Here is a 143651-nt window from a genome sequence, read left to right as displayed (position 1 = left end):
GCTCCAGCTCCTCCCTGTCTCCTCCATGGGTACTTCTTCCCCAGTCCTTGACTATGGACAAGGGTCTTTCTGCCGCCCTCTCTTCTTCTCCCTCACTCTCCTACTTTCTACTGCCACCTCCAAGGGCAGACAACTCTCAGATCTCTATTTAAGCACTGACTTCCCATTGGTGTACAAAAACTGGATATCTAACTTTTTTCAGGACTTCTGCACCTGTGCATCTTACCCTTACTTAGGACACATACAAACCAGGTACGTTAACGTCCTCAGTCCACCAGCATTCCATCCCAACTTCCCCGTCTCAACAATAATAGTCCTTAATCCTTCTAGTACCAGAAGAAACTATTCCTTGCTTAGAATTGTGCTGAGACGCTAATTATCAAGAAAACCAGCCAGCTCCTGGAGTAAAGGAAAATTTAGTCAAATCAGTTCATTAAGTTTAGGGGATAATTGCAACCTTGGGTAAAGAAGGCTGGAGAGCAGCCTTTGGCTTCAAAGGAAGACTTACCATTGCTAGGTTGAATTCTGCTCAGCACTAGAGTGAACTAGGGGAACAGAAGGGTGCCCGGAGCCTCAGAGAAAGGGGATTGGAGGCAGGAGGGAGAGAGGGGGTAAGGGGCTAGAGCCAGCTATTTGCCTATTCTGTATCATGGGCATGGCTACCTCAACAGAATTTTGCTCCCATTAGTCAGTGGATTGATGTGGGATGACAATGATAAAAAGCGGGAGACTCATATTACTAATACATATTCAATGGTATCCTGGATGGGATCCTAGAATAGAAAAAGGATATGAGACTAAAAACTAAGGAAATCCGAATAATGTATGAACTTTAGTTTGTATTAATGTATCAATATTGGCTCATTAATTGTGATAAATGTAGCAATCTAAAGTAAGATGTTAATAACAGGGAAAACTGGGTGTAGGGTACATGAGAGAACCCTCTGTAGTTCCTATCTTTGCAATTTTTCTGTAAATATGAAACTATTCCTACATCATTCATTAAAAAAATAAAAGGAGTAAATCCTAATGAATCCTTGATTTTGAAACTTTGGCTCCCTAAGCTCAAGGGGAAGGACCTATCACTGGGAGAAGCCCTGCTGAAGGGGCCTGGCAAGGACACTATTGTTATTCCCCATACCTAGAAACACTGGCGTTAGCTTCGATGTCATCCTCTCCTGAGCCCTCTACATCTAAACTGTCATCAAGTGCTGTTGATTGAAAAGTAAAATACTGTATCTCTCATCTGTCAGTTTCAGTGTATCACATTAAAAGCTTTGTTTCTGTATAGGAAAAAAAAATGCTGCAAATAAAATCAAAAGACTCATGAGTCAGGAATAATATTTATAATTCAAAGAATAAGCAAAGGGCTAATTAATTTATATGAAGAAATACTAAAGACAAACAGCCAAACAGACAACTACTAAAGGGAAAACACAAAATGGGTGGCAACAGGCAATGCACAAAAAGAGAAAAAGAAAAACGACTAATAAACACAAAGAAAAAATGTTCAACTTTACACAGGATCAAATAAATGAAAATTAAAACAACTACATGGGGGGACCCAAGAAAACCCAGAATTTATTTATAGAAAATTGTGTATTCTCACATGTTTAAACTTAGTCACCTTCAAAGTACTCTCCATTTGATGCAATACACCTACCGAGACATTTTTTCCACTGCTCAAAACAGTTTTTGAATTTGTTGATGTTGATGCTTTTTAGTGCTTCTGCCATTTTTTTGTTTCACCTCTTCCATGTCAGCAAAAGATTGCCCTCTGAGAACTTTTTTCATCTGGGGAAACAAATTTAAAAAGTCACTCAGGGGGTGAGTTTGGGTGAATAGGAAGAGTGGAGCATGGGGGTCTTGCCACTTTTTGGTCAAAGCCTGCTGAACACTCAGTGCAGTATGGGTCAGTGCACTCATAAGTCACCCATCATGAAATGGGCAAAAGAGTTGAGAGTCTTCAAAAAAATTCACTGAAGCCAAATGCAGCCTCTCACAACGCCAGCTGGTGCACTGATATGGATGGGTTCCTAGAACACTCACCTAGAGGAGGAGGCCTGTACTACAAGGGGCCCACCCTCCAGAAGTTAATTCCGGGTGCTTTTTTGGTAACCCCTCATACAAGATGCCATTTTTTGGCCAATCAGATTGGCTAAATTTTTAATGTTTGGAAATTTAGGGAGTTGGCAAGCTGTGAAAAAAAAAATAGGCTTTCTCAAATGTTCATGGTAAAAGTGAAAATCAATATAAACTTTTTGGAGAGCAATGGGCAATAATGATCATTACTTGAAATACAAATATCCTTTGACTTAGCAGCAACTCTGCTAGTGCAGTGTATGAATATAATTTCAAGATATGCAGAAGTGTGTGTGTGTATCTGTATCTACATTACAATGATGGTCTTTTCAGCATAATTTCTAGAAGTAAAAATCCAAAGTAATATCCATAAAAAGAACACTCAAAAAATAAATTATAGAGGAAACCAAGATGGAGGTAGACACACTGCGCCTCTTCGCACAGCCAAAAGAAGGACAACAACAATTTAAAAACAAGAAACAACCAGAACTGACAGAATATCGAACCACACGGAAGTCCAACAACCAAGGAGATAAAGAAGAAACATTCTCCCAGACCGTAGGAGGGGCGGAGACAGGCAGCCAGGACAGACGGGACTCGTGGCCACAGCTAGCAGACTCCGCGGCCCCACATTCACACATAGATAACCGGGAGGAACGGCAGGGAGTGAAGTGGACTGCGCAACCCAGGGCTCCAGCTCGGGGAAATAAAGCCTCAAACCTCTGATTGAAAACACCCATGGGGGTTGAGGCAGCAGCGGGAGAAACTCCCAGCCTCACAGGAGAGTTCCTTGGAGAGATCCACAGGGACCTAGAGGATGCACAAGCCCACCCACTCGGGAATCAGCACCAGAGGGGCCCAATTTGATTGTGGGTAGCGGGGGGAGTGACTGAAATCCAGCAGAGAGTGGAGCAAGCACCATAATTCCCTCTTGGACCCTCCCCCACATACAGCATCACAGCGCAGCAACATGGGTTGCCCCACCCTGGTGAACACCTAGGGCTCCACCCCTTTACGTCTTAACAGGCGCACCAAGACAAAAAAAAAAAAAAAAAAGGCCCAAATGAAAGAACAGATCAAAGATCCAGAAAAAATACAACTAAGCGATAAAGAGATAGCCAACCTATCAGATGCACAGTTCAAAACACTGGTAATCAGGAAGCTCACAGAATTGGTTGAATTTGGTCGCAAATTAGATGAAAAAATGAAGGCTATGCTAAGAGAAACAAAAGAAAATGTACAGGGAACCAATAGGAATGGGAAGGAAACTGGGACTCAAATCAACTATGGACCAGAAGGAAGAAAGAAACATCCAACCAGAAAAGAATGAAGAAACAAGAATTCAAAAAAATGAGGAGAGGCTTAGGAACCTCCAGGACATCTTGAAACATTCCAACTTTCAAGTTATAGGGGTACCAGAAGGAGAAGAGGAAGAGCAAAAAATTGAAAACTTATTTGAACAAAAAATGGAGAACTTCTCTAATCTGGCAAAAGAAATAGACTTTCAGGAAGTCCAGGAAGCTCAGAGAGTCCCAAAGAAGTTGGACCTAAGGAGGAACACACCAAGGCACATCATAATTACATTAACCAAGATTAAAAATAAGAAGAGTATCTTAGAAGCAGCAAGAGAAAAGGAGACAGTTACCTACAAAGGAGATCCCACAAGACTGTCAGCTGATTTCTCAAAAGAGACCTTACAGGCAAGAAGGGGCTGGAAAGAAGTATTCCAAGTCATGAAAGGCAAGGACCTATATCCAAGATTGCTCTTCCAGCAAAGCTTTCTTTTAGAATAGAAGGGCAGAAAAAGTGCTTCCCAGATAAGGTCAAGTTAAAGGAGTTCATCATCACCAAGCTCTTATTATATGAAATGTTAAGGGGATTTATCTAAGAAAAAGAAGATAAAAAATAGGAACAGTAAAATGACAGCAAACTCACAGTTATTAACAACCACACCTAAAACAAACACACAAGCAAACTAAGCAAACAACTAGAACAGGAACAGAACCACAGAAATGGAGATCACATGGAGAGTTATCAACAGGGGAGTGGGAGGGGGAGACAGGGGGGAAAGGTACGGAGAATAAGTAGCATAAATGGTAGGTAGAAAATAGACAGGGGGAGGGTAAGAATAGTATAGGAAATGTAGAAGCCAAACAACTTATATGTATGACCCATGGACATGAACTATAGGGGGCAAATGTGGGAGGGAGGGGGTGTGCAGGATGGAGTGGAGTGAAGGGGGGGGAATAGGACAACTGTAATAGTATAATCAATAAAGTATATTTTAAAAAGAAAAAAAATGTTAGGATCAGAGGCTTATAAGAACCTAACCCTCTATTTCCCCCAGGAGCAATGGTTGAGTATTTGCTAATTCAGTGTTCTAGGCCAGCTTATAGAACAGAACTGTCAAGAAAAACAGTCAAAAAACTGAAGCACAGACAAAATTAGTAAGTTTCCCAAGGTCCGCGGCAGAGCTGGAACGCACACCCAGACAGTCTGACGCTAGAGTCAGGCTCTTAACTACATAAATTCTGCCAGCTGATTGTTCAAATGAATGAATTATATGACAAGTTTCTTGAGAGAGGGGACTATATCTCCCATTTCTTGTCTTGAGAGCCCCATATCATGCTTAAGAAAGTCTTATCACCTGCTTTCCTGGGCCTCATTTTTATGGGAGACTGACACTCCTAGCCCTGGGAATGAACTTGAGACTGGGAAAGTAGGCATTAACCTAAATATGTTTCTCTTGAACTTGTGAGCTGCCTCCCACCTCCTTGAATACCCCATCTTTCTCCCACAGATGGGCCAGCCAAGCCCTTTGCTTACTTATTCCCGCCTTGTGCTTCCTTCTCCTCCCCACCAAGAGCTCAGTGAGTCCTGTGGCCACAAGGGGGCCAGCCAGGTGGTATGATTGTCTGACCACTATTCTGTACCTCCAAAACTAATACAAAATAGTATTGAATATAAACTGTAATTGAAAAAATAAAAATTTTAAAAAAGAGGGTGAGATGGATGTCAACCTCAGTGGGAAGACTCACTGAGTCACTGGAGAGCTAAGGACGTGATTTTCCTCCTCCAGCCAGCTCTGGCCTTTCTACCCTGCAGTCTATCCATCCACATTGGGTCCTTCCAGGGTGCAGAGGGGAAAGTCACTGTTTTAGGATTCACGTGAGGCCGGGTCTGAGTCTTGGCTCTATCACTTACTGTTCACCTGCTTTCTGAGCTACAGTCAGGCCTCTGAATTTAATTATGCTGTTGTTAGCACAGTAATGGCTGACAGTGAGCACTTGCTAAATGCCAAGCACAGTCCTAAGTACTTCACAGATATGAACTTGTCCAAACATTAAACTCTGTGAGGATGTGCTATTATTGTCCTCATTTTATTTTTAAAATATTTATTTATTTATTTATTTATTTATTTATTTATTTATTTATTAGCGAGAGGGAGAGGGAGGGAGAAACAGAGGGGGAGGAAAACATCAGTGTGAGAGAGAAACATCAACTGGCTGCCTCTTGTACATACGGGGACTGAACCCTTAACCCAGGCACGTGCCCCGACCGGGAATCAAACCCAGTACCATTTGGTTTCTGGGACGATGCCCAACCAACTGAGCCACCCTGGCCAAGGCTATTGTCTTCATTTTACAGAGGAGGGAACTCAGGCACACAGAGGTGAAGTTACTTTCCCAGTGACACATAGCTAGCAAGGAGCAATCTGGCAACCTTTAGAGCATCGTCATGAAGATTTTTTTTAAAAAAGGTAATATGTATAAAATAGCTGACGTATGAAGGCTACATAAAACAGAAAATCTACATAAGAGTGACTTAAAGAAATTAAGATTTACTTCTCTCTTATATGGAAGAAGTTCAAAATAGGCAAAACAGGACTCGTAGGGCAGCTCCATCCCATGAGGGACTCGGGCTCCTTCCAGATCTCTTCTTTGCTATCCTTAGCTCAGGTTTCCATCCGCAATCTTGCCTCCTGGTAACATGATTGTAGCTGCAAATACCACGCCCATATTCTAGGCAGCAGGAAGAGAATGAGGCAAAGGTAAAAGGTGACACTCCCGGTTAAGCCAGATCCTTTTAAGGAGCTTTCCAAGAAGCCCTATCTGAATGTTCCCACCTAGCTCACTGCTTCTCCTATCAATGAGGGAGCACATCACTACTATCAGAAACATAAGGGCTCTGCTAGTAAGGAAGCACAAAGTATTGGATATTGAATAGGCAACTGGAAGTCTCCCTCCCTAGGCCTGGAGACGGCACGTCCAATCCTAGGTGCCTACATTTCAGTGTCTTCTCATTTGACAGTCTTTCTGAAGTCTAACTTTAGTTTCCTCTTTTGTTGCCTCAGCTTCTTGCCCTGTTTTTGCTCAAACCCTTTATTATTATTTTTTATTTTTTTAAGGTTTTATTTATTTTTAGAGAGAGGGGAAGGGAGGGAGAAAGAGAGGGAGAGAAACATCAATGTGTGGTTGCCTCTCACGTGGCCCCCACCGGGGACCTGGCCCACAACCCAGGCATATGCACTGACTGGGAATCAAATTGGTGACCCTTGGGTTCACAGCTCACACTCAATTCACTGAGCTACACCAGCCAGGCTCAAACCCTTTATGCTTATACAGGGGACAGACAAGAAGCAGAATCTTCATCCTCTGGATGGTTCAAACATTGAAAACCATTCACTCATTCACTTGACAGATATTCACTAAATACCAATTATTAGCCAGAAATCACACAGGGCTCCTCTTCAGAGGCCTCATTTAGCTTATAGTCAAAGGGGGAAAATATGTTTTTTTTAGAGAGATAACTGTTCTTTAACAAACAGTTATGATTCGCACGGAGGAAGGGTGCTTCACCAAGCTAAAGAGATGCGGGAGTAGGCCCAGTGAGGACACACAAGTCCAAGGCAAGGCAGCAGGATAGCGCGTGCCATGCCCCAGGGACGGCAAGGAGGTTTGTAAGACTGGGGCACAGAGTGCCCAGTGCTTAGGCCCAGGGGATGGGGCTGAAGAGGTAGGAAGGGACGGAAGGTAAGACCTTGTAGAATGTTTATGACAAATGTTTAACTGAAGCCTGTAAGTGATGGGGAACTACTGAAGAGTTACATGGTGAGATTCACATGTGAGGTGGGGGTGGAGGCGTATGAGGCTAGAAGTAGGGACCTCTTGTAGGCGGCTATTTTGATAGTTTAAGGAATGATAAATTAGGGCATGGCAGGCAGAATGGAAAGAAAAGTTAGAGAGTGAGAGAAATGAGCCCGGTAAATAAAGACATTTCTCCTTCTCACCTGAGCAGCCAAAACCTTCTGGTTGTAACTAATGCCAGTGGCTGGCAATGGTCTCCAGAATGGATGAGGGTAGGAAGGATATACCGCCCATAGCTCAACCTCACCCTGGGGACTTAGTTCTTTCTCTTCCATTTTAAACTTTTGGCTGTGTTTCTGGGTATGTGAGCTAAGGGTGCCAGAGGCTTCTAGTGCTCACCAATATCCACATTCTCTCCACTTTCCCTTTGCATACAGCTAGACCACACCTCCAGCCTCCACTATGGTTAGACTTGACCATGAGACAAAGTTCTAGCTGAAGGAATATGAAGGGAAGTAATGTACACCAGTGCTTCTCAAACGATATATGGCAAAAAGACAAGTTTTTTTTCCTTTCTAATCCATTGTAGATCAAAACTTTTGTAAAATACAGTACAAATTAGTTACTAGAAAGTTAAATTTAAAAAGACATAAGTCCCAATTTTTTATTAAATTCAGCAGGCAGGTAAAATTACTCTATCAAAATTGCTATAAGACTGCCCTGGCTGATATGGCTCAGTGGATTAAGTGCCATCCTGCAAACCCAAATATCACTGGTTCGATTCCCAGTCAGGCACATGGCTGGGTTGTGGGCCCGGTTCCCATTTGGGGGTGTGCAAGAGAAACTGATGTTTCTCTCTCACATCTATGTTTTTCTCCCTCTCTATCTCCCTCCCTTCCCCTCTCTCTAAAGATAAATAAATAAAACCTTTTTTAAAAATTGCTATAAGACTTTCTAAAGTCTTACTCTCCATTTCTGTACTTATCATGTCATGCACCATTAATAAATTGTTTGCAAACTGACAACAGCCTGTGCAGCCCATCTGGGGGGAGGTACCTACTCCTAGGCCCATGAACCCCTCCATGTGTGCTCCTCCATGCTTTTTGCAGGCAGGCCTTCATTAACCTGGTTCCTGATGGCTGCATGGAAGAGGGCTGCCCTGCCATCCAAGAAACAAGAAACAAGCTTCCATTGTAGTGGAGCCATTTTCCTTATTTATTCTAGCCATTAGTCTGTCCTAACTAATACAACATGCTTCTACTATTTCTTTCACAAGAGTCATTCTGTTCAGAAAGAATGCTCAGTAGATGCTGGTAGTGAGACTTTAAGAACAAGTGTTAGGATGCAATGTGGTCCACACTCTCGGATGTTCGTGGAGCAATGGTCAACGGTAGGGAAAGTGTTTCAGGTTGTGGAGGGGCCTTAAAGTATTTCTGTAGTTGGTCTCACTCTGCAGGATCACATTTCAGGATAAAATTCTACTTGGGAAAAAGTCAAAGTTTTTTCTTAGGCTTAAATCTTAAAATGGTTTAGTAGAAAGATGTCCATAAAGCTGCCTTGGATGTATTATCTACTGCCAGTTTTTAATTTCAATGCCCAAGCCTTTCTACAGAAAAACAATTTTTCTAGGATGAGACTCTCCCTCACCTGTTTTGTGTTGGTGTCTACTCTGCCTTGACAGCGGAATTATCCTTCTTGAATTATAACTTCCTTTCTTCCTTCTGTAGTTTCAGGGTCTCTCCTTACTCACAGGGGAGGGAGAAAGAGTGTTGTCTAGACAGAGAGATTAGTACAGTACACAGATCTATACTCCATTTTCTCAGAAGTAAAAGGGAACAGCCCATATGCCTAGGTTGGCTGTTTCTGCAAGCAAGAAAACGGATCCCCCAAAGAAAGTGTGCAAAGTTAAAGAGACTGCTCTCAGCACCCCGAAGGTTTATTTCATTAGGAATTTCATTCACTTACTGAACTGCACAGACACTTAATCATTAATTTGCTTCACTTCCCTACTACCAGCAGGCAGTAGCGTTCTACCCAAGAGACAGGTTGTGGGCAGGCACCTGGGTTCTTCCAACTTGTTTCAAATCACTAGATAATCCTGAGTAAGTAACTGCACCATTTTCTCCTGTTCAAAATGTGGAAGAGGATTATTTGCCTCCCAGAAGGAGAAGATAGCGTATAATTTTCCTATAGAAGCTCTCTAACTACAAGAAAAGTTAACCAAAGACCATTCTGAAACAAAAAGCATCTTAATTTAATCCTGATACAAGGTCAAGTTCTTCCAAGTTTTAAATGAAGAACTTGAACCACCGAAGTAAATAACTATAGCACAAATATTTACACCTATTTAAACTCTCTCTCTATTATAATAAATTAGAGCAGGAAGGAGAGAAAGTAAAGAAAGAAGAAAACAAAATGGAAAGAAAGTGGAAGTCGTAAGAAGAAATTCAGATGATAAGAGACTGACAGATAAGAGGAAGGAGAGGGTGAGAGGCACAGAGGCAGAAACAAGAGAGTGAAAGAGAAAAATGGGAAGAATTAAACTCAGTGAGAAGAGCTCCGTGCCAGGTGCTTTACGTCCATCACTGCACATTTGTTCAATGCGTATCCATCATATAAAGTTTCAAGCAGGGGAGTGACATGATTGATGTGCACATTCAAAAGATCACTCTAGCCCCGGCTGGTGTGGCTCTGTGGATTGAGTGTCAGCCTGCAAACCGAAAGGTCGCTGGTTTGACTCCCGGGAGGGGCACAGGCCTGGGTTGTGGCCAGGTCCCCAGTTAGAAGACCTGCAAGGGGCAACTGGTCGATGTCTCTTTTACACATCAATGCTTCTCTTCTTCTCTTTCTCCCTCCCTTCCTTCTCGCTAAAAATAAATAAAATGTACAAAAATAAAATAAAACATCACTCTAAATGTGGGTAGACAATTTCAGAGGCTGTTGTGGAAATCTGGGAAAATGATGCTGGCTTGGATTAGAATGGTGGCAGGTATGCAGGGAAGAAAAACAGTTACAGGATTTTTTTTTTAGGAGGAAGAACTGTAGGAACTAAGCCCTTTTAATATGTTTGCATTGTACCTTATATTTCTGTCATCATAAGTTTATTACATTTTATTGAAATTGCCTGTTTACTTACTCATCTGCATTTTCTTCTAGACCTGGGCTGCCCAGTACGGTAACCACCAGCCACATGTGGCTTTGAGTTCCCGAAACGTGGCTAGGGCATTGTGAGATATTCTCTAAGTGTAAAATGCACACCACATTAGAAAAACTGAACTCAAAACAAAGAACGTAAAGTATTTTATTAATAATTTATATTGTTACATATTAAACGATAATACTTTAGATATATTTGGTGAAAAAAATATTAAAATTAATGTTCTGTTTCTTTTAAATGTCTTAAAGTATCTACTAGAAAATTTAAAGTTACACGTGACTCAAATTATATTCCTATTGAACAGCACTATGACAGACTATGAGAACTGAGATATCTCCAAGGCCTGGCACTTAATAAATATACATTGAATGAATAACTCGATTATATTCATCTGGGCACGTTCAATTTCTAACTACAGGTCTGTATTAACAATGATAGCTTTTAGCTTTAACATTGGCTGACAGTGTTGACAATGCTGACATCACCATTGGCTAAAAAAAGTCGTACTTTCTAAGCCAGCTAGGCCCAAACATTGCCCAGAATTTGGCCAAAAATGTTAGAATACTTCTGCAATTCATTACTTGTCTCAAAAATCCCAGGGATATGTAATAGGGACACGTGTTATGTTATGGACACAGCTCAATTTCAGCTCAGTCAGTTGCTCCAGAAGCTGAGTGGCACAGATACGGCTGTGTAATGGAAAACCATCTGAAGGTGTGAGCTCTTAGCAACAACTAAAACATGAACCATAACACCTACACATCAAAATTTGTGAAGCTCTTCTAAAGATGTGACTTCGTTTTAACCAAACCGTTCAGCATCTTGCCAAAGTGTGTGCTTCTACTGAGCTCAGGTGCTTGAGGAAAAGGAAGTTTGACTCTTGTCACAGGCAGTTCCAGTGGAGCACGTGCATGTCTCTGAACACATCAGCATCGCTCTTGTTCTATTCCCCTGCAGCCTTACGTGCACTGTGCTCAGCTGTCACATCACATCAACCAGAAAGAACAATTTCATGAGCCAGTAGGGATCTGGCATGTTGTATCTAAGAACCCTTTTAATTAATTCACTTCAGTCTTTAATCTAAGGAAACAGCTCAGTAAAGCCTTTCAACAAGTTTCCACCATTCCGCAGACTGACGGTATTAAAATAAACTAGGTCTTCATATTCTGCTTTAGTCTTTTCCAAACATACTAAAAAGCAAATATGGCTAAGGGCAGAAACACAAAGAAAATTCAGTCTTAATTCCTCCATCAAATCACATGACTTGGAGCGCCCTGCCCACACTCTGTCCTAACAAGTGATGTAATGGGAGCTGGGGCCCACGAATCGCTTTGGACACGAATAACTTGAATAATGTGTAGAAACATTTTTTCCTGTGATCAATGTCAAGAGAGATTAGGTTTTCCATATTTAAACAAACTTCTCAAGTTCCATATGGACAAGAGGTTAGGCCCTACCAGTTAAATTAAGCACAGTTCTTTTTCCCCTGAAAATTTAAGTGTCCACATTCCAAGGTCAAGAGAGCCTGTCTCTGGTAAAAGGGCTGTGGGACAGACACCTCCACACTAAGCTTTATTGATGAAATGAAGTCATTGTGCCATAGGGTCCCCATCCTGGTATTTTCCCTGTGTGTAATATGAGATGTGGCATGTTCATTCATTCAACCAGTATTTTTTGAGTGTTTGCCATGTGGAAAGCACTTCGGAGGATATCAAGATAAATAATACTAATAGCGATCATTTAATGAGTCCCTGTTATATTCTAGAGCCTTTAAAATGCCCAACACTTCAAGGAGATTAACTCTGTTTCACTGAAGAGTAAAACAGGCCCCTATAGGAGTTTACATTTCACAGATTTCTGGTATAGAGCATGGTATAGAATGCATGTATATGAAATCCTAAATGCTATTTCCTTTAAAAATTTTTTTTATTGATTTAGAGAGAGAGAGAGATGGAGAGAAGCATCTATTTGTGGTTCCACTTATTTATGCATTCATTGGTTGGTTCTTGTATGTGCCCTGACCAGGGCTCAAACATGCAACTTTGGCCTATCAGGACGACAGTCTAACCAGCTGAACTAACAGGCCAAGGCCTAAATGCTATTTCTAATGAAATCAACAGGTATGTCAGCTTGTTTACTGTGTAGTACCCAATGGTATCCTGAACTAAGCTTCCCAAATGTTTGTTGGCAGTGCCAACCAGGAGAGAGAGAAATAGGCTGCTTTCTCTCTACACTAAGAACAACTTGGCAAAAGACACTCACCATGCATGTAGCAATAAAGCAAAAATCCTTAAATTCAATAGGGATAAACTAGGTAAATTACTTACTATTGAGATTTTAAAAAATAATCTGAATTAAACCTGGACTGAGTTTGGTATATAGAGTCTTACCCACTCTAAGTAGAAACATGTATCCCTGGCTAGTGTGGCTCAGTGGGTTGAGGGCTGGCTTGCAAACCAGGGAGTCACCGGTTCGATTCCAGGATCAGGGGGTATGCCTGGGTTGCTGGCCAGGTCAACCCAGAAGGCTGCGCCTGAAGGAGCAACAACACCTTGATGTTCCTCTTTTTCTCTCTCCCTTCCCCTCTAAAATAATGAATAAAATCTTAAAAAAGAAAACTGGAAACACGTATTAGAATGAAGTGACACAATAACTGAAAGACATCACCGTGGAAATGTCTTACATTACTTACCAGGGTGATGTTTTGGGGAGTCGACCTCCACTTGGCCAAATTACCATCACACCAAAATCTTATTCTAAGTGCCAGGTGAGTGCAGAAGACAGAGCCTTGGAGCTTGCTCTTCGGGCCTCTCAAGACGTAATTTACATCTAAATTAATTTCAGAGAGGAAAAAGTAGGTAAGATTGTATTTTTTAAAATCGCATTTTAAATTTTTTTCTCCAGGCCACCTCGTTTTCTGCACTCTTAATATGGCTCCCATAGCGGTCTGAGCCCAGGAGCTAGCTCACCATGACAAAAAGAAGTTATCAATGAGAAAAGACCACCCAAGCCCACTCCAGGGTTCACGAGACCTCAGCCCCATCCTACACTGCCCGGCCGCCAGCGCCCCCTCCCGGGTGGCGGGCGCATCACAGAGGAGCTCGGGCCGACACTGCCTTCCCTGGACTTCGGGGCTTTCTCCAGTCCCCTCCCGCCTGCATTCCCGGCCGCCCCGTCCCGCCCCCTCGCCCCGCGCCTCTGCGGCCACGCGCTGTCCTGCCTAGGGCTACCGTGGGTACCACAGTCCCGGCTAGGACTGCCCACCCAGCCGTACGTCAAACGCTCTCTTTTTCCCTGAAAAGTTTCTAGACGGTAGGGACTATTTTCTTCTAATGTAACCTTCCACCAAACTGGAGGGAAAAGTTACCCGAGGCCGGAGGAGGGCCGGGCTCTGGAGGAACCCGGGGGAGCCTGGCTTTTTAAAAGATGTCTTTCTTCCGTGAAAATGAGTAATTGGGCTCTCCCCACCCCCAGACAAGAGTTTTTGTTGTTGAGGTAATTGTGAAAGGTTCATGGTGATGCTAAATATTTAAGATGGGGATTAAAAAATTAATACAGAAGAGATTCCACTGGACAAATGGTCCTTGTGTTCAGAAATGATCCGTTCCATTGATTCTCGCGTTATCTGACCCTTCCTCCTCGAGCTCCCCAATCCTGTCTCTGCTATCGGAGAACAAGGCCCCCTGGGAATGACTTCTTAAATCCTGGAGACACAAGTCAGAGAAACCACCTTTTTGGGCAGAATAGGTAAACTCGCCTGCAGAAATATTTAATAAAAGGAAAACCCACTAGACCTGTATTTCTCAATTTGTAACTGGAAAAAATCAGTTTGACAAGGCATACTAGGGAGGGAAGGAGGAAGGAACGAAGGAAAGAGAGTCGGAAGAAAAGGCTAGAAAAATATTACATAGTAAAACATATTCTTTCATGAATATTCCATGTCACGGGAGAATAACGTGTGTCTTTGCAAATACTGAGTTGAGATGTGTATTTCTTACTGTAGGTTGCTATAAAAAATGTTTAAAAACCACTGCACTAGACAGTGGACTTATTTTAGGATGCTTGATTGGAAAGGTTTGAAAGTCTTCTAATTTATTCCTCCATACTTAGTATTTCATTTAAAGAATAGTGTAGACTTTAATTATCTTTCTTGCTTATCATCTTCCCATCTCAACATCAGCAAATAATGATTTATGAATGATTTATCTCTTTAAAGATGTTATTTCCATAAAGAAAGCTATAACAAAGTATGAAGGCAAATCTGCCCAACTCCCCTTTTTTCATCACTGGTTCCTCTTTTACCGTCTGTCCCTAGAGCTATGGACATATTCCAAATGTGTCCAAAAGAGCTGTCTCCAGTGCATTTGCAGGAAGCCTAGGTTGCTGAAATATGTAATCAAGTATTCCTGTGGATCTATTTTATTTATTATGGTTGACCCTCAGTGCCAACCATAGGTGAGGAGCACCGACCCCGTGCAGTGGAAACGTCGTGCATATCTTTTGACTTTCCGGTTGCCCTTCAGTATCCTGAAGGATTGGTTCCAGGACCCCTCTGGATACCCAAATCTGCAGATGCCCAAGTCCCTTTTAGAAAATGGCATAGACAAATGCACACAGTCAGATTCCCAACTACAAAAATACTGTTTTACATCCACAGTCAGTTGAATCCACGGATGAGAAACCCTCAAATACTGAGGACCAACTGTACATTTTCTGAAAAAAATCTACTTATAAGTAGACCTGCATGATTCTAACTCATGGTGTTCAAGAGTCAACTATAGCCCTGGCTGGTGTGGCTCAGTGGGTTGAGTGCTGACCTGCAAACCAAGGGGTTACTGGTTTGATTCCCAGTCAGGGCACATGCCTGGGTTGTGTGCTGGGTCCCCAGTTGGGGGCCTACCAGTGGCAACCACACATTGATGTTTTTCTCCTTCTCTTTTTCCCTCCCTTCTCCTTTCTCTAAAAATAAATAAATAAAATATATTTTAAAAAAGAGTCAACCGTAAAATTTTCTCTCTTTCCTTATTGCTTATTTAAAAATTTTTACCTTTCTGTATGGGTAATATGAAAGCCTGAAATGCTTGAATTTGACTTCATCGCTTCTCAGCCAGGGAAGCTCTCTTTCATGCTAACCAGGGCTGCAGTCTGTGACTGAATTTTCTATCTTTATTCCTCCCATGTCCCCACTGCCTACACTCACTTCATTCTTGTGATGTCCATTAGTTCAACTCCCACATCGGAAGGCCCAAGTGTATGTGTCGGTGAGGGTGCTGATAGTGGAGGAAATATTCTTCATTGTCAGTAGTGGGCCATAGGCCCAACAGCAGTAATATAATTATTATTATTCACAGGTATATTAGTAGATAACATGTACTCAACACTTTTTTGTGCTAGGCATCAGGTCAGTGAAATCTAATAACTCCTTCTCATAATTGAAGAAACTGCAATTGAAGAAATTGCATGACAAGGTTCAATAGTGTGCCAGTGAATGCTTGGCGGGACTCCATCAGCTGCCAGGCTCTCCTTCACTTGTTTTCACTCACTTCCTGAATATTGGGCCTGAGCATTTCCCTCCAAAGACCTCCTGCCTAAATGGCAGTTGTGATATCAATGAGATGTTTTATGTTGCTTGAAGTCATGCTTTATTAACTGGCAACTGCGGTGCACCAGGCACACTCTACAGATCTCCCTACCGGGCAGGAGGGGATCATTGCAAACGTGGACTGAGGAAGGTAAAATGTTTGCAAAAGCTGTGCGCACACCTACCCTGGGAGAGACCAAAAGCAAACACTGAGAACTTACTTAACTGGTTTTATTTCTTTGGCGTATTCAACATGGGTCAGGGCTGCTATTCAGCTAGTTGTTTCGCGTATTGAGTACCAACCTGGCAATTAATCTTGGAGTTTGACCTATGGGGGTCATGGGCAGTTGTTGGAGATCTATGGAGAGGAACAGGGGATGGGGAGAATTTTAGTGCAATTAGAAAGGTAATATTTTTTGCCCTGGCTGGTGTGGCTCAGTGTACTGAGTGCCGGCCTGCAAACCAGAAAAGTAATATTTTGAAAAATGGCATGCTTTCCTTTTTTCCTTTCTGAATAAGTGACTTTAACCTTAGTTGGCCTTTGGCTCCCACCTGCCTGAGGGAGATAAGGATTTGTTACAGAAGGAATGGCAGTGGTGTTGGGGGATGTGAATACCGAGATTTTTAGCTTCTGCCATTCAAAATAGGATTTTACAGCAAGACAAGAGCTTTCTAAGCCAGGTTAGTGGCTTGAAAGAAGATTTCTTAAATTCCTTCTCAGATTAAAAAAAATTTCTGTAACTCCCTCAAGAGTCCAGCTTGGAGGACTTAACTCAGGGAGTTCTTATTTGATAAGACTGCTAAGCCTCAATGCCTGCTGCCACATGGGAGAAGGACATGGACTGGAGGAAGGTGGAGAAACCTGAGTTTTCCGGTCCTGGAGGTAATGGGAAGAAGAATGGGGAGAAAAAAAGAGGGAAAGGGAGAATAGTTAGATGTGTGTCCTCATTTCTCCTCTCCAGGCTTCTGTCTGGAGATGACAAGGGGCACCAGATAAATGGAGGGAATATCAGGACCTACTCCTGTTAGGGCCCCTGTGAGGAGGCACAGGATGCTCTGTATCTATCTCTGGAGTAGCACATCAGGTAAAAACACGAGCAAACTGAAGCCAGGCAGGAGGCCCCGACGTCTGACTTTCTTGGGGTGCTGTCAGAGAGGGCCACAGTGCCTGAATGTCTGGCTGAGGAGATTGCTGGAGGGGTGACCTTAGTGGGGCAAGGTGTCACAGTAGTGGGGACTGCAGAGGGAACCATGCCCACTACCTTCACAGGGTCAAGGTCAAATAGGTCTCATAGACAAACCATAATGGGACCTGTAGAGCCAGAGAGCTGAGGGGAGTTTGAAGGAGAGCTATGAGGGCTGAGCAACCTAAGGGAGGCAGCTCATAAGTTATACCTACATGTTCTTGAACCACAAACGTCAGCTGCAAATACCAGCAGGGTAAGTTATGGCCAGGTAGGTGGAGAAGTACATTGCCCCAAAGGCTAGATAGAAGAATCAAAGAACCCTGCACTTGGAGGGCTCTGGACTCTCTTTTATCATATGGTTGCATAAGCCGTGCTTGTCTCCTCATACACTTGGAGAAAAGCTGGGGGGAAAGGGTGAAATTCTAAGAATGCTGAGAAAACCAAGCATTACTTTCCTTAAAAGAATCAGTATTACTTGAAGGGATTGTTGTTGTTTTTTTTAAGATTTTAAAATTTATTTTTAGAGAGAGGGGAGGGGAGGGAGAAAGAGAGGAAGAGAAACATAGATGTGAAAGAGAAACATCAGTTTGTTGCCTCTCACACACCCATAACCGGGGACCTGGCCCACAACCCAGGCATGTGCCCTGACTGGGTATCGAACTGGCGACCTTTCAGTTCACAGGCCGGCACTCAATGCACTGAGCCACACCAGCCAGGGCATGGATCTGGGAAAGAATCAGAATAGGGAGCCTGTCATCCATGCATATAGTCAAATATTATCATGTCCCATAAAATACTTACATTATCGTATAGGATGTGTTAAGAACTAACAATATAAACTACCATTTATGGAGTAATTAACTTAAGCCAAGAACCATCCTAGGCACTTGATGTATTTCATCTCTGGTACGATAACCCTGCAATGGAGGCACTGTCGAGCTGTATCCAGTTAACCATACTGACTCCCATTCTTAGCCATAAAAGTGGTCTGTGGTAATTTCTTTTTTTAATCCAATTAATTAGCATAGTTAAGCTGTGCTAAATTAACAAATTAATCCTGGAATTTCAGTGGTTTAGCATAATAAAGTTTGCTGTTGTTATTCTGGTAAAGTCCATTGTATATCGGGCAACTCACTAGCTAGTTCAGCTCTCCTCCCTGGGGTGACTCAGCCATCTCTGCGGTTCCCATCTTGTGGTTCTACCATCTCCCTAAATGGGAAGTGTGGATGGGAAGTAACCCACTATTGCTACTTGTGTTCCCGTTTTCTAGGACTCAGTCTTGAGGCCCTACCTAACACAGCTGCAGGGAAGGCTGAGAAGTGTAGAGCCATAAATATTCAGCGAGCCACAGCCAATGAATCGGGTGAAGTAGGACCAGGAATCCCAGGAGGGTCTATATTTTCAGGACTTGAATCAGAGATAATGTCAATTCCAATGCTATCAATTCAACTAGCTGAGGTAGCCAGGCCATCTGATTGTCTTTCCGGTCTTAGAGGTTCCTGGGCTTTCCTAGATATTGAAGAATGTCCTGGGCAAAGATAAAGACATAAAATAATAATAGTAGCCCTAGCTGGTGTGGCTCAGTGGATTGAGCACTGGCCTGCAGACGTGAGAGCCACTGGTTTGATTCCCGGTCAGGACACATGCCGGGGTTGTGGGCCAGGTCCCCCGTTGGGGGTGCATGAGAGGCAAGCATGCATTGATGTTTCTCTCCCTCACTCTCTCCCTCCCTTCCACCTTCTCTAAAAATAAATTTTTAAAAATGTTTTAAAAACCTTAAAATAATAATAAATAATAATAGTAATAACAATTGGTACTTTAGCAATAATAATGATAATAAGAATAAATAATAGTAATAACAATTACTACTTTAGTAATAATGATGATGATGAAAATAATAAGTAACTTGTTAAATTGAGAGGAATCTCTAGGGGTTTTTTTAGTATACATGTTTATATGATTACTGTGAGATGTATCATTTCCCTGGGAAGACAGGGAATACAGCATCTTGTTCAAAGAGCCCGGGGTCCTGAGACTCCTTCTTTCAGGTTCATGCACAGGCCTCGAATGGGCTTCAAGCCTGAATGTGCTGGCAAAATTTAGTATATGTGTACAAATATTCATTTTTCTAGGGGAGATAATCCATGGCTTTCATAGAGATTTTCAAGGGGTTCACAATGCAGAAAAGTTTTACATTCACTTTTCTAGGATATGACGAAGATCCATGAATAGGAGAAGCAGAGCTCAGAGGCCGCCAGGAAGCAGGGAACTCAGGAAGGGGAAACCCAGTCTCACCTGACTCACTGTGCTCATACACCAATGCATTTGCAGGCAAACCCAGAAGTGCGGATTATTTCCTGGATGAAGGAAGGCTACATCATTTTCCTTGGTGAACCTTGGGACCTTTCAAATTTTTGGATTTTATTACCTTTATGTTTCAGGCAACAGTAAAGGCATTAAAAATGAATCTGATTGTTGTCATAGGAGATGGCCTCCTTGCTACTTCTCACTCCTGCTGTAACAATGAGAAGAGACCCAAAGGGATCTTACCACTTACCTACATCAGAAAACTTTAAACGTTAATTCTGGAGAATACTTCAGTCTCCTCATTGTCAAATAATGATATTAATCCTCATGTCCTCCAAAAGAATGAATCAGTAACTTAATGTCCACAGTTGTGTTCTGGAGATTATCCACAACTATATTAAAATGCAAATACTGCTAAATTAGAAAAGAATGTATCCTAGAAAGAGAAAAAAAAGGAAGTTTTAATCAAATTTTACTTTGTGATCTATTATAATGAACAAGTCACATAACAAGTGTGTCTATAAAGTAATCCAATTCATTTTTCCATGAAGATTTATGGAATCAATTCAATTACTTTATAATTACACTGCTCAACTCTGTAGCAACAACGTAGATGAGACAAGTATAGCTTTGCTAATGGTGCTTCTTAAATAACATTAATTTAATTCAAAGTTTAACTAAATTATTATCTTCCATGAAATCACACAGCAACTCACAGAGAAGTCTTGATGATTGATGAAGTTGTTGCTCTTACATTTCTTGCAAAATATATTTGAAAGACAGAGACTTTCAATTGCTTCCTACTAAAAGCTAATGAAAAACCCTTTTAGATACCAGTCTGAAACTTCCTGTAGATATCTCTTACCTCTTGAGAATTTTCTGAGCCCCTAGAAAAGACCTCAGCTCCTCTAAACATAAGGCGGAAACAAATAATATTCTTAAATAAAATCTGGCAGCAGCTCTCAAAGTTCCCCATTTTTTTAAATTGAAGATATTGGGGTGTCATTGGGTCACAAAACCATACAGGTCTCAAGTGTACAACTCAACAAAACATCATCTGCACACTGCATCATGCACCCATCACCCAAAACAAAGTCTTTTTCTGTCCCTATCCATCCCCCCTTTGCCCACCTCCACCTATCCCCACCTCTCTTCCCCACTATCATCACACTGTTTGTTTTTTATATATATGTGTATATGATTGTGTTTTATATATACACACACAAAAATATGTTTCTGTGTTATGAATGTTATAATATTTCTGTTATGTTTTATATATAATGTTTCTGTGTTTTATACGTATACGTGTGTGTATATATATATATATATATATATATAAATTTTTTGCTTAATCCCCGCACCTTCTTTCATCCAGCCCCCAGTCCCCCTCTCCTCTGACAGCCATGAGTCAGTCCCATGCCTGTTTCTATTTTGTTCGTTAGATTCCACACACAAGTGAGATCATATGGCATTTATCTTTCTCTGACTGGCTTATTTCACTTAGCATAATAATCTCCAGATCTGTCCATGCTGTCACAAAAGGTAAAATTGCCTCTTTTTTTACAGCCAAGTAGTATTCCATTGTGTAAAAGTACCACAGCTTTTAATCCACTCATCTACTCATGGGCACTTGGGCTGCTTCCAGATTTTGGCTACTGTAAATAAACCTGCAGTGAACACAGGGGTACAAATGTTCTTTTGAACCAAGTTCCTCATATTTTATTTGACGTTGGTCAAACAGAGATGTCCCCTTGCCCTTTATTTCACGATGATTTCCCGCCAAGGGAGGCATTTCAGTGTCCTCCTTTCCACTCATACATGTTGACTGCTATTGACTTCCAGGCTCAGGGCAATCTGCTTTTAATCCTTAGCTGGGAGGTGCTCAGATGGTGAAGATTTCTCCACTGCTTTTCTAGCTCTTAAATTTTCCCAAATGAGTAGCTCCCTTTGAGCTCCGGATTTTGACCACCCTGAGTGTGCGTTGTAGGGAGCAAGATGCTGCTTTTAAGGAAACCTGGTATTGTCTCTCATGAAGCTGCTTTCTGCCTGGTCTGACCTCACAATCCTCCTGGCTCTCCACCCCAACACCTACCTGTCAGCCTCACACTGAACCTGAGTCATCAGTGACTGACTGGGTTTGTATATTAGCTAAAGGACAGCAGGGGGCCCTGATGGCTCACTGCCTTTGAAGACATGTTGAAATCATTTGTCTTTCTGCCTTGACACTCTCCAAGCTACAGGTGGTTCCAATTTTCAACTCATGGCAGAAACCATAAGCCAAGGAAGCAAATAAGTGATTCCATGAAATGTAGAAAAGAAACACTCTCTTGCTATCTAACTGTGAAATGCCCAACTTGGTACTTCCATTAACTTTTGACCTTCTTTCTAAGAAACCCATAAGGAAAGGATTCAATTTTTCTAAGTTAGTGGCTGAAGATGCGTAGATTTTAAACAACAGTATGGGATCCAATTTCTTCAATATATCAGACAGGATTGGCTTTTAGACCCCTCCAATATGTTATAAGGGCACATGTGAATTGATTTCTGAGGATTCCATCCAGGTTATTTATTCTGCTGCTTTGGTTCCCCATCATTATCAAGATGGCTCAGGTAGAAGAGAGATCACAGCTATTCTATAACTTCACTCTAGAAACTTGTGTTAGCAGAAGACAGCAAAATGTTCCAACGTTATGTCCAAATTTGTATGGACATTTGTATGCCTATTTGTCTGTGGCATGGGGAATACATTTCTGGAAATGGGCACCTTAACTGTATTGCCCGTTATGAGGTGCTATTCTAGTTTCGCAAGGTAGTAGAGTTTCCTTCAAATCTTCTGAGTTATAGAATCTCTCTACTCCTAATTTCTTCCAGCTACCAGTCACTCAGCTGTTGATCTATGTTCCCATACTGTGGCATAGTTAGGACACCTTTCATAATGTTGAAGAGCTTACTCCATTCTGATTGTTTGTCAAATCCCTACACTTGTTTCCTGAGCTTTCTCCTAAGTGCCTCCAGTCCCCGCAAAATTCCCATTTTAACATTCAGCCCGATATTCTTCCTTTATTTCTTTGGAGGTAAGCATAACACCATTACTCACACACATTTTGCTAGCCGTTATGGGTGAAAACTGTCCCTCAGGGCACAAACTAAATTACAGGAAAATAAGTCACAGCAAAGTAAACAACACATGGCAGAAAGAACTCATTTAACTGAAGTAGCAGCTTCCCAGCTCCCGCCCTGGTCCAGGCCACCGTCATCTCTCACCTGGATTATTGCACTAGACTCCCAACTCCTCTTCCTGCATCTATCCTTTCCCCTACCAGTTATTCTCTTCAGGCAGCCAGGGTGACCCTTCAAAAAGGTCAGCCAGGTCATGTCACTCCTCTGCTCAAAATCCTCCAATGACTTCCTTTTCACTAAGAGCAAAACCTGAATTTGGCTTCACTTTCTTCAGATCTGTGCTCATATGTCACCTTAATGATGAAGCCTCCTCCAACCACCCCACATAAAATAACTTCCTCACCGCCACCTCTGCACCAAACTCCCAATTCTCCTGTCCTGCTCTGTTCCCCATCCATAGCACCAAACACCAAAACACACATATTTATTTATTTGAGGTGCAGCAGTTCCTATTTTCCAAGATGGCCATAATAAGATTTCCCATTCCACGTACTTTTCTTACAAAGTGATGTTTCTAGTACTCCCTTTGAGAGATGTTCTTCTACTCCCTGAACTGAGGTGGGTCTGTGATTGTGGTGGAAGTGATGCTATGTGAAACTAGGTCACAAAGAGCCATTCAATCTTTACCTGGCCCTCTTGGAGCAGGCAGTCTTGGAACTTGGCCACTATGATATGAGGAAGCCCAGGCCACAATGATAGGTCAACAGCCAGCTGTTCTGGTCAACAGCCCCAGCTGCTGTCCAAGCCAACAGTCATCATCAACTTTTAGACTTTTAAGGAAGCTTTTGAGATGACTTCAGCCTCTGCCAACACGTGAGATTTGAAGTGAGAATGGTTTAACCTAGCCTGCCCAATCACCTCCCAGAACCATGAGATATAATAAAGTTGTTGTTGCTCTAAGCCACTAAGTTTTGGAGCCATTTGTTACTTAAAAATAGATATTAGAGCCCTGGCTGGTGTGGCTCAGTGGTTGAGTGCCAGCCTGCGAATCAAAGGGTCGCCTGTTCAATTCCCAGTCTAGGGCACATGTCTGGATTGTGGGCCAGGTCCCCTGGAGGGGGCGCATGAGAGGCAACCACACTTTGATATTTCTCTCCCTCTCTTTCTCTCACCCTTCTCCTCTCTAAAAAATAAAATAAATAACATCTTTTAAAAAATAGATATTAGGAAAATGTATGTGTATATTGTATGTTTCTCCCCACTAGCGTATGTTACGTGATTTTAGGGATTGTTTTCTTCGTTGTTGTATTCCCAGCATCTAGAACAGTGTTTGACCTATAGCAAATACTCAATAGATATTTTTTGAATGAAAGGATGCAGGATGCATTTTCAGTATGGTACGCTAATCGTTATTGGCCAACAGTATGTGGTACAGTCTGTTGGTTCAGACCTCATTGGCAGAGAGCATAAGTTGTCACTTCATCATGGCAAAATATATGTTCAACAAGAATATTTCAGAAGCAAATAACATTATAAAAATTACAATAATTATTGCAGGAAAGCATACTATAGGATTAGAGCTTCATGTAGAATTTGTCTTTTGCTGATTGATTCCATTATCCCACCACAGGCTTTTCCAGATCAGATCTGGAAAGACTTCAGAAGCATTTTCGAAAGGATTAGTGATTTTTCTCAATTCAAATAATGAAGTTCTTCTAAGAACGAGTGTTTGAAATCACTCACATTTGGGGGATAAAATGGGATAAAGTGGAATGAACATGGGTGGCCTTGTGGGCACCCACGTATAAGAGTACACGATTTGCATTGCACACTTCCACTGCCTATTTTCATAGTCTGGTGCTTTGAAGGGAATGTGTATATAAAGAGAAGAAATAAATATGATTCTGGATCTCACCATTCTTACACCGAGTACGTTGATTTAGCATTTGGAATGGAGCAAATATATTTTTTAAAGAAAATAACTTTGTTTATTAATGTCATGTGTAAAACTTAAACTGTTGTTGTTTTTAAAGAAACACCACCCAAAGGGGATTGGCTCAGGTCATTCCTTCCTCAGTCATCTGCTGGCCGCCACCCACCAAATACAACCTCCAAACATTTTGGAGTCAGGACTGGTGGGGAGGCAATTGAAGTCAGAGAGCACGATGATCTCCTCTGCGTTGCATTGTGTGGCCACACTCATTTTGTAAGTACCAGGCTGGGAGGGTTGTAACTGGGGAGTTAGGGCTTGAGATGGGTTACAGAGGGAGCTGGTCACCAGCCTATCGCCGAGAGTCCACCCTTGTTGAGGAATCAGCAACTAGCGCCTTGGAAGCCAAGGAAGAAGGTGGGTTGGGCAGGGTAAATAATATTTTTTTCACAGTCTTCCCATATGCTGTCCTTTGCCCCTTACACGTAGCTCAGAAACAGCCTCTTGAGACGACTCTCACCCTGGGTATCAGAAACTCGCTTGGTTCCAGAGCAAATATTATTTGTGTATTGCTTAAAAAGCAACAACATCATTAAATATCTAAGGAAAATATTAACATTTTATCATCTTGAGAGGTAATAAATGACAAAATTTCGTAGCTTCCTGGAAAAGAGGTTGTTAGTTTTGGGGGAAAATAACGTGGATGGTCTTGAGTGGACTAATCAATATTTTTGAGCAATCCATCTCAGCCATGATTGAAGCAAAAAGCACAGATGTGGAGCCTACCTTTCTTAGAATTGAGTATTTTTACTGAGTCTACTCACAATGATTTCAAAACAGTTTTCATACACTAACCACGCTGATAAGCAATTACATGTGATTCTTGAATCCAGAAAGGTTTCAGGGTAAAGTGGCTTTTAAAAGTTCTTCACTACCATGTTCATGGATTGGAAGAATTAACATCATCAAAATGGCCATACTACCCAAAGCGATTTATAGATTCAATGCAATCCCTATTAGAGTACCCATGACATATTTCACAGATATAGAACAAACATTGCAGAAATTCATATGGAACCATAAACGACCTCGAATAGCAGCAGCAATTTTGAGAAAGAAGAACAAAGCAGGAGGGATCACAATACCTGATATCAAACTGTATTACAAGGCCACTGTAATCAAAACAGCCTGGTACTAGCATAAAAACAGGCACATAGACCAATGGAACAGAATAGAGAGCCCAGAAATAAACTCAAACCTATACGATCAATTAATATTTGACAAAGGAGGCAGGAGCATAAAATGGAGCAAAAACAGTCTCTTCAACAGATGGTGTTGGGAGATCTGGACAGCTACGTGCAAAAAAATGAAACTCGATCACCAACTTATGCCATACACGAAAATAAACTCAAGATGGATAAAAGACTTAAATATAAGTCGTAACACCATATAAGTCCTTGAGGAAAACATTGGCAGCAAAATCTCAGACATTCCACGCAGCAACATCCTCACAGACACATCCCCTAAAGCAAGGGACATAAAGGAAAGAATAAACAAATGGGACCTCGTCAAAATAAAAAGCTTCTGCAGGGCTAAAGAAAATAGCACCAAATTACAAAGAGAACCAACAGTATGGGAAAACATATTTGCCAATGATACCTCAGACAAGGGCCTGATCTCCAAAATATATAAAGAACTCACACGACTCCACTCCAGGAAGACAAACAACCCAATTAAAAAATGGGCAAAGGACTTGAACAGACACTTCTCCAAGGAAGACATACAGAGGGCCCAGAGACATATGAAAAGATGCTCAGCATCACTAGCCATCAGAGAGATGCAAATTAAAACCACAATGAGGTATCATCTCACACCAGTCAGAATGGCCAACATAAACAAATCCACAAACAAATGTTGGAGAGGATGTGGAGAAAAGGGAACCCTCGTGCACTGTTGGTGGGAATGCAGACTGGTGAGGCCACTGTGGAAAACAGTATGGAATTTCCTCAGAAAACTAAAAATGGAACTGCCCTTTGACCCAGTAATTCCGCTGCTGGGATTATACCCTAAGAACACTGAAACACCCATCCAAAAGAACCTATGCACCCCAATGTTCATAGCAGCACAATTTACAATAGCCAAGTACTGGAAGCAACCGAAGTGCCCATCAGCAAACGAGTGGATCCAAAAACTATGGTATATTTACACAATGGAATTCTACGCAGCAGAGAGAAAGAAGGAGCTTATACCCTTTGCAACAGCATGGATGAAACTGGAGAGCATTATGCTAAGTGAAATAAGCCAGGAAGTGAGGGACAAATACCATATGATCTCACCTTTAACTGGAACATAAGCAATAGAAGGAAAAAGCAAACAAAATATAACCAGAGTCATTGGAGTTAAGAACAATCTAACAATAGCCAGGGCGGGGGTGGGGGCGGGGACAGTGGGTAGAGGGGATTACAGGAACTACTATAAAGGACACATGGACAAAACCAAGGGGGAGGGTGGAGAGGGGGGAGGGAGGTGGGTTCAGCTGGGGTGGGGTGGAGGGATGGGGAGAAAAGGCATACAACTGTAATTGAATAACAATAAAAAAATAAAATAAAATAAAATAAAAAAATAAAAAGTTCTTCACTTAAAGCTGCCATAAAGCTACTTGGCTGAATGTCTCTTGAGAAAGAGTGTCATTTTGCTGCCTTTGTTCCAATGACAGTTGTTGGTGCCATTGGGCCTCACCATCTGGCCTGTGGCATGATGATCCCCTCTTGATGAGGTACTAGCTTTGAGTGGAAAGTGGGGAAGAGTCCCAAAATCTCCCTCAAAAGTCCAGGCAAGTGAACTGGGGAATATTTCCTTTGGAAATCCCATTTTTCTCACCCACCAAAATTTAGGTATTGTTTCTGAATCTAATTATTCTTTTATTTTTTTTTAAATGTTTTTATTTATTTATTTATTTGCAGGCCCAGACAAACTTGACTAGAAAAGCAGCCCGGGCAAGTGTTAGGCTGAGCCTATGACGTGTCACACACCCCAACCAATTGAAAGGCCAAGAAAAGGGGAGGGCGGAAGTGACGAGCTGTATCCCTCCGCGGGGCGAGAGGGTCGGTGGGGGGAGTCGGTGTCTCTCTCCCCCGCGCCAGCTCCCGTACACGGAGCCGCATTCCTCGGCCCTCCCACCCCCCCCCCTCCCTCGGGGCCCCCCCGCCCCCCTCGGGAAAAAAAATCCATCCCAAATCACTCGAACCCGAGGGAGGTTTTCTTGCACCCTCAGGGAGACGAGCTTTCAACAGTTCCCTTTTCTCCGTCTCCCCCCAAGCCCCCGTCCCCTCCCCTGCTCCCACCCCCTACTCTCAGCGCCGAGTGCAGGTCCCTTTAAGGCGACGGCGCCTTCCTCGGGTCAGACTAACGGCGGCGACGACCACGGGAGGTGAGTGAGCGAGCGAACCTTCTCTCTCCCCACCCCTTTCTCCCGGGGGTTCCGTTATCTTTTCGTTCGGCGAGGCGTTCGGAGGCTAGACAATGAGAGGGGGATGGGGCGGGTACCCGAGGGGTGGGGGCGGGGGCCCGGTGGTAGCGCGCGCCCCCGCCCCCCGCGAGTGGCGGCGCGGCCCGCGGTGGCGGCTGGCGTGGGGTGCGGTGCGCGAGCGCGTATGTGAGTGCGTGCGAGCCGCGGGAGTCGCGCGGCGGGCCGGGCCGGGTGGCCCCTGCCTACCCGCCTGCCGGCGCCCCCGCCCCCCGGCGGCAGCCGCGGCGCGCGCGCGCACTCGCGCCCCACGGTCCCGCACACACCCGACGGCCACACGCACGCCCGGCGCCAGGCGTCTCGGAGGAGTGGGCGGGTGTGGGCGCGGGCGGCGGCCCACTGGGGAAGGGGCGGGGGCGCGGGCGGCGGCGAGACGGCGGGGCGCGGCGGGAGGGGCGGGCGAGGGGGCCAGGCTGGCCTGGGAGGTGGACGGGAGGAGCGGCGGGGTGACGTCCCACTGGGTGGGGGGAGTCCTCGGCCCTCCGGTCTCCCCTTACCCCGTGGAAAGAGTGGGGCACTCTTATTTGAGCGCAAGGAGGAAAATGAGTGATAGCCTAATCTGTCCCCTGTGTTATGTAATTCCCACTTGGTGCAATAGTACGTCTCAAGGCTTAGTGCTCTGCCCTTAGTTTATCAAGTCTCCTCCCTTGGCCCTAAATTTTCTTTGGGGTGGCGCCGTGATTTATGAAATGGGATGAAGTAAAAAAGCTTTATTTTCTGGTGTTATATCCTGCCGCGGTGGGTGCCATGTTTATCCCAGGAACTATTTTTTTCTGTCTTTTTACTACTTACTCTGAAAAGGAGTGATGTCGTTGATCCACCTGCTTTTCCTCCTTTCTGAGAGTTGTCCTGATTTCCTACCCCCTTTAGATATAGGATTCCTTCATACTGTTAATAATGTTGAACGTTTCTCTGCTCACTAGTTCTGGACATTTTTGGCTCAAAAAATAGAGTTGAGCCCTGGCTGGGTAGCTCAGATGATTAGAGCATCATCCCAACAGCTCCCTGGTCAGGGCACATTTAAGAAATAACCAATGGCCCTGGCTGATATGGCTCAGTGGATTGAGTGCGGACCTGGGAACCCAAGGGTCACCAGTTTGATTCCCAGTGAGGGCACATGCCTGGGTTGTAGGCCAGGTCCCCAGTAGAGGCTGTGCAAGAGGCAACCACACATTGCTGTTTTTCTCCTTCCCTTCCCATCTCTTAAAAATCAGTAAATAGAATCTTTAAAAAAATAATCAACCAACAGATGCATAAATAAGTTGAATAACAAATTGATATATATCTCAAAAGTAAAATTCTTCAACACTTTAAAAATGGTAGAGTTGGAAAAAACCTTGTAAATCATTGAGCTCAGCCTCATTTTTGAGTTGGAAATTGAGGTACAGTTGTACTGTCTCAGAACAGCCCTCTGCACTCTTATTTAGACACTTCCCACCGCGGCTCAAGCCCCACATATGGCTATTTTGGAGATATATCTCAAACTAACTGAATGAGAAAGGAAGGGCTGCTTCTTGTTAAAGAACATTGAATTTTGAGACCCCCATTGTTCTTGGGACTTCGGGTTGGACTCAATTCAATCCACTTAGCACAATCGTGTTTAACTTTGGAGTGCATAAAAAGTACCTTGGAGGTTGCTAAAAGTGCACTTTGAGGGGGCGGGGGGGGGGGGCTCATCCCTAAGTCTGTTGGGTGGAATAGCAAGGGAGGTGACATTTTTAACCCGTTGTCCTTTACTTGAGACTGATTGAGGTAACTACCACATTGACAATTATTAATTGTAGCATGAAGGTGCTCAATATAGAATTTTAAAACACATTAAAATTGCAACCTAATGTCCTTGGTTACCTGCTCCTTTCCTATATAGGTGGTATATTCCAAACTAAGTGAACTAATAAATGAAGACTTTTGGGAAGAACAGGGTTTTGTTAGTGTTTCCACCCCCACCTTGAACCAGTGGCATAATCTAGGGAAGTAGATCTCAAAGAGTGATCCACTGACACCTGGAGATCTCAGACCATTGAGGAGAGCCAGGAAGTTATAATTGTTTCCAGAATAACACTAAGATGCTATTTGTCGTCTTCACTGACGTTTGCACTCATGCTCCAAAAGCAAGGATGGGTAAAATTACTGGTAGTGTCTTAGCACAAAGCAAAGATATCCTGTGAAACTCTACTTACTTGAGAATGTCCTTGATGAAGCAGAAAATGATAACTTTTATTAAATCTCAGATCTTGAGTACATGTCTTTTTAATTTTTAAGTATCTATGACCAAATGGGAGGTATGCATAAAATACCCTTATGATTGCTGTCATAAGGAAAAGTACTTGTGAAATTGAGTTGTGGAATGGCATTGTTTGTTTCATAGAACAGCATTTTTACTTGAAAGAATGGTGGACAGACTACAGTTTTTTACACTTAAGTGTTTGGTGGGTGTTTTCCTGAATGAAGCGAGCTTGTCACTTCCAGGAAAACATGACAGTATCTATTACCAATGATAAAAAACTGAAAGTGAAATTAGAATTGTTAAAAAGTTGACATCTTAGGTTTGACAGTTTCCTAGTATTTAAAAGACTTTTCTTATAATATCAGTTTTAATGACTAACTTTTTTATATTGTATAAAGAACTGTGTCAGTGTTTGGAAGGTGGGCATAAGTTAGTAAGTACTTGCATATTTTCCAAATGACCAATGCATGGTGTTTCAAAATCACCATGGGTAAAAATTGTCTCAAAATGCAAGATACACCAGTGGATTTTAATATAGCCAAATACAGTAAGCTCACTAATTGGGTTTCAGATTCCATGATACAATTATCCTTTAAGAAACTACCATTTTTGAGTTTTAGTATTGTAACAGTATACACAACTATCCGTAAAGGTTTTTGGAATATTTCTTTTTCCTACCAACTTTGTGAGGCCAGATCTTCATTATATATTTAACCAAAACAACACATAGCAACAGACTGAATGGAGAAGCAGGTATGAGAATCAATCTGCTTTCTATTAAGCTAGACATAAAAGGTTTGCAAAAATGCTAAACAGTGTTACTCTCCTCACCATTTTGAGGAAAAATAGTAATTTTAATAGAAAACGTTATCTATGTTAACATATAATGGCTTAAAAATGCATTGATAAGTTTTTTAAAATTTTTGTTTAATTTCTGGTACGGTAAATATCAAAAGATACAATCCACATCTATAAGAGCTCTTTAGGGTCCTCAATAATTTGAAGAGTGTGAAGGGGTCCTGAGACCAAAAACATGAGAATCACTGTGTCTGTCCTGTGCTTCTGCTCCTAAGATCATCCAAATCTGCCTCTATCTAGGAATATCTGGAGACATTACAAATGTTGGTTGCAGTTAATAATAGAAAAGGCAGTGACTTGGGGAAAGAGTTCTAGAGCCAACCTTGGTTTGAATCCCGGCTGAGATATTTACTAACTGCAACTTTGGGCAAGTTACTTAATTTCTCTGAACCTTGGTTTTGACCTCATCTGTAAAATGTAGTACTTAGGACAAAAAATTAGGAAAATTCATTGCAATGATGAATGTAAAGTGCATAATAATGCCTGGCGATATCACGATAAAGTAAAATGTATTTCCAGATAATGTTTGAGTCTTTTTTCTCCATGTATGTTGTTTTGTTGAAGGTGGAGATCTCTGATTTAAATTACAAGCCCTAGAACTGGTTGGTGCCTTTGTGATATTAATATGGTAAAACTTTGATAAATTCTTTAGCATTCTGGTTTGTGATATTATGCCATAGCCACAAAAACATTTTCACGTGTAACTGTGGGGAGGCGAGGAGGAGGAAAATACAGACTAATATGTTGCTAGTATTTAGCAGAGTTAAATGTAGCCGAGGGAGTAGAAATGGAATTTAGACCACATACAACTGTCAATGAAGAATAGCTTTTCTTGGGACAGGGATTTCTGAATATTAAGCCCTTTATTTATTTTTTGTTTTTTTTAAGCCCCTTAAAAATAGGGAACTTACTTACTTTAGTTGTTTTAGTAAATAGCACATAACTAATACATGGGTGCTTCTTCATAGGAAATTTGGTGCCACAAAACTGGAAAGCATTTTGTGTTTGGGAATATTAGACAGATTATTAAGACTATTTAAGAACTCATTGTGGATACTATATGTAACATCCTGTGAAGGACAATATGGGATAGGCAACAGATTGGATAAATAAAGCTTATTACAGGTTTAATAATAATTTGCTTTATAGCCATGTTAAGGATTTAGCCCTATAGGTTTTCTAGAATTAATTATTTTTGAAGCGAAAAATTGAGGTGACGTGAAAACAAATGTTGTTTTGAGCATTATTGTTTATTTCTCACTGCAAGAGAGGAATTTTTTTTAAGATTTTTATTTATTTATTTTTAGACAGAGGGGAAGTGAGGGAGAAAGAGAAGGAGAGAAACATCAATGTGTGGTTGCTTCTCACACACCCCCAACTGGGGACCTGGCCTGCAACCCAGGCATGTGCCCTGACCAGGAATCAAACTAACTACCTTTTTGTTTGCGGGATGTTGCCCAATCCACTGAGCTACAGTAATCGGCAAAGTTTTTGTTTTTAAGACATTTTTCTGGTCTTCCAGAAAAGATGGCAACATAAGTAAATACAGCTCACCTCCTCACACAACCATATCAAAATTACAACTATATTATAGAACAACCGTCACTCAAAACTGTTAGAAATCAAGTTGAATGGAAGTCTGACAACTACAGAATTAAAGAAACCACATCCATTCAAACTGATAGGAGGGGCAGAGACTCGGAAAGGGCTGGTACCACATCCACGTGTGGTGGATAAAAACTTGGGAGGGATTTCTTGGGAGTGAGGAGCCTCAGCCCCAGATCAGGCCCCTCAACCCAGGGTTCCAGTGCTAGGAAGATATGTCCCTGTAACTTCTGGCTGTAAAAACCAGCGGGGACTGAGTTGGTGGAAGAAACTGTTGGAGTCCCAAGCAGTTCTGCTTAAAGAACTCACACACATAGTTACTCAGACTTACTCCCTCTGAGCTCCAGCACCAGGGTAGCAGCTTGAAATGCAACAGTGCCATACAGGGAGGGACTGAAGTGTCTGGCATCAAGGTAAGAACTGGGGGACAACTTTCTTCTAGACAGAAGGGTGGGCAGAGGCCATCGTCTCTTTTCTGAGCCCTCCCTCCACAAGCCACAGAGCTGGCAGGCTGGTTCCATATCTGAGACTTCATCAACCTGGTTAACACTGTTCGCCCCAACCTGGCGATACCCTGAGACACTGCCCCACCCAATTTATGGGTCCACCCAAGGTGTTAACATGAATGATTGGTCTTGGTGCATGCTTCACAACTTCCTAAATCCTCTCAAACAAGCAGTAGCCAGCATCAGTGAGACCGCAGTCCTGTACCTCTAGCCAGGTGGCCCCAGTCTGGCACTAGCAGCAGCCAGCCTAGATTCACAGCATGGCTTTGCCTGGGAATCTCCAAGCCCAGCACAAGTAACAGCCATCTTAGATTGCTTTATAGCCCAGGCAGGGTGGCCCTGGGCAAAACATAGTTGGGGGCTGACCTTGGCCTGTACCACCTGGGGGACCCAAGGGCTTGCACACCCAGTGCACAGCTCTGGCCACGTCAGTGCACCACCACCCAGTCCCTGTACAGCTGATCCTCCATGGAGGGTGGAGGTTGGTGGTCAGCAATCACTGCGAGTCCTTTCTGCTTGGGTAAATCCCTCCCATTGATATGTCATCAGTAATGAAGTCTCAACTACAAAAGGAGGGTGTACTCAGCCCACACAAAGGGCACACCTTGAGTACCCGGCTTGGGTGATAGGGGAGGCTGTGCCACTGGATCCTACAGCACACCTACTATATTAGGCCATGTTACCCTAACAGGGAGTCATAGCAGTTCTACCTAATGCATAGAAACAAACACAGGGAGGCTGCCAAAATGAGGAGGCAAAGAAACATGGCCCAAATGAAAGAACATAATAAAAACCAGAAAAAGAAAAAGGGAGATAAACAATTTGTCAGATGCAGGGTTCAAAACACTGGTTATAAGGATGCTCAAGGAGTTTAGTGAGGACATCAACAGCATAAAAAATATACAGTCAGAAGCGAAGGTCACTAATTGACATAAAGAACACCTTACAGGGAAACAACAATAGAGTGGATGAAGCCAAGAATCAAATCAATGATGAAGAACATTAGGAAGAAGAAAACAACCAATCAGAACAACAAAAAGAAAAAGAAATCCAAAAAAAAATGAGGATAGTATAAACAGCCTCTGGGACAACTTCAGGCATTCCAACATACACATCACAGGGGTGCCAGAAGGAGGAGAGATAGAGCAAGAAATTGGAAATCTATTTGAAAAAATACTTTCCTAATTTGGAGAAGGAAATAGACATGCAAGTCCAGGAAACACAGAGAGTCCCAAACAAGTGGATGCAAAGAAGCCCACTCCAAGACGCATCATAATTAAAATGCTAAAGGCTAAAGATAGAATCTTAAAAGCAGCAAGAGAAAAAAAAAAACAGGTACCTACAGGGAGTTCCTATAAGACCGTCAGCTGATTTCTCAAACTTTTCAGGCTAGAAGGGATTGGCAAGAAATACTCAGTCATGAAAAGCAAGGACCTACAGCCAAGATTGTTCTACCCAGCAAAGCTATCATTTAGAATGGAAGGGCAGATAAAGAGCTTCCCAGACAAGAAAATACTGAAGAAGTTAATCATCACCAAACCATTACCATCTGAAATATTACATGGACCTAGTTAAGAAAAAGATTAAAACTATAAACAGTAAAATGCCAATAAATACATGTCTATCAACAGTTGAATCTAAAAACAAACTAAGTAAACAAGAAGAACAGAGATATCCCTGGCTGGTGTAGCTCAGTGGATTGAGCACTGGCCTGTGAAACAAAGGGTTGTGGGTTGGCTTTCTAGTCAGGGCACATGCCTGGGTTGCAGAACAGGTCACTAGTAGGGGGCACTCGAGAGGCAACCACACATTGATGTTCCTTTCCCACCCTTTCTCCCTCCCTGCCCCTCTTAAAAAAAATAGAATATATGTATATTTCTTTATATTTATATTTCTTTTTTTTTTAAAGAGGAAGAACAGAGACAGAATCATGATATGGAGAGAGTTTTGATGGGTGCCAAATGGGAAGGGCATGTGGGGGAATGGGTGAAGAGGTGAGGGGATTAAGAAATACAAATAGATAGTTACAGAATAGCCATGGGCATGTAAAGTACAGTATAGGGAATGGAGTAGCCAAAGAACTTGTAGGCATGACCTATGAACAATGGTGTATGGATTACCTCAGGGAGCGGGGGGTGCTGGGTGGAGGTGGGCTAAGAGGGAAAAATTGGGACAACTGTAAAGCATAATCAATAAAATATTTTTTAAAATTCTGTTTCAAATGTCCTTTTTTTATTGATTTATGAGCTGGTATATACTAGCAATAAATTGAAAGTGTTAAATTCTGAATTTTTTATTCCTAGAATTGACTTTATAATTATGAAAGAACCGGGCATTTAAAGGAATTCAAAGCTTCAAGAGCTAAGTCTGTCTGGGGAGCTTTGGTAGAAAACAGATGTTTTCCTAATACTATTTGAGATGAAGATAGGTAAATATTTGCTGCCCATCAATGCCTCAAAAGTAGACTGCCTAGTGTATCTTCAGGGTTCACTTTGCCACTTTTAAGTAACAGATCATTTATAAAGAGGCTCTTTGTATCTTGCCTTTTCAAAAATAGACTTTTACTGGTTAGCTGATTATATAGGACTTGAGTATAAAATAGACTATCATATTTGCCAGCCTTTAAGATATAATCCACTCCTACCTAGAAAGGTACATACCGGGTATACCCATATTATGGATGGAAAGGTTAATGATAAATACTTAAAAGGCTGTGGGAATTGCTAATAGTTCTCTGTGAGGTGCAGTGTTGAGTAAAGCCTACTGAGTGCACAAAAATCGTGTTCCTAGTACAATTACTGCTATAAAGTACAAAAACCATATAGGTTACTGGTTACCAAGATGTTGAATAATGGATTAGATTAATGGAAGAAGGCAATATTCATCTCATCTTACAGCACCTCTAACCCCCACTTAGATTAATTTCTTTTTTCTAATTATTGTGCTACATCTTAAGAAATATATGTTTACAAGCAATATGAAAATTGTTCCTAGAACTAAGAAGAAGTTAACAGAAAATTCAACCAACGCTGCCAGTTTGATTTAATAAGTAGCAAAAAAGATAATGATAGAATATTATAGTATTAAATAACAACCAAAATATGGGTAAGTAATCTTTTCCCAAGCTTCCCCCCCTCAATTTCAGAGGTACAGTTAACATATAAAATATTAAGATCTTTGAAGTGTACATCATGGTGATTTTGTATATCTATACATTGTGAAAGGGTTCCCCTCATCTAGTTAATTAACATATCCACCACCTTCCATATTTATCTTTGTGTGTATGCGAACATTTAAGTTCTCCCTTAGCAAATTTCGGTTATATAATACAGTGTTATCAACTATAGCCACCTTGTTACACCTGAGATTCATACAGCTTTTTCATCTGATCCCTCAGCTTTTTATTAATACAATTTCATGCATGTAAAAAAGGTGAAAGGACACTACAAGGAGTACGTACACTACCTAGACATAACAGTTTTTAATGTGTTGGCATATTTGATGTCTGTAAGAAAATACCACATCCTGGCTGCTGTAGCTCAGTGGATTGAGCACCAGACTGTGAAGCAAAGGTTTGCCAGTTCAATTCCCAGTCAGGGCATGTTCCTGGGTTGCCAGCCAGGTCCCAAGTAGGGGGCATGCGAGAGCCAACCACACATTGATGTTTCTCTCCCTCTCTTTCTCCCTCTTCCTCTCTCTAAAAATAAATGATAAAATCTTTAAAAAAAAAAGAAAATGCCAAAATATCTGTGTATTTGCTGAACCAGTTGAAAGTCACAGTCATAACACTTCCACTAAATATTTCATGCATTTGCTAAGAAACACATTCTGCTACATAATTCTAATACCATTACTTTTCTAAGAAAATTAAAAATAATTCCCACATGTCATCTAGTACCTACAGCATACCTTGGAGATACTGCATGCGGGTTTGGTTCCAACCTATCGTAATAAAGCGAGTTTTTGGTTTTCCAGTGGATATAAAAGTTAATGTTTATGCTATACTGCAGTCTGTTATAAAGTGTACAATAGCGTTAAGTCTAAAAATATGTGTACCTTAATTAAAAAATACTTTATTGCCCTTCTGGTCAAGATGGAGGTGTAGGTAGACACACTGTGCCTTTTTGCACAACCAAAAGAAGGACAACAAAAAATATAAAGACAAAAAACAACCAGAAGTGTGGGAAAATTGAACTGTATGGAAGTTTGACAACCAAGGAGTTAAAGAAGAAACATCCAGATTGGTAGGAGGGGTGGAGATGGGCAGCTGGGTGGAGAGGACTTGTGGCAGGAGAGCGGCTGGAGGACCAGAGGAGGAGGTGGTTTGCAGGCTGGGCAATCCCACATTTACATGCAGATAAACCTGGAGGAACAACTGGGGAGCAAGATAGAATGCACAACCCAGGGTTCCAGTGTGGGGAAATGAAGTCTCAAGGTCTCTGACTGAAAAAACCTGTGGGGGTTGGGGCAGCGGGAGAAACTCCCAGCATCACAGGAGAGTTCATTGGGGAGACCCACATGGTCCTAGAGCGTACACAGGCCCACCCACCCAGGAATCAGCACCAGAAGGGCCCAATTTGATGGTGGGTGATGGGGGACATGACTGGGAACTGGTGGAGTGCAGAGCAAGCAGCATCGTTCCCTCTCGGACCCCTCCCCCACATACAGCATCACAAGGCGGCAACAGGGGTTGCCCCGCCCTGGTGAACACCTAAGGCTCCACCCCTTACTACATGACAAGCGCATGGAGACAAAAAAAAAAAAAAAAGGCCCAGGTGAAAGAACAGATCAAAGCTCCAGAAAAAAATACAACTAAGCGACAAAGAGATAGCCAACCTATCAGATGCACAGTTCAAAACACTGGTTATCAGGATGCTCCAGGAACTCACTGAGTAGTACTTCAGTAGCATAAAAAAGACCAAGGCAGCAATGAAGGTTGCATTATGTGAAATAAAGAAAAATCTACAGGGAACCGAGACAGGAAGGAAACCAGGACTCAAATCAACGGTTTGGAGCAGAAGGAAGAAAGGAACATTCAACCAGAAAAGAATGAAAAAACAAGAATTCAGAAAAATGAGGAGAGGCTTAGGAACCTCCAGAACATCTTTAAATGTTCCAACATCCGAATCATAGGGGTGCCAGAAGGAGAAGAGGAAGACCAAGAAATTGAAAACTTATTGGAACAAATAATGAAGGAGAACTACCCTAATCTGGCAAAGGAAATAGACTTGCAGGAAGTCCAGGAAACTCAGAGAATCCCAAAGAAGTTTGACCCAAGGAGGAACACACCAAGGCACATAATTACATTACTCAAGATTAAAGATCAAGAGAGAATCTTAAAAGCAGCGAGAAAAGGAGAGCGTTACCTACTAAGGAGTTCCCATAAGAATGTCAGCTGATTTCTCAAAAGAAACCTGCAGGCAAGACAGGGCTGGAAAGAAGTACTCAAAGTCATGAAAGGCAAGGGCCTACATCCCAGATTACTCTATCCAGAAAAGCTATCATTTAGAATGGAAGGGCAGATAAAGTGCTTCTCAGATGAGGTCAAGTTAAAGGAGTTCATCATCACCAAGCCCTTACTATATTCGATCTTAAAGGGACTTATCTAAGAAAAACAAGATCAAAAGTATGAACAGTAAAAGACAACAAGCTCACAGCTATTAACAAGTGAACCTAAAAAAAAAAAAAAAAAAAAAAAAAAAAAAAAACTAAGCCAACAACTAGAACAGATCTCCATTTACAGAAATGGAGATCACATAGGGTGCGGGGGTTATCAGTGAGGGAGTGGGAGGGGAAGAGAGGGGAAAAAGGTACAGAGAACAAGTAGCCTAACTGGTAAGTAGAAAATAGACGGGGAGCTTAGGAATAGTATAGGAAATGTAGAAGCCAAAGAACTTAATGTATGACCCATGGACATGAACTAAAAGGGGGGAATGTGGGTGGAGGATGTGTGTGTGGGGGGAATAAGTTTTCCCCCCAAAAGGGGGGAAATTGGACAACTGTAATAGCATAATCAATAAAATATAGTAAAAAATACTTTATTGCTGAAAAATGCAAACCATCACCTCAGACTGTTGGAAAAATGGCACCAATAGACTTGCTTAACACAGGATTCTGCAACCCTTCTTTTTGTAGAAAATGCAGTATCTGTGAAGCACAATAAAATGAGGCACGCTTGTACTCTGTATTAAGATCTTCCAGGTGTCCCAAAATGGTATTTATTGCTTTTTTATGAACCAGAATCCAATAAAGTTTCACATATTACATTTTGTTATGTCTCTTTAGGTTTTTTCAATCTATTTTGGTCTTGCAACTCTGTGTGACATAGGCATTTTTAAGAAGACCATGTTTTATATATAATATTTCATATTCTTCATTTGATTATTTCCTTATAGAAGGTCTCACCTTTTGGATTTATCTCTTTATTTCCTTGTGGTGCTAGTTATTCCTCTATTACTGTATTTCCTATATACTGGAAGTTAAATTTAAATGCTTGCTTTGATTTGGGGTAAACATTATTGTCAGTGACTTTTTATTTTTAAACAAAAGAGCAGGTCACAGACCAAACAGCTAACGAAAGGTAGAGTTTGGATTGTTGGCTAACATTTTTCTATTTAAATTTATTACTGAAATACCTGTTGGCTTTTGAGATACAGAGCTACTTCTGTAACTTTAAGTATAACAATAAAAGACTTTGAGAAAGAACACAGAAACAGGATTGCTGCACGATTTTGGTTCACTGCCCTCTGAGAAAATGATTCAGAAGTTGAAGAGACAAGAAGAGTTGATATATTTAACAAAGGCAACCAGTAATTTTGGAAATGGTGGTTAGACTAGAGGTCTTTGGGAAATTATTTTCATGAAAATTTTTCACTAGTCAATACTGATAATAACAAGCAGATAGCAAAAAACTGATAGTAACCATGATTTTGGAGGGTTAACATCATAATTGCTTGAGGTTTTTGAGCAGAAATTAAGTACTTGGGCCACAAGTGTGAAGATAAAATCAAGTTTTATAGGTAGATGATTAAAGGATGAAATAAGCTAAGTATGTATAAGTTTTATAAGTGTTCATACTATATAAGATGTAACCATTTGAATAACTTACAGGAACTTGTTACAATTATCTTTTCTGTTGCAGAGAAGATAAATGTGGGATAGTTTTTTTAAAATAATTTCCCCTTTTTCAGAACATGGATTCAGTTTCATTAGGGTTTCTCAATCTTGGCACTGTTGACATTTGGGGCCACATGAGTCCTCAGCTGGCCTTTGCTTTGTAGGTGTTGAATAGTGCCCTGGCCACATAAATGCCACTAGCACCCCTCCCCACCTCCATCCCTAGTTATGATTACCAAAAGTGTCTCAGACATTGCCGAATGTCTCCTGGGGACGAATTATCTGTTTCAGTATCACTGAGTTGGATAAAATCCACTGGCGTGCATGAAGGCTCCTTCATGACGTCCTTTTATGTACTTGGTTTCCTGTTACATAACCTGTGTACAGCTGTTAAACCCAGTCCCTTCAGCAGATGTGCAGCACAGCTTGGGCTGTGACTGGTGGAGGACACAGGGAATCTGGTGAAAGTATTTAGCTCCACTGGAAATTTTATTAAGGATAGAAATGAGCTTTTCATTTGTAAGTCAAGGTCTAGGCCTTCTGTTTTTTATATTTTCCAGCCCCCAGTTTGCTTGGAAAAGAACTCCATTAGCTATGTGCTATGTACAGAGTTTTTATTAGGAGTAGTTGAGAAATTTATTTGGTATTTTTGAGGTCATCTGCCTATTGATGAGTCTTTTGGCTTTCAGGAAAAAATAATTACTTGCTAAAGGACTTGATTAAACTAATTGAGTCCTCTTTGCTAACCTTTGATTGTCCTTCAAAATTTTTAACTATATGTAAATTCTGCCAATGATGAAAATGATCACATTATCTTGTTACAGGAAGGAAAAGAGAATACAAACAATTGGGATAAGGTAAAAGCAGAAGTAATGAGAATTTTTAAATATAAGTTACAAGACTGAAATATCTCAAGAATTTCAGGAGAAAATATAATTTTGTTTAAAGTTTCTAAGACAAATATTACTTGTGGACATGGAATTTTTTCCCCCAAATGATAGGAATGAAGTTGAAGATAGCTAATAGTTGGGGGTTGATAGGGACATAATTTTATATTTAAAATGAACAGAAAGGCCCCTAGAATCTAGATTGTGGCTTTGGAATATCATTCCTCACCAAAAGGAATTAGGGTTCCCTGGAAAAGTGGCTGATTCTAGGCCTGGGAAATGTATGAGGTGAGCCTGGAGCATGTTTCCTGTCAGCAAGGATTTTATGGAACACTGCAAAGGGTTGTGTCAGGACTTGGGAGCCAACTGATGAAGCTCTCACAGGCCAAAATAGGACACTTTGGGTTGTCAATAAAGATAACTGTGTAAACCTGTGATATCATAGCAGTAGTTTAAGAACAAGTTTATTGGTCACTTTGGGGAAATGCTAGTGCATTTTGAAAACTGGTAAATAAAGGGAAAGAATCAAGAAAGATTGAAGAATTAAGACTTACTATATGAACTATATCACAGGGTGACCAAATAGTAGATATACATATATTTTTAATAGAAGTATTCCAGTTAAGAAATGAAGAAGGAATGATAGATTTAGAATGACTGCATCCAGACATCGAACGTAGCTCCCGATGTAAGAAAACACCACCCTTCAGAGTAGACTTGGTCAGGGCTTTGGGGTGTAGTTCAACCTGTATCTATTCATACCATGTGTATATAATCAGCAATATCTAGACTGTCGCCCAGGCTGGTGTGACTCGGTGGATTGGGGGCCGGCCTGCTAGCAGGGGAGAAGGGGGAGTCAGGAGGGCCAATTTCCTGTTGGGCCACATACCTGGGTTGTGGGTGATCCTGGTGGGGATGGGGAGGGGGCGGCCACACACTGATGTTTTTCTCCCCCCCTTCCCCTCTCTGAAAGTGAATAAAGTCTTAAAAAAGAAACAACACACAACATCCAGACTGTAGAAATTACAGGAGGTGACCTGGTTCTTCAAGAAACAAATTGCAGGGGCGGGGGGGGTAATGACGGAATGTCTATCAATTAATAGACTTAAGAAACTTATCAAATAAAAATAATATATGGACCTTATTTGGTTCCTAATTCAAGTAAACTTTAAAAGTTGGTATTTGAGAGAATTTGAAATTTGAATGCTGGCTAGATATTTGATATTAAGACCATATCAATTTTTTTTCTTTCTTTTTTTAAAATATATTTATTGATTATGCTATTACAGTTGTCCCATTTCCCGCCCCCCTCACTCCACTCCATCCTGCCCACACTCTCCCTCCCACATTCCCCCCCTATAGTTCATGTCCATGGGTCATATCCACAAGTTCTTTGGCTTCTACATTTCCTACACTATTCTTACCCTCCCCCTGTCTATTTTCCACCTATCATCTATGCTACTTATTCTCTGTACCTTTCCCCCCCTCTCCCCCCCCCCTCCCCTATTGACAACCTTCCATGTGATCTCCATCTCTATGGTTCTGTTCCTGTTCTAGTTGTTTGCCTAGTTTGCTCTTGTTTTTGTTTTAGGTGTGGTCATTAATAACTGTGAGTTTGCTGTCATTTTTACTGTTCATATTTTTAATCTTTTTCTTAGGTAAGTCCCTTTAACATTTCATATAATAAGGGCTTGGTGATGATGAACTTCTTGAACTTGACCTTATCTGAGAAGCACTTTATCTTCCCTTCCATTCTAAATGATAGCTTTGCTGGATACAGTAATCTTGGATGTAGGTCCTTGCTTCTTTCATGGCTTGGAATACTTCTTGCCAGCCCCTTCTTGCCTGTAAGGTCTCTTTGGAGAAATCAGCTGACAGTCTTATGGGAACTCCTTTGTAGGTAACTGTGTCCTTTTCTCTTGCTGCTTCTAAGATTCTCTCCTGTTTCATCTTGGGTAATGTAATTATGATGTGCCTTGTGTTCCTCCTTGAGTCCAGCTTCTTTGGGACTCTCTGAGCTTCCTGGACTTCCTGGAAGTCTATTTCCTTTGCCAGACTAGGGAAGTTCTCCTTCATTATTTGTTCAAATAACTTTTCAATTTGTTCTTCCTCTTCTCCTTCTGGCACCCCTATAATTCGGATGTTGGAACGTTTCAAGATGTCCTGGAGGTTCCTAAGCCTCTCCTCCTTTTTCCGAAATCTTGTTTCTTCATTCTTTTCTGGTTGGATGTTTGTTTCTTCCTTCTGGTCCACACTGTTGATTTGAGTCCCAGTTTCCTTCGCCTCACTATTGGTTCCCTGTACATTTTCCTTTGTTTCTCTTAGCATAGGCTTCATTTTTTCATCTGGTTTTCGAACAAATTCAACCAATTCTGTGAGCGTCTTGATAACCAGTGTTTTGAACTGTGCATCCGATAGGTTGGCTATCTCTTCCTCGCTTAGTTGTATTTTTTCTGGAGCTTTGAAGTGTTCTGTCATTTGGGCCTTTTCTTTTTTTTTTTTTTTTTTTTTTTTGGTCTTGGCGTGTCTGTTACTTAAAGGGGTGGAGCCTTAGGTGTTCCCCAGGGTGGGGTAATGCTGGTCGCTGCTCTGTGACGCTGTACGTGGGGGAGGGGCCGAGAGGGAGCAATGGCGCCGGCTCCACTCCACCGGATTTCAATCTTTCACTCCACTACCCACAATCAAACTGGGCCCCTCTGGTGCTGGTTCCCGAGTGGGTGGGCTTGTGCACACTCTAGGCCCCTGTGGGTCTCTCCAACGACCTCTCCTGTGAGGCTGGGAGTCTCTCCTGCTGCTGCCCCAACCCCCACGGGCGTTTTCAATCAGAGGTTTGAGGCTTTATTTCCCGGCGCCGGAGCCCTGGATTGCACAGTCTGCTTCGCTCCCCGCCATTTGTCCAGTTTATCTGTGCGCCAGTGTGGGGCCGCAGGGTCTGCCAGTGGTCAGACTGCCTGCCCCGTTCATCCCACACTCCGCCAGTCTCGGTCCCACCACAGCCACGTGAGTCCTCTCCGCCCCGGCTGCCAGTCTCCGCCCCTCCTACCAGTCTGGATGAATGTTTATTTTTTATTTCCTTGGTGTCGGACTTCCTTGCCGTTCGATTTTCTGTCAGTTCTGGTTGTGCGAGGAGGCGCAGTGTGTCCACCTACGCCGCCATCTTGGTTCTCCAACAATATCAGTTTTTTAGGCATGTAATTGTCCTGTGATTTTTTTTTTGGTGTATGATCTGTTCAAATCCTTATTTTTCAGAGCTACATACCAAAATATTTATGAATATGATATTAGGGATTAGCTTCAAAATAATATGAAGGAGAGGTAGTATAGATGAAACAAGATCAGTGTTGAGTTGATAATATTTTTAAAGATTTTAAAAATTTTATTTAATCTTTATTGTGTTTTTTTTTTACATTACCTTTTAGTCCCCTTATACTCCCTCCCCTCAGCAATCACCACACTGTTGTCCATGTCTGAGTTGATAATTTTTGAAGTTGGATGATGGATTCATGTCTATTTTTGTATTTAATTAAAATTTATATTTCATTTTAAAAATAGAAAAAAGGAATCATTACCATCTTGATTTAGAGACTCATAGTTGTAATGTGATGAAGTTTTCCATTGGTTAAATTGTGACTCTTAAATCTACTGCTCATCCAAATTTTCCTCTTGGTGCAGCATTGTATTCCCCATGTGCTGGCCTTTACATTCTGAAATTCACATTTTTACCTAGCAATTTCTCAGAAGAAATGAAAATATCCCTAAATTGAGTAACAATTGAATTTCAATGTAATGTTGTTTTTCAGTATGTGAAGTATTCAAGTTATGAGTACATTTATTATCCTTTATAGGAAAATAATAAGAAAAAAATGCCAGGTGTGTGTGTGTGAGACAGAGAGAGAGTGAGAGAGAGAGAAGGAGGGAGGGAGAGAGAGAAATTAAGTTACAGGTTTGGTGTGGAAAGAGATTAAACATGAGTAGAATGGTAGTTTGGGAAGATGTGTACATTGTAGTGCTGCATATACGTATAGTAATTCCTGTCTTTGGTCAAAAATAGTTGAAGGTGACTACATGCCATGAATCACTTGAAAGACCACAGAGAATGATGGTGTTCCTTGAGCATGTTGGTAGCGATATTAAATACAGCATCTTAATCACATTAATGAGGATGTTTTTGATAATGAAAACTACAAGAAGGATCCTAAATTTGCATTTTTGATTTTTAAAGTTTGCTATGTATTTAGGTTATTTATTGTGGCATGGCCCATCTTTTCAATCGAGTTAAGTTTTTGGTCTCTGAGATAGAGATGCTGAAATGAAAGGAATGATCACATTCTGAGGTAAGCATCTAGGTCAGATTTGAGGACCAACTGAGAAACTTGGTTTCTGTGTCTTTCAGAGATGTTTTGGACGTAAGTCTATAAAATATGCTCAGTCAGCAGAGATACTAGATTTATTGGTTAATTCCCTCTTGTTTGCTATAAAAAAACTTGAAAAATATTGTCTTAGTTGAGGTTTTTTTTCCATTTTGAACCTTTTAATTTACATTGGTTGTCCTTTCAAAATCTACCTTCCCACTCTGTTATGGGAGGAATAACATAATTTGACTTTGGCCAGATGGAAGAAACTTTCAATATTTTTATTAAAAATCATTGTTTCGTGTAATTAAACATGGAACTCAGTCCCTTAAGATATTATAAATACTTGACAGGAAAGACTAGCCTTTGGATATGCTAATTTTTTTAATGTCCACAGACAGGATGTTGGAAACCACAACTTGTATTTAGATAGCTCTGTTTAATTTTGAAGGAACATTTCCTACAGATTGCTGAACATATACATGAAGTCTTTGCTTGCAGCTGGTCAGAGCTGTAAGAAGATCCTTGAAAACTATCTCTAGAGGTTATCCATAATCTATTCTGCCAGGTGGTTGATATTTATGCTTTAATCCTCTGTTGGCTCTCAGAAAGTTACACAGCAAAGAACAATGCCTAAAATTAAGTAGGTAAGGGAAAAAGTTTAAAGTGTTATCTTTCTCACTGGACTTAGACTGGAAAATACAAGAGGTCTGTGTTGTGTAGTCCTGGCTCAAAGAATGACTGTGTTATGGATTTGGTTTCTTTTTAACTCAATTTATGGTTAGCATTGTCTTTAACGTATGTAAATTAAATAGGAAACTAAGAAAATTTAAGTTTCTCCCTTAGATCTTTTTCTTTTTTTGTGATTCCTTCTCCCCTTTGTGGTTTTGGGAAGACAGAAATAATTAAAAAACAATATTAGAGACCACTTAAAATCAAGTTAAGCACTTTTCTCATTAAAACTAGTTAACTCACTGGGGCATTGTCTGGATTTTTTAAGTTTTCAAGGGAACAATGCCACTTCTTAGGCGTCTCGCAAACTAATGCTATTAAATTGTATGGACCTAATTACTTTGGTTGTTTTGCTTTGTTTTCCTTTTGGCTTGGGAGTGTGGTGAAAATTTTACTGATCTACTAAAGGGACCAAGAACCTTTGCACTAAAGGCTTTGAACATTGAGCAGTAATGCTATTCCCGCTCCAAGACAAAGAAATTGACCTTTAGTCAACTAATATTGGAGGGCAGCGTAGCAGTAGCTCTTTGTTTACCTTGTAAAGATGTAGACTTTGTTTTTAAAAGAAGCATATAGCTGACTCCAAAACCATGGTGGAATATAAGACGGTAGGGCTAGGACTAGGGTGTGACAAGTGAGATTCTTATCTTGGGTGCAAAATGGCTCAGTAATAAAGAAGATAATATTTTAATGTATCGTAATTTTGGACCCTTGGAAATAAGGGGAGAAGAGGTTAAGGGAAATGGTAGAGGGTAGCACAAGTGGGTAGGTTACCAATGGATTCAAGAATCAGATCTGTGTTTTGTGTAAAACATTTTTTTCCATTCTCAGGTCAATATCTTACTTAATTTTTTTTTTCTTGTAGCATGGCGGACACCGACCTATTTATGGAATGTGAGGAGGAGGAGCTGGAGCCATGGCAGAAAATCAGTGATGTCATTGAGGATTCTGTAGTTGAAGATTATAATTCAGTGGATAAAACTACTCCAGGTAACAAAACCTTTTGATCTTACATTGTTTAAGTTGACTCAATTGAAGGACATTTCTGTTAAGAAAGTGTGAGGTGAAGAAGGACTTTAAGAATCCAGGCATGCCTCATTGTGGCACTGGTACTACCTTGATTTTCGAGTGTCTTAATTTGTAAGTGCCTCTGTTTCCTCATACATAAAGCTAGATACGTTATATTTAACTCATTAAAAACATTGAAAGCAGTAATAACCATACATCTAGCAATCCTCCTACCAAATGATTTATGAATGGGAATGCAAAGTGGTGTTGTACATCAGTGCCCATTTATTCACCCAGCAAAAAACAGGATCCCACAGTTTTGGGTTTTGTTTTATTTATTTTTTTTGTTTGTTTATTTTACTTGAACTTGGTTTCATTTGTAAGCTTAGTAGAATTTGCTTTGTGTCTGCCTTCAAGGACAGTTTACAAACTTAAGAGTTGTTAGCTTCTCTTTCAAAAAGGTAATATTGTAGGGTCAGGTTTTAGCCCTGAATTCAGAAAGTGAGTGGTAGTTCTGCCCTTCCAAATTGTACCTGTTGCTTTCTTATTTTTATCTTCCTTGCCTTGGGACCTGAAGACAGCATTGATTTGGGCTGAAACAGGACATAGCGTAGAGTCTTGTGGACAGCTTACTCTGCGTGGTTCTGAATACCAGTCGTGGTGATAATAAACCTTTGAGTCCTAGAGGTTTGCTTGAGCTGTATAAGCAATACAATAAAATCTTGATTCAGTGAGCTTCTGATTTAACTTCATTAATGAGGAAATGTGAGGCAGAGAAGGCGGCATTGCGTCTAATTGGTGGAGTGACGGACAAGTAGGAGGAGAAATTGATCAGCATTTGGATTTACAAATAAAGCAGGAAACTTTCTGGCTATAGAGACTGACAGTAAGATGAAAAGGGAAGATTAGAACACTATCCTTTTAGTGTCATCTGTCCCTGCCTCCAAGTGACTGTGCCTCCCCTTCCCCACAGTTTCTGTGAGCCAGCAGCCAGTCTCGGCTCCAGTGCCCATCGCTGCCCATGCTTCTGTTGCTGGGCACCTCTCTACATCCACCACCGTTAGTAGCAGCGGGGTACAGAACAGCGACAGTACAAAGAAGACTCTTGTCACACTAATTGCCAACAACAATGGTAAGTGGGATTATTGGGAAATTCTTCCTGGGCTAGAGGGGTGAGAGAGTAAAAAAGGCCTTAGGAACAGCTGTACCTGTTTAGCTTTTAGGTATTGATGTGGTTCTAATAGTTGGAGAGTGAATTTAGTAATCCTTTTCCGATAGGGAAGTGATTCACTAGGTGGTGCTGTTCCCTCCTAGTTAGTGCTGAATTGATGATGGTGTTTCAAGTCAGACTGTAGCCAGCCCATTCTTGCAGCTGATATTTCTAGGAGGGAGAACGTAAACCCCAAATTCGTAACTATTAAAGAGAACTGGGTTGAGATTTTTGGTTTTTGATTGTTTTTGTTTTGTTTGTTTTGTTGTTTTAATTAGAAGAGCTCCATTAGTTAAGAATCTTCCCAGGGCAGATTTATTTTGTATTTTCTCTGGCAGATTCATTTGGTCGTTGGTTCTTGGGTATGGGAAATGGGATAGGGTTGTTGTCTACCTGAAGAATGGTGAAAGAGTAGTGTTCTTAGTGTATGTATGGACTAGAGACACTGTTTAGTATTGGTTTTTATTTAATTTCTGATACATGGTAAAGATGAGTTATTGGCAAGTTATGGTTCAAGATTCAAATTAGCACCTTCATAGAGTTCTTGCTGCAGAGGACTTTATTTTTAATCATTTTATTTTCTTTAAAAATAAAGTAGCTTTGTTAATGTAAGAATAATATATGTATTGTAAGAAAAGTAGGCAGAAAATAAAAACTTTTAAACTATAATCCTATTTTCTGGATATAACAATTTGTAACTATTCTGTATATATATGTACTTTTATATACTTCTATATGTTATATGTAGTGATTTACTTTTTACAAAAATGGACCATACAGACTCTGTATTACTCTTTGCCTGCTTTTTTTCCTTCAAAATATAGTGAATATCTTCTCATTTTACTAAATATCTGTAACATTTTTTTATGACTATTTTCCCTTTGCTCAGTTAACTAACAATAGATTGTAAGAGGGTAATATCGCTCTTTTAAAGAGCTATTGTGTACATCTCTATATTTTCTAATATCCTTAGTTACTTCTGAGAAAACAAACTAAATATCAAATTGTTGGATCAAAAGGCATCACAGTTTTAAGGATTTTGATCAATATTTTTTCTTGGATTGGCCATCTGGAATTGTTGTGTCAGTTTCTATTTCCATTAGAAGTGTATGTGATGTTCTTATTTTTGGATATAGGAATTGATAGGAGCACATTGATAGTATTTGTAGTGGTCTAGACCTAAATGGGTGGTGTTTGTTTTATCACTATGCTTTGTAACTTAATTCCCTATTACTGAATGTTTATTACAGTCCCAATTTTTTGTGATTGCAGACTACTGTAGTGAACATTCTTAGGCATTATTGCTCACTGTATAAGCATACCTGCAGTATAAAACGAGATTGCTGGGTCAAGAATTTAAAATTTTGATAGTGTCAAATTGCCCTAATTGGTTGCTCTAGATAAGTGCCCACCAGTAGCTCTTTCCCCATATTGTTGCCAACTTTAAGTGTTATCAAACTGAAATCTTTGTAATTTCCATAGGTAGTTTTTCAGTCTTTGGGTACTGAAAATATGATTCTATAAAAAATATTTTATTTATTTGTTTTTAGAGAGATTGGAAGGGAGGGAGGGAGAAAGAGAGGGAGAGAAACATCAATGTGTGGTTGCCTCTTGGTGCCCCCACCAGGGACCTGGCCCGCAACCCAGCCATGTCCCCTGAATGGAAATGAAACCAGAGACCCTTTGGTTCGCAGGCTGGCGCTCAATCCATTGAGCCACCAGCCAGGGCAAAAATACGACTTTTTCTATCATGTGGAAAATCCTTAGAATTTTTTTCATTGGGAACCCTCGTATATATATATAGATGAGAACTGCTATCCTGAGAATTCTCTAATTTTTACGGATGTGGAAACTGAAGCCTAGAGAGTCTTAAATTATTTGCTTAAGGTCAAATAGTTTGTAAGTGACTAAACTAGATTTGAATTATCTAGACTTCAAAGTTTGTGGCCTTTCCACTGTATTTACTGCTTTCCTTGGTTTCTCTTAACATAATCTGTCCAAGCTCTGTTAGCAGTCAGTTTAGCTAAACTTTTCTTTTATCTGAGGGTTCCAAGCCTCATGATAAGCATCACATGACCTAGTCTCCTTGACTCCTCCAGTGGACGCTATTCCTGAGCCCACCTAGGGCCTGTGTGCAAAATTTTCAATGTACAGTGTATGTAAGTTTATTTTATTTATTTCAGAAACCTCTAGTATTCAAAATAAAATGTTAATCTAGGTTCATGGTTAAAAGAAAGTGGGTATCAACTAGTAACCACAGTTACATATATCTGTGTATTCTTCCAAAAACTGTTCATATGTAGATAAGCACACATTGATAGGTCCAGTTTGTCTAGCCTTTTCTCTCTTTTTTTGGTATGTACGTAAAATTCTGTAACTTTTTTAAAAATGAGATACTCTTGATATGGTAGCGTAAGTGTAGGGATAGACATCACAATAGAGTGGATAAAAAATGTTCTCTCTTAATGACCCAGTTCCCCTGTGAGCCTTAAGTTTAATTGTACTGGTATGTTGTCTACTCGTTAACATTAATAATGTAGCAAAAGAGAATAACTTTTAAGCAATTTAATATTGTTTCACTTAGTGTACCAGGTTCTTTAGAAAGCTAAAAAGTTGTTAGTTTGTTTTCCTGCTCCCCACCCTCCTTTTAAACCAGTTCTAAAATCATTCTGGCTCCTGGTTACCAACAGCCACCTTCTTCAGTAATTATATTTTAATATTTTGGGCTTCGATTGACTTTTTATAATTTACCTGTTCCTCTTTTTTATTTATAAATCCTCACCTGAGGTTGTGTTTTTTTAGAGAGAGAAACTTGGATCGGTTGCCTCCAGTATGCACCTCAACTGGGAATTGAACCAGCAACCTTTTGGTGCATAGATCACTGCTCCAAACAATTGAGCCACCTGGCCAGGGCTGTTTTTCTTATTTTTCTTGCCCTCTCAAAAAGCATTTACTTGACTCTTGATTTTAAGAAACATTTATGTGTATGTGAGAGGGAAGCCAGAGGTTGGGGGAGAGTAGGAGCACACTGATAGTGTTTATAGTGGTCTAGTCCTAAATTGGGTGGTGTTTATCATTATACTTTATAACTTAAATTTATGTAACATTTTATATGGATTAAATGTTAAAATATAATTAAGATAAAGATTATTTTAAAAGAATGAATGGGACAGGGCAGGAGCAATGGGGCACAATTTTGTCCTATACTCCAAAATACCCGTTATTCCATGGAGTATGTAGTTGGTTTTAAAAAAAAAAATTGAATTCTTTTTTTATACAATAGGGAAAGAATAGGGTTTTTTTCCTTTTAAATAAATGATACTGGGACAACTAACTGCATAATTTTCCATACTGAAGAAATGAAGTGCCACTCCTACCTTATATCATACAAATATTAACTGTAAATGGTAAAAGATCTAAATGTAAGAGCTAAAACTGTAAAACTCTTAGAAGCAAACATAGGGATATATCGTTATAACCTTGAGTTAGGCATTGGTTTCTTAGATGGTGCACCAAAAGCAAAAGTACAGAAAAATTAGGTAAATTGGACTTTATAAAAATTAAACCCTTTTATTCTTCAAAGAGCACAATCAAGAAAGTGAAAACACAATCCATAGAATGGGAGAAAAATTTAGCAAATAATGTATCTGATAAGGGACTTGTATCTAGAACATTTAAAGAACTAGTAATAAAAAGACAGATAATCCAATTTTTTAAATGGGCAAAGTATCTGAATAGACATTTCTCCAAAGAAGACATGTAAATGGAAAATAAGCACCTGAAAAGATGCTCAACATCATTAGTCATTAAGGGAAGTGCACATCAAAACCACAATGGGATACCACTTTACACCCACTAGGACGCCTGTAATCAAAAAGATGGACAATAACAAGTGTTCATGAGAGTATGGAGAAATTGGAACTTTCATATGTAATATATTGCTGATAAGAATGTAAAGTGATACGGCCTTTTTGGAAAATAGTTTTGCAGTTTCTCAAAAAGTTAAACATAGAGTTATAATGTGACCCAGCAGTTATATTCCAAGCTACGTACCCAGGAGAATTGACAACATGTTCAACACAAATACTTGTGCACAAATGTTCATAGCAGTATTACATTTTTATAGCCAAAAAATGGAAATAGTCTAAGCTGTTGAGTGGATAAACAGAAGGTGGTATATCCATAAAATGGAATATTATTAGTCCATAAAAAGAAATGAAGTTGTGATATATGCTACAACATGAATGAAACTTGAAAAACACAATGCTAAGTGAAAGAAATTAGACTCAAAGGCTCCATATTGTATGAGTTTTTTAAATGGAATGTTCAGATTAGGCAAACCCATGGAGACTGAAAGTAGATTAGTGCTTGCCAGGGCTGGGGGAGAGGAGAATGAGTAACAACTACCAGTGGGTGGAGTTTCTTTTTGGGGTGATGAACTGTTCTGGAATTAAATAGTGAGTGATAATAATTGTACAAACTTTGTGAATATACTAAAGATCTCTAAATTTTATGTATGGTATGTCAGTTATATTTCAATAAAGCTTCTCTGTTTTTCAAAGAAAGTCTTGGGAATAGAATTTCGGGACATTTTTACTATTCTTTTCTCTGTTCTTCAGAATCTACCACTGAGCATTTGGAAATTATTCCTATAGCTCTGACTGATCATATGTTTGCATTGGAAGTGAAATAAACCACTGCTTAATTTTGACCTGTGAAAGATGTAAATTTAATGTTATACATTTCTTTCTGCATAACTCATTATGATTTTTAATTCCTCTTTAGCTTATTTCAAGTCCACTTTAGCCCTTATTTATTTATTTATTTAAGGAGGGAAATGGAGGGAGAAAGAGAGAGTGGTTGCCTCTTGTGCGCCCCCTACTGGGGATCTGGCCCACAACCCAGGCATGTGCCCTAGACTGGAAATCGAACCGGTGACCTTTTGATTCGCAGGCCAGCACTCAACCACTGAGCTGCACCAGCCAGGGCTAGCCCTCTTATCTCTGGGTTTTAAGGCTGTGTAAGTAAACTTCACAAGAATGAAGGAGAAAAATTAAGACCTTCACATTTGTAAAACAAACAGAACATATTTTGAGAAAAGTTGCTGTGAATCTCCTTCCCTTATTTAATCAGTTTATGGCTGTGATACCTAGTTAATATATTGAGAGCAAACTTAGAGGCAGGAGATTGGTCGAATAAGGCTTTTTTTTAAGCCTTAGTATTCTGATTGCCTCTTTCATCCTCTAGAAATTGAACTTTGTATGACCTTTGAATTGTCAGAATTTGAAAAAAGAACTAATACAAATGCAGAACTCATTTAAAAATTCATTAGTTAGAATTTATTAGAATTCGTTGGAATTATTAAAATCTATTCAAATAATTCATGAAAAGTTATTAAAAATAATAAGTATACTTTGTGACTTGCCATATACTGACTTTTGCTTTCAGTTGAATTGTCAATTTAATCTGGGCCTAGAAATCCACTTTTAAAATTTTATTTTTAGAGATAGGGGTGGCAGGGAGAAGGAAAGGGAGAGAAACATTCATGTGTGAAAGGAACATCCATCACTTGCCTCTTGTACACCCCGAAGCTGGGGACCTGGCCAGCAACCCAGGCATGTGCCCTGACTGGGAATTAAACTGGCAACCTTTTGGTTTGCAGGACAAGGCCTTATCCTCTGAGCCACCAGTCAGGGCGAAATCTACCTTTTTGTCTGCACTATATTTTTGGAAAAGTCCTGACAGTCTACCAAAGTCAAACATGACCCTAAAATCCTTGTGCTGACATTCTTTATAGTAGTAGAGTTTGTGCAGATTTTATGGGAACCCTGCCTGTCTTTTGAAACTTGCAAATGCTGGTTAATTTCACATAAATGCAAAACATTCCCTTCCTGTATTTAGTTGGAATGTAGAGTTCAGTGATTATCTTAAGAAGTTTTAGACTTAGATAAATAACAGATAACTTATTTTCTTTTACCCTAGCATTGAAGTTAATAAATAGAAAATACATGTTTTTGTTTAGTCACTGTTTTTCAACCATAAATTGTAAAGGGGTAAAAGAGATAGATGAGGAACCTATAGATTAAAAGAGGTAAGGCTTATTATATATTTAACTTTATTGAGTATAATTGACAAATATAATTGCAACATATAAAATGTGTATCGTGGTGCTTTGATATACACTGTGAAAGGATTCACACTATCTAGTTAATACATCTGTCACCTCATATATTTATCTTTTGGTGGAGGGGAGTGAAAACATTTAAGTTTTCTCTTAGCAAATTTCAATTATATGAGACAGTGTTATCAACTATAGTCAGAATTATTATTTTTTAGAGTGATAATGGTGTTGATATTTGCTCTTCTTAAGTTATCTTTTACAGATATATACTGAAATATTTATAGGTGAAATTATATGATTTAGAACTTGTATGGGCACTGGTAAGTGGGTAGTAGGTATTACATGAAACAAGATTGGCTGATGGTTGAAACTTGGTATGGTACATAGGATTCATTATAGCATTTTATATATGTATATATGTGTATGTATTATTTATTTGTTTAAGGAGGGAAATGGAGGGAGAGGTGTATATATGTGTATACATGTGTATATATATATATATGTATACATATATATTAACTTCTTAATCAAACATTTAAATTTAAAATACACAGTCAATAACTTATCAGTATACTTAGCAGAGACAGAACTTGTTGGAATGATTTGTTTATCTGTCACCCTCCATAATCACTAGTCTGCTGGCCTACTAACTGTCAGGGTCTAGTCCACTGATAGGCTCTCAATTTCTGGGAGAGTATGGGACAAGCCGATATTGGCCCATTAATAGCCACCTATATACCCAGTCTGCTGGTCTTGCTTTGTAACTGCAGTGCCTCCATTTGTCTAGTAGAACATAGAATTCAGAGAAGTCCAACTCATTCTGGGGATTTGAGGTAAAATGTTGAGGCAGGATTTTGCTTTAACCTTTGATTTAGGTGTATTGGCTCCCTGAAATTTTCTGTCTGGTTTTGGAATATTTATAAATTAGGAAATGTAGTATTGAGGATTTTTTAGCCAAACAGTACATAGAGGAAAAACATTTTTTTCTCATAAATGAAAAAGAATTAAAAATATTTCAACAACAGCCTACTTTATTGGTATTTATTAGTATTTATTCACAAATGAACAATTATCTTCTCAAGTCATATCATTTTTACTTTATGTTGTTTAGTTTTTGACCAAGTCTTTTCTTTATCAGTCTTGATGACATGGAGAGAAGAGAGCCTATCCAGCTCTGTGTCCCCATACCTAAAAGACTGTAGTTGTTGAGAGTGTTTTGCATTTCTGAGATTTGACTTCAGTTCTTATTTATTTATTTATGGAGAGGGGAAGGGAAGGAGATAGGGAGAGAAACATCACTGTGTGGTTGCCTCTCACAAACCCCCTACTGGGGACCTGGCCCAGGCATGTGCCCTGACTGGGAATCGAACCGGGAACCCTTAGATTTGCAGACCAGCACTCAATCCACTGAGCCACACCAGCCAGGGCTAAGATTTGACTTACTAAGAAGAGATGCCATTCTTTAAATGCTGCGTACTTGCTGAATTAATGTTTGTTCATGAATATTCCTCATGTAAAAAGATTAAGGGGGGTTAGCAGCAAATTACATTCTGACAAAATAGATTTTACCTAGTAAAAATATGTTCTTGTTTGTTTGTTTGTTTGTTTGTTTTAGAAAAACATGTTACTTTGTAAGAAAAAGAAACTTAATGTTACTTTGTTTTGCTGATTTGGTATGGGGAGATAATGTGTGGTCACTTAAATAATGAGTCAAAGTGATAGATGTGTAGAAGTCTTAATATGTTAAGACATCCCTAGTAAAGATATGTAGGGGAGATGTTAGTGGACCTTCCCTACCTACCTGTTTTTCTGTTAGTTGTAGATTTGGGTGAAGCTTAAATTTTTGGTGAGTTTGGTGACATTAAACCTGAGGTGAGTGACAGTCTTGGATATTTTCATATCTGGGACACCATTTCTTATCTAAGATCATGTTTCTTATAAAATGTGTGTTTGTTTTCTATTGCATTCACTTTTTCCCCTCCCTTTTACTCTTTAGCTGGCAATTCTTTGGTTCAACAAGGTGGACAGCCGCTCATCCTGACCCAGAATCCAGCCCCAGGTCTGGGCACAATGGTTAGTCAACCAGTTTTGAGGCCTGTCCAGGTCATGCAGAATGCCAATCATGTGACTAGTTCCCCTGTGGCCTCACAACCAATATTCATCACTACACAGGTGAGTAGGACTCTGAATGCTGGGACTAGTAAAGAGGAGAGAAAAACTGAACCTTTGGGGGCTCTAACTTAGTCTTCAGTATCACTAGAGATGATTCTAAGTCCAGTCTTTTGACCTGGCTTTCTCATTTGCTGTTTTGTAATTTGATGCTGACTTTTGTAGAAAGCCTAACATAGTTTACAGCTGGGTAGTTTCCTCTTCATACCCCTTAGAGGGCTGTTAAGTGATATGAGGTCTGGGCAGAAATTAGTGGGAAAGTTTGGATTCAGAAGCCTTAACACTTGGCCCTGAAGGCTTCTTGGTCTTTGCTGTTTTTCTTAAAACTGGGTATGTTGACTTTTGGACATCTGTGTGTGAAATTGGTGAAATACAGGCACATATTTGGAAGGGAAGAAAAGATGACTTACTTGATCTATAATGTGAATTGGAGTTGAAAGCCTAATGCTGAATGTGGGATGTAAAGGCAAATGCTTCTCTTTGCCTGTGACTTCAGAGTGACAAACTCTTCTCTCAGAAATGTGCCAGAGATGTATGGCCTTTGAAGTGGACTTCGGGAATAATATCTTACAATTGTCTGTATGTTGAATCACTCTAGTGAATACTGTTGATGTCATTTTTCCCCCTTGTATGCCTTCAGCAGTTTAGGGGCCAGTCTTTGCTTGAGTTTTTTTAAGCTGAGATTTTTCTTAAGACAGGAAGTAGGTTTAATTTTTGCTTATATGTACCAAAGCTTATTTTTGAATTTTGATATTTTGTCACTCAAAAGTTAGCCAAAATTCCTAAATTTCTCCATGTCAGTCATTTAAAACTCTTAACTGTAGAGAGAGGAACCATTAGGTAGGAGTGTGGGAATTTTTTGGATGTAGGCCTTACTGCAGTCTCTACTAGTGTTAGCTGATCTCCATGTTAAAGATCATTTTGCTTTTTAATGCAGGGATTTCCTGTAAGAAATGTCCGGCCTGTACAAAATGCAATGAATCAGGTTGGGATTGTGCTGAACGTACAGCAAGGCCAAACGGTTAGACCAATTACACTAGTCCCAGGTAAGGAAAAATGTCTCTCCATGTGGAATAAACTCGCATCCTGAATATTTGTTTTTACTGTCTCAATAGGTCATTTAAAAAGTGTATTTAAGGAAAATCTAAAATATAAAAATCATATTGATTTAAGCCCTTTTTTTTGAAAACTCTTTCTAACCTTTGGCCGGGTTGGTGGTTTTATTTTTCTTTTTACTTTTTACCACCCTTCATGAAGCAGTAAAACAGGATTTAAATAGTCAATTTTGTGTTTCTCATGTTTTAGTCAGTTAGGAAGTTTGTTCTCCCGAAGGATTATTATTAACACAAACTCCCACATTTTATATTGCTTATAATTCTACTCATATACATGGTGAGATTATAAACTTTATTTTGATTTAATTTTATAGTATAGATTTTTGGATATTAATTAAACAAATGGCATGCCCTTTGAGGATAAATATTGCTGATGACTAGTTAGTTTTTGTTTTTTTTTTTTCAAGAAACTGAAGTGCAGGATAATTTTTAAAATCTTGTAGTCTACCCCCCCACCCAGTTCTTTATTTAGTGGCTAACTTAACTATAATTCAGGCCAAAAAGGAATATCTTAGTTGAGTTGTTGTTAAGGGTATCTCTGCAGCCTGTTTAAGTTTTTGTTGTTGTTCTTGGAGCCCACGGGATGTTTTTGGCCTTTGGTCTGTTGAACTTATCCTATCTAGTTCTAATATTTCTTAAATATATGTCAGTGGCATTGTCTATAGCTGAGCCAGGAAACTCATCTTTGGGACACCCTGGTGGAGTGGCACAGTCAGTCTTCTGTTTGAGTTTATTTGCAAGAATGGAAGACTCTTTTAGTATTCTGAGAAAGATTACTTTTTTTCAGGACCACGTCTGCCCTCTGGGCCTATATTTACCCATACTGCCTCCTACTTTATACCCATTCTTTCTCTGCCAAGTTTGACCTTTCTCTTTCAAGGTCAAACACCTCATCATATTTTTAGAATGGAAAAGCCATGTGGTAAGGTGTTTGGGGAGGAATTGATGGGAATCTTCTTTCTTCAGTTTAATGTTTTATGGGCTAATTATTTAGGTTGATTTCTTTGATCAGCTTGCATGCCTATTACTTTCTTAGATATTAGAATCTATGCTATTCTTGGTAACCTATGATGGTCACCAATCAGTTTGGGGAAATAATCTCTTCCTATTTCAGTATTTTCAGTAAAGATAGGGGCAGTGTATTTATTATAGGTGAGCTTATTGACTGAGATTTGGTACTTTTCTTTGTCTTTCTTCTGAAGCCCCAGGTACTCAGTTTGTTAAGCCAACAGTTGGAGTCCCACAGGTGTTCTCTCAGATGACCCCAGTGAGGCCAGGCTCCACAATGCCTGTGCGGCCCACCACCAACACCTTCACCACCGTCATCCCAGCCACTCTCACCATCCGAAGCACTGTCCCACAATCCCAGTCCCAGCAGACCAAGTCCACCCCCAGCACTTCCACTACTCCCACCACCACACAGCCGACCTCCTTGGGACAACTAGCTGTTCAGCCTCCGGGCCAAGCCAACCAGACCTCAAATCCCAAGCTAGGTGAGACTTGGGAAGAGGAGCTGGCAGAGCGGGACGGGGTGGTGGGTGGAGAACAGATGATTATCACTTGGCCAACATAGCTCCCTCCTTCCCCTCTCCACCTGCAGTGAGCATTACCAGCTTTGTCACTGTGAAGCGACCTGGGGTTACAGGTGAAAATAGCAATGAAGTGGCCAAACTGGTGAATACCCTTAACACCATCCCTTCCCTGGGCCAGAGTCCCGGGCCAGTGGTGGTATCCAACAACAGCTCTTCCCATGGCTCTCAGAGAACCAGCGGACCTGAGTCTTCAATGAAAGGTACAATAACCTGAAGGACTCTGAGCAGCCAATCATTCAAAAACATTAATATATGTTGTATCAGAATTCTATACTATGAAGTAGAGAAATAAAATAGAATATAGTTGCTACAGTCTGTTCTCGCAGAAGCCTCAGTATAGTAAAGGGGATAGCCACTTGTCAAAAGTATAACTGAATCATCGACAAAGAATTTTGTGATGATACTTTACAGACTAGTGAGACGGATTGATCATGTATAGGTGGTACAATCAAAAGATGGCTTCATGGAGGAGATGGATTTCTGAACAAGGTTTTAAAGTGAGGACTTGGTACAGAGGTTTTCACGTACAGAAGGATATGATCATGAGGGTTTTCAAGGGTCTAGATCAGAGGTCAGCAGTCCTTTTTTACAAGAGACCAGATAGTAAATATACTAGGCCTTATGCACAATATGGTCTATATTACAACTACTGAACTCTCCCATGGTGGTGCAAAAGCAGCCACAGACAGTATGTAAATGAATGAGCGTGACTGTGCTCCACCAGAACTATTTATGGACTCTCATTTTTGAATTTCATATAATTTTCATGTACCCAAAGATCTTATTCATCTTTTGCTTTTATTTCAACCATGTAAAAATGTAAAAACCTGCAACAAATGGTGTTGGGAAAAACGAATGTCTACGAGCAAAAAAAAAAGAAGTTGGACCCTTACCATATATAAAAATTAACTCAGTAAATAAAAGACCTAAACATAGAGCTAAAACTATAAAACTTTTAGAAGAAAACACAGGGGGAAATCTTCAAGATGTTGGATTTGGCAATGATTTCTTGCATATGACACCAAAAACACAAGCAACAAAAGAAAAAGTAGATAAGTAAGACTCCATCAAAACTAAAGTGCTTAGGGCAACAAAGGATGCCATCAACACCAAAAAGGCAAGCTACTGAATAGGAGAAAATATTTGCAAATCAAGTATCTGATAAGGGGTTAATATTCAGAATATATAAAGAACTTCTACAACTCAACAACAAAGGAACAAACAACCCAATTTAAAAATGGACAAAGGTGTTGATTAGACCTTTCTTCAAAGAAGATATACCACGCAGATGGCCATTGAACCCTGAAGCAACACTAAACATCACTAATAATTAGAGAAATATAAATGAAAACCACAATGAGATACCACTTCACACCCATTAGGATGACTGTTACCCAAAAAACAAAATTAACAAGTGTTGGTGAAGATGTGGAAAAATTGGAAACCATTGTGCATTGCTGGTGGGAATGTAAAATAGCATGATATTTTTACTACAAAAAAATAAAACCTAAAATTACCATATGATCTAGCAGTTCCACTTCTGGGTATACACCTAAAAGAATTGAAAGCATGGATGGACCCAACATTTGTACCCCCATCTTATTATTCATAATAGCCAAGAAGTGGAAGCATCTCAAATGTCCATCAACCTATGAATGAATACACAAAATGTGTGGTATATACATGTAATGGTATATTGTTCAGCTTTTCAAAGGAAGGAAGTTCTGACACATACTACAATATTCATGAACCGTGAGGACATGATGTTAAGTGAGCCAATAACGAAAGGACAAATACTGTATTATTCTACTTACGCTAGGTACCTAGAGCAGTCAGATTCACAGAGACAAAGTAGAGAATGATGTTTGCTAGGGACTAGGACGAATGGGAAATGGAGAGTTGTTTAATGGGTATAGAGTTTCATTATTCCAAGATGAAAAGACTTCTGGAGATTGCTTGCACAACATTATGAATGTACTTGTACACTTAAAATTGGTTAAGAAATAGTGTGTTATATGTATTTTACCATAATCGAAGACGAAAAGTAAAAGCCATTCTTAGCTCATGGACCAAACAGAAACTGGCAGCTGGCTGGATTTGGTCTACGAGTCATAATTTGCTAACCCTTGGCCTAGAGTAAGAAGAAGAATGGTAAAAGGAATGTCCTTCATAATGATCTCTCGTGCTTGCCTACCAGCCTTGATATATCCCTCAGAGTGTGTAACCTTCTTCCATAAGGCCAATAATAATATCCAGTATCATCTTATTAATCTTACCAATGCTTCTCACTTCTTCCAGTGACCTCTTCCATTCCTGTGTTTGATCTCCAAGATGGTGGCCGGAAAATATGTCCACGGTGTAACGCTCAATTCCGTGTAACTGAAGCTTTGAGAGGTCATATGTGTGTAAGTGATATCATGTATGATGGGGATCCAGTTTAAATAACTACCACTGTATAATTCCTGTTATATTGGAAGCTTGTGAAGCAGGGATTCTGAAATGACTTGGAAGCTTTTTAAAGTGTTGCTTTGTCATTTGGACTGTTTTAGACTAGTTACATCCTGAGGAAGGTCATAGGATATATTTAAAGATTCTCAAATAGATCAGAACCTGTGCAACTTTAACTCCTTTGTTGTGGTAGATTTTGAAACAGCACAGGACAGTTTAGACAACCTGAACTCAAACCAAGTTGGCTTCAGTTCATATTCTGCTTATGTGTCATTAATGAATCAGAGGAGTTATTAACCAGTTCCCACTTCTAACCCTGGTGTTTTTTTGGTATTTGTCCAGATGCAAAGATTGGAACTTTTTGCTGCTGGGGGGCTCAGAACCAAGTTATGCTAGTGAGTGGTTAAAGTAGCTATAAAGCAGGAAGGAGAAGTACAAGGTAATGGTGTTTGGAGTGACATGTGGCTGTAAATACATATACACTAGAAAAAGAGAGACACTTGGAAATGCTATAGAAAACTGGAGGGTGAAAGCTGGATGAAACCACCTAGAACCAAAGAAATTGAGGGGTTAGCATACCCGAGCCCCTAGGATAACCAGAATGACCAGATGTTTTCTTTCTTTATAGTACTGTTGTCCAGAAATGGTTGAATACCAGAAGAAAGGAAAGTCTCTGGATTCAGAACCCAGTGTCCCATCAGCAGCAAAGCCCTCATCGCCTGAGAAAACAGTTCCTGTTGCTTCCACACCCTCTTCAACACCAATTCCTGCTTTATCACCACCTACCAAAGTAACAGAGCCAAATGAAAATGTGGGTGATGCTGTCCAGACCAAGCTCATTATGCTAGTAGATGACTTTTACTATGGACGGGATGGTGGCAAAGTAGCCCAACTCACAAACTTTCCTAAGGTTGCCACATCTTTCCGATGCCCACATTGTACAAAAAGGCTAAAAAACAACATTCGGTGAGTGTTTTTGGTTTTTTTTTAAAGATTTTATTTATTTTTAGAGAGGGAAAGGGAAGGAGAAAGGGAGAGAAACTTCGGGGTGTGGTTGCCTCTCACGTGACCCCTACTGGGGACCTGACCCACAACCCAGGCATGTGCCCTAGACTGAGAATCAAACCTGCGACCATTCGGTTCGCAGGCCAGCACTCAATCCACTGAGCCACAGCAGCCAGTGCATTTGGTAAGTGTTAAAGACCCTTGAAGGTTACCTTAGACAAGACAAGACTGAAATTTTCTTATGTTTAAGATTTTTTCTTTGGAGAAATGGTCCTATTATCCAGTCTTGCTAAAGATTACCATTAAATCAATAGATAGTACTACAGAAGGTGAAATTGTGGTAATAAATAAAATATAACTAGATAGAGTAAGGGAAACCAGTGTATCTCCTTGCATAGAAGTCTTAGTTTGAAGAACCTTTTTCTACGCCAAGAGAAAGTGGAGGGAGGGGAGCAGTTAATGTCTGCTCTGTGATTCTGCTGCTACATGTCTCCAAGGCTACTGATTTTTCTGTATGTTGTCTCTACTTTCCCTTTGTGCTATACTACAGATTCATGAACCATATGAAACACCACGTAGAACTTGATCAGCAGAACGGTGAAGTGGATGGTCATACTATCTGCCAACACTGTTATCGCCAGTTTTCCACTCCCTTCCAGCTCCAGTGCCACTTGGAAAATGTTCATAGTCCCTATGAATCAACTAGTAAGTTTGGAAACTCTTCAACTCGAAGGATGTACTTAGCTCTTTATCATTGAATGGCACTAGGGGGTGCTGGTTGTATTTATATGTGGGTAACAGTGTAGAGGAAGTTGTTTGTGTATTCATAAGTCAGTTCCTTACTTCACTTGCCCTATTTTCTTTTAAGCCTGACTTATGTTCTGTTCAGCATGAATTGAGTTCAGTGCTAGATCCTGAATTTGGTTCAGGAGATACATACAGTGGATTTATCACCTAGATCCTTTTATAGAAGGAGCATCTATATTTGAACTATCATTTTAATTAGCCCCCTGATAGGTTTTATGTTGGATAGAAGACAATATTTATTATAAAGTACCTTACAATTGAGACAGTGCTTTTAAAAAATTAAGTCATTTACTTAAGACCATACACCTCAGTAAGGTGACATTGTGAGACTTTGAGCCCAGTCTTCTAGAATATATCCTGTGTCCTTCAAGAGATTTCTAGTTTTGCTGAAGACACAAAAGTTACGTAAATATAGGAAAATGTGAGAACAACCCAGCACATTTATTATAAACATAAGTGTTGTATGTTTCACCAAGAGCAGGTGAAATAGTTCAGAGAAGGAGTAAGGTTTTTGCGAGATTTCACAGAAAGTCATGTTTAAGTTTTTAGGGTCTTTAAATACAAGAAGGATTTAGATTGATGGTAAAGTACTAAGAAAAGTTTTTAGGTGACGGAAAAAAATATGACCAGAGGCGTAAAGACCAGAAATCTGCATATGATTTTGATGCTTTTGCTGCAAATTAAAAACCTCAACTAAAGTAATTAAATAATAATGGCATCTATTCTGTCATTTAATTGAGAGGGCTTCAAGCCCAGAACTTGAGCGTATTGCTTCTCAACATTTCTCTGGTCTCTGGCTGTGTTAGTCTCAGGCGTTACGTTCAGACACAAAGTCATGCAGATGAAGAAGAGGCCGTACTTTCCTGTGTCTTTTCTGAATTTGTTTCTTACAAGGCAGAATTGCTTTCCCTTTATACCTCCTTGGCCTTGGTCATATTTGCATGGGGAATGGGATTGCATGAGTGGCTTAGACTAGTACTGTTCAAAGAAGAAAATGAGCTAGAAAGTGAGCTAAACATGTAATTTAAATTTTTTAGTAGTTATTTAAAATGAAGTTTTAGAAAGCTGAAATTAATTTTAATAGTATATTTAACTCCTATGCAAAATGTAGTTACTGGAGCACGTATTCACAATTTTTAAATTAATGAGATATTTAACTTTTTTCCCATAAAAAAGATTTTTAATATTGTGATAACTGCATGGTGACAGAAGATTGCTAGACTTAGTGTGGTGATGACATTGTAAGATACATAACTGTTGAATCACTATATTGTACACCTGAAACTAATATTGTATACCAAATCTATTTAAATTTTTTAAAGTGAAAAACAGATTTTAAAAAATTCTGGTATATATATTACACTCACAGCAAATCTCAGTTTGGGCTTACCACATTTCAGATGTCCACAAGCCACATGTCACTGGTGGTTACCATATTGGACAATGAAACTTTAATCATTTGCGAGTAGAGTGGATATTGAAATCAACCATCATATCACTATGCTGTAGTGGCAGAGTAGCCATTTTGGTCTAGATTAGGACCCCAAATTCCTCACTGTCAGTGATAGGAAGCTTGGAAAACTCATTTGCACCTCCAGTGAAAATATCTCACTCATTTTTATACAGAATCTGGTCAGTGGGTTTTTGTTAGTCCATTTGTGTATGTATGGACTGTGCATAGGAAAGATAAGCAGAAGTTTTTCCTTTATGGAAAGAGGAAACAATACAGAAACTCATTGGTCTTTTTCTGTTGGATTACTACTCTGTTACCCCTGACTTAGGAAAAAAATATTTCACTTTTACTTTCTGGTGTTTTTTAATTAAATTATAGATATAATTATATTTTGTTCCTACATACTTCAGTATATGTCTCTAAAAGTGACATTTTTCTCTAAATAACCAGAGTTCCTTTGTCAAGACCTGACAAATTTAATCATAAATTAATCTCTAATATCTAGTCCTTTTTCAGATTTCCTGAATTGTCCCCAAAACATCAATGGATGAAATATATTTAATTAGAGTGACAATGTAATCTTAATAGCATTGTGCTTTTCTTCATAATGTTCAAGGGCAGTAAACTGAGGAAGAAGAGGTAGGGTTGAGGAGGGAATGCTTCAGGGGTCTTAATAACCAAGTTCAGGTGTTGGGAGGATGCTGTATGGAAAAAAAGACTTAATTACTTGATGAAATCTTGCAATACATGGAATGATGAGGTTGGATGAGCCTTAGAAAGGCATAAGGAGATCTATCCTTCCATAATTTGGAAAATAGGAGGCAGACGCAGTTAGTAATTAATACTTATTCTCTCGAGGTAAGAGACTGGTTAGGTGTTAAGATGGTAAGGTTAATGCTGCTGGGGAGGTACAGTGTTAGGATAGTCACTTTGGAAAATCAGTTCTCCCTCTTGAATATTTTCCATACCAGCTTCTTCCCGTCGAACAGATGTGAAAGGTTACTAGAGATCTCTTAAATCCACTGATGTCTTAGGTTCCTACCTCACTGATTTTCTTGATATAAGATAATACATATAAATCTTAGCTTGGTATTTATGATTAAAAATTGCTTGATATTATTATTTTGCATGTTGTGTGACAGCCGTAACAATAGAGCTGATATGTAGGTTGTAGGAAAAACCTTCAAGGTTGAATGAGATTGCTCTGGGAAAGCATAAAGAGTAAGAAAGGGTTGGACAAAAGGTTGCAAAACACCAATGCTTCAAGTTTTTCTAGAAAAGAAAAAACTAACGAAGTTGAACGAATGGAATTAAGAGGTAAGGCGGACAAAACGAGAAAATATTGTCATGCCCCTAGTAAATTTTTCCCAGACGTGTCATGCACTTCTCTACCTCCATGTCTTTGCTCCTGTTCTTCTCTTGGCTCTTCTGCCTGCGAACTCCCATTCTTCTTTCAAGATTCAGCTTATATAGCTTACAGCTTTTCCTCCTTCCTCTAAGTGCAGAGTATTTTATTTTTGTATGTATGTGTCCCTATAGCACCTAATGTACCTTCAGGCAGTGGTTCTATATGGGTTGCAGACCCGTTTGAGAATAAACACAAAACTTGCGAATCCTCTTTCTAGAAAAATAGACAGTTTTCTTCTTTTGCAAATAATTTCAGAGGATACTTGGATTTCCTGAGACCTCTTTCCTGGATCTCAGAGGAAAAAACCCTGGGCTTTTCTGCATGTTTGTTTTACTTTAAAGAATTAACCTCACTCATCTTTTTGGGGGGTATGGGTGGGGGCCAGGGTTGGACATTGTCCAGTAAATGCTTCAATCTTCAAATTTATAGTTTCTATACTTGCAAAAACGTGAAAATAATTTCAGTGGCAATAAGAAAAATATAAATAACCACCAATGTTTTGCTTCTATAATTCAAAATATGGAGCAATTAAAATTTTTACCAAAAATTCAGAATTATAACCTTACAGGCTGCAATCGACAAAACGGGCAGTTTTAAAATTGCTATCTCAAGTTTGTTAGTACTGTCATAACAGTACTGTAACGAGGCAAGAACTTCTGTTCATGATTCTCAGTTTTTTGAGGACAAATTCATTTTTTTTTAATTTAATTTAAATTAATTTATTTTTAAAAATTTATTGTTGTTCAAATACAGTTTTCTGCCTTTTCCCCCCACCCAAGCCCAATCCCCAGCCTTCCCTACCTCCCTCCCGTTTCCATCCTCCCCCCAGCCCCAACAATATTGTCCATGTGTTGAGGACAAATTCTTATTGGAATTCATTTAAGATGTTCAATGCGTTTAAGAACGCTTATTAAATTACTCATGTGAGATAATCATTGTCTATCCTTGAACAAAAGAATGAAGTAATGCAGTATTTTGAAAGAATCGATTTGGTAATGACATGGAAAAAATAGATATTGTATGTGTTGGCAAAATAGAAGGAGTTCGAATTCACCTGATTAGCAGAAGGAAATTGTGTGGGCTTCTGTCAAGATTTTGCCTGTGAGATTGGAGAAGTGACACTTCCTAGATGCATTTTGAAATAATGGTGACAGAACACAGGGCTATGGATTCAGAGATAGTGCCCAAGTTTTGAGTTTAGGAAGAGGTGGGGGAGTGAGAATGAAAACAGTGGGAAGCAGGATGCTGCTGCTTTAAGTTATAATTGATGGTAGACTGTCCAATTAAAATGGCCTTGTGGATAATTCAAAATCTAGAATGGAGCTTTGGTAAGAAGTCTGAGCTAGAGACAAGGTTAGTTCTTATCAGCAACAGAGATAAAAAGGCAGAACCATTTTAAAGAAAGGGACTAAATGATTTTCTAACTATGGAAAATGAAGATATGGAACTCAGAAAACACAACGAGTCAGCGGGACCTGTCTTATTTTCTGGTGGATTTACTGATTACTTTTCTTCTTACAGCCAAGTGCAAGATCTGTGAGTGGGCATTTGAGAGTGAGCCACTGTTTCTCCAGCACATGAAGGATACTCATAAGCCTGGAGAGATGCCTTATGTTTGCCAGGTATTACCTTTTTCTCTAGAGAGCTTTAGCCGTTTTGCTCTCAGGCTGAACACAAAGAATCCACTCGTGACCATTGCTGAGAACCTACTGCACGCATGCAGTTGTAGGAGCACTGAGGAGATACAGAAGAAATAGTAAACACAGGTCCTGTTTTTAGGATTCTCCATGTAGGAGAAAAACATGAAGTTACAGACACATGTACTGAGTGAGTGTCTGTGTCTTGAACTTGCCCTTTGGAGATGGACAGAGAAAACTTTGTTCCTCTCATCCTCTTATCCAAAAAACATGAATTGTTCTCAGACTGTCCTTTCCCACTTTTATCTTAATTCACAGCGGAATTTATCACAAACGTAGCCCTGTATTACAAGGTCAGAAGAATGATTTGATATATATATTTAAGAAATTTTGTTTTCATATTTTAATATTTTTGTTGCTATCTCCTTTTTGAGACCTCAGCTGTTTGCTCACTCTGAGCAACTTTCCCTCTTATGTGACTCAGGTGTGTCAGTATCGCTCCTCGCTCTACTCTGAGGTAGATGTCCATTTTCGGATGATCCACGAGGATACTCGGCATCTGCTGTGCCCATACTGCCTAAAGGTCTTCAAAAATGGCAACGCATTCCAACAGCATTACATGAGGCACCAGGTACCAGGCGCTAAGCAGTCACCTTTTCTTATTTTGAAATTTATGAATGCTGGGGCCAGGGCTGAGCTAGGGAAGTAATTTTGATAGAGAAGAATTTACAGGGTCTGGCACAAATAATGCCCCTTTTATATTACAAAACCTTACAAAGTCATGAGCATGTGATTCTGTAACTTGACACTCACACTAACACACCATATGACATTTTAGGTGAAACATTCAAATTAAAACTATAAATTATTACACCCATAGCATTACCCTACCAACCACACTCAAGCAGGCATTACTTCTGCTGGACCTTGTACATGTGTTTGCCAAAGTTTACTGCATTTTGATTATATACATTACACTAGGCTTAGGTGCTAAGAGATTTACTGGCAGACAAGACAACTACACAGTACGATAAAGCATGAAGAGTGTCGTGTTGGGGGAATACAGAACATAGAAAAAGCACATACCTATTCAGAGAACCTCCTAAGGCTTCCAAGAAGAGAAGTGTTCAAGACCTTAAGGGATGAGTAAGGATGAGCCAAGCAAAGTGGAGTAAAACAGTGTGCTTGAAGGCACCGAGCGAGAGTGTGGAGGTTCAGGGAACTGAAAGAAGCTCACTGTAAAGTGTAAGTCCAGGGGGAGGTTAGCAGATAGAGAACAGATCATGGCGAGTCTTGGAAGCCATGAAAAGGCAATTCAACATTATAATAAGTCACTGGGAAGCCATTAAAGGGGTTTTTAAGTCCTGGAGTGATGTGTTCAAATTTGTTTTTAGTTATGATTACACTGGCAGCATGAAAGAGAGTAGATTGAAAAAGATGAAGACTAGATGTAGGGAGACTAGCCAAAGGCTTTTTCAGTTTAGGTGAGAGACGATAGTGGCTATTGGCTTTTGAAATGAAGAAAAAGAAGATAGAATTGAAAAATATTGACAAGGTAAGTGATGTTTATGATTTTAGAGATTTATGATTTAGGGATGGTAGTAAGGGAGTAGCAAGTTGAGACTAGTGCCTAAGAATCTGTCTTAGGCAATTGAACGAATGGTGGAACTATTTACTGGTGAAAGTAAAATTGGGGAAAGGATATAAATTTGAGTATTCTGAGTTAGCAGTATCTGTGACATCATGTAGTCATCTGTTAAACTGGTAGTTGGATGTGCAGACCTGGGAGAAAAGCCTGGGTTGTGGAAAAGGTACCTAATAGTCATCATTCTGTAAATGCGGTGGATTTTAGACCTTTGTCATCCCAACCACCACCCCCATCTGAGAATAAGATGAAGGTTTAGGGCCCTCAAAGTCCTGATCCCCAAGCCTGGACCATTGTCCTAGTAGGAAACCCAGAAGATTCTTGGTGTCAAGGAACCTGGGAGAAGGAGAAAGTATATTTCGAGAAAAAGGGTGTGATCAAATGTTGCAGGAAGCTATCAAGCAAAAGAGAAACTTAGAGGCTGACCTTTAACTGAAGCCATTTGGTTGGTTAGTAAGGTGGAAGTCAAATTTCAGCAGGACAAATGAATGAGAGCTAAGGAAATGGAGACAACTTCTTTAAAGAAGTTTGCTTAGGAAGGAAGGCAAGGACTGAGGGTGGTGGATCCAGGGGAAGACGTAGCAAGGGAGAATTTGTTACTGTGTGTGTTTTTAAGATGGAATACATGTGACTTTGTTGAAAAATGCTACAAGAAAGGAGATAGTAGAGGAGAGTGAAGATACATAGAGGCCACAAAATGGAGAACAAGATAGGTGCACCTATGCTTAATGTTCACATGTGTGCAGAATGCCCACACTCTCACTTGTAAACACCTCTCGGACTCACACACTCATTGCACAGTAGTGACTGCTGAAAATCCACCACAGATTTGTTTTCAAATAGCAGCATGGAGATTGGTCACTTGCAACTCAGCCGAGACTATACAGCCTTCTATCCTAGGGGAGAATATCATAGGCATGCTTCCTTTTTGTTGAAGGACTTTAATACACAGTAGTCTGACCCCTCAAAATGGTCTGACTCACAGGGAAGCATATCTGTATAGATGGATGTTTTAAGAGGAAAAAGCGCAAGGTGTGGAAAAGTACTGTCATTTCTGTTGTCAGAGAAAGGAGAAGCAGGCAGGTGACAGTGGAGAGGTATCCGCTCATGACATGGTTATGTGCACAGACTGTCCCTGAGAGAAACCCGAGAAACTGGTAACAAGTTGTTTTTATGGAAAGGTACTGGAGATCAGAGTTGAAGACAAACTTAAAATATGACGGTGTACAGAATAAAAAGTATAATTTATTTTTACCATGTACATTTTATTGCATTTAAAAAATACAGAAGAACAATTTCCAGAAGTAGATAGCACTGACTGCCTTGTAAAGATAAAGTACGAGCAAGTAAAGCTTGAGTCTCTCAATCCAGATTACTAAAGCAAGTCAGGAAGAGATGATTTGAAGACCTAGTCATCCTGGCTTAGTGTCCACCTTTCTTTGGAGACTGGGAGGTGATGAATCTCAGTGGGAGATTTTTGCTGTTGTGTTGTGTATTTTCTTACTCTGAAATTATCAACAGAAAGATGGGAAGAATGGTATGATTGGCACTGATCTGCCTTCTCCTCAGGGAGGAAAAAGATTCTCTTTTTTTCCCCCCCTTCAGAAAAGGAACGTTTATCATTGCAACAAATGTCGGCTGCAGTTTCTCTTTGCCAAGGACAAAATTGAACACAAGCTTCAGCACCATAAAACCTTTCGTAAGCCCAAGCAGCTGGAAGGTTTGAAACCAGGCACCAAGGTAAAGGGTTTGTCAGCATTTCCTTTACAGATCCAGGAGAGGACTAGAGGTTTTCAGTGTCTGATGTCTAATTGATTCTTCCCTCGATCCACAGGTGACAATCCGGGCTTCCCGAGGGCAGCCACGAACTGTTCCAATCGCCTCCGGTGAAGCACCTCCCAGTACCTTGCAGGAGGCAGGACCACTGACCTCATCAACCGACCCTCTGCCAGTCTTCCTTTATCCCCCTGTTCAGCGTAACATCCAGAAGAGAGCTGTTAGGAAAATGTCAGTGCCTTCTTCTAGAGGCCAGGGGCTTGGTGGGCATGACCATTCCTCCTACCAGTGTAATCTGGTTGCTCCCTTCTTTTTGGTCATCACTCGAGGACATGCTTTTAGAGAGAATGAAAGGGAGGGAGGCTGAGAGGGAAGAAACACTGATGTGAGAGGGAAACATCAATCAGATGCTTCTTGTTTGTGTCCCAACTGGGGACTGAACGTGCAATCTAGGCATGTGCCCTGATTAGGAATTGAACCCATGACCTTTTGGTTTACGGGACAATGCTCCAACCAGATGAAAGACACCAACCATTGCTAATCTGGTAGCCTTTTAGCAGGATCTGTTGTCTAAGCTCCCTATAGTTTGGGGAGCCCAGGGGCAGTTAAGTAAATCTTTCTTGTTTCTTGACAGGAGTGTCATGGGCCGGCAGACATGCCTGGAGTGCAGCTTTGAGATCCCAGATTTCCCCAATCATTTTCCTACTTACGTTCACTGCTCTCTGTGTCGCTACAGCACCTGCTGTTCTCGAGCCTACGCCAACCACATGATCAAGTAAGTCATGCTAGAACCACTGTTTCTCTCTGGGAGTTGAGATTCTCCAGAACTCTTTTTATTCTCTCCCCTGTTTATAGTATGTTTTCTCTTTCAACTCTTAGAGCTGTTTGGTTCATCTCTCTGAGCAGAGTAAGAGGCCAACGTATGTTCATTTGGCTTTGATGGGCTGTGTTCTGATTTTGTGGAATCTTCTACTCGAAGTGTGGTTCAAGGATGAGCAGCACTACATGGAAGCTTCTTAGAACTTCAGCCTCTGCCCCTGCCCCCCCAGGCCTTCTCAATTGCAGTGTGCATTTTCATAGATCCCTCTCCCTCACTGTGATTCATATGCATATTAATAAAAATACTTATATGATAGGAAAACTGGCATGGGTTGAGGTTTGGATGGATCGACTAGGGGTCTTTTTTTTTGGGGTCGTAGTCCGTGACTGGTGATCTCTGGTTTAGCCAACAGAACCCTGTAACTCATACCACTTATTCTTTGTCTTTTCAGCAATCATGTTCCACGGAAGAGCCCCAAGTATTTGGCTTTGTTTAAAAATTCTGTGAGGTAAGGAAAAACTTACTGGTGGTCTCTGAATTTTTCAGTTTTACATTAGATCCTTTTAACTGTTTTGGGGTGGGTATGTGAATTAATTTGGGAGAGATAAGAAAGTACGCTCCTTTATTAAGGCCTCAAAGCTTAATTCTCTGTAGTTCACTGCTATATCTGACTTCTGTGTTCTTGGCTCTTTCTTAGTGGAATCAAGCTGGCCTGCACTTCTTGTACCTTTATTACCTCTGTGGGAGATGCCATGGCCAAGCATTTGGTATTCAACCCCTCTCACAGATCCAGCAGCATTCTGCCACGAGGTAAGTAGGAAATATCGGAAATATCAGGGTTAGCAGGACTAGAAGAAGAAACGTAAGGATACAGGTGATGTTACCTGAGTCATAAGCATCCATCCCAGGAGTTAACTCCTCACTGTTGTGATGTGCTCCACAGAATTGGAAGCATTTTAACCTGAAATTACATAAGACTTTAGTTGGTAGTAGGTTTCCTTTTTTGGTTAAAATCTCAAGACAGTCTTTAGAAGCTTGTTCCTTCACTGAGTTAACTTTTTTTTGTCTCATTTTCCATAGCACTCACTTGGACATCTCACTCAAGGTAACAGAAACTCACTTTATGGTTTAATTTCTTATTTTGCAGTGTGTTTGGTCATTGTTATTATTATTATTACTGTTACTTTGTTTTTCTGGTTTAACTGAGGTTTTTCTTCTTCTCTGCTAACCCTTTAGGCATAGCCAGCCTCGTGACAGAGTGCATGACCGGAACTTGAAGAATATGTACCCTCCTCCATCCTTACCCTCTAATAAAGCTGCCACTGTGAAATCTGGGGGGGCCACCCCAACTGAGCCTGAAGAGCTACCAACGCCCACGGCCCAGGCACTCCCATCACCAGCTTCAACTGCAACCCCACCACCAACCCCCACTCACCCTGAGCCATTAGCCCTCCCACCCTTGGCTACAGAGGGGGCTGAATGTCTGAATGTTGACGAGCAGGATGAAGGGAGCCCAGTCACCCAGGAACCTGAGCCAGCCTCAGGGGGTGGGAGTAGCAGTGCAATTGGCAAGAAGGAGCAGCTGTCTGTGAAGAAGCTTCGAGTGGTACTGTTTGCCCTCTGCTGTAATACAGAACAGGCAGCTGAACACTTCCGAAACCCCCAGCGACGCATTCGCCGTTGGCTTCGTCGCTTCCAGGCCTCCCAGGGGGAGAATCTGGAGGGCAAATACCTGAGCTTCGAGGCAGAAGAGAAACTGGCTGAGTGGGTGCTTACCCAACGAGAGCAACAGCTACCTGTAAATGAGGAGACCTTGTTCCAGAAGGCCACCAAAATAGGACGTTCTTTGGAGGGGGGGTTTAAGATCTCTTATGAGTGGGCTGTGCGTTTCATGCTGCGGCACCACCTGACTCCCCATGCCCGGCGTGCCGTGGCCCACACCCTACCTAAGGACGTGGCAGAGAATGCAGGACTCTTCATTGAATTTGTACAACGGCAGATTCACAACCAGGACTTACCGTTGTCTATGATTGTGGCCATTGATGAGGTCTCCTTGTTTCTGGACACAGAGGTTTTAAGCAGTGATGACCGAAAGGAGAATGCCCTGCAGACAGTGGGCACAGGGGAACCTTGGTGTGATGTGGTGCTGGCCATTCTGGCAGATGGCACTGTCCTTCCCACCCTGGTTTTCTACCGAGGACAAATGGATCAGCCTGCTAATATGCCAGACTCTATATTGCTAGAGGCAAAGGAAAGTGGCTACAGTGATGATGAGATCATGGAACTGTGGTCAACTCGAGTGTGGCAGAAGCACACCGCTTGCCAGCGCAGCAAAGGCATGCTTGTGATGGACTGTCATCGCACCCACTTGTCAGAAGAGGTGCTGGCTATGCTTAGTGCCTCTAGCACTTTGCCTGCAGTGGTTCCAGCAGGCTGTAGCTCCAAAATTCAGCCGTTAGACGTATGCATCAAACGAACGGTCAAGAACTTCCTGCACAAAAAGTGGAAGGAGCAGGCTCGGGAAATGGCAGATAGTGCATGTGATTCTGATGTCTTGCTGCAACTGGTGGTGGTCTGGCTGGCTGAGGTGTTGGCTGTGATTGGGGACAGTCCAGAGCTGGTTCAGCGGTCCTTCCTTGTGGCTAGTGTTCTGCCTGGTCCTGATGGCAACATAAACTCACCTACAAGAAATGCTGACATGCAGGAGGAGCTAATTGCCTCCCTGGAGGAGCAACTGAAGCTGAGTGGGGAACAGTCTGAGGAGCACTCGGCTTCTACTCCACGACCCAGGTCATCTCCTGAAGAGACAACTGAGCCTGAAAGCCTTCACCAGCTCTTTGAGGGTGAAAGCGAGACCGAGTCCTTCTATGGCTTTGAGGAAGCTGACCTAGATCTGATGGAGATTTGAGTGTGGGGCTCCTGAGGGGCGGGGTGGGGAGTGTGAGGGAGGGTAGAGGGGTTAGGGAAAAGGGGGTATACCAGGTGGAGTATTTGGTTTATATTTTTTAATTTTATGCCACCACTGGCCCCGATGTTGACTTTTAACTTCCCTGTGGATTTGTGGATTATTAGGAAAACCAATAGTGATCACGTCTGAGCCGAGGAGCTGTCATTCACTTATGCTAAAAACAGGTTTTTGTGACTTTTTTTTAAAATTTAAATCACTGTGTTTGGTATTTTTCTGACAAAATCAAGAAAAGAAAAAAAATCTTTCGTGGACAGATGTTAACTATTTTTGTTTCCCCTTTACCTCAATTGTGTCATAGTGCATCTGGGTTTGTTTGTTTCACTGTGTGGCCAATGTCTTTGGGCATGATGCTATCCGACCATTGTCAATGTGAGAACATTTCTGAAGATGGGAGAGAAAAATATGTAGCTCACAAACTGGTTTATTATATATATGGATAAAAAACTTTTTTCATTGTGGTCTTAACACTTTTATATAAAAATGAAAATGGAAAAAACAACCCACTGAACTCTCTCTTCCTTCTCCTTTCTTACCTTCCCTCTCCAGAGAAGTTGGTTTCTACAGCAACCCGATATAAAATTGTGGCTTTAAAAATGCATGAAACCACCTTTCATCATCCAGAATGATGAATAGATTTCTTTCCTCACCACCCTCCCTTCAACAAAAATACGAGAAAATATTCTTTGCACTTGTGATCCTTGGCCCTTTTCCCTTTCTCACACCATCACCCTGGACAAAGGATCACACATGTCATTAACAAGCAAAGAGGTATTGAGGTGATCACAGTCTCAGGGTGGAAGCCATTCCCAGTGTGGGGGTCTTAATCCTGCAGAGCCCCAGGGCCTGTCCCTGCTTTGTTGAACTTCATTTTGTTAAGTGGACAGCCTGCCTGTTCAAGAGACCACACGTTCTACAGCCAGGAGCTAATTGTGCAAGAAGTTAAATATTGAACTTTAAGAAGAAAATAACCACTTGTTGAAATCCTGCTTACCCTGTGGCTTTCTCCTATTTCTCTTAATGCGTAGAGAAGAATCTGATTTGAAGAAGGAATACATGGGGGTGTGCACAAAGGAAAAGACACGAATCTTTATTTTTCACTGCCAGTCTCAAGGAAAGAAAATTTTTTTCTACAATTTGCATGAGGGGTTTTTTAAAAATTGTATGTACTCATGGTTATAAACTGAATTGTACTGTAACAGAAAAGGAGCAAAAATCTTAAGTCCATCTTTCCCACGGTGACACCATTCTCTCCATCCTGAGTCTTTGAGCAACATTTCCTTCCTATGAGCCAAGGAGGCAACCTGCACAGGCTTGTAAATCGTTCGTCTTTAAAATGTACATAAGTGGAACATTTAATAAAGTGAAGGGAAATCAGTTTATAAACAATGTTTCCCCTTCCCCTAGGTGACCCTATTTTAATAGGCTTTCACGGACTGGCATATGCTTAAGATGTGATGGGCCTTGTGGTACAAGTGTGATGTTTGTTACCACCTGTTTCTCCTCACCCCAGTTTTTTCTGGTGTTTTTTTTTGTTTTTTTGTTTTTTTTTTTTAAAACCCCAGAACACTATAACATAGTGAACTGGAGGGTCCCTCCCATAAACAGCTTGGCCATCTTTGGAACCTGTGGCATCTGAAAAAAAAAAAACTGAGGATCCTTTTGGGCTTCTCTTCCCCAAGCTTTTTGCCTGATGCCATTTTTGATAGAATATGGACTTTCAAGTCAATCCTTTGCCTTTCAGAAAGATCAAGAACTGGTCAACTCTATCTACAACAACTTAATTCTTCCCTTGGGTAGTCTCCACAGCAGCCCAGCCTTAGCAGAGCAGGGTTCCTGGCCTCTGCACACTGTGTGACTTTCATGATGGGTAATTTTTGTGAGACCATAATACCAACTGTGGGTCAGCTGGGTTTTGGCCAGGAAGTTATCTTTGTGGATTCCAACCGCATGGCTTAGTAGTAGAAGGACTTTTTTTAAAAAACAATTCAGTTTAATCAATAAAGTATTTATTGACTACTTTCTGTGTTGAGACTGAATGTGTGGAGTACTCAAATTGAAAGCTCATGGTTTTCTCTAATGTATTAGTTTGTTGCAATCATGATATAAACAAAGGCATGTTTTGATTTCTCCCTCCCCTCTCATCTCATGAATTTCTACATGTTTTGGGGTTTGCTATCCATATTACTTTTTCAAAAAGATATGCATCAGACTTACCTAGAGTGTTCATTTTTAAATTTGGGTTTAACACTGTTCTGGAGATGGAATTTGGCTAATCCCCCAACCGACTGGACTCCCAAGTTATGTGTAAGGACATTTTAATGAACACACAAAACTTGTAGGAAGTTTTCTGACAGTACTAGAAATTAGTAATAGGTCTGAACAATAAGCATTTAGGATACAGGTTGAAATTACTTAGGATTTCCCATACGGAGGCTGAATAGGGAGGACTGAGGCTGTCAGTTCCAGGTTGAGGGTAGCCTTATACAGAATAGCTCTACTAGGTGCTACATTTTATTTTTGAAATGGTGTTTTAACTAAAACTAATTTGCAGCTAACATGAACCAGGAACTATATTTTAGAATCTAATGCATGGGTGGAAGTGTTGAAAAATATTTAAACACAAAAACCAGTTAGATTAAGCCTGGCTTCCACACAAAGCTGCCTTCACAAACGAAGACAGCAGTGGGCCTTCAGTAGTACTATCATGCAGAGAACTCCCTGTGCTATAAAACCAAGAGCCAAAGGTTCTCTGATCAGGGAAGGAGATGGCACATGGCAGTACTTAGTGGTTTTACTCTTGGTGTAACCTAATCAGACAGAATACAATACTCAGCAAGTGTTTCAAAAGATTTATTTTACAAAAGAAAAGTCTACCTTTGAACAAGGCAAGTTCAAAGTTGGAAGAAGGGTACAACTTCAGTTCTGGATAATGCGTCTGCATTTCATTCAAAGCCACTAAAAAGGAAGATAGCATTAAAATTGTGAACCACAGGGAGAGGAATCTCCTAAAAGCAATTCTATCCAACCAAAACGCATTACACCCAGAGAATTTGGGGGCTGAGATTTCAAAGCAGGAAAAAAAAAATCTAGCTCTGTGTAAGCCAAAGGGCTGCCCAACTCTTCTACCACCTATTTTTCTACTGTAATTTTCATTTCAATCACCTGATCATGTGGGCAATATCCCAGTTGGTCTCTGCAGACAGTGGTCCCTCTATTTCAACACCTTTTTCGGTCACAGTGGCGATTTGAAACTGAAAGAAAGAGCTCTCAATGAAAATATCCACCCCCACATGAAAGAAGTCTCTGGAGCCTGTCAAAGGTCAAGTAGAAGGTCTTTTCCTAACATGAAAATACAGAAATGGGCAGGCTGTTCTTCAAAGCACAGAGACCCCAGGCATGAGCAAGTATTCAAAACCTGCCAATTAGATCCCCATCACCTTTATCACTCACTCCCCTCCTCACCCGGTTATACGAACGGGCATCTCGATAGTACAGGACTCGCATGCAACGTTCCACTAGCTCTCGGGCCTCGATTTGGCTCAGCACTGGCTGCTTCTCCAGAACTTCTCGAAGCAGAGGCTAGGGAGATTAGGGAAAAAACATGGGAGATATCAGGGGCTGAATACCAGGGTATTTGTCTCAGATCCATGGTGTAATATACACAAATGAATGAAAAGGAAACATTTCACCTACTACCTCACTAGAATTCACTCTGCTTACTTGTGCGAAGACCCACCTGAAGGGGAAGTTCTAGGGTGTCCTCTCTCTGCACGAGTCTACTGACCCCTGGGCATGCCTTATCATTGGAATCTAAGTGCCCCACTCATAGCCTCTGGACTACAAAAAGAATCATCTGCCCAGCAATAGGGATCCTAGTCTGTCTGTTCCTCATGTCGGAATTATAAAGGAAAAACAAGCACACAACCACTAACTCCTATTGCCTTCTGTCTTCCCCTTCCCCTGACCTTTTAATTCACTACTTACCTGAGCCAAGTATGCACCATAACCAGTGGCCAGCGAAGGGGCTTCATAGGCTACACCAAGCATGTCCACGTAACCGAGGAAGCTAACAAGACACAATAGGTCAAAGAACTCATTTCATCTTAGGTTTCTGTATCTTAGCTGAAGGATGGGACCATGGGGTCTAAGAACTGGGATTTACTCAGAGGGAAAGACAGACCCACTACACAGGCACTACAGGTTAGGTTGTCAAGGAAATGTTACTTGTATTCAAATCAACCTCTCTCCATCAGAGTAGCCTCCAATGACCACGGTGTTCCACAGGGGGTTCATCTTGGAGCGGCGGCTGTACATGGCCCTGGTCAGCCATGAATGAATAGCTCTAGGACTATAGCTGTGTCCATCTCCCAACAACTCCTCATCAATCCTTAAAAAGAAATTCTGATAATATTAAAGTCATTATCTACATTCACCCCATCCCCAAGGGCGTTACCACAATCCTCCCCATTTTACACCCCCTAATGCCAAAAACTTTATTGCAAACACTCCCATGTGTTCCACCCCCAACAATTCTCCCTGTCCTCCTCTGCGGCCTCAAGTGTCTCCATGTTACAACTTCTTGACGAGCTAAAAACCAGCGAATTCCCTTCCCTACTTGGGAACTACACCCTGTTCTCTAGATGACTTACACCATCTGGCTGAGTACTTGCTTCAAGTATTGGAAATCAGCGTAGTCTCCGGAAGCACCCAGCATGGTGCTGTCGTTGACTCGCATAATGCGAGAGATGTTGCGGAAACGGGCCAAGGAACCGTAGGAACCCAGCATGTCTGCCGCAATCACCACTCCGCCTTCAAATTTCACGCCCAGGACCGAGGTCCCGGTCACCATGGGGTTCCTGGAGAGAGGGGGAGGGAGGTCTGCAGAGGCGGCGCGGGGAAGAGCCTGGGTCTTCCTGAGCGGTGAGTTCCGCTTCGGATTTTCCACGGCTCCTTTCATTCCCTGGGGCTCTGAGCCCTCACTGCCCCTCGCCTTCCCCAGCTTTCTCGGAAACTGCCTGGCTAAGCGGGCCCCACAGGCCCTCCCCCTCCGCAGGCCGAGGCGCCCAGAGCTTACTGGGTGCGCGTAATCGGACCCCCGTGGAGCGCCGACGCCGGGTCCAGGAAGGAACCGGGAGTGGGCGGAATTCGATAAAACTGCCCCGGGGCCGGACCCCCGGCCCAGAGTGCCGACCGAGACTCCCAAAGAGGTTCCATCTTAGTCACGGTAGCAGAAGAACTGAAAGTGCTTGCGCCAGCGGAAGCGGAAGTGATCCTTCAGTGCCACACTTTGCCTCTTCCTGAAGCCACTTTCCGCGTCCATGCTGAGGAGGTCCTTCCGGATCCGACCGGTGTTCTGGGCGGCGACCCCAGCGACACCGCCTCGCGTCGCCGTAGGGTTGGGTTAGACGAGCGTGCCCTGACGCACGAATTTAAGGAAGAAGAGGGGGTGTGGAAGGTAGGTGCAGGTGGGGGCGCGGGGGCACTTCCAGATAATTCTGCTTCAGCGAGGAGGCAGGATTTCTCCTGTCCATTTTGGGTCCTTATCAAAATCCCCACATGAAACTAACAGTGAATCTTACACTGTATGTCTTACAGCAGCACCACATGGAAGGCATTATTGACCGATATGATAGGTAAGAAAGCGAGGCTTGGGTTGTAGTGATTTACCCGATCCCACAGCTGGTAATGGCAGATCTGAGTCTTCAAACCCAGAACTTAAAAAGGAATCATACAGTTGCGTGTATGGTATCTCCGGTGGATTTCTCACTCCATAGGACCCTGGACAAATCTCTGAAAGTTTTGTTAACAAATAGTCTTGCCCACTGTGTAAGCGGCAGAAAAATTCCACTGACAGTGGGACTGAAACTAGATTCCAGGGGCTGGCTTTTCAGCAGGATTGTGTTAGAGGCTGAAAGCAGTGTGTGCAATCAAACTGGTTACTCTAAAACCCCCGTTTTGGCAGTCCTTCCTACACAACTTGAATTTCAGTTTTTTACTCAGCAGGAAACTAAATCGATTTTGTTTTTAAATCCCCTGAGTTGGTTTGAATCAAAGCAATGCATGAAATTTTCACCTTATTGAAAAAACAAAATATTAGATCATGACACCCTGGAAAGGGAAGGATCAAGAATTTAGTATGTTAGAGGCACCCAGCTCTTTTTTTCTTTTTTCTTTTTTCGATTTTATTTATTTATTCTTAGAGAGGGAAGGAGAATAAGAGGGAGAGAAACATCAATGAGTTGCTTCTCACAAGCCCCCAACCAGGGACCTGGCTGGTAGTTGGCATGTGCCCTGATCAAGAATCGAACCCATGACCTTTTGGTTTACAGGGTGACACTCAACTGCCTGAGCCACACCAGTCTGGGCAGCACCCAGCTCTTTATATCAACTTTTGGTCTTGAAAAACAGGTATTCATTTTTGTTTCTCTAATTAGTAGCCACCCACGCCCCAAGCCCTTATTCCAGGTGACTTTTGGGCCATTTAGCAGCTTACTTGGACAAAAAATAGGTTATCAGTTGTGATGACAGCAGGCTTACTGGAGTCCTCCCAAACCCGTAGAATACCTCGCTCAAGGCCACCAAAACCCCCGTTGTATATGAACTGGCTATATTCTTGTTTGGAAGTGTGGCATGAGGTGGCTTGCTGGTTTCTGGTCTCATTCCTTTTTAAGTCTTTGGATTAAGGCTCTGGTAGGGCCAGTTTTGGTTCCAGAAATCTGGTAGGTAGTCTAATTCCATGGGCTCTTAAAGCAGAAAAGTGAAAGGATCTGGAATCATCCAGCCTGACAGGATGACAGAGAAAGCAAACCACTAACATTTGATGATGCCATACGCAAAGGGTGACCAGCCTGAGTTCTGTTCTAAGGTGAACACAAAAAGATGTAAGTTAAACTGAAGAGAAATTTAGGAATTTTCTTTCTTTTCTTTTTAAAGCAGGTCTGTTTTGTTTTGTCTTTTTTTTTTAAGATTTTATTCATTTTTGGAGAGAGGGGAAGGGAGGGAGAAAGACAGGGAGAGAAACATGGATCGATTGCCTCTCCTACACACCTTGACAAGGGATTGAAGCTGCAACCCAGGCAGGCATGTGCCCGGACTGGGGGACAAACCAGCAACCCTTTGGTTTGTGGGATGATGACCAACCAAATGAACCACACTGGTCAGAGCTAAAGCAGGTCTGGTATTATCTAGAAAATTTTTATGTGTACCCAGTTTTCTATGGTTGTCTATTACTTTGATTTTAATTACTATCTACCTCCCACCAAAGTTCAAACTTTTAAGTCAGTGACCCTTGGACTGGTTTTATAAGGTACCGAATATCCGTGGTTATAGGGATGTCCTGAAATTCTCAGAAAGGAAATAAAACTAGACTAAACCACTATTACCACCAGCTCACAAACATTTTCATGACTCCATTTTTCTTAAGGAGAGACGGAATTTGAAACTTCAACTGCAAAAGGGTTAGGTAAGAATCATTTCCGTAACTGCTCAAGCATGGCCCCAGGGACTATAGCAAAAAGAGAGAACACATGTCCCGCTTGTCTATGGCTGCACTACTTTGTGGGTTTCCCTGAGGACCCTGGCAGTTTTACATCCTCTGTAATTCAGTTCTACAATGTCCCTCTCAAAGTGTGCATCACATTTGTCTGAAGACTATCTATCCGCCTTGCTGAACTGAAAGTCCCACTAAGGCAAGCACTGAGATTGTCTTTCAACAGTGTCCTTTTATACACAGAAGATTCGAATTTTGATTTGGCCTATTTATGTATTTTTTCTTTTGTTCCCATATTTTTGATATCATAGTCTAGAAATCATTGCCAAATATAAGGCATGAAGTGTCTCTGACGTGTTTTTTCAAAAGTTTTATAGTTTTAGGTCTTATGTTTAGATCTCATCCATTTTGAGTTAACTTTTATATGTTGTATAAAAAAAGAATTCAACTTCTTGGGCAGGTGGATATCCAGTTTTTCCAGCACGAGTTGTTGAAAAGACTGTCTTTTCCTCATTGAATAGTCTTGACACCCGTGTCAAAATCATTGATCGTATATGTGAACATTTACTTCTGTGTTCTCTTTTATTCCCTTAGTCTAAATGTCTGTCTTTATTATGGTCCCATAGTATTTTGATTACTGTAGATATGTAGTAGTTTTGGAAATCAGGGAGCATAAGACCTCCAAATTTATTGTTTTTCAAGATTGTTTTGGTAAAAGTGACTTAAAAAAAAACTTTTGCGGCATTTTTTCCCCTTGGTATCAAAATCTAGGTTAACAGTGATTTTTCTATTGGAACTTTAAAGATGTTATTTCATTGTCTTCTAGCTTCTGTTGTTTCTGTTAGGAAATCACCTGTTTGTCATACTGTCTTTGAAGATAATGTGGCTTTTTATTTATTTCTGACTTCTTTTAAGATGTTCAACAGTCTTTCATGTTTAACAGTATTACTGTGATGTGCCTGGGCATGATTTTATTTGTATCTATGCTGCTTGGGTTTGCTGAGCTTTTTGAATCTATATGAACTGACATCTTTAATCAGTTTTAGGACATATTCAGCCATTACATCCTACTGCTTTTGCCTACTATTCTCTCTTCTCCTCCTAAGACTCCAGTTATACAGATGGTAGGTGTTTGAGCATATCTGCCATGAGTCTTACTTCCTCTTTGTTTTTTTTACATTTTTAATTTTTATTTTATTTTATTGATTATGTTATAGAGTTGTCCCAATTTCCCCCCCTTTTCTCCCTTCCACCTGGTATCCCCCTTATCTCCAGCAATCCCCCCGACCTTAGTTCATGTCCATGGGTCGTGCATGTAAGTTCTTTGGCTTCTCCATTTCCTATACTATTCTTAACATCTCCCTGTCTATTTTATACCTACCAATTTTGCTTTTTAATTGCTGCACCTTTTCCCCCATTCACCCCTATCCCTGTCCTGGCTGATAATCCTCCAAACAATCTCCATAACTATGAATCTGTTCCAGTTCTAGTTGTTTGTTTAGTTTATTTTTGTCTTTTTGTTTTTTAGAATCAGTTGTCGGTAGTTGTGAATGTGTTTCCTTTTTAATGTTCATAGTTTTGATCTTCTTCTTTTTCTTAAAGAAGTCCCTTTAACATTTCATGTAATAATGGCTTGGTGATGATGAACTCCTTTAGCTTTACCTTGTCTCGGAAGTACTGTATTTGCCCTTTATTCTAAATGATATCTTTGCTAGATAGAGTGATCTTGGATGTAGGTCCTTTTATGACTTTGAATACTTCTTGCTAGCCCTTTCTTACCTGAAAGGTTTCTTTTGAGAAATCAGCTGATAGGCTTATGGGAACTCCTCTGTAAGTAACTGTCTCCTTTTCTCTTGCTGCTTTTAAGATTCTCTCTTTATCTTTAACCTTTGGCATTTTAATTATGATGTGCCTTGGTGTGTACTGCCTTGGGTCACACTTGTTTGGGACTCTCTGAGCTTCCAGGACTTATATGTCTATTTCCTTCACCAAATTGGGGAAGTTTTCTTTCATTATTTTTTCAAATAAGTTTTCAATTTCTTACTGTTCCTCTTCTTCTGCTACCTCTATGATTTGGATGTTGGCACATTTGGAGATGTCCCAGAGTCTTCTTTATACCATCCTCATTTTTGGGGGGTTCATGTTTCTTCTTTTTGTTGTGGTTGAACGTTTATTTCTTCCTTATGTTCCAAATCGTTGATTTGAATCCTGGCTTCCTTCCCTTCACAGTTGGTTCTCTGTAGATTTTTCTTTATTTTACTTAGTGTAACCTTCATTTCTTCCTTTATGTTGTTCCCATACTCAGTGAGTTCTTTGAGCATCCTGATCACCAGTGTTTCAAACTCTGCATCTGATAGGTTGGCTATCTCTCTTTCATTTAGTTATTTTTTCTGGAGTTTTGTTCTCTTCTTTCATTTGGGCCATATGTCTTTGTCTCCTCAATTTGGCAACCTCTCTGTGTTTGTTTCTGTGTATTAGGTAGAGCTGCTTTGACTCCTGTGTTAGTAGTGTGGCCTAATTGTTGAAAAGGCACCTGTACACTGTGTGGAGCAGAGCCTTAGGTAATTGCCAGGGTGGGGCAACCCACTTCCTCGCTTTGTGGCTCTGTGTGGGGGGAGGGTTAGGAGAGGGGACTATGCCGCTGCCTGGCTTCTGGAGGTTTGCCCGGCACTTGTCCTGTTTCTAGTTGCTTCACCCATTCCCTGTATGCGACTGGCTCACTTCCAGCTGTTGCCCTGATATTGAATCCCATAGTGAGTGGGTTTGCATATGTTTTAAGATTGTGTGAGCCCTTTAAGCATTTCCTGGAAATCCAGCAGTTTCTTCTGCCACCCTAATCACCACTGGTATTTACAGCTAGAACTTATGGGGATTTTTCTTCCCAGTGCTTGAACCCTGGGCTGTGTGGCCTGCCTGGGGCTGGGATCACTCGCTTCCAAGATAGCTTTTCCAATTTTTATCCACCACACTTGAATGTGGGACCACCCATGCTCGTTCCACCACTGCTGCCGCCTCTCCTGGCCACACCGTGCCTCTCCACCCTTCTCCGTGTCTCCGCCTCTCCTATCCATCTAGATGAATGTGGATTCTTTAAATCCTTGGTTGCTGGACTTCCATATAGTTTGATTTTCTGACAGTTCTGGGTGTTATTTGTTTTGAGATTTCGTAATAATACTTTTCATGGTTGTCTGATAAGGTGAAGCGTGTCTATCTACACCTCCTTCTTGATTGGAAGTCACTTTCTTTGTTTTCCATTCCTTTTTATCTCTGCGCTTCTGATCTGATGTTTTTTATTGACCTGCTTGCCTATTCACTGATCCTGTGTTGTGCCATTCCCAATCTGTGTTAAACCCTTACACTGAATTCATATCAAATTTTGTATTTTTTCCATTCATAAATGTCTATTTGAATTCTCTATAGATTCCAATTCTCTTTAGATTTTCCAAATTTTCATCTGTATATCCATCATTTTCACCATTTTTCTTATCATGTAAATCATAATTATTTTTACATTCTTATTTTTTAAGATTTTATTTATTTATTTTTAAAGAGAGAGAAGGGAAGGAGAAAGAGAGGGAAAGAAACATCAATGTGTGGTTACCTCTTGTGCACCCCCAACTGGGGGCCTGGCCCACAACCCAGGTGTGTGCCCTGACTGGGAATCAAACTGGTGACCCTTTGGTTCACAGGCCTGTGCTCAATCCACTGAGCTACACCAGCCAGGGCTAGTTTTACATTCTTTTATTTGCAACTCTAATAATTTTTTTATTTTCCAGAAATTATGGATAACTCTACAGGCTCCATCTCATGTTCTTTTCTGCCAGAGGAGGTTCTCCCTTTTTTATTATTTGTCAGATATGGTAAAAGGTTGATCACCTCAGGCTAATCAGATTTAAGGCTGTGTCAGGGTTCGGTTACTATTTCAGTCTGGTTCACCCATATTCTTCAGGCATGTTCCTCACAATCTTTGGACTGATAGCTGGACAGGTATTCATCTTCTTGGCCCAGAAATACTGAAGATTGAGCTAGCCTTTCAGGCTCCTGCTGCGTATAGCCTCAAAATCTGGCAAATATCTTGAGGAACAGGTAAGTTGAGTAGTTGAGGTTCTCCTTTTCCTTCCTCGCAGGTCATCATTCCCTGATCAATAATGCCAGATTTGGGAGAATCAGTCTGCCTTTAGGAGCAACTCTCTCACAACTCTTCTGCCTCCTGAACATCCAAGAGTTCCCCAGATATTCCATAGAGAGAACTGGCCATTTTTGAAACCCCTTAAGTTCTCCACTTGTCACTCTAGCTTTGTGTGACCACCAAAACCTTGGGTGACTTTCTCTTCCCCTAGCAGAGGCATTCTGCCTGTGTGAAACCTCAGCATTGGCCTGCGCTCAGCTCACCTCAGAAAGGTTTTCCTGTCTCTGGAATTTTCATTCATTTAGTCCACATTCTTTTCATATTCTTTTGGTGCCTTTTTAAAGTATGTGGTTTTTATACTTTATCTCGCTTGTTCTCATTTTAGCAACCTGCCATGACGTGTAGTTTACTGGGTACATTAGTTTTCCGTGTATGATGTGACAAATACCCACAAAATTAATGGCTTTACAGAACAGAGATTTATTCTCTCACAGTTTTAGAGGCCAGAAGTCTGAAATCAAGGCATCAGGGGGCCACCCTCTGGAGGATCTATGTGAAAGAGAACTCATTATTTGACTACTCTAGCTTCTGATGGCTGCTGGTATTACTTAGCGTTCTTTGGCTAGTGGGTACATCACTCCGATCTCTGCCTCCATATTCACCTCATTCACTCTTTCTCTCTCTCTCTTGGCAGTTTTATAACTTTGACAATCAGCAGTTAGTTCTCATCCACATTAACTGTTTGCAGAGTTTTGAAAGTGGTGACAGGCATGTAAGTGACTGATGTATAGAGCTCCTTTGGTGAATCTTTATTCTCATTATACGTTCTGGATGACCATTCCTGGACATTCCTTATTCTTTTGGCACCAGAGAGCTTTGGTGAACCCAGTGTCGATGCATATATCTGGAGTTCCCATCTCCGTCATGGCAAATTTCTGGATCCCTCTGAGTGCCCAGGGGCACGCTTCTTAAAACCCACTCTATGGATGCACTGTGAATACTGATGGTGTAGTCTCTGGTCACTACCTTGTTGATGGCAGAACAGCCCTTCTTCTTGCCACTCTCCTCTGCAGGAGCCATTATGCCAAGCTGTAGTTGGAAAGTTCCTCCCCCCTTCTCTTATACACATACTTGTGATTGCATTTAGGGCCTGTCAAGATAACTCATTATAATCTCTTCTTCTAAAGATACTAATTTATTCATATCCAAAGAGGGAAAAAAAGCCCTTTCCAAATGAGATAACATTCACAGGTTCAAGAGATCAAGCTTTGGAAAAATCTTCGGAACCACATCTGGGTTCAGAACCATGATTTGTTCTCTCACTTTTATAAATGAAAAAGAAAACTCATATACAGAAAATCACACAAAACAAGTACATGACCTAATGAATTATTATAAGGCAAACACCCTTAAACTACCACCCAGATCAAGAAATGGAACTTCTCCAGCTACCACAGTCCAAGTCACAGTTATCTCCCACCTCTAAAAAGTAGCCACTGTCCTGACTTTTATGATAAATGTTCTTTGCATTTCTTTATAGTTTTATAATTCAGGTGTGCTTCCCTAAATACTATACTTCAGTCATCCCCATTTCTTTGATTTGGGGGGTTCTTTTTTTTTAATGGGAAACAGTTTTTTGGGTTTTTTTTTTAAGATTTATTTATTTTTAGAGAAAGGGGAAAGGAAAGAGAAAAAGAGGGAGAGAAACATCAGTGTGTGGTTGCCTTTCACACCCCCTACTGGGGACCTGGCCCGCAGCCCAGGCACTTATCCTGACTGGGAATCCAACCAGCGATCCTTTGGTTCACAGGCCCATGCTCAGTCCACTGAGTCACACCAGGCAGAGCGTATGTTGAGATTCTTAATTACAGATTTCCTCCTCCATCCCTTTCTTTTCATAACAGTTTATCTGTCGAAGGCCCCAGGATGTTGACCTGTGTTCCCTACCTTCTGCCTGGAGCCTAGATTTTGCTGATTGGATACGATAGTGTAGTTCAACATGTTCCTCTGTCCTCTGCATTTTCTGCACATGGCAGTCAGTCAGGGGTCTGATCAGACCCAGGTTTGGTGCCTTTGACAAGACTTTGGGTTGTGTCAATTCCCTAAGTATGACCAACCACCAATCACTGCCACCGTCCACGTCCCTATACCAGGGGCCTCCTCATCCTGCCCAGGCTCAGTTCTACTCTGCTCCATTGCTGCACAGCACCCCCTGCACCAACACCCTGGTTACTCTCCTCAGCCTCCAACAGCCTACACTGGACAACCCCCTCATGAAGATATTCTCTGTAACCACATCCAGGCTCCCCCCCTCCACTATGGGCCATCTCTCTTAAGAACACACCCTGTATACTCTTCTGTGGCTCCCAACAGCTCACCCCAGGTCACTGCCACTGCTGTCTTCCTTCCTAGATGTCCTCTTCAAATCCCATGCTGGACCATGGCGACTCTATACCCATCCCTGCTTCACAGGGATGCCTGTCTTGCTTGGCCCCAACTGTTCACAAAAGGAAGGGTTAGGAGAAGAGGAAAATACATGTATGTGTATACATGTATAAAAGCCTTATGAATTCACACTGATACTGCCACATCAAGTAAAATACTACAGTCCCCTTCAACTGTATTATATGTGCATCTCTTTTTTCAACGAGAAGAGAATGTGTTTTCTCAAGGACATAGAGGGTTATAGAACTAAAATGTCTCATGATTATTCATTTATTTTTATCTCACATTATACATACACTTATCTCAGGATAATATTCATAGTACCAGCAAGAATACAATTTTTAAAAACAATGAAAACATTTTTTGTATTTTTTCACATTCTCTCCTCATTCTAATAGATGAAGTATATATTCACACTGTCAGATCATACAGTCATTATACCATCATCTTGTCTTTCAAACCCCCATTTTTCTTAGTTCTACAAGTAATAGTATCATATATATGTATACGTAATGTCTAATAATGTGTGTGTATATCTATCTGTATCAATTTTCCATATGTTGATACTGTTCTAGTTGGAAATGCTGGTAGGAATTGTCTGTGCCCTTCAAACTTGCAAGTTAATTTTGTTGGATATCAAATCCTTGGCCCACATTTTTCCTTGAATATACCTTAGTTATATTACTCTGTATTCTTCTGATGTAATCATTTCTGTCAAACAGCCTAATGACAATATAATTTTTTCCTTTTGTACATCACTCGCTTTTTTTGCCTAGATGCTGAAATAATTTTTTCCTTAAGGTCCAATAATATTACCAGAACATGACTATTTTAGTCATTCTGAGTCAGTACTCACATATGTGATGGTGTTTCAGCATGTAGTTTTTAAAAAAAATTAGTTTCCTGGTTTACAGTTTTTAGTGTCTATTCTCTCCCCCTGCTTTAGTTTTCTTCTTTGGGGCTACTATTAACTGTATATTTGAGCTTCTGGTGTTAATTAGCTATGTTTAGCATTTGTCACTATCTCTTGAATCCTTAATAGCTCTTCATTTATTTTTAACTTAACATTTTTTTACCTTCTGTTTTTAAGGCATTATTTGTTGTACTTAGTCAGTCTTATATTTCTTCTAATTCAGATTTTATTTCTGAAAATATTTTTCTTTTATTTCCAAATGTTTCCTGAATTAGTTACCTCATAGCTGTATTTTTCAAATTCTGAGTTATGGTGATCTTTTTTCTTAATTAAATTTTTTTAATTACAGTTGACATTCCGTACTTATATTAGTTTCAGGTACACAGTGTCGCACTTAGACATTTATATAATTCACAAAGTGATTCCCCGGATAAGTCTAGTGCCCACCTGGCAGCACACACAGTTTGTGCAGTATTACTGACTACCTTCTCTGTGCTGCACTTTACATCCCCGTGACCCTTTGTAACTGCCAGTCTGTACTCGTTAATCCCTTCAGCTTTTTCATCCAGCCCCTCAACCCTTCGCCCATTTGGCAACCATCAATTTGTTCTCTGTATCTATGAGTTTGTTTTGTTTGTTTGTTTATTTTGTTTTTTAGATTCCATGTATAAGTGAAATCACATGGTATCCGTCTTTCTCTTTCTGACTTATTGCGCTTAGCATAATACCCTCTAGGTACATCAATGTTGCACTTGGAAAGATGTCGTTCATTTTTATGGCTGAGAAATATTCTATTGTATAAATGTACATCTTTATCCAAACATCTATGGTGGACATACTGAAAACAATGCTGTCAATATTTGCTTTATATGTTTAGGTGTCTCCTAGGTTGGGTGCATAAATATTTAAAAGGGTTATATGCTCTTTCTGGATTGACCCCTTTATCATTATGAAATGTCTTCCTTGTTATATAGTCTTTGCTTTAAAGTATTTTGTTTGATATGAGTGTTGCTACCCCAGCTTTTTTTAAATTTCCTTTTTATGTTTTTTGATAGTTTCCTTTGCTGCACAAGTGTTTTTTTGTTTTTATTTTTTATTTTATTTTATTTTATTTTTTGCTGCTGGGTAGTCACCATGGTGTGGATGTACCATAGTTTGTTCAATCGTGCACACATGAGGACATATCAGTTGCTTCTGTCTAGTTTTTATCTATTATGAATAAAACTTGTATAAACAGCCCTGGCCACTGTGGCTCAGTTGGTTGGAGAGTCATCCCGTAAACTGAAAGGTTGTGGGTTCAATTCCAGATTAGAGCACATGCTTAGGTTGCAGGTTCGGTCCCTGGTCAGGGGATGTGCAAGAGGCAACCAATCAATGGTTCTCACATTGATATTTCTCTCTCTCCGTTCCGTTCCCCTCTCTCTAAAAAATCAATAAGAATGTCTTCAGATGAGGATTTAAAAAAGTAGTATAAACATTCTCATACAGGTTTTTGTGTGCACCGTTCTCATTTTGGCATCTGATCCTGAGACTGGCTAGTATTTATGACTAGCTAGTTTCCTTTCCTTTGCATTAATAATACCTCACATTTATGGAGTGTTTGCTACATGCCAGACCCTGTCCTAAGTGCTTTACAAGTATTACTCACTTAATTCTCATATAGCCACTGAAAGCATGAACTATTATTATCCACATTTTACAGGTGTGGAAACTAAAGTAGAGAGAGGTACACATGGCACATGTGTTAGCACCCTGATTTGAGCCCAGGTCTGGTACCAGAACTCAGCCTCTAAACCATTCAATTATACAGCCAGGACTTAAGTTGGTTCTTTTCTTATAAAACGACATAAACCTTCGTTCCTGGGGGACGTGAACTCTTGGTTACCTTGCTTCTGCAGCTTTAGTCTCCTGTTAACTTAACTACTGGACATGGAGGAACAAGATGTCCCTGGGGTATCCCCCGCCCCCACCCTGTCATGTAACAGAAACATTGTCTCTAAATTATGAGGATCAATTATCCCAGCTAGCATCTTCTTCCCTTTTGCTGTCCATTCACTCAACAGCATAAAAAGCCAAAAAAACAGCCAGGTAGCTGTCTCAAGTTCCAGTTCAATGGAACTAATGGTGTGTCCTCTTTGTGCAGGCTACCAAACCTTGAAACCAGCAGGGCCCAGAGGCAGGGACTGCAAGTGAAAATGTTGTGAACGGGTTATTAGGGGAAATAGTGAGAGGCCCCACTCCCACCTCTCTCTGTTTCTGGGCCCATCATGGATTCTGGCTGAGAGAGAAATGGTGCCATAGAATGGTTGCTGGTTCAGGGTATTAACTGCACCCTGAGGTCAGCACTCCAGACTTGGAAGGTGTTGCCCTCCTGTGATATAAGCTAGAATGTTCTTTCTTCTCAGTACCTTCCTACATAACTTCTTCTGAAGCCATTGGAGTGGCCTGAGGAAGGAGATGCTATTTGGCAAGACAAGGCAACCTAGATGGCACACCAGGGCATCTGTGGCTTCTTTCTTCCTCCAGGATATTCTCAGGCTCTACCCAGATCTACTTGAGGATGGGGAGCCCCGGGGCTTGTGAGATTCTCGACCAGCCAGGTGATCATTGGTCTCAAAGTCACCTGGTCTCCCATGGTCCCATATTTGGTTTCTTTTGGGACCAGAGGTTCTCAAAAGACTATTTATCAAGAGAAGAACTGTTATTTGCTCAAGTGGCCTGGGCTTCAACACCCTTTTGGGGCCACCACAAGACTCTCCTGGGTTTGCTTGCCACAGCCACCTGGATCACCCCAGTTTGTCAAGCACCATTGGATCCCCTGAGTCATAAGGCCCCAGTGGCAGGTGTGCTTGAACTGCTGCTAGGAGCAGCCAGAGACCCTGTTCTTAGTGTAGACCCCACTCTCAGAACAGTGCCTCTGCCTCTCAGATACCAAGTGCAACCCTGGCCACACTGGCAGCTCTGGAGCCTGGAGCTGCTGTGGCTGGGTGCCATCCCCACACTTGCCTGCCCCTCACCAGGCAAAGCCCACTGCCCACTGTCCCTATGTCTCTGTGTCAGAGTCCTCCATGCACACCTGGCTATGCAAGCAAGTCACTTGCTTGCTCCTAGCTGCAAGGGGACCTGGCGCAGTGAATATCTGGCCTCTTTGGTTCCTATAGTGGTGGGTGGGCTCTGTCCTCCAACAAACATAAGAAGGGCTGTGTGTGCTAGCCAGGCTCAACAATAGGCACAAACACCTATCTCAAGGAGCTGTTGTGAAGTTTGTGTGACTCACTGCATTCCAGTATAGTAGTCACAGGCACGGAGCCTGAAGCTGACGGCCTGGATTCAAATCCTGTACTCTGCTACTCACGAGCTGCATGACTTTGAGTGTGCTCCATCCTGATGCGGATCCCGGCCCGCAGGATCCTGTGTTGTGGCGGCAATAGACAAATATACAATGACTGCAGAAGGAGGAAAAGGGATGGCATGGCCACTCTCTAAGTGAGAGAGGGTGAGAGGGCTAGAGAGAGAGCCCCAGAGAGAGCCGACCCCTGCCTGGACAGGCTTTTATTGCTTTTCTGGGCACATTACATCAGGATGGCCCTCGTTTACTATGCACAGGTTCACTGTAGGTGATTACCTTTTACAGACAACAAAGGACAGAATACTGGGAATTACTTCAAAGAGAAGGATGTTACAGCTCAAGGGGGAAAGTGGTTGAACTGGTTACACTCCATACTTGGGTGGTTTAGTACAGACTTTAGGAAGTTAAAGATAAACTCAGTAAACATTTGCTGCCTCAGTCCAGGGTGAGGGAGTTTTAGCAAAAGCAAGTCTCATAGCAGCCTAGGTACAATGCAGACCTGATTCCCCACGGGAGAACCTGTCTGTGGGCGTGAGTCCTGCCTGCCGAACTCGCACCCACTGGCTTTTCCAAGGGGGAACTGGGCTACATTTCCCATGTGTGGAACAGTTCCCCATACCGTCCTGTTGATATGCTGTAACTTCCTTATCTGTAAAATGGGCATACCAAGGGTGCCCAATTCACAGGTTGTTGTATGGGTTCCATAAGGCAGAGAAGCAGCTGGCAGAGAGTCAGCTTTCATGTGAGGGTGTGTGGTTCATTTCTTTCTGGTGAGCACCCAGCACCAAGGACATATGAAACATTTCCTAAGTGATAGCTGTTGTGTGTGTTGTTATCTGTATTACCTGTGTCTCACCTTGTCCAGATATTTCTATCCACTGCTTCCTGGAAGTGGAATTCCTACAGAAAGTGGTATGCACAGTTTAACTTGGGATAGGCACCGGCAAATTGCGTTGGTTAACGTGGCCCCAGTCGATACTCACCAGTCCCAGACAAGAGTGCCCTTGTCCTCATGTTCTCACCAATACTGGATTTTAACGTGCTAGGTGTTTACTCACCGAAAAGGCAACACTGCTATTGGTTTATTCACTATTTAAGTTTTTTAATTATACGTGTATTTCAAGTTTATTGTAAAATTTTAAAAACACACAATTGATACATGATGTGAAAAGTAAAAGTTGCTACCTATAATCCAAGAGGTGAACACTGTAGTTCCATTCGGTGCATTTGGTATAATTTAAAAAGGATTATTTTCAAAAATCCTCTTTTAGGAACATATAACCCCACATATAATTTAACCAAATTAATTAACTTATATACCAATTATATATTATATGTTAATATATAAAATGATATAATTAATTAAGACTGTATGGTTTAACTAATTAATTTTATACATAGCTTTAATAAAGTGGAATCATACTGGGGATTGTTTTCTGCTTTTTTTCCCCTCAGCATATTTCTTGGATGTCTTTCCATGTCAGTATATATAAAGCTGTAACATTATGGATATTTCATGATATGTAACTATTCTTCTACTGGTATTTTCAAACTTTTCACTATTGTAAACAAGTTGGAATGAACATCCTATTCATGTATTTGATTACTTGTCCATTTCCACAGAGTAGGTCAGTAGAAGTGGATTTCCATTTAAAATGATGCTTGGTGTTGCTAAATTGTTTTCTGAAAATGTTCCCATTTAATACTCTTGCCAGTAAAGTACAGGAATGCCCTTTCCTCATACTCCCTCCAACCTTGAATATTATCAAACTTGTTTATTTTTGAAACATATTATTTTCACAAGCATTTCCCTTGTTGCTAATAAGGTTGAGTAACTTTTCTTATATTTATTAGTGATTTATCTTTCATTTTTATATCCTTGGAATATTTTTCTATTGTGTTGTTTGTCTTTTCCCAATTGATTAGTTAGAGATCTTTATGTATTAGGAGCAATCATTATTTTTCTGCTTAAACTTCTTTAAACTCTGGTTGTTGGGAAGACTTCTGGTGAGCTGGAAGAGGAAATCCCACAATATTCCCTTCCCTGCTACCACTTTCCACATGTCTACACATGGCCGTGACCCTGGAGAGATCCTAGTGGAAACAGCAGGTTACACATGGTGGATGGAAAACAGAATCCAGGACAGGGTTCTTCCTAGGCCTCCCTCCGATTTCATGTAGAGCTGAAGACAAGACTGTCTATAAGCCTTGGGTGCCAGTCTTTCTGGGAGTCTTGGAGAACTATCCCCTACCTTCTTCCCAGGCAGCATCTTTGTGCTGAGGTGACATAACCAAGGCCTTGAGATCCCCAGGGAATTGGGGGGATTTGTTCTTGCCTGTCCTGAGCCTTAGTAGCAAAGCTGACTCAGGGATATGACTCCAGGGACCAAAGGTCATCTCAGCCACAAACAGAAGTGGCTTTTATTTTCCTTTAGATATTTTATTTACAGTATTGTAACGTGTCCAAAATTGAGGCTTTACTAAGGGTTTTGATGGATTAATTGGGGGCCATTAAGCAAGACTGATGCAATTCTTTCTTTCCAGGGCTCTCAACTGAGAATGCACGATCCAAGTGGGCCTCTGTGAAGGCGGAGATGATCACATAAACACTATTTTATGGCCCTGTCTCAGCTCTTCTGGAGCCTGGCTTGGCACAGGAGGAATGGTGAGGAAGGGTGGGGGGTGATGGCAAGCTTGCACCTGTGTCCCTGTAACCTTTGTTGCTGGTACCTTTTCTAGTCCGTGTGATTGGTTTTCAAACCCACCTCCCCCCTTTTCCCACAGATTAGATGTGTAACAAGATATGTAATTTCTGTTCTGGTCAGACCCTTCTTAAACAGGAAATCAGTCTTCAGGGTACTTCTCTTTCTCACCTACATAGATTAACGAGATTTAAGAGATTTCTCAGAAGGGACAACAGAAAGGTATGGACCCTCTTTAGATCTTGATTCAAATAAACAAATTGTAATACGAATATTTATGGGGAATAGGTGTGATTATGGAATTATGGTTTTAGAAAGCAATTCTTACCTGGCACTGCTGGCCAAGATGGAGGTGTAGGTACACACACTTTGTTTCCTTGCACAACCAAAAGAAGGACAAATTTAAAAACAAAAACAACCAGAACTGCCAGAAAATAAAACTTTGTGGAAGCCCAACAACCAAAGAGTTAAAGAAGAAACATTCATCCACACTGGTAGGAGGAGCAGAGACAGGCAGCCAAGGTAGAGAGGATGTGCGGCAAAGCAGTAGCTGGAGGACCAGGTAGGCAAGGCGACAGCTGACCAGGCAGTCCCCAATTTGCGTGTGGATAAACTGGGAGGAACAACTGGGGAGCAAGATAGACCGTGCAATCCAGGATTCCAATGAGAGGGGAAAAAAGCCACAAAACCTCCGGTTGTCAAAACCTATGGGGGTTGCAGCAGTGGGAGAAACACTCAGCCTCACAGGGTCCTGGAATGTACACAAAACCACCCACCTGGGAATCAGCACCGGAAGGGCCCAAATTGCTTGTGGATAGTGGGGGAAGTGACAGGAAGCTGGCTGAGGGCTGAGCAAGAGGCATTGTTCCCTCTCGGACCCCTCCCCCACATATAGCGCCACAAGGCAGTGTTGTGAGTTTCCCCATCCTGGTGAATACCTAAGGCTCCGCCCCTTAATAGGTAACAGGTGTGCCAAGACAAAGAAATATGGCCCAAATGAAAGAACAGATCAAAGCTCCGAAAATAGAACTAAGTGATGAAGAGAGAGCCAACCTATCAAATGCAGAGTTCAAAAGATTGGTAATCAGAATGCTCACAGAAATGGTTGAGTGTGGCTGATGAAGGCTACAAATGAAGGCTACCCAAAGTGAAATAAAGTAAAATATACAGGGAACCAATAGTGAAGGGAAGGAAACCGGGACTCAAGTCAACGATTTGGAACAAAATGAATAAATAAACATCCAACCAGAACAGAATGAAGAAACAAAATTTCAAAAAAAATGAAGAGCTTAGGAATCTCTGGGACAACTTTAAATGTTCCAACATCCAAATCATAGGGGTGCCAGAAGGAGAAGAGGAAGAGCAAGAAATGGAAAACCTATTACAAAAAATAATGGAGAACTTCCCCAATCTGGCAAAGGAAAGAGACTTCCAGGAAATCCAGGAAGCTCAGAGAGTCCCAAAGAAGCTGGACCCAAGGAAGCACACACCAAGGCACATCATAATTACATTACCCAACATTCAGGATAAGGAGAGAGTCTTAAAAACAGCAAGAGACAAGGAGAGAGTCACCTACAAAGGAGTTCCCACAAGACTGTCAGCTGATTTCTCAGAAGAAACCTTGCAGGCAGGAAGGGGCTGGCAAGAAGTATTCGAAGTCATGAAAGGCAAGGACCTAAATCCAAGATTACTGTATCCAGCAAAGCTCTCATTTATAATGGAAGGGCAGATAAAGTGCTTCCCAGATAAGGTCAAGTTAGAGGAGTACATCATCACCAAGCCCTTATTATATGAAATGTTAAAGGGACATATCTGAGAAAAAGAAGAGATCAAAACTATAAACAGTAAAATGACAACAGACTCACAACTATCAACAACTGAACTTAAAAACAAAAGCAAACTAAGCAAACAACTAGAACAGGAACAGAACCACAGAAATGGAGATCACATGGAGGGTTATCAGCAGGTAGAGGGAGGGGGGAGAATGGGTGGAAAGGTACAGGGGATAAGATGCATAAATGGTAGGTACAAAATAGACAGGGGGAGGTTAAGAATATATAGGAAATAGAGAAGCCAAAGAATTTACATGTATGAGCCATCGATACGAACTAAGTGGGGTGGGGCGGAATGCTGATGGGAGGGGTGTGCAGGGCAGAAGGAAATAAAGGGGAGAAAACAAGGACAACTATAATAGCATAATTAATAAAATATACTTCAAAAAAGCAATTCTTATCTTGAAGAGATGCATACTAAAATAGTAATGTAGGAAAAGACTTAAACTCTAGGGTTTTTGAAGAAAGGCTATTTACCTCTTCAGGTTTGTTAAGGGCAGCACCTGAGCTAACTGAGCTCAGCCCTGTGCCAGTCACACCCTGTAACAGGTTCTCAGCAAACACTACTCCCCACCTCTGAGGGTGTGTAATCAGCCAAAATGAAAAGAAATGTGGGAACAGAGCTCAGAAACTCTGCTTAGCCGGTAAAAACCTCAACCTGTCCAGCCAGTCCTGCTTCCGGCCTCCACAGGCTGCTCCCTGATGCACTACACGCATTTTGTATGCCTTAGTATGTTGTTGGGTTTTTTAGTTTATATGTGCTGTTCCTAGCATACAAACCTGCAGCTGGATGTACCAGGGAATCCTATCTAATGCTGCACTCAGTCACCCCTACATTTTCCTACTTCCTTCATAGCGCTTATCTGAAATGGTGTTATTTGTTAACAAAAAATCAAGATCAACAAGAATTAATTAGATGGGATTGAATTAACTGAAGAATATAATTATAATTTTTATGACTTCTTGTTTGAAATATTGCTGACTCTCTAATGTTTTGCTTTTCCAGATTTAGGGAAATGTTTTGTCTTTGTCAACAATTTGGTAAAATATACCCAGTGAACAAATCAAAACATTTGCTTTTCATTCCTACATGATCCCTCCAAAATCCAGACACTGGAGTATACGTTACTTCACAACATAGTTATTTGCCCAAGTGCAATGAGAATCTGCTCTCCTTATAGCAGGACACAAACGAAAATATTGGTTATATCACCAGGGCTTTGAGTCGCACTTGAGGAAGATGTGAGTAGACTCCAATATGAACAGACAGTTTTAAGGAACTAAGGTTGACTTTATTGAGGCAATAAAAGCCCCTTGGGAAATCATCCTGATACCTTGCTTACAGGGTGCTAGCAAAGCAGTCTTAATAAGAGTTTATACATATCTGGTCAATCACTGTTCTTTCTTCACTTTTTAAAATTATCAGCCAAGCTCTGTCCGGGTTGTTCAGATGGTTGGAGTGTCATCCTGATGAGCCTGGGTTGCAGGTTCGGTCCCCCGTCTGAGCTCATAGGCAACTAATGCCATAGGCAACTAATGAATGCAGGAATGAGTGGAACGACAGATTGACGTCTCTCCGTCTCTCTCCGGTCTCTCTCTCTCTCTTTCCCTTCTAACTCTCTAAAATCAATGAATAAAAAATTAAAAAGTCAACAAGCCAAGTTTAATATAAATAAATTAGTTTTACTGTGATTATCTTTGACAAAATGGCAACAATTAAAGAAAACAAAATGTTTTTAACCTTTATAAGTATTACATTCTATTCCTAATGATTGTCTTTGAGGTTTTGTTATATACCTGTAAACTGGACTGAATCTAGAATTCGTCTAGTCTCCTCAAATATCTGGCTACCTATCTCCAAACTACCATTCCTAGTTTTCTCCCACCCCTCCGATTTGGAGTCCGTAGAACAAAGACTGCTCTTCAGTCTCCTTGGAAGGACTTACACCAGGTCCTCCTCACTACCCAGACGGCAGCCAAACTTAGGGACTTGAACCTTGGGTACACATCTCACAACTGAAGAGGACTCAACCTGACAACTGGTCGTATGCAAGCATTGGAGACCTCCAAGTCCAACTGACAAGGAAGAGAAGTAGCTGACATCAGTGTAGACTGCTTTGTCTCACGATGCCAAGTCAAGACTTCATATTATACTTAACTGTGAAACCCTTCCTTGTTCTCTTTCTTTCCTTTATTCTGGCATTGGCCTGCAAAGATAATGCCATCATCCATATCTCCCAGGCCACTGCTAAGGGAAATAACTTCTGGAATTTGGAACAACTTTTTATTTCAGGCTAGGAGCTTCCCAAATGCTCCAAAAACTGAACTGACCCTCGGCTTCAAGAGGCAAATGTAACAGTCCCTGTGAATGTGTCTGTTAGCAGAGCCACTGAAGTGGAAGCAATCCTTAGTGGAAGGACTTATCTTTGTGCTGATTATCATTTCCCTTGAGCCTATAAATGCTGTGTGCTATGTGAGAACGTGGGCCCCTCCCCGCTCCCACCCTGTGGGAATAGATGAAAGCCAGCTGTAAGAGTGCCGTGGGACAGACCCTGGGAGCCTGGCCAGCTCCTCGGTCAAGAAGGGGCCAAACAAACTGCTTCTAGATGTGAGCCCCGACTGTAAACAACTGCAGAGAAATAGCTAGCATTTTGATCTCACAGCAGCTTGCCAGTGAGCATAGCCCTCACCCGCGTGTGCCCCGTCGCTTTGTTTTCTGTACTTCATATAACCCTGTGCTAGGAAAGCCTGTGTTACGGGAACTTCACTGGCTGGCAGCCCCTTGGGCACACGAAAATCTTAATAAACTCATGTCTCTCACAGCCAGTCAGCTGGGTTATTTCTTTTTCTTTTAATTAAAAAAATATATACGTTTATTGATTTGAGGGGGGTAGAGGTGAGAGAGAGAAACAGAAACATGTATGTGACAGAGAAACATTGAGTGGTTGGCTCCTAATGGGGGCCCCAACTGGGAATCAAGCCCACAACCTGGGTATGTGCCTTGCCTGGGAATCCAACCCCAAACATTTGGTGTAACAGACAGCGCTCCAACCAACTGAGCCACACCAGCTAGGGCCTCTGGATTATTTCTTTGGAATGAGCAAGCAATATGCTGAAGTTTTCTCTGACCTTGGATCTTTGCATAACAAGTACCTAGATGTTGGCACATAACCAGGTAATGACTCTTAGGTTATCGAACTGCCCCTAACTTTCCATAAACAACCTCCTTGGTTAGCTCTTCTGATTTATATCATCAGGCTAGAAAGGACCTATCAGGAGGCATTCACGACTCAGTATTCTCTTTCTTTGGCAAGGCCATACTTCCCTGGTTAGGAGTAAATATAAATGAGAATATGACCAGAAACCTGTCCTTAACTTGAAAATAATTCAGAAAACATTGCTAAGATAAAAGCTGCCACTGGTCAATATTGTTCTCAATAAATACAATGGACCCTGGCTGGTGTGGCTCAGTCCACTGAGCGCCAGCCTGCAAACCAAAGCGTTGTTGGTTCAATTCCCAGTCAGGGCACATGCCTGGGTTGTGGGCCAGGTCCCTGGTAGGGGGTGCGCGAGAGGCAACCACACATCGATGTTTCTCTCCCTCTCTCTCTCTCTCTCCCCCTTCCCCTTGCTCTAAAAAATAAATAAAATCTTTAAAAAAGTAAATACAACGGCCCTTGATTATCTTTCAGCTGAGCAAGGAGGTGACTATGCTGTAGCTAACACTACCTTCTGTGTCTGAATGAACGCTTCCGGGGAAGTTGAAACTCAGTTATGTAAAATGCCTGATTCAGCCACTTGACTTAAGAAATTGACTGCTTCAGCAGGGTCTTCCAATGACTTGTTTAATTTTGATTGGCTTGGGTCTTAGGGACCATGGTTTTGAAATGCACTCCAACCATTGGGAATTGTCCTGCTTCTATTAATCATAACAATTTCCCTGGTGCATTGTATTCTCTCAAAAGCTTTTAAATATCCACAGTGCTCACCACTAAGCAAATGCTCTCCCTAAGACTGGAACATCAGAAAATGAATGAAGATAATGACCAACTGACTTAAACACCGGGAAGCTGAAACTGTGACCTGTGAATATCACAGAAATTCAACAAAAATGTCATGGCCTATGGTGCCACACAAAGGGCTGCTGAAAGCTGTGAGGACAACAGAGCAACAGCTGTGAGCGGCACTAATGACTTAATTTTTTTTAAAGGAACAAAAAGGAAATTGTTTAAAGGAACAAAAAGCTCCAAAGGGAGTCATTTGTCCTAAGCAAACCGAGACTTACTACCTAATCTAATTGCTGGTACAGCCTTCCCCGGGAGTTTAGTCTTACCTGGGCAGTGTGCAGTTTTCTGGTCGGTACCCTAAAGGAAGGGGAGGCAATCTGCCACATAGGTCCCTTTTATCCCCGTAGGTAGGTTATCTAAACCTAAAACAATCCTTTTGTTTATAACTTCCATGTCTTGCCTTTGAAAACCTTTTTATTTCTGTAGCCGTTTGGAGCTCCTCTCTATTTATTTGCCAGGTGGAAGAGAGGGAGAGACACATTGACCGGTTGCCTAGGCAACCTGATGGGGACCAAACCCACAACCCAAACATGTGCCCTGACTTGGGGAATTGAACCAGCGACATTTCACTTTGTAGGATGACACCCAACCATCTGGGCCTCCCTTGTCAGGGCTGAAGTAAAAATGGGTTTTCAGTCCCTTCTTCCAGCACCTCTGCAAATAACCACGGCTCGCACTTGGATGTGTGTGTGTCAGTCCTTTTTGCCTCACAGGGTGCCTCCACCACTCCGGCCTCCTCCATGAAAACTCCACTGCTCAGTCAGGAGACATCTGTTCTTCACTCCTGTGTCCCCATTTCAGAGAAAGAGCCTCTCCTGAAACTTCCAGAAACAAAACACCAAACCCTCCACAGCCCTTCTGGATTTGGGCCTCCCCACCCTCCTCTCCACCAAAAGGAACAAAACAAAACAAACAGCAAAGAGCCTAGAGGGATTGGAAAACTGAGCGCTGGAGTCAAGTGAATCTGGGTAGAAATCCCGAGGCGAGGGGCGCCTTGGAGGAGCCACAGAGACCAGCCAAGTGAGGGCACAGTGCATGAGACAACTTGCAATCAGTAACAGACTCTAGAAAAAGCAAAAGAACTGTTTGTGTGGAGTTAGAATTTTCAGAGCTTTTGAGAATAGTCTGGTGATGAGGTTTCTTTCTCTTTCAGATCTTGGATGTTGGGCTGGAGCCAAAAGGCAGGAGAGTAGGGAGGAGGTAGGGGATGGGACCCTCAGGAGGAGGCAAACCAGAGGGCAGGGTGAAGGCAGGGTGAGTGGAGGCAGCCTGGGGACAGGAGGGGGAAGGGGAAGCAGCAGCCCTCAGGGACTGCCCTCTGCAGGGCAGCTGCACCCCAGGCTGACTTGGGTAGAGCTTGGCTGACTACCAGTGCAATGGTGAGGATGCAGGTGCAGGAAAGGGTCAAGGGGGTGAATGATGTTGGGGATGACAGGGAACCCTGCCCTGGCAGCCACAGAGGACCTTCTTTGTGGACTCATGACCCCTGTTCACCCATGGGAACCAGGAGGACAGGCACCCTGCACACCGAGGACCAGTTTTGCTCTCCTTCCCTCCACTCTGGTTTGGAAACCCCATGGCTCTTTCTGTTGGCAATCTGAGGCCTAAATGCTGTTCCTTTCACTGCGCAATAAGACTTCAGCCCAGAGCTTCCATCCAAGAAGCTAAAAATGGCTCTGTAGACACCGTGTCATCGGGTTCCTAGAAGAGTGGGGCACGGGTACCCTGTCAGACAGCCAACTTGGAGGACAGAGGGAATCTTGGCCTTAGTATGGAGACCAGTTTGGGGGAGTTCCTTGACCAGCCGTTCAAACCCTGGGGATTCCAGAGGAGAGCAGCCCCAGAGTTAGCAGATCAGGCCTCAGTCTTGCTTTGGTTCTTCAGCAAGCATTTGTCATTTGCCTAGGGATCATGGCATGTTCCCGGGACACTATAATAGCTGGCTCAGCACCCTGGCACTCATTGAATCCTTCAGCTGTTTAGAGGAAGACCCTGAGATTTGTGACTTGTCATAGGTCAGCTAGGCACGGTGGCATCATGGTGGGGTGCCCTTGGGCCCTGCTACCCGCCCCTGGGGAGCTGTGGTGGAACCAGGCTGGAAAATGAGCTATAGGCGCTCCACTTCCACCTCCAGGTTTAGGAGGGTAATGATGGGCATCGAGGAGTTTCCCACACTTCAAAGCTCAAGGGGAATGAATGGGTCAGGGGAAAGTGGAACCTGGACGCCACCCAGTCGTGGTTCCTGTCGGGCAGCTGTGGAAGGAAGACATGGGTTTCTGTAGGCTTTGGAGGGTAGGGTTGCACCTGTGGGAGCATTGATGTCTGGTATAAGAGGATAATCTCGGGAGCTCACGGAGCCGTGCAAGGAGGAGCAAACAGGCCCACGCCGTGGATGCCTGCAAATGCCAAGAGACAGGTCCAAGGATAGACCTGAGTGTTTGGAGGCCCAGGAACAAGTGCAGGACATGCACACGCTCACACAGGCTTACCACCTACACAGGCACATATGTACATGCCCACACAGGCTGAATATTCTGGCAGGCACCCATCACATAAGCACAGAGAACACGCGCAAGTCTAGATGCACAGATACACTCCCACAGGCCCACTCATACATACGGGAGCACAGCTTTTCACACACAGACACATATTCACAACCCAGGTACACACTCATACAGTCACATATGTAGAAGCACCGACACGGGCACCATGGAGGCGCACAGGCACAGAAGCAAACTCATACCTGGCCAGGCTGAGCACAGGCCCAGCACAGAGCTGCATTGCACGGGCACACACGCCTGCACACACCCCATAACTCAAACACCAGCTGCCCAGGACATGTGAGAGTTTCCTGGCCAGCTGCCCTTAGTCATTCACTCTGGGCTGAAGCCCTGGCCCTCCCCCTGCTCCGCCCAAACCCCCTGGTCACATAAAATCCTTCCTTTTGCTCCTGCCCTAGCACGGCCTCTCAGGCACTTCCTGCCTCTGCACCAGGACAGCTTCCCTTCTCTGCCCTCTCTTGGCAGATCCAGCGGGACCAAAACATTCCAGGCAGCAACATGGGTAAGGAGGGGGCCCTCTGACCACCACAAACACACACTGCCCACCTGGACCGACCTACAAGGAGTGGCAGAAAACCTGGGTGGGGGTAGCTGGTTACGGAACACAGGGCTGGACTCTGCTCCTCTGTCCCCACCCCCACTCCACCCCTGCATTTAGCAGCTGGGAAGGGTGCTGGGAAAGGTGACCCTCGGTCCCACTGCCAGCTCCCAGCTGTGGCCTGGGGTCTGGGTACCTTTATGCAGCTGAGACAATCAGGCACTAGGCACTTAGCAGTGGAACCTCTATGTCCCTGGCAGTCACCATAAGAGACAATCCTGATGTCAGCCCCGGGCCAGCTTCTTGCTGCAGGGAGTAGAGAACCCAGGCTTCAATGTATAGGACAGCTCTCTAGCCACCTCGAATCACCAGTCCCTCTTGCGGGACAGGGAAGCCCACTCTCACTGGGGCCTGTTGACCCCCACTCCACCTTCTCAATCCCCGAAATCCTTCTATTCCCCCATCTGTGGGAATGGATATCAGGCTGTAGAGGCGTTCGGGTCTGGTTGGAAGTGTTGAGGTCCTTGTTCCCTTAAATCTGGCTCTTTCCTGTGCTGGCAGAATGCTCAGCAGCCAGCCTGGCCCTGGGAAAACTTAATGAGCTTCGCTGGACTCATCTCAAACCCAAAGATGTTCAGAGATCTGGCTTGAGATGCTTAAGAGAAGGGGTGCTGATGCCCAGAGGGGGAGCCAGGAGATGATGCAGGCGGCCTCACCTCCTGACACCTTCGCCTCTCTCGGTCTCTGTTTGGCTTGGCAGTGTTTGTATCTCTGTCTGGAGTGTTGAATTGCCTTCCCTCTCTGTCCAGACCCTCCTTCCCTGCTCCCTTGTCTCCCCTGCCAAGCCCCGACACAGCTTGGCTGGGTAGCAGAACAACTCTCCTCAATTCCTTTGGACTGGATCTCCCTCTCACCCTTCCCCCACCTCCCACCTCCCACCCCCACTCCTACTGCCTGGGACACCCCCTCTGGTACAGCCCTACCCACATTTACCCTTTACAGAAGTCCTACACACATGTCTTATTTGACCTTCATAGCTACCTAGAGAAGAAGGTCAGATATTATTACCCACTTTTAGCAAATGAAAGGGAAAAAGTGGAGAGAGTAGATATCAAACCAGGAGCTTAAAACCAGGTTTCTGGACTCCTAAACGCTGCTGCCGCCTCTCAGCCTCCTAAGTCCTTGGCAGCTCCCGGGCTGGCGGTCTAGGCCCAGGCAGCAGTACAGGCTCCACCCCGGCTGTTCCTGGCTCCCCACATGCGGCCCCCAGCTGCCAGGACACTGGCCAGACTGGCCCTGGCACCGGGCAGGAGGAGTGTCCCGTCCTGAGAGCTCCACTCTGGGATTTCCTTCAGCCTGCAGCTCCCTCTGTGTTATTCCTCAGCCTTTCCTCCTGGTCAGGCCCCAACCCCTGATGCCTGATTCCTGATGCCTGTCCTGGCAGCCCTCCTTCTCATCAGCTGACACGCTCCCCAAAGACCAGTGTGGCTGCTCTTGCCAGGCTTCAGGGGACAGGAGAGCCACTGTATAGCTCTGGCAGGTGGGCCTCTGAGCTCTCCAGAGTGGGCCAAATACCCTGTTTTTTATATAAAGGCAGTAGGGCCCACCCAGGATAAAACTGTTCTAAGGACATCCAGGTCCTATCAGCCTTGTAGCCTTGAACTTCAGCCTCCTAAGTCTTACCAGATCCTCAGTTGTGTAATCCAAACTCTGGTCAGCAGCCTTGGATCAGGACCCAAAGGAGAGGAGAGCATGAAGTGTCCCAGTCTCTGGAAGAGACACCTGTTGGTGAAGGAAGTGAACTGGCACTGCCCTTGACCCTGAGGGCTGTTCCTGAGTAACAGCCAGTTTTTCTGGCTCCAACCTGCAAGGACAGAGCTACATATCTACCTGCATCTTCTTGGTTACTCTCCTCAAAATGGACACTGGGGAGATTAATTAATGTGCTTAGTTTCCCACGGTTCCTGAGTGACCAGCTGGATATGAGACCCGAGTCAGTGTGACAGACTGCACTGTGCAGCCTCCACTGCCCTGGTCCTTCCCCTGCTCTCCTTTGGGTACTGCAGAGCGTCTGTTCACCTTCAGGTCATATGTCTGCAGTGCTTTTGGTCCCACCCAACGCCATCAGGGATTTGGGGTGCTGGGAGGATGGAGTGATGGGCTGGTGTTAAGATGGGACCTGGGACAGCGCCTTTGCCTTGGCCTGGTAGGGGGGTGGGTCGCAGCAGGTAGGGAAGCAACCTTCAGCCTACAGGGTGTGGTTCTATCAACACTTCGCATTGTTTCCGCAGCTACCAAATGTGAAAAGTGTGGACCCGGGTACTCTACCCCTCTAGAGGCAATGAAAGGTGAGTGGGCGATGTCAGAGACTCAGCACCTTGGGGAGAAGCTGCAAGTGAGTGCCCTCTACTGATGCCACAGCTGCTGGGGCTGGGGGACCTCAGACCCTGGCCTTCACATTCAGGCACACCCAGTGCTGTCCCTGCCACTCCTCTCCACCCCACCACCCCCACTGCCTGCTTTTTACTTCCAGGACCCAGGGAGGAGATTATCTACCTGCCCTGTATTTACCGAAACACGGGCATCGAGGCCCCGGACTATCTAGCCACAGTGGATGTTGACCCCAAGTCTCCTCAGTATTGCCAGGTAGGTGGGGCTCGGACAGCAGAGTACCCTGTGATCCCTGCTCTAGTCCTGGCCTGGGGGTGCCCTTCCCCAGCCCCATGTTCCTTCGTCCTCCCGGGATGTGGTTCACTGCACGAGGGCACCCAGAGGTCCAAGGGGAGTGTTGGAATCCAGCCTACACCGCACTGCGAGCCAGAGTGGGTCCAGTGGGTGCCTATTCCCAAAGCAAACGGAGGACTGGTGTGGCTGGGCGTCACCCCCTGCCCCTTTCCCGTCCTAGGTCATCCACCGGCTGCCCATGCCCAACCTGAAGGACGAACTGCACCACTCGGGATGGAACACGTGCAGCAGCTGCTATGGGGACAGCACCAAGTCCCGCACCAAGCTGGTGCTGCCCTGTCTCATCTCTTCCCGCATCTACGTGGTGGATGTGGGCACTGAGCCCCGTGCCCCAAAGCTGCACAAGGCATGTTCTCTGCCCCTGCCACTTGGGGACCCTCATGTACCCCTACTCTGGGCAGCCTGTGGGTGGGAAACTATGCCTAAACTAGCTGCCTCCAGCTCTTGGGCAGGGTCTGGGCTCAGCGGCAGAAAGGGGGTTAGACTCAGCGGAGAGTTATAGGTAGTCGCCTTCCAGCACTGTGGGGCAGGGAACTGGAGAGCACTGGGGAGGCTTCTCGTTTTTACCTGAGTGGGGAGGAGCCATTTCTCCCAGCCAGTCCGGAGCCCATGGCTTTCCTTAGGCAGGAGCCTCCACTCTTCCCTCTCAACACTTTGTTGACTTTCCTTCCTCTTCAGTGAGCACTGGCTGCTGGCTGCTGGTGACACAAAGTTGACACTGGCATCGGCCCAGCCCAGGAGGAGCTTACGGTCCCACAGGGCTGTGAGTGCCTCAAGATGGGAGAGAAGTCCATGCTCTCTGCCTTGGGAGTTAGCGGTTGCTCTAACTCTCTCTTGCTGCTTTGCAGAAGCGACCAGACTGAATCTGTGCCATATTCCTGCAGGGAAAATCATGTCATGTGTTAGAGGGAAAGAGGATTGGGTCAGCAGATAGAAGTGGGGAGTGAAGGAGTAGGGAGTGGGGACGCCCAGCCCTGTAAGATTCTAATGCCGGTCCTAATTCCCCTCTTTAGGTCATTGAGCCCAAGGACACCCATGCCAAGTGTGGCCTGGGCTTCTTCCACACTAGCCACTGCCTGCCCAGCGGGGAGGTGATGATCAGCACCCTGGGCGACCCCAAGGGCAATGGCAAAGGTAGCTGCTGACACTGCAGGCACATCTGTGGGGGCAGCAGGGTCCCAAGAAGAGAAAGGATGGACTGGCCTTCTAGGGATAACAGGGGGCTTGGTCTCATCCAATATTTAAACTGCAGTCAAGTAACTTCAGTTCTTTCCATTTTTTTCTATGAAAATGAGCTTTGGTTAATGAATTCACTTAAAAGTTATAGTTAGAACAGTCTGCTGTGGAGCGTGTGAACACAGATATGGCACCAGAAAATGCATACATTGAATACCAGCCTTAGCAAATTTAGGAGCAAATCTCATAGTTCTTGGGATCCTGAATCTCTGCATTTGCTGTCTCTTTTCTGATGATGGAGATGACACTTATAAAATATCCACTTTGTGACAGACACAACCTAGGAGATGCATCCTGCTACGATCTTTGTTTAACAGATTGGAAAGCGGGCCAGATTGGTTAAGTAACTTCCCTGAATCATACAGCTGGTGAGTCGCAGAACTGGCACTCAAACCCAGCGACCAGGCCCCGGAATCCATGTCCTATCACCACACTGGGCTGCTTCTCTCCAAGCCTTACCTGTTTCATCAGAACTGCCATCCAAGGGCTTGCAGTGGGATATCAGCTAAGGTCATCCAGTTAATTTTACTACACTAGACTCTACTTAACTGCTTTTTCCAGGAAATGGCAGGACCATGACATTGCTAGATTTAATGACACTTAGGAGTAGACTCAAGTTGTTTTGTAAAGAAGTGTCAACATGTCATAACATACACAGAGGGGAAAAACGTACTGAATATTCATACTGAACTACAAATAAGTACAATGTGTCTGCTGTATGAAAAAATGCAGTGAGCAGAATGGAACTTAGACTCAGGCAGGAATCCCACACCGAAAGTGGGAGGCTGGGTGAGGGAAGCACTGGTTGCTGAGTCCCAGAAGGTCTCTTGGCTCAGTGGGAGAAACAGCTCCCCCATGGTCTGGGAGAAGGATGAAGTTGATGTGTGGCAGGGGCACAGAGTAAGTCCCCACCTCCCACCTTACCCTCTGGGTGAGACCTTTTGGACACCTGAATTTAAGGAGCTGACAAACCCAGTGGGAGGAGAGGGTACCAGGTAACGGACTGGGTACCTATTGGCCTGGGACGAGGGCTGGGTGGGGGTAGTCCCTCGACTGCCCCTACTGCCACCCTCCTCCCTTTCTGCCCTGCTCAGGGGGTTTTGTGCTGCTGGATGGAGAGACCTTCGACGTGAAGGGGACATGGGAGCGACCAGGGGGCGCTGCGCCTTTGGGCTATGACTTCTGGTACCAGCCTCGACACAATGTCATGATCAGCTCTGCGTGGGCAGCTCCCAAAGTTTTACAAGAAAGCTTCAACCCTGCTGATGTAGAGGCTGGTGAGAACTCCCCTGGGCACACACCCTCTTTCTGCTCCCGAACCCTGCTCTCCAGCCTCTCACTTCCCTCGTGTGGACCCCAGACCGTGAGTGATGGTATAGGATGTGTTGAGTGCTCTGGTTGTGCTGGTGTCCTTCTGCCATATTCAAACTTCTTCCCAGTGTTGGGCCCCATCCCTTCCCGATGCCCTCCAGGTCTGATCTTGAGCCCATCCTCGGGCCCGTTCCCACCCAGGACTGTATGGAAGACACTTGTACGTGTGGGACTGGCAGCGACATGAGATCGTGCAGACCCTGCCGTTACAGGACGGGCTCATCCCCCTAGAGGTCCGCTTCCTACACAACCCGGCTGCTGCCCAGGGCTTTGTGGGCTGTGCCCTCAGCTCCACCATCCAGCGCTTCTTCAAGAATGAGGTGACGCGTGCCCTCTGGCCCTGTCCGGCAGTCCTGTTGTTGCCTCTGCCCAGGCTTCTGAAGCCATGACACTTGCTCCCCTCTCCCTAGGAGTGGCCAGAACTCTCTGCCTGGCTCTGCCATCCCAGACGTCTCCAGAACCAAAATCAGGGCCACCTACCCGCCTCTCTACTCTCAGCCCTAGGCTATTTCCACTTTAACTCTAACTGGCCATACTTATTTGCTCACTTAGTCAACAAAATAGTGTGTGAGTTTCTATGCCAGGTGCTAAGCACAGAGTGGTGAAGCAGACATGAATCCTCTCTTAAGGAGCTTGTGCTGGAACTAGACCCTAGTGGCAAGGTGGCCCTGCATCCACTGTCTCCCTGTAGGCAGGAGGCCCTGGGGAGAACCAGGTCTGCCCCCCACCTCCAACTCTGACAGGCTCATCTCTCCACCCCTAATCCCAATGCAGGGAGGCACCTGGTCGGTGGAGAAGGTTATCCAGGTGCCCCCCAAGAAAGTGAAGGGCTGGATGCTGCCTGAAATGCCAGGTTGGTGCCCAGGGAAGGGTGGGAATCAGGAGGTTGATTTAGCCTGGGGATCAGGAGTCCTTAAAGCCTCTGAACTGCACCCCTACCCCAGGCCTGATCACTGACATCCTGCTGTCCCTGGATGACCACTTCCTCTACTTCAGCAACTGGCTGCACGGGGACCTGCGGCAGTATGACATCTCTGACCCGCAGAGGCCGAGGCTCACCGGACAGGTGGGGCCCTGGCAGGGTGGCGAAGAGGGAAGGGAGAAGGAGGAGAAGAGGGGCTACATGAGGAAAAGGGAAGAGGTTGGGGGTTGATAAGGGAGGTGCAAGAAAAGCAAAAATGGGGCTGGAGGGATGGTGCAGGCCAGGACTGTGGGGAGTCCTGGACTAACTGGGCACAGAAGGGAGGGACCCTGACTGAGGCGAGCAGCTCTCCCTGCGCTGCTGTCCTTCATCTCTGCCCCTCCCACTCAGCTCTTCCTGGGGGGCAGCATTGTGAAGGGAGGCCCTGTGCAAGTGCTGGAGGACCAGGAGCTAAAATCCCAGCCAGAGCCCCTGGTGGTCAAGGTGAGGATCTCTCCCATGCCCGCGCGCACACTCAGATCCAGGCTGGAGAAGCGTGGGGTAGGGGAGAGGGCAGCGTCTGAGGACGCTCTTGGCGGTTGGGTGGTACCTACGATCTCCTCCAGCATCCTGGAGACTGACCCCTGGTTTTCCCAAGGGAAAACGGGTGGCTGGAGGCCCTCAGATGATCCAGCTTAGCCTAGATGGGAAGCGTCTCTATGTCACTACGTCGCTGTACAGTGCCTGGGACAAGCAGTTTTACCCTGATCTCATCAGGTGAGAAGCAGATAGCCTGGGCTTTCCTCCCCAGTCTTCTTCTCCCAGATGGGTCTCTTGGCTTTCTGAGGACTCCTGGGGCACCCCGCCTGTCCCCACCATACAGACCCCACTCCCTCCTCAGGAGCCCATTATACACTCACAAAGTCTGGGGGAAGAGGATGGCGACCCCTGACCTCTCTCTTCTCCCCTCCCCACTGCCACCAGGGAAGGCTCTGTGATGCTGCAGATTGATGTAGACACAGAAAAGGGAGGGCTGAAGTTGAACCCCAACTTCCTGGTGGACTTTGGGAAGGAGCCTCTGGGCCCAGCCTTGGCCCATGAGGCCCGCTACCCTGGGGGTGACTGCAGCTCTGACATCTGGCTGTGAAGTTCACCCCTCAGAGCCCCACACCACGTTCCAAGGCCTCACCTCCCCAGGGGCCTGGCTTCCCTCCATTCTCTCTGGGCCACCACCCTTGGCAGCTTGCCCACCAAGGTCAAGCTTGGCTGTTGAAATGTATTGAACTGTGTTTTCATTTACCAGCCACTGTTATGTGTTGCTCACTGTGTTGTTTTTATATGCGCTTTTCAAATCATTTCACACACACAAAAAAAATAATAAACTGGTGAACCTATTCCTTAAGTCACCTTGTCTTTGGGGGCATGAGGCCTGCGATTTCTCTTCTGTTGACCCTTTCGATCTCGCACAGGAAGTCCCTGAAGAGGACTCTGGGATTACTTATGGTCAATAGTTCATACCAGTGATTCCAACCTGATGCTAATGGTGCCAAAATATCGCTTTTATAGCCAGGCAGAACCTGAAAATTTCAGATGTGGTTATAATAAGACCATCTACAGGAAAAGAATGTCAGTCAGTGTTCCTAAACTTAAAAAGAGAAAAATCTGTGCTTTCGTTTAAAGAAGCTACAATTCCACCCACTATCCCCAGAAGGATGTAATGTGCCCTCGCATGCAGGGGACGCCCTAGACCCCGGTGAAGATAAACAGTGCAATGTATCCCCCCTGCTGGTGAGACTCCCCAGAGAGCACACAGTTGTAGGAGGTTAGGAGTGTCACCTCCCCTCTGGAAGGCAGGAACGTCACCCTGCAGGAGGGCTGGGAACACCCACGTGCACCCACCCTACAGACCAGGCCCTGGTACTCTTGTCTCCTCGCCGGGACAGTGTTTTAGAACTTTGGCCAGATCAGAGATGTCTCCTTTCACTGTGCTATGTCTTCAACCACTTATAAAAGGTCTGAGATGGAAAATTTAAGAAGCTAAAAGACAACAACCAAGTGGTAATGCTATCGGCCCTTTTATTCTCTTCCCGAGGCCAGATGCATTCAGGGATTAATCCTCATTCTTTTCAATCTTCCACAAGGGTGTCTTTTTTTTAAATACCAGAGTCGTCTGGGAACACCCAGGATGGCTAGGCCACCCCAAGAATGTACCATACTTTCCTTCCCTTAGAAGTCGTTTAATCACACTTCTAAAATAGCTACCTCAGCTCAAGTCCTGAGTCCCTCCTCCTGCTTCACCTTTGGAAAGCCTCCTTCCCTGACCCCTCCGGGTTAAGGGCCTCCTGCACCTAACCTCAGCATGAACATATGTCACAGTGAATTGTAACTTCCCACTTACTCCCAGCACCTGGCTGGGATATGAGCACACAGTACACGTTCATGAGTAAAAGAATATAAGGGAGGTGCTTGGGATGATTGAGGCGTTACAGGGAGTCCTGGGATTCACTGGGTCTTATCCAAAGTTTCTCTCCTAGGTTTCTGCCCCATCCTTTTCAATAAGCAAACTTCTTCGGGAAGAGAAAGGATCATATAGTTTTTCATCGTATATATTTCTAGAAGTTTAAAATTCCATTCAACAAGTTGAACCTCAAGCCCTTTTCATAGCAGAATGCAGGGGGCCTATTTGAAGACTGCAGGGGTTGTGTCTAAAGGACACAGGATATACATGACAAAGGACTTGTATGTACAATACATGAAAACCCCTGAAACATCAACAGTAAAAAACCAAACATTCCAATTATAAAATGGGCCAAACACATGAACTGACATTTCACCAAAGAGCATATACAGATGGCAAATAAAGGCATGAAAAGATGGCCCACATTGTCAGCCATTAGGAAAATGCAAATTAAAATCATGTGACTTCACTACATACCCATCAGAACTGCTGCAAGAGAAAATAGTAGTAACACAAAATATTGGTGAGGATGAGAGAAAAGGACGGGTCATTCGTACATTACTGGTGGAAATGTGAAAGGGTACACCCATTCTGGAAAGTAGTTTGGCCGGTCCTTATAAAGAGAAACATGTACCTATCATATGTCCTAATAATTGAACTCCAGAGCATTTATTTCAGAGGATCAACAATGTATAATCACATAAAACTTTACACAGTTGTCCTGGGTGGTGTGGCTCAGTGGATTGAGCACTGGCCTGGGAACCACAGGATCGCTGGTTCCATTCCCAGTCAGGGCACAAGCCTGGGTTGTGGGCCAGGTCCCCAGTTGGGGGCGCTTGAGAGGCAACCACACCTTGATGTTTCTCTCACTTTGTTTCTCTCTCTCTCTCAAAATAAATAAATAAAATTTTGAAAATATCTACACAATTGTTCATAGCAGCTTGACTTGTAATAGCCAAAAACTGGCTATGTCTTTCAGTAGGTTAATGGTTAAACAGCTGTGCCATATACCCATACCGTGGACTACTACTTGGCAGTACTAAAAGAAAAGGACTAAAAAGTCTTTCATTTCCCCAGTGAAGAATGTTTTATATGACAAAAAAGTCAAATAACTGTACATACGTGGGCATATTTTTGAATCTTTATGATTTCATTTTCATATATTTATATTTAACTACATCAGTACTTATTTACTTGCTGTAGCTTTAAGGTGTTTGAAATCGGGTAGAGTAATTCTTCTATCTTTTAAAAAATATTTTATTTATTTATTTTTAATTAAGAGAGAGGGAGGGAGGGAGAAAGAGAGGGCAAGGAAGATGGATTGTTTACCTCTTGCACACCCCCAACCAGGAATGGCCTGCAACCCAGGCGTGTGCCCTGACTGAAAATCTAACAGATGGTCTGCAGGCCAACCCCCAACCCACCGGGCCAAACAAGGGCTGCAGGGGGCGGGTGGCAGTGGGGAGCAATGGGGAGCCAAATTGGGACAATGGTAAGAGAATGACAATAAAAAAAAAAAAAAGAAGCAGGCTACAGCAGTCTGCCACGGGAAGAGGGGCAGGGAAAGACTGTCTTGTCTTTTCTAGTTTCATTGATTTTTCTTATACATTTTATTTTATTTTTGATGACTTTTTTTTCTTTATTGGATTTATTGGGATGACATTGAGTCACAAAACCATACAGGTTTCAAGTGTGCAGCTCAAGAAAACATCATCCATGCGATGTAATCATCACCGTAAGATGTATTGTGTGCCCATTGCCCAAAGCAAAGTCTCTTTCCATTTCCACCTGCCACCCCCCCCCCACTTTCCCTCTGGCTATCACCGCATTGTTGTCTGTGTCTATGTGTCTAACTTTTATTTTGCTTAATTCCTTCACCTTCTTTCATCCAGCCTCCCAACCCTCTTCCCCTCTGACAGCTGTCAGTCGGTCCCATGCCTGTTTCTATTTTGTTTGTCAGTGTATTTTGTTCGTTAGATTCCACACATAAGTGAGATCATATGGCATTTGTCTTTCTCTGACTGGCTTGTTTCACTTAAAATAACAATCTCCAGATTCATCCAGGCTGTTACAAAAGGTAAGATTTCCTTCTTTTTTACAGCCAAGTAGTATTCCACTGTGTAAATGTACCGCGGCTTTTTAATCCAGTCATCTACTGATGGGCGCTTGCACTGTTTCTAGATTGTAGCTATTGTAAATAACACTGCAGTGAATAAAAGGTTGCATACATTCTTTCAAATTATTGTTTCGGGTTTCTGCAGCTACATTCCCAGAAGTGGGACCATTGGGTCAAAAGGCACTTCCTTTCTTAATTTTTTGAGGAAACCCTATACTGCTTTCCACAGTGGCTGCACCAGTCTGCATTCCCACCAATTATGCATGAGGGTTGCCTTTTCTCCACATCCTTGTAAGCACTTGTTTATTAATTTATTGATGATAGCCATTCTAACAGGTGTGAGGTGGTATCTCATTGTGGTTTTAATTTGCATTTCTCTGATGACTAGAGACATTGACCATTTTTTCATATGTCTATTGGTCATCTGCATGTCCTCCTTGGAGAAGTGTCTATTCAGGTCTTTTTCCCATTTCTTAATTGGGTTGTTTGTCTTCTTGGTGTTGCATTGTATAAGTTCTTTATAAATTTTGGAAATTAACCCCCTTATCGATGTATCATTGACAAATATGTTCTCCCATTCATTGGGTTCCCTTTTCGTTTTGTTGATGGTTTCTTTAGCTGTGCAAAAGCTTTTAGTTTTACATAGTCCCATTTGTTTATGTTTTGGTTTTTTTTTCCCTTGCCCAAGGAAATATACCAGCAAAAATATTACTATGAGCAATGTCTGAAACTTTACTGCCTATTTTTTCTAGAATTTTTATGGTTTTGTAACCTATATTTAAGTCTTTAATCTATTTTGAATGTATTCTTGTGTGTACTGTAAGGTGTCAGTCTAGTTTCATTTTTTTGCCTGTATCTGTCCAATTTTGCCAACACCATTTTTTTTAAGAGACTGTCTTTACCCCATTGTATGTCCTTTCCTCCTTTGTCAAATATTAATTGACCATAAAGACATAGTTTTATTTCTGTGCTCTTTATTCTGTTCCATTGATCTCTATGTCTGTTCTTGTGTCAATAGCGTGCTGTTTTGAATACTATGGCCTTGTAATATAGTTTGATATCAGGTAGTGTGATCCTTCCAACTCTGTTCTTCTTTTTCAATATTGTTGAGGTAATTTGGTGTCTTTTGTGTTTCCATATATTTTTGGAATATTTGTACTAGGTCCATGAGATATGCCATTGGTATTTTAACAGGATTTTCACTGAATCTCTAAATTGCTTCAGGTAGTCTGTACATTTTAATGATGTTAATTTTTCCTATCCATGAACACAGTATATACTTCCACTTATTTGTATCTTCCTCAGTTTCCTTCTTCAGTATCTTGTAATTTTCTGAGCACAAGTCATTCTTACCTCATTGGTTAAATTTATTTCTAGGGGCCTTATTTTTTTTTCTTGCATTAGTAAATGGGATTGTTTTCTTAATTTCTCTTCTGATAGTTCATTATTGGTGTATAAAAATGTCACCAATTTCTGAATATTAACTTTGAATCCTGCAAATTTGCTGAATTCATTTATTAGATCTAGTAGTATTTTGGTGGAGTCTTTACTGTTTTCTTATACAAACTAGAAAGGAAGTCCTCCTTTCTAATTTGAGTGCCTTTTATTTCTTCCTCTTGTCTGATTGTTGTGGCTAGAAATTCCAGTACTATGTTGAATAAGAATGGTGAAAGCAGACATCCCTGGCTTGTTCCTGTTCTTAAAACACTTTTAGTTTTTGCCCATTAACTATGATGTTGGCTGTGGGTTTGCCATGTATGGCCTTTATTATGTTGAGGCATGAAACTTCTAATCTCACTTTACTGAGAGTTTTTATCACAAATGGATGCTTTATTTTATCAAATGCTTTTTCTGCATCTATTGATATGACCATGTGACTTTTATCCATCATTTTGCTTATGTATCATGTTTATTGATTTGTGAATATTGTACCAACCTTGCATTCCTGCTCTAAATCCCACTTGATCATAGTGTATGATCTTTTTAATATACTGCTGGATCTGGTTTGCTAATATTTTGTTGAGGATTTTAGCATTTATGTTCATCAGGGATATTGGCCTATGATTTTCCTTCTTTGTAGTGTCTTTATCTGGATTTGTAATGAAAATAAACTTGGGAGTCTTCCCTTCCCTCCTCTTGAAGTTTTTGGGATAGTTTGAGAAAAATAGTTATTAGTTCTTTGTATGTATGGTAAAATTCACCTGCAAAGCCATCCAGTCCAGGACTTGGGTTTGTTGGGAGTTTTTGATTACTGCTTCAATTTCATTGTTTGTAATTGGTTTATTCAGATTTTCTGATTTTTCCTGATTCAGTTTTGGAAGATTATATGTTTCTAGTGATTTATCACTCAGGCTGTCCAATTTGTTGGCATATAGTTATTCATAGTATTTTCTTACAATCCTTTTTATTTCTGTGGTATCACTTCTTTCCTTTTCTCTTTCATTTCTCATTTTATTTATTTGGGTCCTCTTTTTTTCTTGGTGAGTATGGTTAAAGTTTGTCAATCTTGCTTATCTTTTCAAAGAAACAACTCTTGATTTCATTGATGTTTTGGGGTTTTTTTTATAGTCTCTATGTCATTTATTTTTGCTCTAATTGTCACTATTTCCTTCCATTTACTTCCTCTGGGCTCTGTTTGTTGTGCTTATATTTAGTTCTTTTAGATGTAGTCAGATTGTTTATTTGAGACCTACCTGTTTCTTGAGGTGGGCCTGGAATACTATGAACACCCCTCTCAGTAGTGTTTTTGCTGTGTCCCATAGAGTTTGGTTGTTTGAGTTCATTTGCATTTGTCTCCAAGTAACTTTCAATTTCTTTCTCGATCTCATTGTTAATGCATTCATCGTATCATAACATGTATACTTAGCCTCCATCTGTTTGAATGTTTTTTAGGTGTTTTCATTGTAACTGATTTCTAATTTTATACCATTGTGGTCAGAGAAGATGCTCAATATAATTTCAATCTTCTTGACTTTACTAAGACTTATTTTGTGATCTATCATTGAGAATGTTCAATGTGCAGTTGAGTAAATGTATATTCTGCTGTTGCTTTGGGATGAAATGTTCTGTAAATATTAATTAAATCAATCTGATCCAGTTTGTCATTTAAGGTAATTGTTGCCTTGTTCATTTTTTTGGTCTGGAAAATCTCTCCATGGATGCCAGTGGGGTGTTAAGATCACCTTTTATGACTGTATTGCTATCAATCTCTTCCCACCAAGATTTTCCTTCTGTATTTAGGTGCTCCTCTATTGGGTGCCTGTGCAGTTTCCGGAATCTTACCCTCCTGTTGGACTGATCCCTCTAGTGTTACGTAGTAACCTTCTGTGTCTCTTTTGATGGCCTTCATTTTAAAGTCTATTTTGTCTGGTATAAGTTTTGCTACCCCAGCTCTTTCTTATTTCCATTCTCATGGGAATATTTATTTTTCCATCTCTTTACTTTCAGTCTGTGTGACTCTTTTGTTCTGAGGTGGGTCGCAAGAGGACATCTGAAACTGTCACGTGTCTCTTGCCGAGTGAGTTGGTTATGAGGCTGGCACGTGGGTGCCTGGTTAAGGGATTCCAAGTTCTGTTGGACAGTGACTTCACTTCCTGACATCCCCTTCCCTGAGTCCCCTCCTCAAATAACAGACATCCAAATGTTACTTGGGGCTGCTGACTGCTCACGCCCCTTCTCCGTGGAATACCATGTCTGCACCCAGTGACACCAACACGCCCCACTCCATGCCCTCTGGAAGGTCTGGGGGCAGCCAGGGTCCCAGATTTGAGGACAGAGACCTGGGCTCAGACTCAACTCCTCACTCCTCCCTCTTCTGGATCCTGGATGGGCCACTGTGCGTGTCAGGGCCTGTTGCTCTCCCGCCTGTGCTATTGGATTATTCCAGCACGTGTGTCTTAGGGAAGTTCAGGCACGTGTGGGACAATAGCTCTGATGCTGGAGGAGTGCTGTCACGTGTAGGTAGTGCCTCCAACCCTTGTTCCTTCCTCTCGTCACCTCCTCTGTGTCTGCTCCTCTTAGCACCCCTCCCCCAGTCATTACATCTAGAGTGTGTGCGTGTGTGCACACACCTGTGCTGGTGCTCACCTACTGGGTCCCAGAAGAAAACGGCCCCACACAGGCAGGAGTGGGCAAGAGCTTCCCAATATGTTAGGGTCTCTAACTTCCAAACCAACTAACTCTATGGGAGCAGTTGGAGCCTTGGCCTGGAAGGTCAAAACACTCTTGAACTTTGGCCAGTACCCTGGCCAGTCTCTGCCTCCCTATGGGCCTCGGCTTCCCAATTAACCAGTGAGGGTGAGATTCAGAACTGCATAAGCGTGAGCTCAGCATAAAGGCGTCCCCAGCTCCTTCCACCGTGGGTGGGCTGTGGATAAGGGTGCACTCCTGTGTTCTCTGACCTGGGCTCTCCTCAGACGAGGACTGGCCAAATGCCCGATAGGCTGCCAAATGCTCCCCCTCTCCTCTGTGCCATCTCCATGTCTGCACACGGTCACACCAGCACAGCTACTCCAGAGCCCCTGAGAGAGCCTGGGTGCAGCCCAGACCCCAACTTTGAGGACACAGAGCTGGGTTCATCCCTGGCTCTGTATCTGGACCAGTCTGTGATTCTGGGCAAAGCATAGACCTCTGAGAACCTTCCACCTCTCCACTCAGTGTCTCCCCATGACCCCCACCTCCTGGTGGGCACATCTTTGTGTGGTATGGACGTGCGCCCCCCGTTTAAGTGTGGGCTGCGTTGATGACGCCATAGAAGATGGCAAAGTGATCCAAGGTCACTTCCAGGAGCTGGTTATAAAAAGTCAGTGCCTAGCTCACTTTGACCTGTGTTCTCTCTGTCTCTCTGTCTCTGTCCCTCTCGCAGGTCCCCCACACTGGGGACTCAGCCTCTGTGTTATGAGTTGCTATCTGGAAACACCCACGTGGCCTAGCAATGAGGGAGAGAAACAGACACAGAGGAAGTCATGCCTTCCTCCCAAACTGAATCCCGCCAAGACCCCCGAGGAGGCTCAGGTCCTGAGTGCAGCAGATCCTGCCTCAGGTGAGACCACAGCCCCAACCTCCTGAGAGTCACTGGCAGAAGCACTCAGCTGAGCCACGCTGGGTCCCTCGTCCAGGAAACCTGAGATAATAAGTGTTTGCTGGTTACGTCACTGAGTGTGGGGTAAAGTTTCACACAGCAGTCGATGGCTAGAACAGTTGTCTTTGCCAGGCCCTGGACCTGCCCTCCTCCCTCCTTCCCCCACCTCCTCCCAGGTTCCCCCCAGCCTCACTGAACTCCTTTCTAACCTCCTCTCTGTTCAGACGCCTTCTGCCTCCAGGTGTGCTATCTGCACAGCTGTGCTTCCTGCCAGGCGGCACACGCCTGAGTTTGTGCAGGCTGGCTCCTCCTGGTCACGCTGCTGGGACAGAAACGTCAGCTCAGTGCAGCTGGTTAGCCCTTCACCCAGTGGCCTCCAGGCCTCCTCATAGCGCCTGCTCTGTTTCCACATAGAAGTTGTTCTTTCCCTTCGCGTGTCTGTGTTTTCGTGGTTGTGTCCACCTTCCCCTCCAGACTGTGAGCTCCTAGAGGGCAGAGGACTGTTGGTATTTTTCAGCACAACTGGACTACTCTGGGCACAGTGGCTGAGTGAGCAGATAAGAGGGTCCATTGCACTACCTACCAGCTCAGTTCTTAGAGAAAAATCGACTTTGGTCATTTTAAATGGACTAGATTGATAACTACTTAAGTTAATTCTGTGATTATATTAACTTTCCTGGTTATATTAACTTATGCTGAGTAACCCCCCCCAAGGTTTGTAGCACGTCAGTGCCTAGCTCAGTACGTGGGTATATTTTCCCACGTAATTGTGCTGAGCCAGTATACAGATTGCGGAGATGCACTCCTTCACGTGGTCATTTGAAACCACAGCTCTTCCATCACGTGCCTTCTCCATCCCTAGAATGTCACCCTCATCTGCTTTCATCAGCCTGAGAGGACAAAACACAGAGAAAAACTTAGTTCTCTGACACAGGCTGAAATTCATTTAGAATTACTGTGTTTTTCAAGTCTCTACTGAGTTTTTACTATATGACGAGCACTGTGCTAAAATCTAGCACAGAGATCTGACTGAGCAGCATCTCGGTCTGGGAGAGGCCCCGCTCTAAAGAAGGAGCTAGCACATGGCATGAAGTGCCCGGGACCCTAAGGAAAAAGAACAGAGTGAGTGTGCTCTGAAACTTCAGTGAGTTATTCCAGATTTGGAAGCTACCTCAAGGTCATAGCAATCAAACCCCGATTTCAGAGATAAATAAGATACAGTTGGCAGAGGAAGATGGCAGCAGGAATCCTAGATCAGGTCAATTATGTACAACATCTAAGAAGAAATACTACTATGCAGCCATGAAATCATAGATTCAAAAATATTAAAGGGCCAGGATAACTATTCATGTTAAATGAAAAATTACTGGGAATATAGGGTGACCCCACTTTTGGAATAATTCTATGTCTAGGTGGAGATGAAGACATACAAATATGTTGAAGGTTTGGTAATTTTCCAATTTTCTAAAGTGTTTATTGTTTAACCAGAAGGCTTTTATCAATATGCTTTGGTTTCACACGCTATTTTCTTCAGACCGGACACAAGGCACTGTGATGTAAAACAGCAGTCCTCACACTTCCCCGCCCCACCGCTGGGCCGGGTGCCGCGACCTTGTCTGTCTTCTCTGTCCTGGAACCCAGGGCCTGATTCAGGAGCTCAATACACACTCCGAGAAATACCGGGCTTGGGACAAAGCTGTGTTTTCCTAGTATGAAATGATAGGACAAAGACTTCTAATAAAAGGCACTCCAAATACTGACTCTTACAGAACTTACTTTGGTCTAAGGGCAAGCCTGGGACACTGTCTCAGTTAGGTGTCAGCTAGTTTTGCGGACACGACCATGAGCCCCTCAACACGCATGCCATGTCTCATATGGCCACAAGAGGGCAGTGCATCCCTGCTCATGATAATGAATTTGACCCACTTCCGAAGTTACAAGTTTGCCTCCTTCAAAAGCTTCTTGATAACATTAGAGAATCTCTTTAAGGAATATTTATTTGATTATCTTATTAAATTTCATTTGGAAGCTAATTAAAATACCCTTCAAGTAACAAATATAAGGTGATCCTCGGACTGGATGATGTCACTTGAGACACAGACACTCTGCCCCTTTTTCCCTCTGTCTCCACCCATTTATAAACATGTATCTTTGCAAAGTATCTTTTGACCTTAGGTGTGAAGTATTAGAGGTATTTGTCAATCGTGTTGCCCCTTTTGGGTGATGTGAGTCTTTGGGTAACAAGTGGTCTCTTCATAAGGTCGTGGAAATGTCTGTGACCTGGGAGACCTCGGCAGAATCAGTCCTGCTTTATTTGCACACCCCTAGTTAGGGGTGTGTGACAGTTGTGTATCTGTACCCCAGCCCCCCTTCCCGTGTGTCTCCTGAGACGGGAACTCTGCACATCTATATCGTTCACCGCTGCACCTCCAAGGCCTTGCAGAAGACACAGTAAGCATCTTCTTATTTGTTGAAGAAAAAAGCTATGTTATCCAAGGGGCTTCAACTCCGGTCTCATCAACTACCCCATAGGCTGAAGTCGGTGACCGTCACGGTTGTCCCTCCCGCCCCACACTGAGCCTGCACCTGCTCTGTCCACCAGCGGAAACAGGAGCGCTGTTCTGACTTCCCCCCTCACCCTTCTATCGAAACGTGAAATTCTGGTCATTCGCATCTTCCCTGTTTGCCCCCTTTTATGACCTCAGAGGAACTTGTCCTATTTACTCTGTCACCATAGTTTCACATCTGGAGCTGTTCTATGGAGGGGGCTTGTCCCATGTCTTCGAGGAAAAAGATGAGACTGAGGATAAGAAAATTCAGTTTTCTGAATTTCTGTCCATGGTGGGGACATAGCCACAGAATACCACAATCAGAGCCACAAAGCGGCAGTGAGACCAGCCCAGCGTGAAGCTTCCAGAGACCCTCCCCAAAAATAATAAAGTGTCTCCTTCTCCCAGATACAGCCTATTTCCTGCTTTTCTTTGGCTACTTATGCTGTCAAAACTGCCACTTCATGGTGAACCTCATTGTGGATTCTCCATGGGTTGGATTAGCTCTTAAAAGGTGCCAGCAGGGTGCCCTCCAGGGGCCTTCAGCCTAACTGGCCACCTCTCTCAGCAGGGCCTCGTGACCACCTCTGCCCCTGCTCCCTAGTGCAGCCAACATGCCCGGCCCCAGAGGCGAGCAGTACATTTTCTTGTGATTTCTTATTTCATTCAACCAATGAGTGAGAGTCTGTCATGCTCCAGAACCGGGGCCATCGTGGAAGTCCTGTCCTGGTCCTCAGGCAATTCCTCTCCCGGCTGTGGAGAAGAACACATAAACATTATCAGAACAATGTGGAAGTTGAAAAACAGTAATAAACAACTGTTATGGGATTGTGTAAGAAGCAATAAATACCACTTGGGAGATTATAGAACCTAAGAGAACAGGTGGCTTTCAATTAATTCTTATATTCTATTAGAAATGAACGGCCATAAAGGTAGTTTTAAGTAAGAACCCTTTACAACTGGACAGGATCCTGATAAGGGCCCATGTTCATTCTGCTCGGGGAACACTTGTGCATCTGTTACAGGAAAGGATCCAGCCAGGGACTGTGATGTCTTCTGTAGCATCTTCTCTTGCAGTTAAGAGAAAAAACATCAGACTTCGGGTCAAGGTTGCAGCATAGGTAAACACGGCTCACCTCCTCGCACAACACTTCAAAATACAACTGAACTATAGGACAACCATCACTCAGAACTATCAGAAATCAAGGTGAATGGAAGTCTGACAACTTAATCCCTTCACCCTTTCACCTATTACCCCAAAGTCCGCTCACATCTGGCTGCCATCAAACCGTCCAACTCACTGATTTGATTCTCGGCTCCATGCCCTCTACTGTTGATTCCCTGTAAATTGTTCTTCATTTCAGTTAGTGTGTCCTTCATTTCTGACTGGGTCTTTTTTATGGTTTCCATGCCCTTTTGTATGCTGTTGAAATTCTCACTAAGTTCACTGAGCATCCTCGTAGCCAGTGCTTTGAACTCTGCATCTAGCAGACCGCTTGTCCCCATTTTGTTTACTTCTCCCTCTGGAGTTTTGCTCCATTCTTCCATTTGGACCATGCTTCTTTGTCTCCTCATTTTGGCAGCCTCCCTGTGTTTATTTCCACATATTAGGTAGAGTTGCTATGACTCCCTGGCTTAGTAGAGTGGCCTAATGTAGTAAGTGACTCATACAGTCCAGTGACACATCCTCCCCTACCACCAAAGATGGGCACTCGAGGTGCACCTACTGTGTGAGCTGTGTACACCCCTCCTGCAGCCAAGCCTTGATTGCTGTTGGCAAGTCAATAGGGAGGATTTACCCAGGCCAGTGAGTTGCAAGGACTGGTTGTGATCACTGACCATCAAACTTCGCCCTTCGTGGAGGATCGGCTATGCAGGAGCCCATTCCACAAAGCAGGTCTTACTTCAGCAGGGCTCTGGCACCCACTTGTGTTCTGTCTGGGGCCACTTGGCATAATCTATAAAGTGATATGCAGCTGGCTGCTTTTTGTGCTGGGGTTGGAGGTGCCCTAGCAAGGCCAGGATGTGAACCAAGGCCAGCTGCTGCTAATGCCCACTTAGCAGGTACAGGGACTTGCTGAGGCCAGCTGCTGCTTGTTTGAGAGGATTTAGGAAGATCAGAAGCATATGCCAAAACAAATCATTCATACGGAAAAGTCACTGTTAACCACTTGGGTGGGCCCATAAGTTAGGTGGGGCAGAGTCCCAGGGAATCACCAGGGTGCGGTAAATAGTGTGAGCCAGGTTGATGGAGTCTTAGATATGGTGCCTGCCAGGCCCTGTGGCTGAGTGGGGAGGGCTCAGAAGAGGAACAATGTTGTCTGCCAGCAGTTCTGTCTTAGAGAAAGCTATCCCTCCAGCTCTCGCCCTGATGCCAGATACTTCAGTTCCTCCCTGTATGCCTCTGCTGCCTTTCAAGCTGCTGCCCCGGTGCTGGAGCCCAGAGGGAGTGAGTCCGAGTAAGTGCTTGTGCGGGCCCTGTAAGAGGAACTGCCTGGGACTCCAGCAGTTCTTTCCACCAGCTCAGTCTCCACTGGTTTTTACAGCCAGTAGTCATGGGGACCTATCTTCCTGGCACGGGAACCCTAGACTGGAGAGGCTGGTGTGGGGCTGGGACCCCTCACTCCTGAGATATCCCTCTCAATTTTTATCCGCCACACATTGGTGTGGGACAGAGAAAGTCAGAGAAAAAGCGGGCCTTGGAGGCAGGTCGGGGAGTAAGCCTGGGATGAGTTGCCGCTGCCTACTGCTCCCCTCGTTTGAAGTCTAGTTGGGTCCTTAGAGTGTAGGAGAAAAAAAGCAGAGATACAGGGTGTGGGCATGCTCCAGCAAGAGAGTGCCTGTGGGTCCTTTGTCTTGAGGCTTTTTATCTTTCATTGGCCAGCAGGAATCCTAGGGAAGGTCTCAGGGGAGGATATTAACAGAATGTTCATTATCTTTCCAATTGTGTCCTTCAATATGTTGATTCATCAAAATGTGTGTATGGAAGGGTCAGGGTTATTTTCTGCGTAGTTTGATTTTTTTAAGAAGGTCATTGAGGAGGGACTAGGACTGAGGTCGGTCTGCCCCAGCACGGTCTGGGATGTGCAAACCACTTGCTCCTAAGTGTTCTTGGTTAGGGATGATAAAAACCTTGTGATTCATTAGCTGGCTGTAAATTGCTCAAATTGTTTGGCCCTGTTTAATCATTTTGTCTCAGTTTCCTTTTTCTACTTGTCAAGGAATTTCCCTCGCTTCTTACTATCTTGCCACACTATGCTTTGAGGTCGATTAAGGGTAATTTTCTCATGAGCCAAAACCTTTGTCTATTTCTGTTTTTTTCTTTGTCATTTTGGAATAAAGTTATGCTATGTTATTTTTATTCTAACAACACTGGGTTTACCTGAATGAAAAACAAAAGTTCTATGTAGGAGTGAAGCGGTGGCCTGAGGGGCTTAGTCGATCGCTTAGGCCTGGATCTCCCTCTTTGTGCTTATCCCATTGCATGTAAAGGATTTGGGCACAGGCATGGTGTGCCTTCTGATTCTGGGATTCTATTTTTTTCCATAGGACCTTTAATTTATGCAAGTTGCTCCATTCTTTCTCTTTACCACCAGCTTCCAAAGGATGCTACTTTCATCCAGGTCTTCCCCCTTGTCTTGAAAATTGTGTTTCCCCAAGACAGTGCCCTCAGTCCTCTGCACTGTGGAACCTCTTCCTTCAGTTCCGCAGTAGCCAGAGCTGTGGTTGCCGGGTCTCAGGCACGCTCTGAGTGTATGACACTCCTCCTGTGGACAGATTTACCTGTGCCCCCTCCGGAGTAGAGGTCCTCCCTGCTGCCCTCTCCTCTCATTGCACCATCTCTGCTGCCCCCTCTACTGCTGTCTGGCTCCCAGAAATTTCTGAATACAAACCAGTTGGAGTCCACAATATTCTCTGGCCCGTGGTTGTTCCAGGGCAGGCTTGTGAGTGGTGTTTTTGACTCTGTTTGTCTTTAACCCTTTGGAATATGTATTGAGAGATTCAGCTGCCATCATCCTTTCCCAGTGTGGAATTTTAAGAGCACACAAAATAGCCTGACTTGTATAACAGAACATCCCTATCTTCATTGGCCAGCGTCAACAAATACCAACTTAGGGCTGATTTGCTTTACTACAATGCCAGCCACTTAGCTTTTACTACATTACTAAAGCAAACTCCAGGTATCCTATTTCATCTGTAATTATATCAGTATCCTTCCCTAAAGAAGGACTCCTTTTGAAAGTATTATTAAAATATCATTATAATTATTCACAAATTAATGTAAAATATTTAATGTCATAAAATAGACAATGTTCATCTTTCCCATTGTTTTAAGTTGGTTTCTTTGAATCAGAATCCAAATTAAATTCACAAACTATGATCACCTGATATATATTTGGTTTCTTGCAAAGTGTAGTTTCTATTTCCTTCCTTCCTTCCTCCCTCCCTCCCTTCCTTCTTCCCATCCTTCCTTCTTTCCTTCCTTCCCTGACTTACTCCTGCCCACCCACCCTCCCTTCTTCCTCTCACACTGGCTCTTGTTCTCTTGTCTCCTTTTCTCTCTCCCTCTTTCTGCCCTTCCGTCTTTTTTTTCATTCATTTGTGAATATGTAGAAACTGAGTTGTTTGTTACGCAGCATTCCCACAATCTGGATTCATACCCGGGTGTACTTTAACACATCCCTCTGTCCTGCCTGCTTCCCCTGAGATGGGGGGAGGATCTAGAGCGCTGCTGTCTAATAGAGAGAAAGGGCGAGTCTCACACGTAATATCACATTTCCCAGTAGCCACACTGAAATCTAAAAAGTATAAGAACACACCAATACAAAATCTTACACATTGTACTTACCATTAATAATTCTACCAAAGTTATACAATTGTGCCTAACAGAAAAACATTTTCCATGGCTTCAGATTTTTCAGTTTACTTTTAAATGAGTTCTAAATTAAATATAATTAAAATTCAGCCCCTCAGTCCCAGCAGCAGTATTCCAAATAACCAAATAGCCACATGCGTGTAGCGGCTACTGTGTTTGCCCTGGCAGATGTAGACAATGATCTGATTCCTGTCTGATATGTTGGCAAGACCACCTCAAATGTGGTATGTGGTCTCCATCAGGAGGCGCAACACATCCCGTGTGTTTCTTCTAATGATGTTAGCAGCCCTTTATGTTCAAGGCCTATGTCCATTAATTGATTATGTGGGGTAAAATGGTGATATTCCCTCATCACGTAATGTTACCTGGCACACTTGGATAGAGAAACCTCCCCTAATACTACTTAGTTACTTAGTGGTACCATTTGTAAAGACAACTGCAGCTGAGTGAGCGGGTGTTCTAGCATCTCTAGCATCCCCCGTAGTGACCAGTTAGTTTCTTTTCTTTTTCTTTATTGTTATCCTGAGTTAATATCAACTCAAGGATTCAAACATATTGAAGTATTTCAATCCCTTGCCATGTGTCCTTACTGATGTTCCCACCACCCTCTCTATCAGCATGAAAGTGACTTCAAATTGGTTCCTTAATCCTCTTGATAAGAGCCTGCTAGTCTTTGAGACCTCCCCAGATATCAGCATGACAGGATGATTCTGTCTCATCTTGAATATTTACTGGTCCTGACCTGGACTCAGTCATTTCTCTAAGAATCTAAGTTTATTTTGTGGGAAACAGTCCCAAATCAAAATGTGTATCGCAGGGTTACTCATTGATACGGTTTATTTCTGGGTCTTTCTGATGGAGAGAGCTGGAATATTCATATGCATATGTATTCGTGTGTTCACATACATTCACAAATACTGCCAATTTCAAGTCAGGACTACAGGGGTTTTCCTGAGTGTTCATCTTTCCCCGGAATCTCCTTCCTCTCACACCAAGCAGTTCTGCTTTGAAAGACACTGAGAGTAGCAGAATTAGAATATCCCACGTGCCCTCTTTGCTGTTTCGCACGCTGAATGGACGACAGAACAAGGACAGCAGCAACGCCGCCGTTTACCACACGACTGAGGTAGATACAAAATCTTACACATTTTGATTTCGGTTTTGTTACTGGCTTGGGGTTCAGACATTGTGTTTTTAAGTCTCTTGGAATAGTTCTAATCCATACAGTTGTTTACAAAAAGGATACATACACAGGTTCATTTGTCACATTATGTTTTTAATGTCTAAAGGTGAAACTTTAAAAAATTTAATTTACTTTCATGAGTGTGTAAATATAAACAAGTTACATTCCCAATAGTCTAGCCTTGACTCTGAGATCTGCAAGTGCCTCAAAGGCCTGGGCAGAGGTGGGACCAGGCCCCTGGTCTCCGCAGATGCTGGAAGTCCTGGTCAGGGTTCCTGTTTCTGGCTGAGTTGGGGACCAAAAGATGAGGGTTTTGTGGAGTCAATTTCAAAGCTTCACCTATCTGAGGTTTGGTGTCCAGTGTCTCCACTGGAGCTAGAATAGAAATTAGGAGCTAGAAATGCTGCACAAAACCTGAATAAAGTAGAATAATTCAGAATAAAACAGGCCATTTAAATAAAACACAGGATTTCCACCTTAGGTCTCCAACCCCCACCTCCAAGCTAAGACTCAATCACCGATGACAGCACTGCCACGTCACAGTGTCTCAGGCCTCCCGTTTACTCATGAAGGGACAATCGGGGTAATGACATGACATTATGTGCAGACCCCTCCTGGGCCAGGACTCAGCCCCTGCCTTTTACCCCTGAGTCCAGGGTTGGCACTGGCTCGGTTGCTGGGCTTCTCGGTGGCAGGGCCAGGGCCTCCGATGCCCAGTGAGGGGCAGAGTCTCACAGCCATCTCAGCTTTGGTCACCAGCTTTTGCTGTGTCCGTGTGGACCACACACTCTGAGGACCAGGTGTCCGGGACACTGACTCTTGCCAAGCAGGTGAGAGCGTCAGGGACACAGCAGCGAGGCACAGACGGCGGCTGGAGCAGGAGGACATTCGACCTGGAGCAGTGCGTGAACGAGGGGCATCCTTCCCCGAGGACCTGGGGCAAAAGAGCACCTGTTTGAGAAGGAAAAAAATCATCCTTATTCTAAGGAAGAGAAGGGGTCCCACCGAGATTTGGACTTGACCACTGGATTCAGGGTCTTGTGTCCTCCCATCACACCATGGAACCTCCGTGGAGCAGTCATTTATTTCACCAGCGGTGTGTGAGTGCTTGGCGCATTTAGCATCCACAGTACCTGCTGATGATCCCGAGGCATTTCTTCTTCAGAGTCAGGGGATAGAATAGGAAATCCCGAGACAGTGTGGCTGTTATCAGTCAGCATCAAGGAAGATTGTGGGAAATCTCATGTGTAGAAGCTTAAGTAAAAACCCTAAAAAGCCTCTAACTGCTCAATAGAAGGGAGACATTCCCTGGACAGAGATAGCCCACTCCCATGTCTTGAGAAGTGTACTTTCCTTAATAAATTTCCTGCTTGCTTTGCTTTATAATATGTGTTGACAGTCCAATTCTTTGTTTGCGACCACCAAGAGCCTGGACCCTGTCTCCATCTGCAACATTTCTACTCTAACAAGACTTACGCACAGCTCACCTGCATCGGTGCTCATTGTCTTGCTTTCTCTCTGCCTCTCGCCATTGCTCGACTTCTATCATTTCATCTGCATTCAGAAAATGAGGTAAAATCACTCTCAGCTTGGGGCCAGGGAAGAGCCCCTTAAGCCTCCATTATAAACCACATATTGTGCCTCAGTTTACCAGAGTTTCCTGTCCTGAGGGGAACTTTCTGTAAATAATAGTTCTATTTTCCTTCTTATTGGCTTCACACTTTCCCCACTGCCCAGAGAGGGCAGATGATTGTCAGGGCAGGACTTGGGGCTTCCTGGGTCCCATGGCCACACAGCGCCCCTTATACTCCAAAGCTACCACAACATGTAACAAATGAAGGTGTCTCGCAGAGGAGTGGGATTGGAAGGCTTACAGGCCTACATGAGAGGCAGAGAGGTGTTTCGCTCTGGGTCCCGGGGCCATGCCTGCCCTGCCTGATAATGGCAGTCAGAGAAAGGCAGAAGATACGGGGACCGGGCAGATGTAACCCATTGTGGGAGGAGATGGACATGGGGTTGAGTCAGGAGCTTGGGGCTGGGATTTAAAACAGGCACGGCAACCATGAGGCTCTGTCTGTCGCTCTGCCATGCAGTTTGGGAAGGAGTAGGGGTCAGCCAAGAAGGGCCCCCACCGGCCTGCCGTGAGGTCTGGTGTACAAGGAGGTGCCACGTGGTTTTGGATTAAGAGCCGGAGAACATGGTGATATGGCTAAAGGCGCTGGGAACTATGCAAACTGCCCAGCCAGGCATGGATTACTGAGAGGTGCCAGGAGGTGCTGACTGTGACCGGGAGTGCTCAGCCACAGACTCTCGGGTTTTTTCGTTAAAAGACGGTACCTCTGGCTGGCATGTTCTGAAGCTGGCCTGACTTGGCAAAAGGAGGGGCAAGAGTGTGTGTGTGTTTGTGGGTGTTTTAAAGGGAGTGGGACTTAATGGAAGAATTCTGCCTTCATTCTAAATCTGGGTAACTTTTGTATAAATAATTCCTTTCCTTTTCACCAAACTCAGCTTTGGGGTCACACTTCTTGGCGGTGGGTAATCAGACCCCTCACAACTGTTTGAGAACTGTATAGGCTGGGGTTCTGTAACAAGGCAAGGCTCTCATAATGGGGTGTAGGCTGGGAGGGCCCAGGCCCCCCAAAGGTGCGATTTGTAATGGGGTCCAGAACTCAGGGTGTCCCGGACTACAGGATATCCTCCATAGGCCTGGCTGGGAGAAGGGAGACAAGGAGCAGGGCCATTGAGAGTTCTTTTGCATATAAATAACAGCAGGATAGCTTCTTACCTATATGTAAAATGGTTATTTTGCATATCAATAATAGCAGACTAGCATCCAGCCTGAGTGGAGCCAGAAAGGTATGCATGACTTTGACCTGCAGCTGGGAGGTAGCTCCCCTGGTTACCACACCTGCACGAGAGTTTGGAGGGGTTCGCTCTATGCCACGGGGCCACGCCCGCCCTGACTGACTATGGCAGCCAAGAAAGGCAGAAGCTGCAGGAATGCTGGAGGTTGTAGCCATCTGTGGGAGGAATCAGAAATGGGGCTGTGGAGGAGGTTCCAGGCTGGGATTTAAACTAAAGGGGGCCTCCGTGAGGGAGGAGAGAGATAATGCAGGACTAGGAGAGACAACAGGGAGACAATGTGGGAGAAAACGAGGGACAGAGAGGACAACTCGAGACCATGTGGAAGAAAAGGGGTGAAAGGTCTCTCACTGGTGAGCCGTGAAGAGCTAAAACCATGTGGTTTGGGGAGCGGAGAGGGGGCTCCCTTGACCATGCAGCTTAGGAAGCAGGAAAGCAAGATGAAGCAGTGATGCGGAGCTCTCTCTTTGAAGCAGGGTGCAGCCAAGAGGAGGGCCCCAAGAAGGGATTTGTAATGGGGTCCAGGACTCGGGGTGTCCAGGAAATATTAGAAAAATGTATGTAGGATGTCCTCACCCCCACAGGCCTGAGCCGGGGGGGATGGGACACATGGAACAGGGCCATTCAGAGCTGTTTTGGGTAGCAAGAGCTTTGCAGCTAACCCCTGGCACAGTCATTTAACATATCTATAACCTTTAACTGGCTTCATAGATATGTTAAATAGCTGTGGCCCTGCTTTGAGCCAGGGAGATGGGAGTGACTTCCACCCAAGATGGGTCTGGGAAGCAACTCCCCCTGGTTACAGGGCCTGCGTGAGAGCTTGGAGATGATTGGATCCATGCCATGGGGCCACACCTGCCCAGACTTACTATGGCAGCCCAGTAAAGCTGGAAGAATACGGGGATGCTGGCAGGTGTAACTGAATGTAGGAGGAGTCGGAAATGGGGCTGCAAAGGAAGATGGGTGCTGGGATTTAAACCTAGGCCCGGCAGCCATAGAGATGAGTAGACCACCCGGCTCTGAAGTAAAAAAGAGTAGACCATGCGGCTCTGAAGTAAATAGAGAGAACCATGAGGTTCTGAGGGGAAAAGAAGAGACCACGCGGCTCCATAGTAGTAGAGGAGGGCCACAAGGTTTTGGGGGAGAAGGAGGAGACCACGCGGCTCCAAAGTAAATGGGGAAAAGGACCACGCGGTTCTGAAGGAGAGTAAAGAGGACCACGAGGTTTTGGAGTGCTTCTTCTTGCCACGCGGCTTAGGCAGCAGGAGAGACTTTGCAGCCATAGAGAAAGGGGAGAGAGGACTCTTGCTGGTGGGCCATGAGAAGGTGCCACATGGCTTTGGATTAACTGGAGATCGCAGCAGCCACACAGCTGATGGTGCCGGGAGCCTGAATCACGGACTTCTACTTCTTTTCCTGAGACAAGGTACCCCGGACTGGGCACAGGGAGAGGGAAGGACTGTGCATCTGTGGGTGTTCTAGAGGACTTTAGTATCTTATTGAAGACATTAGGTCATTATTCTAAGTTTGTGTAACTTTCAAATAAACAATTCCTTTCCTTTTCACCAGTCTCTGGCATTGAGAGACGTCTTTCCTCTGGCGGCGGGCATTTCAAACCTAGCAGGTGGGCGTGGGGGGAAGGAACCTCCAGAGACAGAAAGGCGGAATCCTTTCTGTAATAATTTATCGTGAACCACCCCTCCTCTTGCTCTGTAACATCTTAGCAGTTTGAAAGAATGCAGAAGGACTCCCACCCGCCCACCGCAAGGATGGGGTTTTGGATTAAGAATGGGAGCCTAGCCGAGCTACGGACTTCTATTTTCTTCTCCTGGGATACAGTACCCCTGACTGGCCTGAATGGGCAAAGAGGGGAAGGCAGGACTGTGTGTGTGTGTTGGTGGGTGTTTTAAAGGGACTCTGGGATTTTAATGGTGACATTCTGCCATTACTCTAAACCTGTGTAACTTGTGAATAAATAGTTCCTTTCCTTTTTACCAAACTTTGGCATTGAGAGCCACAATTCCTAACACCTGGAGGTGGGCAAAGAACCCACAGTGACAGAAAGATCCAGGGGGAGGGGGCTTGTTTCAGTAACAGTAGCTGGGCCCCCCCACGGGTTCATTCTGTAACTCTGCCATGTATACAGTCACAGACAGTTTAACAAGAGGTTGGCCAAGTCAATTCCATTCCAACTTTTCAATATATCATGGCCTGGAAATTGCATGGTTTAAAAAATAAACATAGAATAAGATATTTAAGAGCATTCATTGCTGGACCATAGGGTATGAGTACCCAAGAGGTCTTTCCATGTGTATAGTACTTATATACACAAAATACCACCACATAAACGTTCACTGGTATGATAGATCTGCAAATCTACTTATCTCAAAGCAATAATCTGTTTTTCACTGCCCCTTTACTTCTTTATTTTACTTCAAAGCCATTTCTTATGCAATGCACAGAACAGGAAAATTAGCATTAAAAGAAAAAAGCTGCTGGCTAAAAATAGAGTCAGAAAGACACCCACTGTTGCTGAAACTGGTATTTTGTTCCTAGAGACTGGATGAAATTGAATCAAGAAAGGGGGCACAGAGGCTACTCTTGTTATGGAAAGGAAGTTTTTCTCCTCTGGGTTTTGAGAAGATGAAACTTCCATCCTGTCTGGTGTAGCTCAGTGGATTGAGTGTGGGCCTGTGAATGCTGGGCTACGGGTTGCTGGTTCAATTCTCAATCAGAGCACATGTCTGGGTTGTGGACCTGGTCCCCAGTTGGGGCACGTGAGGGGCAACCACACATTGATGTTTATCTTTTTTTAAAATATTTTTAATTGATTATGCTATTACGGTTTTCCCAATTTTCCCTCTTTATCCCCCCTCCACCCTTTTCCCCCAACCCTCCAGCATTCCACCCTCCTTACTTCATGTCCGTGGGTTGTATGTATAAATTCTTTGAGTCCTCTGTTTCCTATGCCATTTTTCTCTCTCCCCATCTATTTTATGCTACCAATTATACTTCTTCTTCCCTGTACCTTCCCCCACCTTCCTCCCTTCCCCCTCCCCACTGAAAACCCTCCATGTGATGTCCACTTCTCTGATTCTGTTCCTGTTCTAATTGTGTGCTTAGTTTTTATTTTCATTGTTTTTTTCTTTTCGGTTCATTTGTTGATAGTTGTGAGTTTGTTGTCATTTTATTGTTCAGTTTTGATCTTCTTTTTCTTAGGTAAATCCCATTAACATTTCATATAATGGCTTGGTGATGATGAACTCCTTTAACTTGACCTTATCTAGGAAGCACTTTATCTGCCCTTCCAATCTAAATGAGAGCTTTGCTGGATACAGTAATCTTGGATGTAGGTCCTTGCCTTTCATGACTTTGAACACTTCTTGCCAGCCCCTTCTTGCCTGCAAGGTTTCTTTTGAGAAATCAACTGATAGCCTTATGGGAACTCCTTTGTAGGTAACTGTGTCCTTTTCTCTTGCTTCTTTTAGGATCCTCTCTTTATATTTAATCTTGGATAACTTAATGATGATGTGCCTTGGGTGTTTCTCTTTGGGTCCAACTTCTTTGAGACTCTCTGGGCTTCCTGGACTTCCTGGAAGTCTATTTCCTTCACCAGATTGGGGAAGTTTTCCTTTATTATTTGTTCAAATAAGTTTTCAATTTCTTGCTCTTGTTCTTCTTCTTCTGGCACCCCTATAACTAGGATTTTGGAACGTTTCAGGTTGTCCCAGAGGTTTGTAAGTCTCTCTTCACTTTTTTGGATTCTTGTTTCATCATTCTATTCTGGTTGGATGTTCATTTTTTCCTTTTGTTCCAAATCATTGCTTTGAGTCCCGGTTTCCTTCCTGTCACTTTTGGTTCCCTGAATATTTTGCTTTATTTCACTTTGGGTAACTTTCATCTGTTTTTTCATTTTTCGCCCAAACTCTATCAGTTCTGAGAGCATTTTGATACCAGGGCTTTAAATTCTCCATCAGATAGGTTGGCTATCTCCTCATCACTTAGCTCTCTTTCTGAGGTTTTGCTCTGTTCTCTCATTTGGGCCCTGTCTTTGTCTTAGCACAATTGATAAGTTGTAAGGGGGTGGGGCCTTAGGTATTCACCATGGCAGGGCAACCCTCTTTGCTAGCTGCCTGTGGGGGAGGGGCCAGAGAGGGAACAATGTAGCTCTCCTGCTCCTCTTGAGTGCACTTTCCAAGGACTCTCATGTGACACTGGGAGGTTTCTCCCACCAGAGCAACCGCCATAGACCACAGTCAGCTCTTGAGTCTCAGTTTCGCCTTCAGCCAGCCCTGCCAGCACAGCCCGCCTCCTCGGTGCGGTTTTTCTGAGTTGGCTGGCACACGCCGCCGCCTTACCAGTCTAGTTGTTCTGGTTGATTTTTTCTTTAAATCCTTGGTTGTCAGAGTTCCCTGCAGTTTGATTATCTGGCACTTTTGATTGTTTATTGATTTTAGATTGGTTGTTATCCTCCTTTTGGTTGTGCAAGGAAGCAAAGGGTTTCTACTTACGCCTCCATCTTGGCCTGAACTCTTGATGTTTCTTTCCCTCTCTTTCTCCTTCCCTTCCCCTCTCTAAAAATAAATAAATAAATGAAATCACTTTTTAAAAAAGATGACACTTCCTTCTGGAAAATGAAGAAGTCGAGAGCTAACAAACAACAGAAAGCACTCCTGCAGGAGAACTTGAAGATCGGTCAAGGTTTATGATGGCAAGAACAGAAATGGACTCCAGACAATTGAAGAAGAAATCTGTTGAAAGGATGTTGAGAAATCACAGAACAGCCAGGAAAGTGGGAGAACTGGGCTCTGACAAGGTCAAGGAGAGAACCAAATGAGGTTAGAACTGCAGGTGGGGAGACTCTCCCTCCATGAGGCGCCTGTTGCATCTAGGAGCCCAAGGTGACAGGTAGGGATGTGCTGGGAGCCAGTGAACAGAACGACCCAGGGAATGTGACTCCTCCTCCCCCTCCCTCTTCTTCCCATTCTATTGCCCCACCTCTCTCACATCTCCTCATCTGCCTTGCTCTCTTTCTTTTCATCCCCTTCCCTTCCCTCCATTACCTCCCTATCCTTCCTTCCCTATTCTTTCCTACCTATGCTCCTCTGCCCCGTTGTATGTAATGCATGCCACCAGAACACCATAATCGGCTTCCGCACTATCAGAGATAGATGAGGGAATATTTTCCATTAATGCAAGAAACACAAATGTGTTTCTGTCTGGGCAGACTCTTTGCGGGTCTTTAGGAGACGGGGGCGGGGTGTGCACCAAAGTTGGGTGGCTGAGCGTCCACGGACCGTTCCTTGAAGTCTGGGCCTTAGGATGACCCAGGCGGCGGTGACTGAGTGTGAGGAACCTGTGTTTCAGCACCACTCACACATTATCAACAAAGTTCTGAGGAATACAAGTCAGCTCAAATCCTTTCCTTATAGTATATTCAACCAAGAAAAAGGTGAGGTTTCCAGGGAAGGGCCATGTCGCCCCCTCGTGGCCACACAGGGATCCGCACAGACCGGGGGTGGGGGGGGGGGGGTGGGGGGGGTGGGGGGGGTTCCTGAGATGACAGTCAAGGTCAGGTCCAAAGAAAACCAAACATGCACATATAAACACCTGTAGTAGGTAGGAAAGTAGGAGGAGGCACAAAGTAAAGGATTTTATTTTTCAGGGATTGCATTCTTCCACACCTATCTACTTCCTATTCCTTAGATTGGTGGCTGCAGAGGCATGGGTGGGGTTGGGTGGGGTGTCAAATTGGGTAAAGGGAGTCTAAAGCTAGAAACGTTCAGTTATAAAATGTATAAGTCCTGGGGATGCAATGTACGGCATGGAGACTACACTTAATAACACGGTATTGCATTTTTGAAAGTTGCTCAAAGAAGAGAACTTCCAGTTGTCATTACAAGAAAACAATTGTGTAACTATGTATGGTAAGATGTTAACGACATTTATTATGGTGATCACTTTGCAATATATACAAATATCAAATCAAATCATTCTGTGGTGCACCTGAAACTAACATAATGTTACATGTCAATTATACCTCAATAAGAAATTTAAATTAAAAAAATGTAGGATACTCTAGGCTTATAAGCACTGTTTGGGAGATGTGATTGCATCATCCCTGGAGCCAGGGAGGCTATTTCTGGGGAAGATTAAATGGTTATATTTGCTCTTCTTCTTTATTTCATTCACTAGTTCTGAGTTTCTTTTGTAGGCCTTATTTTATTCTTAATTTTCTCTTCAAAATCTTGGACCCTGATCAAGAAAGGGGGAGGCAAGTCTTAGTGAAGTCTTCTCCCTTATCACCGAGCGGAGGGCTAAGAGCGAGGGCTAAGAGCGAGGGCTCCGCAGGTGAACTGCCTGCGTCTGAGAGCTGGCTCTCAGCATCTCAGAGACCAACCAACCAGTGGAAAGGTGAGCTCAGCCTTTGAGGGCTTCAGTGCTCTCACCTGCAACAAGGGGTGCTGATACCCTACACCTGACAGGGGTGTTCAGTGGGCCGTGCTGGTCACATAATACAGCTCTAAGAGAGCTGTTATTGTTACGCCTTCTGTTTCCACTTTTAACTGTGCCCCCTGCTGACATTCTATATCCACCAGAATAAATTAGAGTGTTAAACGGTTTGATTAGCCTCTACTCCCCAGTATTAGTGAACAGAATCTGGAATATTGGTTATTTGATTATTTTGATGGTGATTTGACTGACAGAGAAGATGCTGAAGCAGGGGACGGGAGCCAACTCCATTACTCTTGGACATCACAGGTGTGATGTTTAGCTCACAGCAGACAATCGTTTGCACACACCCCAAGAAAGAACTTTTAACATCCAGTCAGACTTAATCCAAATATAAGAAAATACCAGGTAGGTACCACTAATACCAGTACCTATTTTTGTTTAGTTTAAAGAAAACAAAGTAGAAAATATTAATTTATGTGGAAGATGTCCAGCATTGCCTGTTTTAGTTATGATGAAGTATTTCTAACAAAATAGCAATCACCCTAAAAAATACTAAATTAAGTCTTCATTTAAAATTAAAGGAGTTCTGTTTGAAGTCTTTGGAAAATTACCAATGAAGCTAGGACCTAAAGATCAGCTTCAGAAAGAGAGTGAGAAGCTCACTGGAATGAAACTAAGTCTCTGCCTTTTCCCCTCAGGGCTTCTGCCAGTTCTGGGCAAGGACAAGGGACTGAGAAGCTGGGGAGAGGGCAGCTGCTAGGGCAGAGAAAACAGCAACACTCGAAGCAAGAAGAAATGGAAGAGGAAGGAGAAAGAGGAGGGTAAGGAGGAGAGGAAGAGGAGGAGGAGAAGGTGAAGGACAGGAGGTTGTTTTTATGGGAGAGTGTTAACTTACTATGTGAATACACAACACTTTGTATATCACTTCTGTTGATGGACGTTTGGGTTTTATCCAGTTTTCCCTAGTACGAATGGCGTTGCTGTGAACTTTTCTTCAGAACTCCTTGTGGATGCATGCAATGGGAAGTAAACAGAAGTAGTGCTACCAGGTAACAGGGTAGGTGCATTCTTAACTTTATGGAAACTGCCAGCTGTTAGGAAAGCGGTTGTGCTACAGCCCAGCCCAGCCAATGCGGTGCTGTAGGTCCTGGCCTGAGAGCTCAGCTGGTTAGAGGTCGTCCTCATCAGCCAACGAACGCAGAAGTGGAACAACAAATTGACGTCTCTCTGTCTCTCCCTTCCTCTGTCTCGAATCAAGTAAAATGAAAAAACCACACGGTGGTCTCACACACGCTCATATGTGGAAGTCAGAAAAAAACAAACAAACCAACTTTAAAAACTCTTTTCTGGGGGTTTTGTCTTCACCTTCTTCCAAGCTCTTAATGGCATCTGTGAATATGGTTGTGGTCACACCAAATGTCACCACTAGCCTATTCAGTTCTGGCAGCAGAGCCAAAGAGATAGCCGGGGGGCAGCCCACCCGAGTCTCAGACTCACCACGCAGGGTGCAAATAAATGCCTATGAAATGAAGAGGGTCAGGTGCTTCCCCCTCCCCGGCCAGGACTCTGCCACTCTGCGGGTCTGTGCCCTTGAAAGCGGTTTCTCAGCGCTTGCTGTCCATCCCTCCTTTCCCTGGCCTGCATTTTACTGGACCTGTTAGATGGTCACGGTCACAGGCCTGTCAATGGCTTTACAGCAGCCCAGGCGGGGACCGAAGGAGCCCGTTTTCGAAAGAGGATACTAAAGAGACCCCCCTTTTGCCTCAAGGACACCAGAGAAGCCTCCAGAGGAAAGGGCTTGTGCGGGAAGAGTGCGCAGCTCGGGCGCATCAGAGTAGAGGGGAGGGAGGGTGCGGACAGCGGGTGCATTTGAGGAACCTGTTATTGGTCAGGAGACAAGAGCACTGACCGCCCAGCGCCGCGAAACGGGTCCCAGTGGCGCGGCTCTGCAGGCCCGGAGGGGCAGAGTCCACACTGCTGGGCCGGGGGGGGGGGGGGGGGGGGGGGGGCACCTGGGGCTCAGACACAGCTAATCTGCCGGGAGCAGAGGCGTCTGTGGGGACCACTTTTGCACCTGGGCGCGGCGTTCAGGAACTGGAAACCCGCGTTTGAAGCGGGATCTCTAAGCCAAATGTGGGGCCTCCAGGGTCCCACCTGGTGGGGGAGGGCAGGGTTGGGGGAGAGTCGCAAAACCGCAGGGCAGGGCCTCCTACAGCCGCATATCCGGGCCCGAAGAATCAACCCGGGCATCTTTTAGTTCAAATGGTTGATGACCAGAAGAGGCGTGGCAATTTGTAAGGTTTTCACTGATAGGGTCGGGCACAGGAGTTTGCTCTCTTTCCCTAGTGTAGTGGTTCTGGCGTCGGCCTTAAGGGCCAAAAGCCCCAGTTTGAAACCTGGAGGAAACAATCCGTTATTTTTCGGATGCCAAGCTGCATTTTCCCATCCCCAAACCCAAGTGGAGTTCAATTACCACCTGAAGCCCACTCACCACTACAAACCAGGCCTCCTTTGTTGCCTCTGCCTCACATTGCCCACTTATCTTTAGACCCAGAATTCCCCTGGCCTTCTCATCAACCGCCCCAGGCTTCCATATAGGCTGAAATCACACACCAAATCATACTCGCTTCCATCAGGCAGGCTGACCAACTCAGAATTCACGGGCCATTGGGAACCACGGAACCACTGGGAGCCAGGTTGTCTCAGGAGTAGGAATAATCAGCCCTAGGTGGACCTACCTTAGAAATCAGTCATAAAAGCAAGCTCCAAAGGGATCAAACTCTTGACAAGCCACTTAACTGGACCCCATGAAAAACTTCAAGAAGTTGTGTAAAAATACCGAAATAGCCAGTACTCACGAAATACACTTTGACAATGTCTGCCATCCAATCAAAGAATGCCAACCATGCCAAGAGGCAGGAAAGCAGGACCCATGATGAGGAGAATAACCAATCACTCAAAACTGAACCAGAACTGACACGATGTTAAAATCAGCAGAGAGGACTCTGAAACAGTTAGTACTGTAGCCAAACAGACAGGGACCTGTCCACCCTAGTGCCTGGTGAACCACCCAACAATTAATGCTGGAAGAAACAGGCTTTCTTTACAATATTCCAACCCTGGGGTGGGGGTGGGGGACTCCCAGTACTTAGGCCTGGAGTGCTCCTTTCCCACAAGCCCTAGCACTTCCCTTGTTCCCCAAAAGGCTATAAGCCAAACCTGGATCAAGAGTTCCCCATTTCCTTAAGCCGGCTGCTCACACAATTCTCCAAGCTCACTGGAAGGTCCCAAAGTCGCCACCCTCACACAGCAGCTCTCTCCTCCAGGATCTGGGGCATGTTGTCATCAGCCCCCATGTTACAGTCCAGGAAAGCATGTGTCATTTATCCTGCGTCATGGTGAAGTCCAGGAAAGGCACAAGTCCCGGGAGTCCAGACAAAGCCGGGGTTTGCAAGGCAAGCATGTCAGCATCTTTCAGGGCAGTCCTTGGGGGCCTTGGAGTCTGCTGGAGTGGACACGATCAAAGTAGCATGCCCGCGTTCTTACCAGCCCCCGGAGGACCAGCTCCTGCAGCCCACAGGGCTCCAGGCTCACTCCCCGCAGCCTGCCCGCATCTACCTGCACTACCAGCTGCATCAGGGCTCTTCCTCCTCACTCTTCTTCTCATGGCTGCCTGCACTTAGTTTTAAATCCTGACCCGGAAATTCCTACATGACCTCATGTCCGACTCATCCCACAGTGAGCTACAGTTGCCTGTTTCCTGTATACTTTACAATCTCGTGGCTGCCATCCCCGGTCAGGGCAAGCGAGACCCAGTGATCCAGGGGGCACTACCTCCCCTGGGTACACCAGGAGTCAGGATACATTCTGAAAGCCAAGCCCACCTTGCCCCTAGGCAGAGCACAGCCATTCAACTAGCTACCAAGTTGCCATTGCAATGCAAAGTGCCTTAATCCTAGAATCCCCTCTCCCCCATCTCCCAAGCAAGGCTTCTGGAGGCTTTGGGGGCCCCTCAGTCTACAGCCCCTTTCAGTATGACTGAGTTGCATGTTCCAAAGAGACAAGCAGAAATGTGGAACAGATATTAAAGGCCAGAGTCCAACTTTAGAGTGCAAATGATAATGGCTGGGATAATAAATTCACCACAGGGGATTAACAGCAGATTAGAGATTGCGGGGAGAGGGGGTGGAAGGGGGGTAAGTTAGAGAACATGAAGCTCCAAACAACAGAAAATATCCAAAATGAAACCAGCACTCCAAAAATAATTTTTTTTAACGAACACAGTGACTGGAGTCCCTGCAAAGACTGGGAGTGCGGGGACACAGTTGTTGAAGACACAATGGATGGCAGA

At 43.0% G+C, this 143651-nt stretch overlaps 3 protein-coding genes and 1 long non-coding RNA gene across 8 annotated transcripts; 2 read left to right on the top strand and 2 right to left on the bottom strand.

The window, feature by feature from the left end:
* Positions 1-27628: 27628 nt before the first annotated feature.
* On the top strand, positions 27629-76803 carry POGZ (pogo transposable element derived with ZNF domain). Of its 4 annotated transcripts, none has more exons than XM_024572918.4 (19): positions 27629-27881; positions 47126-47250; positions 48242-48400; positions 56596-56771; positions 57706-57814; positions 59086-59376; positions 59457-59675; positions 61774-61880; positions 62552-62889; positions 63479-63633; positions 68118-68218; positions 68718-68864; positions 71484-71618; positions 71713-71885; positions 72289-72429; positions 72926-72982; positions 73172-73284; positions 73555-73579; positions 73711-76803. In XM_024572918.4, exons 2-19 carry the CDS (start codon positions 47127-47129, stop codon positions 75380-75382), a joined length of 4242 nt encoding a protein of 1413 aa, XP_024428686.1. In that variant the 5' UTR covers positions 27629-27881; position 47126; the 3' UTR covers positions 75383-76803. The 4 variants fall into 4 exon arrangements, with proteins under 4 accessions (XP_024428686.1, XP_024428696.1, XP_024428707.1 ...); XM_024572928.4 differs by having other exon boundaries at positions 27637-27881; positions 59484-59675; XM_024572939.4 differs by lacking the exon at positions 59457-59675 and having other exon boundaries at positions 27637-27881.
* Positions 76804-78276: 1473 nt separating this feature from the next.
* Positions 78277-80700, bottom strand: PSMB4 (proteasome 20S subunit beta 4). Its single transcript, XM_024570746.4, has 7 exons — positions 80517-80700; positions 80092-80298; positions 79683-79829; positions 79427-79508; positions 78905-79021; positions 78605-78693; positions 78277-78397 (listed from the first exon to the last, which is right to left on the bottom strand). Exons 1-7 carry the CDS (start codon positions 80654-80656, stop codon positions 78385-78387), a joined length of 795 nt encoding a protein of 264 aa, XP_024426514.1. The 5' UTR covers positions 80657-80700; the 3' UTR covers positions 78277-78384.
* Positions 80701-80792: 92 nt separating this feature from the next.
* On the top strand, positions 80793-113114 carry SELENBP1 (selenium binding protein 1). Of its 2 annotated transcripts, none has more exons than XM_024572963.4 (13): positions 80793-80897; positions 96312-96432; positions 107759-107815; positions 108001-108113; positions 108373-108558; positions 109226-109346; positions 110543-110725; positions 110961-111139; positions 111594-111672; positions 111764-111885; positions 112132-112224; positions 112379-112497; positions 112705-113114. In XM_024572963.4, exons 2-13 carry the CDS (start codon positions 96384-96386, stop codon positions 112865-112867), a joined length of 1464 nt encoding a protein of 487 aa, XP_024428731.1. In that variant the 5' UTR covers positions 80793-80897; positions 96312-96383; the 3' UTR covers positions 112868-113114. The 2 variants fall into 2 exon arrangements, with proteins under 2 accessions (XP_024428731.1, XP_024428761.1); XM_024572993.4 differs by lacking the exon at positions 80793-80897 and adding an exon at positions 105328-105431 and having other exon boundaries at positions 96400-96432.
* LOC128779653 (uncharacterized) lies at positions 99572-107246 on the bottom strand. Its single transcript, XR_008425729.1, has 2 exons — positions 107151-107246; positions 99572-99921 (listed from the first exon to the last, which is right to left on the bottom strand). It is a non-coding gene; the product is annotated as an uncharacterized lncRNA (long non-coding RNA).
* Positions 113115-143651: the final 30537 nt, after the last annotated feature.

Source organism: Desmodus rotundus, chromosome 12 (genome assembly GCF_022682495.2).
Source record: "Desmodus rotundus isolate HL8 chromosome 12, HLdesRot8A.1, whole genome shotgun sequence".
NCBI lineage: Eukaryota > Metazoa > Chordata > Mammalia > Chiroptera > Phyllostomidae > Desmodus > Desmodus rotundus.
This window is presented reverse-complemented; position numbering and strand designations above follow the sequence as displayed.

Excerpts from the sequence above, each read along its gene's own strand:
- POGZ (XM_024572918.4), top strand. The coding sequence starts at position 47,127 with ATGGCGGACACCGACCTATTTATGGAATGTGAGGAGGAGGAGCTGGAG. Across the intron at positions 68,219-68,717 it reads AGATGCCTTATGTTTGCCAG|GTGTGTCAGTATCGCTCCTC; the intron begins GTATTACCTTTT and ends TATGTGACTCAG. Across the intron at positions 71,619-71,712 it reads GTTTGAAACCAGGCACCAAG|GTGACAATCCGGGCTTCCCG; the intron begins GTAAAGGGTTTG and ends CTCGATCCACAG.
- PSMB4 (XM_024570746.4), bottom strand. The coding sequence starts at position 80,656 with ATGGAACCTCTTTGGGAGTCTCGGTCGGCACTCTGGGCCGGGGGTCCG. Across the intron at positions 79,830-80,091 it reads CAAGTACTCAGCCAGATGGT|GATTGATGAGGAGTTGTTGG; the intron begins GTAAGTCATCTA and ends TTTCTTTTTAAG. Across the intron at positions 78,694-78,904 it reads ATGCCCGTTCGTATAACCGG|TTTCAAATCGCCACTGTGAC; the intron begins GTGAGGAGGGGA and ends TCTTTCTTTCAG.
- SELENBP1 (XM_024572963.4), top strand. The coding sequence starts at position 96,384 with ATGGCCCTGTCTCAGCTCTTCTGGAGCCTGGCTTGGCACAGGAGGAAT. Across the intron at positions 111,886-112,131 it reads GGCCGAGGCTCACCGGACAG|CTCTTCCTGGGGGGCAGCAT; the intron begins GTGGGGCCCTGG and ends CCTCCCACTCAG. Across the intron at positions 112,225-112,378 it reads CAGAGCCCCTGGTGGTCAAG|GGAAAACGGGTGGCTGGAGG; the intron begins GTGAGGATCTCT and ends GGTTTTCCCAAG.